Source organism: Scomber japonicus, chromosome 20 (genome assembly GCF_027409825.1).
Source record: "Scomber japonicus isolate fScoJap1 chromosome 20, fScoJap1.pri, whole genome shotgun sequence".
In the NCBI taxonomy this organism is placed as follows: domain Eukaryota; kingdom Metazoa; phylum Chordata; class Actinopteri; order Scombriformes; family Scombridae; genus Scomber; species Scomber japonicus.
In genome coordinates, this window is record NC_070597.1 from 18403866 (window position 1) to 18507877 (window position 104012).

General features: G+C 43.1%; 2 protein-coding genes across 2 annotated transcripts in view; both read left to right on the forward strand.

Annotated features, from left to right (window-relative positions):
* Positions 1-1339: 1339 nt before the first annotated feature.
* Positions 1340-58778, forward strand: bahcc1b (BAH domain and coiled-coil containing 1b). Its single transcript, XM_053341198.1, has 28 exons — positions 1340-1480; positions 5178-5509; positions 25180-25338; positions 29618-29728; positions 30027-32081; positions 32428-32539; positions 33104-33297; positions 33715-33855; positions 34921-35111; positions 35759-36146; positions 37106-38038; positions 40891-41057; positions 41954-42090; positions 42376-42480; positions 44813-44891; positions 45054-45240; positions 45418-45585; positions 46944-47114; positions 47589-47833; positions 50040-50226; positions 50422-50539; positions 51037-51112; positions 51208-51316; positions 51417-51533; positions 51632-51769; positions 52297-53744; positions 55387-55623; positions 56072-58778. Exons 2-28 carry the CDS (start codon positions 5338-5340, stop codon positions 56279-56281), a joined length of 8355 nt encoding a protein of 2784 aa, XP_053197173.1. The 5' UTR covers positions 1340-1480; positions 5178-5337; the 3' UTR covers positions 56282-58778.
* Positions 58779-103582: 44804 nt separating this feature from the next.
* Positions 103583-104012, forward strand: part of fscn2b (fascin actin-bundling protein 2b, retinal) — a 9123-nt gene continuing 8693 nt past the window's right edge. Inside the window, exons 1-2 of the mRNA XM_053341206.1 lie at positions 103583-103675; positions 103766-104012. The exon at positions 103766-104012 is cut by the window's right edge and continues 480 nt beyond it. Coding sequence (XP_053197181.1) covers positions 103583-103675; positions 103766-104012 — 340 coding nt within the window. The remainder of the gene's footprint in view (positions 103676-103765) is intronic.

A 104012-nucleotide genomic window follows, 5' to 3' on the forward strand; every position in this document is an offset into this window, starting at 1 on the left:
TACAGGTAAACAGACATGCAGTCATAAAATAGCAAATATTGAATATACAGTAGCATATTGTTTAAATTTATGTCCAACCTTTCTAATCATTCCTCCCAAAATGCACATAAAAATAAACCTTTCTCCATTAAGTGTTGTTTTTAATGTTGTTAAATTACGTTTTCCTTTATACTTAGGATATGGCTTATTGATGGATTAAGTGAACTGATACAGAAGAAATGAACGTTCATTCAACAACCTGTACTGTGAGAGGAAGGATTTGCTTTTATGGACCAAGCCAGAGAATTAAATATGATCAAAACCTACTTCAGATTTACTCCCAGTATCCCAGTGGACACATTTTCTGTATAAACCTCACACTTAACTTATAAAGGTCTTAATTTTATTTAATCTTTGTGGTTGTGCATGCATTTGAGAGTAAATATCTTGCATGGGAAGACTAAGAGTGTACATGTCCAATAAATCAGACACACATTCTGCTAATAAGGACTAATTTAGCTAAACACATGCAGTGGGGCGAGTGAAAAGGCGGAATTCCCCAGGAGCATCAATAAAACTATCACATCATCGCTGTCACATAGCAAAAATAACGATACGCTCAGAGCACAAGCAGCATTTGAACTGAACTGCAGCGGGATCACACAGAATAGGCTAGATGCTGTTTGCTCTCAATCAGTGATCAGAAAGTGCAGGCAGCGCTGCACGGCTCCGGCTCCTCTCCTCCGTGAGCACTGAACAGCGCCGAGCTGTGCCGACTGTCTCCTCGCATTTGCTTGTGCACGCAGTGCGCCGAGGGTTGCAAATCAAACGCCCGCCGTTTGTCTCCTCGGCTCCGGCGGCTTCCTCATTGGTTCGTAGCGGCAGCCAATAGGAGCGTGTGTTTACCGTCGGAAGGGGGGGTGGTGGGAGGGGGGGGGGGGGGTTTGTGTGTGTGTGTGTGTGTGTGTGTGTGTGTGGAGGTGGGGTTGGGGTGTAGGAAAGGGTGGAGTGGGGTGGGGAAGGGGGGCGCCTCACGGGCACGCTTTCACATTGTCGTCCTCAAACCAATAGGCGCGCGCGTTCACCCCTCCCCGCGCACACACACACACTCACACACACACACACACACTCACACTCGTTCGCTCTCTCTCTCTCTCTCTCTCTCTCTCTCTCTCTCTCTCTCTCTCTCTCTCTCTCTCTCTCTCTCTCTCTCTCTCTCACACACACACACCCCTCCATCCTCCATCTCCTCCTCCTCCTCCTCCTCCCGGCGTGTCTGAGTCTCCGGCTGCATGAACGAGCCTCGATTCACTACAAGCCTGAACTTCTACGATGCGTCTCTCCCATACTTCAACTGACTGCACAGCACAGTCTGCAGCAGCATAGGATGTAATCAATCCCACATGTTTCATCTCTGCGACTCGGGGATTTTCACTTTGAATATTTTTATACTTTTTCTTTCGTTATACCCTACTCGCCACGCAAGGGATATAACTTACCAGTAAGTAGCAAATTATTTTACAGCTGGCTTTTATAATCTTTAGCCATTGTGTTGCACTGAATGCCGATTTTCTTTTTCTTTTTTTTTTTTTTTTGGTTGAAGTGCTTCAGCTTGCAGGAGAGGATGATCTAAATTTGGCGTGTTATTCAAATCATGATGCATTTAATTTTCAAAAATCCTGCTGTTGCCGGCTACACTGTCATACCTTTGGAGAAGTAAATAATAAAATGCAAGCTGATAAACCCCGAGTGCTGCGCGTTCAGAATAATGATGTAAAGACAAGCCTTTCAATAATTATAATATTTGCATTAAAAGCGACAAATCTCCTGATTTTACTGCATTTTGAGGGATTTGTTTCCTTATCACACTGTCTCCCCTCCTGTCCAGTGCGAAGGACTAAGCTGTGGGTGATGTGTGTGTCACTTTTTTGATTTGACCTCTCTTCACAGCCAAATTACTTGTGTGTTTCTAATTCATTCAGATGACTATTCAAAACCACTCGCTTTTCAGCGCGTCTCTGCACGCCTGTAGTTTTATAGATTATAAATTGTAGATTATTTCTTTGTTAGCTTTCTATTGTGTGTATGTATGTATGTGTGTGTGCGTGCGTGTGTGTGTGTGTGTGTTTGAGAGGGAGTGAGACAGAGAGGTTTATTGCAAACTGCAGTGCTCCCTGCTTCTCCCCTCGGTATGAAGGCTCTGCAGACGCCGGGCTGTCTTCGGCTCGGCCGGGCTTGTCTCTCCTGTTCAGCCTGAGTCTGAATATCCGGATTTAGTGTCCCGGTTATGCTTTGTTGCTTTACTTTATTGCAAAATTACTCAAGGCAATGAGTTGGTCTCTGAACTCTGTCCACTTTAAATGTGAACGTGAATCTTAATTCTTTTTTTTATCTTTTATCCAAAGATCCACACATTTTAAATTTAGTCCCATTTTTTTCTGGAATGGCACAAAACGCGTAATTTTAGTTTAAAGCCTCGGTTCAAGGAAGAAGAAAAAAACACAATTCTTTGTGGATTTGCTGACTTCTGTGTTATGTTCATGTGATATCGTTTTGACCAGTATTTGTAACTTTTGTTGAGGGCTTCTCAGAAGACAGTTTGACCCTTCACAGGGCAGTAATGGTGAAGGTGTGTGAGTGTTTGGGGGGACTGTGTGTGTGTGTGTGTGTGTGTGTGTGTTTGTGTGTGTGTGTATGTATGTGTGTGTGTGTGTGTGTGTGTGCGTGTGTGTTTTGGGGTGTGTGCGTATAGGGTTTGGTGGAGTCTGGGTGAAGTGGAAGGAAGTCTGAACGCCTTCCACGTCGATGCACAGACAACACACACACACACACACACACACACACACACACACACACACAAGCATACAGTACATCAGATCCAAATGATCATCTCCACCAAACTGTTACGCGCGATCTAGTCACGTCGTTTTGTTTGCGTGGCTTGGCGATAACACGGGATTTAGATTCAGGTTGTTAAATGTAGCCTGAGTGGCTCTGTGTTGACGTGGAATGTAAACACCAAGGACGTATGTTTAGGCCCTGAAAATTTAAAAATGTATAGACAAACGTCAGACGAGAGTGGTTTATGATTGATGTCCCGTAGAGAAAGGCCATTGTTTCCCACAGCCTAGGGGACAGGAGAGAGTCCATTTTGCTTTCCCAGTGCACTGGTAGCAGTCTGCGTTTCTCTGTTTTACCCTTATTTCTCCTCTCACTGTCATCTGTGGCTAAAAGTGATTCTCACATACACATAGGGGAAATTAAACTATTTTAATGTAGTTGTAGACCAAGCCAAATATTATTATGGGAAGCATTTGCATGCATTGAATATTTTATGCTGGGAGTGTTTTGACGCACACACACACACACACACACACGCTCACAACATACATTTGCAGGTCCTGTCAAAGCTGCTGAACTTTCGAGATCGCCCCCCCCCCTGCCCCCCACTACCCCCAAAACACAATTCCTGAAAGTTGGAGTCCTTGAGCAGGTGTGTGTGTGTGAGAGAGAGAGAGAGAAAGAGAGAGATACAGAGTGTGTGTGAGAGAGAGAATGTATGTGTGTGTACGTGTGTGTGTGCGTAAAGGAAACTTGAATATCCGAGCTCATGCAGCCTATATTCTTCTGCACTTCATAAGCCCCTGGTCCACCAGAGCATTTGATATTTTCTTTGTTCCTTTATCGTTGATTCCTGGGAGGTGCTATCAGCAGCTACAGAGTGCTAGATGGACGTGCCATGCATTGAAAGGCCTAATAGATGGACTGCTGAGGTGTGTTTGGCGAACGCAGGCACCAAGCTCACCCTATCTGAGCGTCACAGGGAGCCCTATTTAAGTAAATGACCTAGGCTATAAGGCATACATATAAAGTCGATGATTTCCTAGTCTATTTCACTGTTTATTGCTCCGGTCTTTGGCGCTGAAGCATAAAGGTGATTTGATTTGTGTTTGTGATTACAGTGTAGCCTATGTATATATGCTATATGTGTAGCAGAGGCGCATGGTGTTTGCCATTGTCAAAAGGCGAGGGCCACTGCTGCTGACTCCGTTGGAGTTGATTGAAATGGCTGTTTCATTGCCATTTACATTAATAAGCAACAGAGTCTCGGTCACCATAATGCAAAATATAAAAACATTAAAGCCCAAAACATTAAAGGTGAAACAAGTTTTATTAATAAATAAAAAAAAGCAACCAGCAGTAAAGTCAGATTTAATTTATAAAAGCTTTACAGACATCGATCAAAGGTAGGTGTGTGTGTGTATGTGTGTGTGTGTGTGTGTGTGTGTGTCACAGGACCTTATCAATCCCATGTTTCGTGTTCCTTTTTAATAGAAGAAATTAAGAATATCTCAAAGTGACGCAGCCACGTGTTAAATGTATAGTGCATCTGCTTTTATGACAACTAAACGAGGAAAGAAATCAAACTTAATTCAAATGTTAAAACAACAATACATGAATCAAAGCAGAAATGTGCGTGTGCCTTCCTGTTTTGAAACAGTGTTGTGACTGCAAGTTGGGGAAGAGATTTCAGTCGTCATAATTAAGGATAAAAAGGCGCTGTTTCATGTTTTCTTGCTCAGGAACATTGTGCAAATTGTTTTCTTCATATTTTAGCGCAGAAGCCCCCGAGGTCCAGCTTGTTTATGACCAGTCTTTGTTGAGTCTAAAGACTTACCAACTCGTCCTTCATCGAGGAAGGCTTATACCACCGTGAACTCTTGTACTGTATATGCATCATTTGTTTGTACCTGAGCCAAATCAGTCCCTCTCCTTTCCACTCTGCTCGCTGATAAAGAAAGCTCCCGTGTGCGTTATTTGCATCGTGTTTGGTCACAGGATGAAGACGAAGTGGGGTGGGGGGCAAACAGACTACTGTTGGGGCCAAGGATGTGGATCAGGATGAATCCACATAAACTCAGTTCAACCACCTTTTATCTGCGGAATAGACTTTACTCAGATTTTCTGGGCTGGCATAAATCGTTGTTATATAAAATGTAAAGTATAGTACAAGTAGTGTGCGTAATATGGAAATGTGTTCCTTTAAAACGTTGTGCAGAAATCTGAATTGCTTTTTGTTGCTTCGTCTAAACATGAACAGCGACTGTCTCTCAGTTCAGCCTTTTCTTCAGCACTACATCCCTGGTTGGCTCATTATTGTCAGCGCTTTGACGTGTCTCCTGCTCTCTCTTTTGTAGGACATGACGGGGACTCAGTTTCTACCCTGCAAAGCCAAAACTCCGCTCAATGCGAAGGGATCCCGAAGTTCATAAAAGGGATTATTTGCATCTGGGTGCCTGAGACCTTCGGTGCCTCCGGATTTTACTTTGGATTTGGGATTTATCGGTTCTCGCCGGGATGGAAAGCCGAGATTTCGCTCCCCCGCACCACCTCCTGACGGAGCGGAGCGCGCTGGTTCACAGCGCCGCGTCTCGGATGGCGCAAGGCGGCCACGGCTCCGTGCAGCACCCCGCTCACTTCCAGCCAGGGAAATACTACTCATCCCACCTCTCCATGGGTCCGCACTCAGGTCGGTTTTGAACGCAACTCTTTTTCTTGTGTGTGAATGACAAGTATAGGTTTAAAAAATTCAGCGACTCTCTTTTGTGTGAAGCATATGTTTTCCATATTGCAAACTTGGGAAACCTTGAAGCTCTTTGGGACGAACTAAAATTTACTGCTAAAGGAAATTGCTCAGAGTTTGTGGCCATTTGGAAATTAGCAAAAAGGCGCAGACAACTCAAAGAGTTTCATGTTTTGCTTTATTTAATGAACTGTTTATGACACAGCTGCTCGCTGTCTCTAATATATGAAAAATAAACATAATTTATCAGTTTAGTATTTCAGCCTTGCGTAAAATGGTGGAAAATGTTTCTCTTCGACCAGGAATGTTTCTCTTCTGGCGTATTTTGCAAATTAGATTAACTTTAAATTTACTGCACACCTCCCTTTTTTGTTTTAGACTTAAAACCTCTCAAGAATTTATTCTAGGATTATTTGCCTTTATCACACAGGGATTATTAGGCGTTTCCAGTGGCATAATCTTGTCATAGATTTATATGGTTTCATCAATTAGTAAAGTACTAATCATTGCCATTTGATGTAATTAATTAGGATTGGGTAATTCCACTGCTTATATTTCCCATTAAACAATAAATTAAAGCTATTAACTGAGCTCGTATTCTACAGTTTCTGTGCAATGTTGAGTCCCTCATGTGGGGCTCCGGGAGGTTTGGCGCTGGTGGGTTTCGGGGCACATGCTGGTTTGTACTGGTCACAAACCGGGGGTCGCGGTGGAGGGGGTGGGGTCTCTGGCTAATAGAGGTGCGGGTAATACCAGAAAATCCGGTTTCTATATTGAGCGGGGGGGACGTGACGGGGTGCGAATGGGTTGACAGTGCATGCATTAGATTTAACAAGTAGCTTTGGTATCCTGTCTCAATAGGGGAGGGGAGGAGGGGGGGGGGGGGATTGGGAAGGTGTGTGTGTGAAGGGAGAGAGAGAGAGCGAGAGAGAGAGAGAGAGAGAGAGAGAGAGAGAGAGAGAGCGAGGGAGAGAGAGAAATGCTCTGCTCTAAATCATACAGTGGCTAAATAGCTGCTGGACTAACTGGATGAATGCAAACGTGCCCGATGAGAAACATCATTAATTATCATTTGCAAATGCAGCGGGTTCTTTAAATAGACGCTGAGACTCGGCCCTGAAGGATATCGTCTGTTGTGTGTAGGATCCACATATCCTCTGTCTATACTTATTTGCATATTCATTAGTTATACACAACGCCAACGCAGACGTCCCTTCCGAAATCTGAACTCTTTAAGATTTTAATCGCAATAATTTAACTCCACATTTCCGGCCAACACCTTAAACTCGGCGCAGAGTTGAGCAGTTTGCAGAAAAATAGGGTTTAAACTTCAGAGGTCTGACATTTGGTGTGCTGGAGGTTCTAGTTCTGGTCTTTTCTCTGCTTCATATGGAGGGAATGTGATTTAAAGCAGCAATAGAAATATTTTCATCAGCTTCTTTTGTCTTCCGAAATAATCTGTCACTTATTCCACTTTACATGTTTCATAATCTTACAGCATTTACACAGTTAAAACTGTGAATCTGCAGTTTTTTTAAACCATAGGCTAACTATGCATAAAGAATATATTACAATATATTCATCATCATTAATTTGAAATATATGGAGGATCAAAAGTGCAATATTCATATTTATTATTTTTTACAATTTTGGAATTTTTAAAATGTAAAATAAAATTGTACAAATTTAAAAGTCTACATGTCTAATGAATGCGTTGTTGTAAATGTAAAGTATATCAAATGTACTTTGTATTGTTCTTCAATATTTGTATATAAAATAGTTTAAAAAAATTGTACAATTTCCTTAATTATAATTATCCTTTACATTATATTCAAATAAGTTACACAGGAACACGTAGGTTGTAATTTTTTTTAAATTGATAAAATATTTTACATATTTCATGAGGCATTACGTTTGCACGTCTCCTTATTTTACTGAAGTGATTTTACCTAAAAATATTCCTTTGTCATTTTTAAACCTGCAACTGTAAGTAAAATCTGCTTGTTTTAACAAGTAGACACCTCACACGCATAACCATTTAAACAGATTATTCCCTACTTTGAATGATATTGCTACTCACTGACATGTATTATGGTCCCATTTAAAAATGATTCTGTAATGTTGAAGGGGGGAAAAAGCGTAGTAATGCAGGGTGATAATGCTATTGAAATATATTCAAGAGGGCCTCTCACTGGGTCTCAAGGTGCATGACACTGTATTGAGATTCCAGATATCCAGACTCTCCATGCATGTCCCTGATGGGGTTTTGACTGACATGATGGGCATAGAGGATTGTTGTTTTGGGATGGGGGTTGGGGTACGGTGTGTGTGTGTGTATTTGCTGGGAGGTTAGGATGGGGGTTACCTTTGTGCTTGCCCCCCTTAGAGATTCAGAAAGCTGTATGCCTGGCCCTAGGCCTCGGCACAGGGGGTAGATATGATGTGGGGTTGGCCATACCGGGGCAGGAGGGGGGTTTGTTTCAGATCTTTGGAAACACACACACACACACACACACACACACACACACACAGATACACACACACATTTTTTTACCTTCTCACAAGACCGACCCGGGTGTATCACTTACAGAGATTCAAAAAAAAAAAAAAAAAAAAAAAACCTCCTCTCATTCCCCCCTGTTTCTTCATATCCCAGAAAACCTGCAATCCATCAATTTGCTGAAGCCTCTTATTTAGATCAGCATGGTGTCTGCTTGAATATGGTCGCGCTTGACAAGGTGATGGAATGACAGCCGCATACCAACGCCATAAGACTCAGCCCCCATTTGATAAAACCCCACAATGATATTACACAGGCGTTTAGATTACTGATAGGAGCAGTGGGAAAGCCTTTGTCTCTCTCTGTCTGTCTTGCTCTCTTTCCCCTCCCTGTTTCACTGCTTTGCTTTTATTCCAGTTTCCCTCTTTTTCTTCCCCTTTCTGTGGTGTTAGCCCCTGGGCAGTGGTTGTGTAAGTGTGTGTGCACGTGTGTGTATATGTGTGTGATTAAGGTTAGGTTTAGCCTGCAGTAGCACAGGTGTGCAGTATTATGGAGGGCGTGGCAGAGCTTGTCATTGAACAGGTGTGTTACTTCCCAGACAGCAGACGGTTTTGTTTACATGGCTGTGTATGTGTGAGAGAGTGTGCGTGTGTGCGACCTAGTAATACAGACTGAAAAAAAATCATGTTGCACACATGTGCAGCTGCGCACACACACACACACACACACACACACACACACACACAAACACATACACACACACACACACATCTTAAGCTGCTTGTGTTTTGAGCTTTGAAAAAGTAATAAACCATAATCACAATGTTTTAGTTAGACGAGATAACCTCTCCGCCACCTCTCTCTGTCTTTTCTCTCTCTTTTTCCTTTTCCCTGACCTCCTTTCTTCTTCTTTTCTCCCATGTTCTCTTCTCCCCATGTTCAGTCTTGTTTGTAGAGCACACAATCCTCACTGTGTGTGTGTGTGTGTGTGTGTGTTACATGCAACCACCACGTCCATTCATCATGACGCTGTCAGTGATATCTCTCCTCTCTTGGAAGTTTCTCAGCATAAGCTTTGATCATCACAGCAACACAGATGAGACACGCCCCTTTACCCTCCTATGCACACACACACACCTTCACACACAAATATCTCGCATGACGTGAAAGAGATTGTGTGTGTGTGTGTGTATGAGTTTGGAAGTTTCTCTCTGTGTGTGTGTGTGTGTGTGTGTGTGTGTGTGTGTGTGTTGTAGGGTTAGACACACAGAGGTCTGTAGTTAGTACAGATATGCATTTGTGTGGGTATGTGTGGTGATTATGTTAAAAGGCAAGAGGGAATGATGGCTCTGTAGAAAGAAAGACTGAAGGAGGTGAAAAAGGAAGAGAATATGAGAAGGCAAATGATAGATGGATGGAGTAGAGGAATAGAAAGAGAAGGAGGAGCAGAGGGAGTAGAGAGGCTGAATGTTTCCACCTGGTTGGTAATCCAGTCAGATTACCACCGCCTGACGGCACCCACTGGCCGTCATCCCCAGCTCCTCAGCCTGGCGTCTCCGCTGCCTCTCAAGAGCGCAAGAGTGAAAACGAGAGAGAGAGGAGACGCTTGTCTGTGTGTGTGTGTGTGTGTGTGTGTGTGAGATGAGTCAGCAGTGGATGAGCCTCAGACAGCCTCAGCTCCTCTTTACCAGCGCCCTACCCCGGGGTACAAGGGGCATATCCCGGGTGCAGCGTGCAAGACGACCCCCTGTGTGGAGGAGACAGCTGGCGGAGGCTGCAGCCAGCCGATCTGCAATTGGACACAGTGAGGAAGAGGAGAGTGCAAACTGTCAATTCAATTCAATTAGATTCAAGCAAAAACACATATTAGTTTAATGTTCAATCAAAGGTCACACACACTATGGACAAATTCTATAAAAATCCCATTTTACATATGCACATTTTGTTTTTGCCAACCTTAAATCTTGGCAATCTCATTTTAAACCAGATAAAATATGTAAAATATGTAAAATATGCAGCAAAGCCAGAGAAATCAGTTAAAAGTGTCTGACTGTTTGAAGTCTGTTGACACATTAAAGGCATTAAGTCATTAAGTAAAACCAGCCCAGTAAAGTCATTAGAGGCATTTCCATTACAAATCAGACTCTTGTGTGTGTGCTTTGATATTTCAAGCAAACTATGGGAGCATCATTTAAATATCCGCATGGAATTAAAATGACCGTGGAGTTACTGCGACCATAATCTCAGCCCTGTAAAAAGTTGCATCAGTGGAAGACAAAAAGAAGAATGTGCATGAGTAAAAAAAGAGAGTACATGAAGTAATCATCTTTTTGATGTTGGAGTTTTGAGGGAAGCATGTGTTTGTTCTGAAGCACATTTGCTGCAGCGACAGAAAGACTTTTGTCTCATCTCCAGCTCTCATCCAACATGTGAACAGCTGCTTATTGTCGGTAGCAGTGATTTGAAGGGAGTGGGGTGCATTTGGTTGCGACATCTCCGGGGTGTGAACACACACCACCATCTGATGACTTGGCATGTGAATGGAAAGCGCCAGACTTCCTGTGTCCATGTGCTCTTTTCTCTCTCCTCTTCCCCCTTTTCGTCTTCTTCGTCTTCTTCTTTTTCTTCTTCTTCTACTTCTGTCCCTTGCCGGCCAGACCTCCCCTCCACCCGGCTCCTCGCTCCTCTTTAACCACATGCTCGCCCTCCCTTTTCCTCCTCTCCTTCTGCTTTCCTCTTTCACTTCCCCCTTCACTCTGCGTTTGCTCCTCTCTGCTCTTCGAGTGGTCCTCCAGCCCTCCTTCTTCTTCCTCCCCTCCTCCTCCTCCTCCTCCTCCTTCTTCCCCACCCCCGTCTGCTTTCACTCTCCGCTCTTTTCAATCGATCCCCCCCCCCACCCCACCACCACCTCTTATATCCAGCTCCCCATCTCTGTCTAACTCCCCACACACCCATCGCCTCCTGGTGTTGTTAGCAGACCAGCTCCTCTCAGCACTCCTATTTCTGTCTCAATTTCAGCCTGCTTCCTCTCCTTTTCCACATTTCCTCATTTGCCCCCCTCTCCCATACACTCTTCTCCTCCTCTCTCTGCCTCCTCCCCTCCTCGCCACTCGGCCGATTGTTAACGGGCCCGTCCCGGTGCTACTCGGCCCATGGCCAGACTCACTAAATCAGAAACGATTGGAGGATTTGGCAAGAGGGAGTGAGAGCTCAGCGCGGCGCCTGTGAAGTCAGAGAAATGAGAGAAAAATGACATTTTAAACAGCCTGCAAAACACAAGGCTAAAACAGCTTCTTACTATGTACAGGAGGAGGGAGAGCTGGGTGGGCAAGTGTGTGTGTGTGTGTGTGTGTGTTCATTTAAAAAAATACAGTAGGCCTATAAGGTGTTTTATGTGAATATGTGGCTGCTGTGGCTGGTATTCGTGATATGTGAAAAGAAAGAGTGTGTGTGCGTGTGTGTGTGTGCGTGTGTGTGTGTGTGTTTGCAGACACTATAGTTCCCTGCTATTTTATGGCTTTCCACTTCTTCAGAGGGGTCAAGGCAATCCCCTGTTTACATGACAGAGAAGTGACATCATTTAGTGCAGGGGGGGCAGACATGATGTCACAGTCTCGCCAGTTCCACAGGTCTGCCCCCCCCCCTCACCCTCAGAAAATGCACACCGGCGACTCAACCCTTATCGCGGCAAAACGACACCTGAGATGGGGCCCGGCTTTTATGCGTCTCAGGGTCACATTTATGCCTGACTCATCGTCACTCGAGCTGACTTGTTTGACTCAGCCGGAGCCCTTTTTTTTTCTTTCTCTCAGCCGTTGTGTTTTGCTACTCCATCCGATTCATTTTCAGCTCTGTTTGGCTCATTCATATTGTAATGGATTCCATTCAGGCGGGTCTATGTCCAGTTTGTTTTGCTGTCAGGGGGCTCAGATGGATGGAGGGGGCTGTAGGTTCATCTGGAGGTGAGGTTAAAGAAGGCAGAGTGGTCAGACTTCCTCCTGAAGGCCCAGACCCTTCAGGTTTTTCTGAGTCACACTGCTGCTATCTTTCAGATTGAGCAGATTGAGTGTTTTTTGTGTGGAAGACAGCAAATGTGGTCTTAAATAGGAAAATAGGTTTAATATCTGTGTGTGTGTGTGTGTGTGTGTGTGAGTGTGTGTGTGCGTGTGAGGGAGGAAGAGAGTAAGAAAAAGAGATAAGCAGCTGTGTGGAACAGCATGGATCGTTACACAGTGACACACATGAAAGCATTAAGTATATTCAGGAGTCTTCGTTGAATATACATGGAGCCGTGTGCAGCCGTGTGTGTGTGTGTGTGTATGTGCGCGTGTGTGTGTATGTGAATCCCCTCCCGTGCTCTTGCCCGAGCTGAGAGTAGTGAGAAAGAAAACAAGAAAAAGAGTGTGAGAGAGAGCTAGCAAAAAAAAAAAAAAACCCCAAAAAACAACAAAGATCCGTCATCAGTCATTCATGGCTAATCAGTCTCGTGGGACGTGCACACCACACACACACACACACACATACACTCACACAGTGCTGAGGTCCTAATCCTACTGGGACTGCTTGTGCCTCTATGTGTGCCTGTCTAAATTTTAGATCCAGGCTGATTAGAAGCAAACTCTCCCTTTTTGCATGTCTCTCTCCCTCTCTACCTCTACTTCACTCTCTTCTTCTTCTCCCTCTCTCCGTCTCTTCTCCTCTTCGTCTTTGATTGCTGGTAAAGTGTCTCTTCTCCTTCTCTCTATTTTTTTCTCTTGTCTCTTTAATAACCGCCTACTGTCTTTTCCGGTTGTTTTGATGTGTGTTTTTGTAATGTTTGGAAGCATGTGTGCATGCATAATATCAGGACTTCTTTTGTGTGTGAGTGTGCACTTATCTCTGCTTTTGCATGTGTGTGCTCACTCCCGCTTGTGTGTGTGTGTGTGTGTGTGTGTGTGTGTGTGTGTGTGTGTGTGTGTGTGTGTGTGTGTGTTCCTCGTTTCCTCGTGTACACTGTGTTTTCGCATGTTTTGCTTCATCAGAACCTCTCAGTGCCTGTCTGCGTTTTATCGGCTCTTCCATTTGTTTCAGCTTTGTCTTAATTTCAAATCAAATCAGATTTTTTGCATTTATGTTACATTATTGCAAAAGCTAAGTGACATATTACTGAACAAAAAGCATTTAGATGAATAAATAATCACAAGAATCACAAACATGTTAAACAATCCTATAAATATGAGTCAGAATATGGTCAGAAGAATGTAAGCTAAAAGCATGGTCTTGTTTGTGGCATGTAGAGAAGTTACCCTCATTTATCAGGGGGGGGGGGGATTTGTCTATATATGATGCTGGCTTTGTATAAGAATGATTCATTTAAGTCAGTATAATTGGTGCTTTTGGTGAGGATGTGAAGCTCTGTTTATGGCTGTAGAATACAGTGAAAACAGTGTGTCTTCTCTTGGTATCCAGAATAGTTCCACATAGTTCCAGATTTTAATATATATATCACAATATGTCAAATTTAAGCAAAATGTATAAAACATGCAAAAAGAAATGAACTGTATTCTGCTGTTGCACATTACACGACTCCAAATTGTTCAAATGTACAAAATAGAAACTTCAATAAGTAATTTTTCCACTTTTTTTAATTCCAGTTTGCTCAGAATCATTAACTTGGACAACAAAAATGTGCAAAAAGGTCATTTAATGAATTCCACATAATAACGATAAACAATAATATTGAATCTGGGCTCCACCAAACGATTCTTTTCATTATCACATTCATTTGCCAACCAGTTTTCTCAATTCATTGTTAATTGTTTGTCCTACAAAATGTCAGAAAATAGTGAAATATGAGCTAACAGTCCAAAACCTGAAAGAGAGCCGCTCAAACAAAGTAAAGCAGCAATTCCTCACAATGAAGAAGCTAGAACGAGGACATGTTGGGCATCTTTGCTTTGAAAAATGACTTAAATGAACAATAAGTCATTAAAACAATTTAAGGTTAATTTTCTATTGATGGACTTCTGGATTAATGGACTAATTGTTTCATCTTTAAGTGTTTCTACCTGTTTGAACAGACTGTTGTCACGGTGTTACTTGACTTTCTGTATTCTATGTGTGTTTAGTGGTGAGAGTGCAGGGCTAAACATGCCTTATCATTTCTCATCAATGGTTGACGGCTTTTTCTTTATGTTTGATTTGGGTTGGATTTTTTTGTGTGCTGGCATTCTCCTTCTTGATTTGGAGGTGGAACTGAAACGATTGCTCAGCAGCTCGGAAGTTGTTGATGAACTGATTAATTGATTTAAAAGATTTTGACATTCGATTCATTCTTTTAGTCATTTTTTTAAAGCAAAAATGGAAAATATTCAATAGTTTTAGCTTCTCAAATATAAGGATTATTTCATTTTCTTTGTTTTATATAATTGTCAATTGTGAAATCAAGACATTTGAAGATGTTTTTTTTTAAGTTTTCAGTATTGGTGGGCTAAATGGTAAATCAATTAATACAGACAAATAATTGCTATCTTATTGAGAATTAAAATAAATTGAGATTTTCCCTCCAATCCTTAACGCTATTGCTCTCCATCCCTTCTGTTGTTTATTTTCTTTTTTTTCTAATCTCCTTCCTTCCTCTTTATTTCATCTCTGCGAATCTCTCCAATAATCTTTTATTCCTGTGTAAATATTACTGCAATGAAGGAATATAAAGGAAGGGAAAGCCATACTGAAATAAGGTCAGACTAGGTTATTCTCACCTGCTTTCTTTCTCTCTCTCGATAGATATCTCACTGTCTTTCTTTGTCACTGGCTCCCATCCTCTCTCGCCCGCTCACTCACTCTCCCAACCCCCCCCTCCCCTCCCTCCTTCCCCTCCCTCCCTTCCCCTCCCTCCCTCCCTCCCTTGCTCTTTCGCTCCTTTCCCTGTCTCTTCCTCCGCTCACTCCCTTGTTGCCTCTCTCTCGTGTTTCGCTGTCTGCTCATCCCGCTCTTCTCTCTTGTTTCGTCTCTTCCCCCTCACACACACACACACACACACACACACACACACACACACACACACACACTGACTGTCTGACGCCCACGCACACACACAGACTACAAATTCAGACACACACACACACATATATATTTATATATATATATACACACACACTGACACCTGCATGTCGAACCGTTGAGGGTCTAATTTAAGTAAAGTGCTTCTCTAGGAACCACAACCCCTCAACTCACGATGATGGAGGGTGATACGGAGCGGCGTGGTTGAACACATACATATTCGTATGTAGACGCACACACACACACACACACACACACACACACACATCCTGCTCCAGCGATACTGAGATATGACTCTCCATGGTGTGGGATTGAAGGGAGCACTGTAGATGGCTTATAAGTAGCATACTGCTGTAATAATAATGTGATATTTGATCCCCTCAGGGAAATTCACCTTTCCTGGGCTGCCTGGCAGGTCAGACTTTAGGGTCAGTCACAGCAGTACAGGAGCTGGTAGGGGATTCAGTGTCCTGCTCATGGACACTTCAGCAGGGTGGATGGCTGGCTGATATGGATATGCTTGAATCTGGGTCTGCTGTTTTAAAGGATGTGTCGTCTTCTCCGCTGCACCACCGCGCTGCTTTTGCTCCTGCTGCGTAGGTGTATTTGTTTCCACTGGAGTTTGAGCTAACTTTAGCTGAGGCAGGCTCGTGCTGCACCGCTGCTGCAAATCTGGGGCCACAATCTCAAAGCATCACAGTGAAAAAAAAAAAAAAAGTCTGAAGTGGTTTTTGCTACATATGTCCAAAATGAAAGGAAAGTTGAGATTATAATACTTTAATTATTGCATGGTTTTCCAAAAAAAAACAGATTATATTTCTTGCTAGAAAACATCTAAATAGATTGTGACTCATAAAAGCAAAGCATTATCAAAATCTGCAAAAAACAACACGGCAGACAGAGTAAAGATTCTTCATTTTAAACCTATATTTTTACTCACACACTTTGTTTTGTGTGCTTTTGAACAATGCTGATCCATTTTGAAGAAATAATGAACTATTGACCATCAAAATAATTTAATTTGCTCTAATTATGGTACTTTGTGGATTGTAAGGTCATATCCAGGTTGTTCCTAACCCTAACCCTTAGCAAAAATGTAATCTGAGTACTCCCAACATAGTATTGCATAGCCAGCCCTATCCACCAGTGCAGGAGAAAGGTCTGGCTGAACCAACTATCATTCTGCTATAGGGGGAAAACACTGTGACTTGTTATTACCTCTTTAAAACAATCACAATCATCTAAGTTAAGCCCGGGATGCAATGATGGTGCTCTTACAAAATAGTGTCTGGGGGTAGCTTGTTTTAGAGGAACATTTGCACATGGCATCACCGCAAAAGAGACTGCCACATAAGACAGTAAAAGACGTATGTCGACTGTGCAATCCATCTTTTACTGATTTAAAAAAAAACAAACATGACTTGATCATTGGTGCTCTAATAGGTGTAGCCTGTCTATACGTAAGCTCTGGAGGATTTCACTGGACCTGTTAAAATAACAGACAGTTTAATAGCTGTATGTTGCTCTTGCAGAACGTTATTCAACCAGTATCACAGAAGCTCATGTGAAGTGGAACGGATCGGTACATCCAAGCCAAATCTTTTCGTCAAAACTTGCCATTTTTTTCAGCGTGTAGGTTGCTAACTCGGAGGGTTGATGTTGTTGTTGTTGTTTCACATAGCGACGGAGGAGGAGAAGAGAATTCTGACTGAAATAGTCAGCAGGCTTATACCCACAGTCTACATCCCGTGAGTCACACTACCCCTCCCCACCCCTACCCTACCACCCCCCCACCCCCCCACCCAACTGGTTTTGACATATTGTTAACATCTACTTTCATGCTTTTTAAATTGTAATTGTGATCAGGAATATATGTCAAAAAGTAACAGAGTAGCACATAAGTTAATGAGTCACATAATGCAGCTTTAAAGAATATGTGTTTAGTTGGGGGTTGTGTGTTAATGTTGATGAGTGGTAAACTTGTCTTGCGTTTGAACTCCAGTGAATCATGAAGAAACATGTGTGTACCTGTGCCGTTCAGCTCTGTCTCCACTTTGCTCTCAGGTCATGGTGACGTGTTTTCTGTTAGACTCACTCTGTGCTCTTCCTGGTGTCTTGACCCCCAGGTGTATTTTATCCAGTGGCAGGCACATGCAGCTTCAAATCATTATTGTCAGTGTGTGTGTGTGTGTGTGTGTGTGTGTGTGTGTGTGCGAGAGTAAGTGTGTGTGTGTGTGTGTGTGTGTGTGTATGTGTTGTTTGCTGTGGCTGCAGAGTGAAGGGACCACAAGGGTGTGGCACCGGCATGTCGGACTGGAGGATGACCAAAACTCCTTGAACAAGCTTCCTTGCTGTTTAGCTGCAAAACTACTGGGGGGAAGTGGGGGTGGAAGGTTGTCTGGGGGATTTGTGGTGTGTGTGTGTGTGTGTGTGTGTGTGTGTGTGTGTGTGTGTGTGTGTGTGTGTGTGTGTGTGGAAGGGGGGGACACGCACACACATATGCAAGTAGACGGAATTGCATTATTGACTCTCACCGCAGGCTTTCCTGAAATATCAGCAACCTTATGCTTTTAATTAGTGTGTGTGTGTGTGTGTGTGTGTGTATGTGTGTGCGTATGTGAGCGCATGTGTGTGTGCACGTACCATTTGTGTTTCATTCTGACCCAAGCATCGGAGCCAGTCTCGTATGACCCCTATTCCCCAAAATCCCCTGTTTTCTTTGGTAAAACATGGAAAAATCTACTCTGACAGCCCCCCCCCCCTCCTTCCCTCCTTCCTGAATCTCTCATGTGTTATGAGTTCCTGCTCTCTGTGACCATATATGGCTCTTCCTCTTGCCGTAGGTGGGTGGGTGGGTCTGTGGCGTCCAAAAAGTCTGTGGTCAAAACCAGGAACATTTTCCTTCTCACTCACATTTTGCTGGTGCAGTTTGTGGGGCCACGTTCACCATCGGAAAACTCTGAACACTGGAGTTTTTTTTTTCTTTTGGCTATTCAGGCTGGTTTGACACAAGGTGCAATGTTGCACGTTTTCTTGTCTATTTATTTAATTCCTCCTGCTTTCCCTTCTGCTTCTTATTTCCTGTCATTTTCCTGGAATCACAGCCAGCAGATGATGTGTCTTTTAGCATCCTCACTGTCTTTTTATGGTGTAAATGTGCACATGTAGGTGCAGCGAGATCGGGATGTTACTACAGTAGCCTGGTGCATGCAGAGAGATTGTAGTAGAGAGGGCATGTGTGTGTGCGTGTGTGTGTGTGTGTGAGGACAGCCAGGCTCTGGTCCGCAGCCTGGGAGTCAGGCTTTGAGCTGTGCTGTTCATAGTCTGCTGATTTATGCGCCTCACAGGGACATCTCTCATTTGTAGCTCTTTCATCTCATTTTTCCCCTCCACTCTTTTTCTCTCTCTCTTTCTCTGTCCTCTCTCTTCTTCCCGCCGTAATGTGATTCAGTACAGCCGCTTGTCCCAGGCGACATGCCATGCTTTGCTTGCACACCCTGCTCTCTCTAACATGAATGAGTCAAGAGGAATCGTTGATGAATAATAAGATAGAGCAGAAGGAAAATGCTATCTGGATCTAGTCGAGCAAAAGAACTCCTTTTCTCCCCTGAACGTATTCTTTGTAAGCACCGCTCGGGCGCTTACTCACACATTGAATGTGTTTGTGTCCCCAGTGCCATAATGCTTTTATGGACCTTTGTGAGTGTGTGTGTGTGTGTGTGTGTGTGCGTGCGCGTGTGTGCTTATGTGTGTATCTGAACGTCTTCCACGACCGCCTTGTTTGAGTAGCCCTGTCACTTGTGCAATTCCGCGGTGTCAAAACAGATCAGAAAGGTCTGGCTTGACTCCTGCCCCTAAATACACACACACACACGCTTGCACGCACACACTTGTACACACACATGCATTCAGACACACACACAGATTGAAGGCTCAGTGCCAGGGTCCTTGGTGGTTGGAGGCTTATGAAAGGGTCAGACTGACGAGAGGTTGCCAAGTGTACGGCAATAAGCGTAACAGCCAAGCTAACGAGAGTCAGAACCTCTGACACACACACACTCACACACACTCACACACACACACACACACTCACACATACACACACGCTGAGACTGTACTGTCAGGCTCTTTCAGTAGTCGCCACTGTTGGCAGAGTCGGTAAAAGAGAGAATGCGTGTATGTGTGTGCGTGTGTGCGTGTGTCTCTCTCTGTGTGTGTGTGTGTGTGTGTGTGTGTGTGTGTGTGTGTGTATGCGAGAGAGGGAGAGAGGGAGAGAGACAGAGTTCAGTATATCAGTGTGTGGACAGAGGCTTTTGTTAATTGGCAAATGTGACAATAGAACATGAGAGCATATTGATCTTCAATCGGATGGAGATCGATTTAACTCGTCATCCTTCCAGGTATGTGTGTGTGTGTGTGTGTGTGTGTGTGCGCGCGTGTGTGCATGTGTATTGATCAGCAGTGGTCCATTCACAGAGCTGCAAAGAATATCACTCCATTACTTTATCTGTTTGCTTATTTCTCCTTCTGACATCTCTTATATCACCAACACCCCTCTCTTTGTCATCTCCCTTTTCTCCTCTCCTGTTTGCTTCTTCCTTCTTCTCCTCATCTTCATCTCCTTCGTCCTCCTCTTCCTCCTCCTCCTCTTCTTCCCTTTCTCTCTCTAGAATAGTGAGAAACCTTGGGACGGCCTGGCCTGTTATCTTTTGTCTTGCTGTTTTGTTTCAGTGTAGATCTCATCAAGCACTCTTCAGCAGCTGCTGAGACAAACACACAAAAGAGGGTGCAGGGTTATTTTTTTTTTCCAGACTGATTTTTTTTTTTTTTCTTTCTTTGCCTTGGCACAAGCAACATACCTCACATACTGTATATGAGTGGCTCTAACAAATGCAAGACTAGATCTGTTATAATCCAAAAAATGAGAAAATAACCTTGACGTTATTGGGCGCTTTTCATCGTTCGACACTTTCTTTGGATTTTGCATGAAAGCATTTACCCTGTTAGTGTTTCTAAACATGACTGCCAAGCTTTTTGAGCAGACCAGATTGATCCGTCTTTAATTAAAACTGTCATAGTGTGCCTTAAAGGTGTGAAAACGTGAGAGCACTCAAAAAACGTGGCATATCTTGCACAATTTGAGCCAACTTTTTTAGCAACTTTTATCTATCAGGGCTAAATAAAAAATTCCACTCTAAAATATTCCCGCACCACCATAGGTGTTATTTCAGTCAACCTCTTGTAGGAGTAATAGTGTGACAGCGTTTTAAAAAAATATCTTCTGTAAAGCATTTAAGATTCTAATAGATAAATTTCCCCCCGAATTACTTAAATATCAGTGTGAAACGCCATCTATGAGCCTCTGTTAAATTCTGAAGTACTGACATCAAATCTTGACCTTTTATAATGCTGAATCTTCAGATTTTCTACTATCATACTGTATTGTGGCTGCGCTGGAATTACAGCGACATCCCAAAATGTATGTTTGGCCCTGTTATCCGTGAGAATACCAAAAATATGCCAAGCAGTAGAAACCTGCCCAGAAAAGTGAGGCATACTTCCAATACTTTTTTTTTTTTTTTAACCGTGTTAAGTGTTTTTGAGTGGATTTTCCCCTCAGCAAATCACATTACAGTCAATCATAAATAAACTAAAGCAGATTTTGCTCACTGTAAGTACAGCTGACTGTATTAGCGTGAATAGAAAACTCATAATTCCGATTTTTATTACCTTGGATTGTCAACAACGGAGGATTCTCTGCCTGTGTATTGACACACTTTTCCAACTTGTGATGCCAACTGGGGGAAAAAGGGAAGCATACAAACACATTTTCTACTTTAATTACCACTATGGAGACTGAATGTAGCTTTTTTTTTCACAGACAGCAGCTTTTATTTATGGTAAATAACATATGCACATAATGGTAATATGTGCACATAAACATGATGTCACTTGGGTCAGAGTTGAATTTTTGATGTGGATGCATATCTGCGGTTGATCTGAAAGTCAAAGCTGTTGATAAGTGGAGTTTTTGTAGTGTTTGTTATGCTTGTCTTCTTTTCTCACTATTCCTCTGACACGTCTCCTCAGTTGTGGCTTATTCAGTACGCCTGCATTCATCATTTGGCGTTTCTGCTCAGAGCTACGGGAAACTACGAGAGGATGCAGCGGTGACAGATGGAAAGGGAATGTGCGGATCAGGATAAAACAAAGGCGGAAACAGAGGGCAGGAAGAGAAGAAGGGGAGGAGTGAGAGAGAGAGAGAGAGAGAGAGAAGAAAAAAAACACAGAGGGACAGAAATAAGGTTTACGTTAGTGGCTGGCCTCTGAGATGATTTTCCATATCAGCAGGCCAGAGGGAGCGGGCAAATATGATTTTCTCCTCAACTCGCCAACAGAAAACAGACAGAGAGAGAGAGAGAGAGAGAGAGAGAAGGGGGGGGTGGAGGGGTGTGACAGGAAAGAGGGAATGGGGGAAAAGAGGGGAAAAAGGAAAGAGATGAGTAAATGGAAAAAGATGGGGGAAATAGGGGGGATGGGTGGAGATCTGAGAGGGTGAGAGATTAAAGAACGGCTGTGGGAAGAAAGTCAACAAGGAATGCGGAGTATTTATGTCACCGACCTTACTAATCAATATCACTGGTGTTTGAAATCAGTGTAACAATTATTTCTTTTTTACTGTCTTCTTTAATGCAAGTTGACTTTTATGGGCCTCTGAGACACTTCAAGATGCCTCGTCTAATTTCAGAAATGCATGGCTGCTCAGCTGAAAACCAGCTCTTTTTTTTTCTTCTTCTTCTGTCATCTGTTGTAGACGATGAGGTACAGGGAGCCAAGTGTGTGTGTGTCATTCTCTGTTTGACGTTTGGGTGTGTGTGTGTGTGTGTGTGTGTGTGTGTATGTGTGTGCACTGCCAGGGGGGTCTTGTGAAATCAGCCCGATTCTTATATGAGCTGTGTTTTATTATGACTGGCTGAAAGGCCACTGATCTACAGTTGTACAAGAGAGGATTTAGAGCAAAAAAAAAAAAAGAAAGAAAAAAACACTGAAAAAATATCCTGTCTGAGAGCAGCTGAGAGACAGAAAGAGAGAAAATAAATGTCTAGAAGGGAAAGTTTTGGCTGAATCTTTTTTTTTTTTTCCCCTTTTCTCCTTACTCCTTATTGTGACTACACCGAGAAAGAAAGATTGAGGGATTTCTACATTTAAATTGTCTCAGTGCAGTGTGTGTTTGTGTGTGTGTGCGTGTGTGTGTGTGTGTTTGTGTTTATGTAAATAGAGAGGCTGATTTGTCTCTTAATACACAACACTGCTCCATCTCTCGCTTGATTTATCACATGTACTCTTTCTAGTTTGTGTGTGTTTGTGTGTGTATGTGTGTGTGAGAGACAGATTGGCAGACAGTTGAAGGCAGTTGTGGTTGTGGCTGTTAGGGCGGCGGGTCGTGGTTGAGGTGAGGGTACTGTACATGTTTGTGTGTGTGTGTGTGTGTGTGTGTGTGACTCAGATGCGGACTGTTGTGGTAATTGTCTCTGATGCGAGACAGCATTTATGGGGAACGACGCAACCCACCACCTCTCTTTCTTTCTCTTTCTTTCTCTCTCTCTCTCTCTCTCTCTCTCTCTCTCTCTCTCTCTCTCTCTCTCTCTCTCTCTCTCTCTCTCTCTCTCTGTCTCTCTCTCTCTCTCTCTCTCTCTCTCTTTCCCTCCATCCAGTGACTAATTACCTGATTCCCTGTGGATTTGTTTCCTCCTTCCCCTACAACTGTTGGGGTTGTTCCACTAAATGAGAGCATGCTGATAAATGGAGATACATCCAAACGGAGCCAAACTAAACGGAGCCTGTTCGCTTTGACTGTTATACAGGATGAGACTGAATGTTTGCTCTTAGTCACGTCTGAGAAGTGGAACAACATTTTTACTCCTAGTTCAAACTGTGATGTTTTTTGAATATGATTGGGCAAATCTACCACCTGGGTGAAATATTAAAAAGCCATGTCGAAAAGAAAAGTTTCCAACATGTCAGTTTCAAGTTTAAGCTGCATGTTCTCTCTGTATGCCTAAATGCCATTCATGTTGATCACAGCCTGTAGAAACAACCCTGCCTCCACATACAACTAAATTGCAACAGTACATTTAGCTAGGAATGCAAGGCTGGATGAATTGCATTGTCTCTCAACATCATGAGAAAATGTTGTTAATTAACATATTTGGCAAGCTGGAAAAAAGTTGATACTGAAAGTGAAACATACAGTTCTTTTTCTAATCCTCCGCTTAAAATATCCTGATCTTCAGGTAGAAGTGACTCAAACCTTTTTATGGTCATGTTTACGCACTCACAGCACTCGGTTAAGGTTACAGAAAGATGGTCTCGGTTTAATAATAAAAAAAGACTGCAATGACTTGCACAAGATGTTAATTAACATTTAAATGAAACCACGCTCTTTCTCTAAACTTAACCAAAGTGGCTTGGTTGCAGCAGTGATTACGTTGGGAAAACAATTCAAGTAGTAATGAGACAGGTTTGGTAGAAAACCAGGATGTGGAATCCGTGTGAAAGTTTGCTGCCATCTTTGTCAGGGTTGCGATGTCACAACTAAGGGTGAGCAGGTGGATACAGTCCTGTGCGGGGCGGGGCGGGGCGGTGTTGGTATTGACGTGTTATTTCAGGTACCGCTACTATACACTGACTCATGAAATATGATCCAGGATTTCCAGTTTGAGTAACAGGCCTGTAGATTTGAGAGCTTATCAAACACCAAAAACACTGCACCCCATTTTATGATTTTACAACAGGACGATGGGAAATAGTGCGTCCACATCACAACGTTTGATTGGTCACTGCAGCACCAGACGATGACATCACAGTGCAGTCAGACAGAAATAAAGGCCGTTTCAACCATGTGGTTTTTTTAACCAGAGCCCTCTGTGTTGACGGACTGGCTTCATTCAATAAAAATAGGGGTCTGTGTTTTTCATGCAGGGCTAAAGTAGATCTGAGCCTGAGGGACTTTATGAGTGTAAACATACTTACTACTTATTAAGTCTTGATATATTTTTAATGCTGAATACATGAGTGAGACCTACCTTCTGTTTTTAAGAGCCTCCATATTGGTTTTGACCTTCAACCACCAATGTTTATCTTTTTGATGCAAATGCTGACTAAGACCTGCCGTCAAAATAATAACAATGTTTTTTGTCACAGGCGACAATGATCAACCACATACTCCATGTTAGTCATAGGGTTTAGGCCACAGTTTGTAACTATACCACATACCCCATTCAGACCAGTGAAAAAAATATCATAAGTTTAAGAGGAAAAGAAAATCTGATATGTGTGTCACATGTGAGGAGAAACATGATCAGAATTGGGACACTTCCAGCTGCCGTGTGAATGTAGCTTGAAGGGATTAATTTCTCTAGGGCAGGTCACATAATTTCATTTTTTTTACAGCACTACTCAGTAATATTAATACCTCCCAGGTCTGCTGTGACCGACTGTGTTTTTTTTTTTTAACCAGAAGAAAATTCCAGCCTCAAACTTGTGCACAATGTTGAGCTAATGATTTTGATATTTCACGATATTAGATGTTGTCAGAACTATTATTGGAAAATATGTATTAGAGGATCCGATGTTCAATGCCAGCTTCTCTTTCTCAGTGGCCATGGTAGCAAGCAACAAGTAACACATTGTGTGAGACATACAGTATGAGAGCAAATGTAGACCACAGACATTGTCGAATGGTTATAAAGAGAGATGTGCAGAAATCATTCTCAGAGAAGTGGTAAGTGTGAAAAACTGAGATGTGTCAGTTAAATCTAGAAAGCATATAAAACATTGGTTATTTATTCATGTCCTTTTTTATCTTCTGGGGTTTTTTTTTTTAACTTCATTTGAGGAAGTTCTCTAAATTAAACAGTCATACTTGGGAGGCTCTCAGTACTTCTCCTGTGACTCTGCTCGCTCTTTGGTTTATCAGTAGATTTATCTTCACACCGCTTCCTCACCCAGAGATGACTTTAATCAGTGAGCACCTCTCTAACCTCCAACATTTGTCTCTCTCTCTTTCTCTCAGGTGCTTCCTTCATGGGTTCCTTCCTGGCCAGCAGCGTGGGGTCCCCGACCTCCCACCCCCCTCATCCCTCGGGACCCGCTGCCTCCCCGTCCTCCCCCTCGTACAGGACTGGACCCCATTCAAGCGCCTCCCCTATCTGGTTCCCCCATTCACATGAAGGTAAGACAGACACACACACACACACACACACACAGGCGCAGGAGGCAACAGAGTGCTTGGTCTCTGGTTAATCCAGGGTCTCGGTTTGGGATTAGATTGAGATGGAGTCATTAAGTGGTTTAACCAACACTGAGCTGAGGCCAAACACACAGAGCAGTGGTGCCTCAGATGATGCTACTTATAGAAACACACAAACACACACACACACACACACACACACACGTGCAACTCTCTTCTGTATGTGGTTTTGTGTTTGTGGCTGTTTTCTAGTTCAGAGCTCGAACACTGTGACGCTCTCAGAACTGGTGCACGACCAAAGTCTTCCTCTTCCTCTTACCCCAACCTATAAACACACAAACACACAAACACACACACACACACACACACACACACACACACTCACCCTCTTGCAGTATAAAAATAGCATCATAATCAACAGTAATTTAAGCACTCCTCCTCACCCACTGCCAGCACAATCCAACATTTTCTCCCCTCCTATCACTCAATCATCTCTCATCCCTCAACTCTCTTCTGGGGGTGAGTTTTAAGTTTCATGAGCCCCCCCCCCTCACACACACACACACACACACGTACACACATATACACACACACACACACACACTGAAACTTACCCCTATTTCCACCATCCTCTCCCTCCACGAAACCCCCTCCCCCTTTGACCGCAGCCCCACCCTCAGGGCCCCTTCTGAGCTAACCGACCTCCAACGGCCCCCTTCCTGATCAGATACACACATGCACACTCTCTCACAAACAAAAAAGTGTGCATCATCATGCATCATGTCCTCTTTTGACTGTTAACCGTTTGCGGTCAAAGAATGAGGTTGACTTAGTTATCTGTCCTTTTCAGGTATGTGTGTGCATGTGTTTCTGTCTGTGTGTGTATCTGTGTATCTGTGTGTGTGTGTGTGTGTGTGTGTGTGTGTGTGTGTGTAAGAGGATTTCTCTTTTGACAGCGAGATGGGTCTAAAGAGATAACCTCTAAAAGAGCTACAACAGAGAGACAGTTTCCGCCACAGGCTGTATTTCTCAACTAACTGAAAACGGTCAGAATCAGAATTTCACGTTCCACCGGTTCTTCACAAAATGTGAGCGAGTGAACGATAACACCCACAGATGTTGCCATGGAAAAGTTCTGATGTCTTCAAACGCTGTTGCTGCGGATTAGAAGCAAAATCTTATATGCAGACATTCACTTCTTTTGCCTTCTTCAATGACTCACATTGTAATGCAATAAAAAAAAACCCATTTAAGCGGCTATGAGACCACTGCAGTTTCACAGCAGACATTTTGTCATAAAGCAGGAAAAGCACAGGTGTAATCAATAACCTGAATACGGACTGCATTCCATTTAGGTGAGCCAGTTACAGGGTCCTATGCACGCTGGATTGCTGGAACAACTTACAGGGACACGTAAATGGAATTGAACCCTTGTAACTCTTATTGGTTACACCTGTGGTGTCCCTGCTATGACAAGTCAAAGCGTCTGCATGGGGGAAAAAATCTCTTCAGACTTATTTTACAGCGTGAATGAAATGGTCTACCTGACCATTTCCCCACAAACCACTGGACCAAACAATATCCCGCATGTCTGTCACATGTGGTTTGTTAAGACGCAGACACAAGACATCTAGATTTCCACTAGTGGCCACAATGTGGAGGTGAAGAATTTGAGGTTCAAATATAGTTGAAATTAAGAACATTTCCCTAATTAAGAGGTTATTTTTATTTGTAATAAACAATTGATTGTTTTGTACCAGAAGAAGAAAAAGCCAAAGGATGGAGGGAGCTGGTGTTTATGAAACAGTATTTATTTCCCCACATAAGTTTTAACTTAAGCAGGCAAGTGTACACACCAGTTTAATTTGGGGAAGTTGAACACACTTTCACAGGACACTTCACTGCAAATTTCTGATGTTGAGCTCATAAGACAAACTCATCAAGCTGTATTTTTCCATAGAAATCTCTCCTGGTGCAGCTTTAAAGCTTGAAAGGGGACAAGTTTTGTTTGTACAACTGCCTCATTTGTAGCTCATCGAGCGATAAATAGCAACAGTTAAGCCCTGAAAATGAGCACTAATGTTGCCCGGAGTGACTGTCTTATAAATCAGATTCATAGAAAGAGTCAGAGGCAGGACTTCAACGTTAACGCAGGAGAGAGCAGCGGCAGTGAAAAGAGAGCAAGAATGTGTGTGTGTGTGTGTGTGTGTGTGCGCGTGTGTGTGTGCGCGCGGAGGGAGAATGTGTGTGCCTATCAGACAGATTTTGTGTCTGTGTGGCTCGGCTTTGATGTCTGAACACATACACGTGTGCGCACGCTCACACGCACGAGCACGTGCACACACACTACAAATGATTGTTTTTAAGAATTCAAGCCAGGGAGCTCCGGTAGGCGGTCTGCCAGCTGGCCACGGTCCAGAGAGTGGAGCGTAGCCAGCGCAGAGAGAAGAGACCTGGCCGATACACACACACACACACACACACATGCACACACGCACACACACACACTACAGACACACGTATTCACAGATGAGACATATTCGTAAAGAAATGCACAGCACATATTCCTTCCACAAACACAAAATCTCTCTCTCTCTCTCTCTCTCTCTCTCTCTATCTCTCTCTATCTCTCTCTCTCTATCTCTCTCTCTCTCTCTCTCTTTCACACACACACACCTATTCTACTCGCTCTCCCTCTTCCACACCTGTCCCTGTTTTTTGTCTTCTCTCTCATGTGCTCGCACTCCTCTCCTTACTTCCCTTTCCTCTGTCCTCTCATCTCCGCCATCTCAAAGCTCTCCACTTCCCTTTCACTTCCTCCTTCATCTTCCATCACCCTCACCCCCACCCCCCTTACACACACACACACACTCACACATAAACTCCCCTCTCCAAATGCCTCCCAACAGCACCAGATTGGGGGCTTTTCTTTTTGACAGGCGTGTTCTTTTTTTCCTGTCTCTTTTACTTTTCTGCCTCTCTATCATTCATTCATTCGCCAACCTATCAATTCTTTCCTACTTCCCTTCCTTCTTTCCTTTCTTTCTCTCCCCCTTTTTTCTCACTGTGTCCCTCTGCCGTCTTTGTTCCCCTCTTCTTCTTTTTCATCTCCCCTCCCTCCCTCCCTCCTGAGTTTTATCACTCATCATTACCCGGGGGATTGGCTTTAGATGGCTGATAGAGCCTTTTGGTTAATTGTCGCCATTTAGATTCACTGGTTGTTAACCAGTCAGAGTAATCACACACACACGCACACACACACAGCGCACATTCATGCATTTACACTGCAGCATGAACACGCAGACACACTGAGTCCCACACAAACATGCTGGGAGCAGTGAGGGGGCGTTGGTGGTTTTGCAGTGCGACTGTGGAATGCGTAGGATGAGTTTTTATGGAGTGCTGTTTACTTTGGCCACCACCGTTAAACTTTTAACGGCTGCCAATTAACGGGCCGGCAAGGACACTCTGTGGGGCATGAAACCAGCTGCTGGAGAACACACACACTCACACACGTACACACACACACACATAGACACAATCCAAGCCTTTTGGCCCCATAAAGTGGAGATGTCTGCCTCCCGCGTTTGTGTACTTGTGTATGATCCTGTGTGTGTGCGTGTGTGTGTGTGTGTGAGCCTGTGGCGATTTTGCTGTTTTTTCTCCAAATAACCCCCCCCCCCCCCCCCCGCCCTCAACCACTACATACATTACATACACACCCGCAGCGACCCTCACCCAATCCTACACCCATCCACCCCCATCAACACAACCACCGAGACCTCCTCTATCCCACAATTCAGTTCAACGTCCTTGAAGACAAGGAACAGAGTGGAACGACCATTTACCTCCCAGTGACCTCCTGGGAGGACTCTTGCTGTGTGTGTGTGTGTGTGTTTTAAGGAGGGGGGATTGCGATGGTTTATACTATTTGTCTTGGGTTTGAGAAAAATGTGTTTTGTAGAAGAGCAAATTCCATCCAGTTAAATGCTGCAAACACTTGGCCAGTAGCTGTCGGCTGTGGTTTTTGTCACCACTTTGTCCACTGTAAATAATGTCAACTCATGCGGTGTGTTTGTGCAAAAGTGCATTTATGGTGAAAGTAGCACTAACTGGCCATATTTTTTTTCTTCTTCTGTGTTTTCCAAAATGGCCCCATTTCATGATAGATTGTAGAGATAAATTGTTTGTTTAGAGGGCTGCTGAATGTCAACGCTGCAGAGAAACATCAATTCTTTCCCTCTCTCCCTCCCTGTGACAGGGTACCCCAGCTATTCAGGAAGTCTTGCTTCTCCTTTTCTCCCCATGAGTCCCCTCGATCACCATAGCAACGGTCTCTATGGACAGCACCGCTTCTATGAAACTCAAAAAGGTAGGTGTTAGTATTGGTGTGTGTGTGAGAGTAACGGTGTGAAAAAAAATCACTTTTTATATATATATTTATATATTTTTAAACTGCTTAATCAGCACCCACCAGAGGAGTAAAAACAGCTGGTAACTCACAGTTTTCCAAGTTGGCAACTTCTCATTAGTGATTTTCCTTATACCATTTTTTATACAGTAATTCTAATAAAACTATGAAATGTAATTTCTCTAACAGCCACTTTACTGCTATCATTTAACTCGCAATTTTAGTGACCCATTTTAAACCTTCGCCTTTTTTTTCTTAGATCACTTCTACCTGAGGGGCCTTCCTCCCCAGCCTCCTCTGCTCTCCACCAATCACAGCCTTCCCCCACTGGCCAGGACTGCCCCCGGCCACCCGCTTGGCTCTTGCAGCCGAGAGACGGACAACGGGGGAGGTGGTGGGGGAGGCGGGAAGAGCACCAAGGACATGAGCGAGAAAGGGGTTTCATCAGTGTCAAAGGAGAAGGAGCGATCGAGCAGCAAGGAGCGACACCAGGAGAGCAAAGAAAAGCTTCATCATCACCATTCACATCATACGAACTCTGCCACCACTCCATCTAGCTACCATCACCAAGCTTACTCCCACCCTCACCATGCTCTCCTTCCTCACCTCACACACACGGGCAGGGAGGAGGACCACAGACACCCTCTGGAGCGACACAAGGAGTACAGAGACAGTGACTCAGGCAGTCAGGGGACAAAACAGATGAGTGCCTGTAAACTTTCCAGTGGTTCAGGGGCAGAGAGCAGTTCTGGAGGAAAGGGGGGAGTACTGAGCAGCTGCAGTGGTGGTGGGGTGGTTAGACCTCCATCTGGTGGCGGTAGGCGCTGCTCTAAGGACGGACCCATAAACGGGGAGATGAAGATCAGCGAATCCTCAACCTCCTCCTCTGAATGTATGAGAAGAGGTGCGGCTGCAGCCACAGCCATCTTGGCACCTCCAACTCCACACTCTGTGGCCTCCTATTCCATGCCTCCTCCTCCTCCACCTCCGCCACCTCCTCCTCATGCCTTACACATGGGCTCCACAGTGACGGGAGGGTGGCTGCACCACCCACATCACCATCCCCATCCTGAGTTTTACTGCCCCCCAGCCCCTCTTACCCTGACACACTCAAAAGATCCAGCATCAACATCTGGAGGATCTGGCAGAGAGGCAAAAGTCATCGGCCCAACTTATGTCCCCTCAGTCGGGCCACTGGGAGATTTGGCAGCTCCTGACTGTCGTGCTGCAGGAGGAGGCGGGAGAAAAGGAGATGACAAGAGTGGAGATGGATCTTTTGAAAGTCCCTCTCATCACCTTAGTCGGCTTAGTAGTTGCCAGAAGAAGGACAAATCTCAGCCCCACCAGCAGCAGCTGGGCTGCGGCAAAGCTGACAAACCTTCTGACTGGAACCACCAGACACAGCACTTCCACAAATCCAGTTCCAACCCGAGCTCTCAGCCTGAGCTGCGGTCCTGCAGCCTGGAAACATCTTCATCCTTCCGCGATGTGGAGATTGTGGACGATGTTTACCGGCCGTCACTCCCACCAGATGCCCAGGGGACACACCTTGGGTCTGGACAGGGATTATCCAAGAATGGCCCTGGTGCCAGCACACCTCCCTTCAGGGACTGTTCTCAATCAGGTCCTCATCCTGAGAGGGTGGGCTCGGGGTCAGCAGTTCAGAGGGAGGGACAAAAGGTTGCTAGGATACGACACCAGCAGCACAGCAGCCATGGAGCGAGTACAGAAGAGAGGGGAAGAGAGGGAAGTCAGGCAGCAACACCTTGGGGGGCTCGAGGGGGCCACCAAGAGGACCAGAGAAAAGGCTCCCACCATGCATCAGTCGGCAACGGTGAAGTAAGAGGGCTCAGCAACAGAGCTCCAAACACTGACCACAACCAACCCCATTCTCAACAGCCTCCACCCCTATCCCGTTCCTCATCGCACACCACTGAGGGTGAAGGCAGCGCCATGAAGAACTTAATGAACTACAGCTCTCAGCAGCCTCTGCTGCTCCCCCATCGGAGCCCCTTTGGTGGTCTGGGCTGCCTCAAGCAGGGTGGAGAGAGATCAGAGAAGGGGGACAGAGGTGGAGGCAAAAGCAACACCTCCCTGCAAGACCCTCCCAAACAGTCGCTCCCTCCTCGCCGAGGCTCCACTAATGAGGGAGAGAGGGGGGACAGAGGTGGGAAGGAGGCCGGGGAGGCAGGAGAGGGGGAGGTGCGGCAGCCTCCGGTGGGTATTGCAGTTGCAGTAGCCAGGCCCCCCCATCGTTCCCCAGACAACACCCCTGGACACAGCAGACAGGGCAGGGTGCTGCCCAGCATGAAAGGTCAGAAATCATTTATGTTCCTTGCACTGAGAGTCAATTAATGCTATTTCTGTGCTGTAGGCTGCGTTAAAGGAAAAATCCATGATAGCACACTTTTGAAAGCAACTATTGGTGTCGTATAATATCTGACATTTCTTGATCCATTTTGATGTGTATTAGGAACTCTAACTTCTGAGATTAACTGGCTAAAACAGCTCACCAGATTTCTGCCGTGCAATAAACATTTAAATGTGACAGTATGTGTACGAGTCATATAAGTATCAGAAGGTAAACTCTCACAAACATTCAGAAATGTCATCTAATGATTTTTTTCTTGCTTGTTTCTTCTGTTGTATTTGGGATTCAGGGGTGTCGCGCCCCATGTATCCTCTTGGTCGGGAGGCAGAGGACAGGAAGAGGATGACAGAGGAACAGATCAGCCTTCATCACCTGGACAGAGACAGAGAAATGATGATCAGGTACAACTGCAATTCTGCGACACTGACAAATATGAACGTACCCTCATAGACATCCACGTGCATCTTAGCAGCATCTATTCATTTTTTTTCTATCATCTGATAAGCTGAAGTTCTTTTATTCTCCCCGCGTCTCTCTCCCAGTCTGAGTTCTCCTTTCTCTCTTCTCTCACTCCATTTACTCTTCTCACCCTTTGATGTGGTATTTCTGTACCCCCCCCTTCTCTCTCTCTCTCTTCCCCAGTCTCTCTTTCTCTCTGAGATGAGATGTGGTGCATTAATGTTACAGGGACTAATACAAATGTCTCTGAAGTATCAGGCTCTTATTATGTAGTCATATTAAGGGAAGAAAACATATAATGAGAACTCATAGACCAGGCAGAAGATGATGGCTGTTCCTGTCGCCGTCACATTTCCTTTTCTTGATGATTATAATGATAGTAGTGGTAATGAAGATGACAAGGATGAAGATAATGATCATAATGGTGGTGATGGTGATGATGATGATGACAATAAGAGGGATAATAAAGATAATGACAAAGTTCACCCCGCCTATCGCCACAACAGGGAAAACAAGGATCGCGTGGAGTTTGCCAGGATTCACCCTTCTAGTAGTTGCCACGGTGACCTGACCTCTCACATCTTGGTCTCCGGAGGAGCAAGTCAGTTAGGGGCAGACCCTGCTGCACATGCTCACCCAGCTCACCACCACTGGATGCAGAGGACAGGAAGTCCCTCCCTCTGGATGGGGCATTCATACAGTGAGTGGAGTGACATTTCTTACATGTTTTCTCTGTTTTTACCCCCGGTGAACATGTTCTGTACCTTTAATGACCTCCATCTTCATGTGTTTTATTCAAGATGAATGTATTTTTTGTTTTGGTGAGATAACGTATCAGTGAGAGTGGTATGTGGGGGTTTCTTGTTTTTTTATTTCTTCTTTCTCTGTTTTCTGTCGTTCTTTTGTTCAACCATGTTAATAATGCTTTTTTATCAAAACTCCACATTAGTCCTGCTCGTCTGTGCACGTGTGTCTGATGTCTGCTTGTTCAGCATTTGTTTGCTGAGTGCATCACAACATTTGTCCATTGAGCGCGCCACTATCTTTTTGGAGTAGTAAAATAAGTATTCAAATGTTGCTTTCATTTGACTGTGTTTTGTGTGTAACTTTGCTCCAGGTCTGAGTCATGTGGGGATGAGCGCCGGCTTCCCACCTGGTCTTCCCAGCCCCTTGCAGCCTGTGCTTGGTTCACTCACTCAAGACCCCAACTCCCCGCTGGTGGTTCTTCCTACAGAACCCGGGCCACATCATCACCTTGGTACGCTGAAGCATCCTTTTATAACAACAGCACACACACCCTTACATACTTACTGCCCTCTCTGCCCTCCCTCCTTCTCTCCATTTGTACCATCCGAGCTGCTGCCATTTCTCTCCCAGAGTTTTAGTATCATTGGCTAATCATAATATAATGCTCAACTAAGTCCCTCTGTCAGTGGCACTGTGTTTTATAGCTTCGTTAATGGGAGCAGCTATTCCATTGCCCTCCTCTGCATGTGCCCAGCATTATGCAAACCATTTTAACTGGCGTTCATCTCTCTTGTGGCGGAGCACTTCTGTGTTTAGACTGAACTTTGTGCGCTTGTGCGTAGGTGTGTGTGTGTGTGTATGTGGACATCTAAAGTTAGATTTGTTCATGTCTGGAACAACATGAGACATTGCTCAGTGTTAAGGGTTGTTGTACATCTTAGCCATTGCTAGAGAGAGAAAAGAGTGTGTACTTCTTTTTGTGTGTGTGTGTGTGTGTGTCTGTGTGTGTCAATGCCTCTTTGCAAACAGGCTGTGAAATTTAATTATCTCCCGCCTCCCTTGCCTCGCTCCGTGGGAGTTCCTGCAGAGAGGGGAAGTGCATCCACTGAACCCTTCCCCTGGGAAACATTAGCCCACTCAGGCTAATCTCACAGAACAAAGGTTCCCAGCGACAAGGCAGCCAAGGAGGGATGTCTGTGTGTGTGTGTGTGTGTGTGTGTGTGTGTGTGTGCGTCTGTGCACGGAAACGTGTGTGTCTATCTGAATTCATACGCGCCCAGGGCGGGGCTTTGAAAAAAAGTGTGGGTCCCTCCACAGAAAACACCAGCATTAGAAATAAAAAGATAGAAAAAGAAGGTGAATAGAGGACGTAGAGCATGTGTTCAGTGAAGGTGACTGAGCTCTTCTGCCAATCCCATAGCAACACAGTCTTTTGTTAACGACTCTACTGCTGGTATGCGTTTGCCAACAAGAATGACATTCTTTCTTGTTTGTACCCCTTTTCTATTATAATAATATTCAAATAAACCGATATGGCTCTCAACCATCTGTCAACAACATCTGTCTCCCCCTCTAGATGTTCTGGAGCAGTCAGGTCTTTGGCCTCCTGTGTACGGAAGCCGTGGCCCTCCTCCTCACCTGCAGCATCACCCGGTCTACTCTCGATCCTCATTCCTACAGCAACAGGAGCTCTACGCACTGCAGCATCGGCACCAGCAGCAGCAGCAACGAGCAATGGAGCACATGCAGCGCCACTCCTTAGGACAGGTACAACTGATACTAATATAACTGAGACACATGCAAGAGAGAAAACACTTTAGCCTAAACGTTATGAAATGCTAATAACTTATTATTGTGAAGCAGTGGGCACATGAGATTTAGAAAGTGTGGAAATGCTGAGAATTTATAGTTACAACTTAAAAAGTTCCTCCTCCTCCTACTTCCCAGCACTAGAATGAGATCACCACTAATTATTTGTTTAAAGATGCTCTCAGCACAGATACCCTGATTTCTCAATACTAAAAATAAAACATATGCAAAATGATACTCAGCACTATTTATTCAAATCATTGACTTCCTCTTTTCTTGTCATTGATAAAGAGGCTTTGAAGTTGCCGGATCATTTGGCAACCAAACAGTGTGGCCAATACTGTGACATGTTTTGTCTTTTTATTTTCAAAGATTTTTTCTTTATCTCTGTTTATATTCACGCTCTAATGTATTTAAACCACATGTTGCATCTCTACTTGTAATGCATCTCAAGAAATTCAGTAGATTTAATTAAGATTTAGATTTCATAAAGGTGTTAAATCAGTTGTCAGAATCAGTTGATGACAAAATGAAAATGAAAATTCATGTGACTTTTTGGATGATTTTTTCTTAACCTACTATTTTCTTTCTCTTTATTTCCACAGAGAAAACATGAGGAGCACGCTATCACAGTAGAAGACTCTCCTCATGAATCTTTGGCATCTCGAACTCCTTCCTCATCTTCCTCCTCTTCTTCGTCCACCACCTCCTCTCATGCGGCCAAACCCTTTTCTCACACCCCTCCTCCACTCAAGACATCGACCCCGTCTCCGGGGTTGTGTCCCAGCAGTCGTCAGTCACCCTGCTACCACTCCCCGTCCCGGCGACCGCATCCGCCCAACCCTCTGACCCCAGCGCCGAGCCCTGCTGCGGCGGCGCCACGCTCCCCGGCGCTCAGCCCTGCTCCGTCACACCTCTCCAAAGGACTGGACAGGGGTAGCGACAGGGGAGAGGGACAGCCACCACAGGACTACCCACAATCTCTAGAGCCAGGTGAGTGTGGAGAAACCTGTAGCCTGATTAATGAATGCAACGTCTGAACAATAAAATAAAAAAATATATAAATAAAGCAAACAGGACAGCTAGAAAGAGACAAGTCAAAGAGATAGAGATACATACTGTATAGTGAGAGAGATATATGGAGAGTGAGATGGAGGGGCTGCTGCAGATATGTAGTACTGGCCTTTGAAGCGTGGTATTCTTTTGATTTCGCAGAAATTGTTTGAAGCATGGCTGATCTCTTGTTCTGTGTGTCCTTGAGAGAGAGGGAGAGAGAGAGAGAGTGTGTGTATGCGTGTGTGTGTGCAATCTTTTTCTGTGCAAGCTAAAGAGGGACAGAGGACAGGTCAGCCATTAAGGTCAGAAATGGCATATGCACACTCAGTGCGTGTATGTGTGTGACCTGCCAGCGTGCACACGTGCACCTGAGCTGGTGTGTGTCAGTGGAGGAAGAGGAAGGTCAGTGAAATCTTCAGACAGACCCTCCTTATCCTTCAGGGGTCCTTGGGAAACGCAGGCGGAAGGATACACATTCATCTGGCTGTATTGTCAGGGGGCGGAGGAGTACCATCAATAATAAGAGCGCAGGGGTGACAGGGCCGGCGCTGCAATCACAGGAAAACGGCAGGGTGTCATCAATATCCCACATAGATCTATACACACACACAACATATATAGAATATACACTACTGTACACACACTTTGTGTTCTCTGCACCCTGCTGTCAGTGTGTTATGCCAACTGTAATCATGTGTTTCATCCTGTCTGCCTGAACAGAATGGCAATGAATTTAAAACACTAAAGGCCCTGACTGAAAGACAAAGGAGATTTTTCTGTTTCCTGTAGATGCTGGTGAATACGTTTTATGTACAGTTTGTGAAGAGTGTAAAGAAGAAAAAAAGGTTTAATGTCAGAAAACCTATTTGACTTTTGCTTTACCCTCTGTCCTCCAGACTTGCCACCTGTTTACACCTACCCTCCAATCACCATGGGTTACAAGGCCGGGCCCTCTCCTCCTGAAGCCCGATCGGCTGAACAAGCCATGGTGGAGGCGGAGCCGGCAGAGCCTGGTGTCAAGTCCCTCCCACATCCGTGCCATATCCAGCCTCTCACGAAAGAAGAGGTGAGGAGGGAAGAAGAAGAAGAAGAAGACTGTGAAGTGGTGGAATCCCAGAGTGGAGTTGCAGAGGAAAAGAAGGAGGAAAGGAGGGCGGAAGCAAAAGGATGCTCTGTCTCCGTGCTCGAGAGCAAAATTTCTGGATTGCCGCCATGCCCTTCCCCAGCTTCAGTCCCCAGTCCAGCCTGCCCGGCCACAGGCACAGGCAAAGCCCTAAAAGTAGAGCTCTCTCTGGGTTGCCCGGGCCAGAAGGCTAGCCTGGAGGAGCCTGAGCCCTCCAAAGAACAGGAGGATGATAGAGAATGTAGAAAAGAGGACATGGAGGAGGATGAAGCAGAGAAAGTGGAGTGTTCACAAACAGAATGTACTATCTCTGTGTCTGGAGAGTCTCCAGAGGAGGAGAAGGAGGAGGAGGATGGGGAGGATGTAGAGGTGGTTGAGGATGAGGAGGAACAGGAGGATAGCGGGAGGAGTCCAGATGAGGACTTGGTGGAAGTAACATGTGCTTCTCCTGCTCCCCTTCCATCCTCTGACCCCGTCCTCCCTGTCCCGGCAAGCACAGCAGCCCAGCTCCAAGGGGCCTACATGTGGAGTCTGGAGCTCCTAATCGCTGCAGCTCTGTGTGCCACCAGAGATGCCTTGTACCCGCCTGTACCTGCTATCCGGGCCCCAAGTCCTCCACCTCACCACGGCATGGAGATACTGGGAGAACTGGCTGAGCTGGAGATCCAGCAGAGGAGCAGGGAGAGCAAAGAGAAGGATCCTGAAGGTGAGAGATGTTCTTCTTCATGTAGACAAATTAGAAAATTCATAAAATGTCTTTGAAATGGAAAACAAAGATCTAGAAATGCCCCATTTCATAGGCGTACCCATTTTTCATTACAGCCTGTCCATATTTTGTATTGTCTTCTTACAACAAACAGGACCAAAATGCCTTAAAAAATGAGATGAAGGAAAAAGAAAAAAAAGTTATCGTACTTCTCTCTTACCCTTGCATACACAAACACACACACACACTCACAGTGAACCAAAAAAAGAAAAGGGTCTGGGAGACGTGTGCAGCCCAGATGTGGAGACTATCAAACTCACACTCTAACCACACACACACATACACACACACACACACACACACACACACACACACAGGCACACACACATTTCCCACCAACTGTCCTGCTTCCTTCCTCAACTCAGACTCTCTGTTCTTGCCCATAGACCATATTTTTCCCTCAGGGAAGGGTGTATATATGTGTGTTTTGGGGGTGGGGTGTGTGTGTGTGGGGGGGGGGGGGGGCAGAGAGATGGACAAACAAGCTGGGCTTCAGACACAAGCCAGGACACACACACATACACACACACACACATACGCACACACTCTGCCAGCGTGTCCCCCAGGCTCTGGCGTCTTGCTTTGCTAATTAGACCCTTTCCTTTAAAACACTTCTCCTGTAAGCGCTCCTATTTTCCTCTTGTCCCTCTGAGAGAAAGTGTTTTTATTTATGCCAGCATCTGTGTGTGTACGTTAGCGTGCGTGCATGTGTGCGTGCGTGCATGCCGGTGTGTGTGTGTGTGTGTGTGTAAACTGTTAAGTAATCCCAGATGAATCCCTGCTCTCTTCCATCAGACTCTATGTGTCTCTCCACCAGGCTGCCTGCTCCCTGCCTGCGCCTCCTCCCGCCTCTCCCCCTCCTCCCTCTTTGTTATTTTTCCCCCCCTTCACCCACTCCTTCTTCTTCCTTTTTTTTTTTTTTTTTTTTTATTAAACCAATGTAATCTTGTGTGTAAATCCTGCCTCTGCAAGCCTTGTTGACGGAATTAATAAGTGTAAAAATCATAAGTCGCTCCGCAGCTGTCTGCGCATGTATGTGTGTGAGATACAGAGCGTGTGACTGTGCATTTGTTTACATGTGTGCGCACGTGGTTAGCATGTGTAATAGGTGTGAAATCAATAAGTCCTGTTGTGGCGTGGAAAACGTTCCCCTCAAATTGCAACACATTTATTTAAAACCCGCTCTGGCCTCGCTGCGTGGAATGTTATTAATACCGCTGATGGCGTTTTTGTCATCGTGAATGTGTTTGGGAGATGAAACCGATCCCAGACAGATGCATTTATGCCGCTTCTTGACGCGGAAGGATATTCCAGCCGTTCACTGGAGATTGCAATTACAGATTAAGGAATCAAGAGATATCCCACCCACCCCCACCCCTCTGTATAAATTAGCACCATTTCTTCTATTTACACATAGACAGTGGAGCTTTTGTGTCATAGTTTCCTTTATTCCTTCACATTTCTTTTTATATTGAAATTTCAGTTTAATAAACTCTCTTAATAGCCTCTAATGATGACTAGGCCCATATCAACTGTAATGGTTTTTAATTTTCCTCCACTGTTTTTGTTTTTCCCCTTGAAATCCCCGGTGCCGCCTCTTATTACACCCTTCACCCGCTTTAGAGACACAGTATAGTGTTATTACTGTGCTAAGATGTGTGCCTCTGTGTGTGTAGTATACTATGGGCGGAAGGTATCTATCGATTGTGGCCATCCTCCAGGATACTAAACTAGGCGTGGTGATGTCAGTGGTGATGTCACCCTGTCAGGGTAATCGGAGCGTGCCATTGGCTCAGAGGTCTGACAGATGAGATGGCATTGACCTCTGTGAGCCGGGACAGGACAAAGCCGCATCTCTCAGCTCCTTCCCGCCCGCTCGTCGCTCTCTCTAAGGAGTTACCTGTCACTCTTGCATCCGTTTGTTCTTTTATTCGCACTTCTCACAGATGAAGACTCCATCCTTCCTGTCCGCTTCTTTCTCCTCTCCACAGCATTTCTGTCTGCGTTTCCCACTCACATATACAGGTTTTAATAATGTCAGATGTCAGAGAATAGGCCTCACAGCTTCAGTGCACAGACTCCTCTCCTTTCCTCCTCTCCTCTTCTCTCCTCTCCTCACCTCTCCTCGCTCTCCTCGAAGGGGAAATTGGATTCTGTCCATGTCCATAATGAGGAGATGTAGGAGAATAAATAGATAGCTCAATAAACACTTTGCCTCTTATTGCTTCTCCTCCCCTTTACTCCCCATCCCCTCCCTCTCTTCCTTCACTGCGTTGCACTCCTCCTCCTCCTCCTCCTCCCTCCTGCCAGTCGTTCTCCTTCTCTCCAATTCTCCCTCACACACTCATGCAGTTTGTCCATGTCTGCGCAGCTCAGCGAAAATGTTGTAGGTGTGCATGTGTGTATTTACAGCATGCATGTGTTTTATTTCCATAGGTGTGTGTGTGTGTGTGTGTGTGTGTGTGTGTGTGTGTCGAACGTCTCATGAATATTCTGTTTCATCCGCTGGTGCTGTGACAATGACAGAGTTAATGACAGTGACAGATGTAGAGATCGTTCTCTACCGCTCCCCCAGTGTGTGTGTGTGTGTGTTGTTTGTGTGTATGATTAGGCAGGAACACCAGTATACATCAAATAAACTACACAGCTAATATCATAAATATCACCACTTTTCAAGGCACAGTTTCATCGTTGCAGAGATAAATCCGCTCAGCGCACAACATGTTTTATAACACCGTGTCAGCCGCTATGTGATGTACCAATCTAAACCAAAACAATCCATCTCCACACAGGTGAGGACATGCTGACCTTTGACCTCCACAGTCTGGCGACGCTGGCGGCCGCCCGTGCCCTGGAGATGGGGGGAGGGGCTGTGGACGCAAGGGCGGGCCAGCAATGTCCAATCAGGAAGAGGTTGAACCTGCGCAGGAAGTGCAGTTGGACGCCTCGCCACGAGCCGGTGAAGCTTTACTCCACACACATATTTTGTGTTTATGCATGCAAACATAAATCATTCATGCTGACAATCTGGGGGAAGTGTTGAATAATGGACACACAGTTTATTTATGTTGGATTGAAGTGTAAAAACACAAACATAATGTGGTCAGCTACAAACATTTACATTTTAATATCTTTAAGATCTTATCTTTTGCTCTTTATCAAATCAACAAGCACAACATTAGCAGGATAACACCCATTAGTCATCTCCAGTAATGCTAGTACAGTCATCAAAATGTCCAAGCTAAGACTGTAGCGTTCACTACTCTGTGTGTTTATTAGGCAAATAGCATTACCTCAAAGATAATATAATAAACATTGTAGCTTTTAAGTTAAATGAGAAGTAATCTCATTTTTCATGTGGTCAAATCTGTGCATGTGCAAAAGTCGAAAGGTAAAAATAATCTACAGAATGACATTTTTATTTTAAAGGAATATTTTTACTAATTCCATCACAACAACATAGCAGGCTGCAGCAAATTCTTCAAAATTTGGGTTATCCCATTTTTTAAAAATCCCCAGCCCATATAAAAATACTCTGATAACTCCTTTTACTTGATTTGATAATAGTTACCTATATCATCATATAAGTATGCAATTATTTTAGCATGGAGCAGCTTAATCCTTGTCTTTAAAAGTAGCTGCCATTGGTCAACAAAAATGAACTGATATGGGGATCAAACCTGTGAGCTTCTGGTTACAGGAAAAGTCCATCTAATCATCAAGCTGCCCAAACACAAGCTGGCTGCTTCACTTACCCAATGACTGTTGAACTCAGTTTGTGTTCAGCATTTAAATTCCCCTGCTTTGTCTGTGTGTGTGTGTGTGTGTGTGTGTGTATCCGTTTGTGTGTGTCAGGTGTGCCCAGTGAAGGGCTCCATGGAGACGATGGGAGGGGAGGAGCTGGCCATGCGTGTCCAGCTGGCTGAGCTACAACGCCGCTACAAAGAGAAACAGAGAGAACTGGCCAAGCTACAGAGGAAACACGACCACCAGTGAGCAGAGACAGCACACACACACACACACAAACACACACACACACACACACTTCTTTTTCTCTAGACTGAATCGTGCATTCCAACATTCACATTTCTGCTGTCATGCTGCATCCTCCTGATCTATCAGGACTTGCTGCCTGCTCATACCTAATGCAGTCTGACCTGTAGCCGATACAAGTTTCCTTTTAATTTATCCTGCTGTCCTGGCTGCATCTTTGATCTCTCTCTCTCTCTCTCTCTCTCTCTCTCCATCTTCCCCCCTCCTTCTCTTCCTCTCTGCAGGAAAGAGGAGACGTCTCGCAGCCCTGCCCGCCGGGGGCCCGGCCGCCCCCGCAAGCGCAAGTCCACCCCCGGCCCAGCTGCTGCAGAGAGCTCCAAAAGACTCAGGTCAGTGCTCTGATATGGCGTCAGTATAATCAGTGTGATTGGCAAGCCCAGCTCATTCATCCTGATTTCTGTTTGTGTTTTTAGTGAAAGGCACGGTTGATTTTCAAGAAGTTCTTCTTCAGCTGAATTGATTTGAATGCTCTATAGCTGATGATTTGCTTGATTGGGCACTGGAAGGAGCTGCTCATGCCCACACACACACACACACACATGCGCACGCACACACACACAATGGGTTATGTGATGGGAGCTGTAAGATGGGTGTGATTTTAAATGAGAGAAGGTAATGGAGATGAGGCCTTCATTAATCATCATTAATCACTTTTAATCATATTTATCACTTGCATTGATTATGTCCTGATTCCCTGTGAAGCTCCAGCATATATTAATACAACTGGACAAAGTCCTGATGTACAGTTATTACAGTGATAAACGACTCAACACCACCCCACCCGCCGCAGCACACCACCCAACACACACAACTGCGCATTATTTAACACTTTTAACACATGCACACTTCCACGACGACACACATTCCTGCACACACAAGCTGGAACCACACACCCACACACAGCCAGTGTTCAATAGCTCATAATAATAAATGTGTTTTCTCATGCTGCCCCACCTCTGTTAGCATGTGCACCCCTTTCCTTGATAAAATGATTAGAGAAACTCAAGGTTTGTCACGGTTACCATGATTAGAAAGCACTAATGAAAATGACAATGAAAGGCTTTAGTCATACATGCCAGTACGCCACACACACACACACACACACACACACACACACAAAAAGCAGAATTTGTTTAATTAGTAGAGCAGGTCGCTACGTGCCTGAGCAGCATTTCTGTTGATATTAATGAGCGACCTATCATTCGTTTATACTTTCATCTTCTCATTAGAGATGGGGGGTGAAATGAAAGAGAGAGACAGAGAAAGAGAGAGAGGCCAAGGCATTTATGGTGTTGCGCCAGTGTGAGCACCTGAAAAGTTGCAGAAGTCATTGTTTGAAAGATGAAAAAGGGTGCTTGAGAGAGAAGTTCAAACTCTGCTTACTTACTTTCTACAGCCACTGCGTGAAGTGTGTACTTGCTGGATTGTCAGTTTCGGACAAGTTGTTGGACGAAGCCCTCCAAGTTCTGATGTGGGGGGGAGGGGGGTTTGAGACGCTGTTCAACAATCTGACAAGCACTGTACTTGACCTCTTTAAGGTCTGGGTTGCAGTTAACATTCCAGTTCATCCAAAAATATGTTGGATGGGGTTGTGGTCAGGGCTGTGTGCCGAGCAAATTTGGTAAACCTCGCTTTGTGCATGAGGGAATTGTCATGGTTAAAACAGGAAAAGGCCTTTCCAAAACAGATTGAAGCACACTTTTGCCAAAAATATCATAATCTATATAAATTACATGCTTACTGACACGCCATGCTGTAAGTGAGGACGTGTCATGGGGTAAACTGCGGGGCTCAGAAATTCAGTAGGGTCAGAGCTGAATGATCTGGCATGGGGATTTTAACAGATAAATGTGGTTTGAATGGATGGAGAAGGGAAAAAAAGACATTTTAGAGTTTTTAGACTTTCCTTATCCTCTCCTCTCCTCTTCTCTCCTCTCCTGGGAGAGGAGATGCTGAGAGCCAAACCTTCCCTCTGTGGGAATATAGGATTCACCTGCCTCAGACACCAGCTGCTAACAGAGAGAGAGAGAGTGTGTGTGTGTGTGTGTGTTGGCAGCCTGTGGTGTGAGAGAGCATGCATACAATGAAGGAAGGACAGAGAGAGAGAGAGAGAGAGAAAGAGAGAGAGAGAGGAAAGGAGGAGTAGTGTTCAATAGAGGTTAGTGTTTATCGATCGAGCCCTGAAGCTCCGGTCAACGGACAGACTCCCTCGAGACTGCTTCATCTCTCTCTCTGTCTCTTCCCCTTCCCCCCAAACCATTCTCCTCCTCCTCCTCCTCCTCCTCCTCCTCCACCTCCACCCTCTGTCTTTCCTCCACTCTCCTTCACACCAGATAAGTCTTACCCTTTCATGTGGTGATTGAGCAGAGTTTCATATTCGCACGGCCGCTGAATATTTCTGTTTGCCGTCAAACTGCGCCGAGCCCGTCTCTTACCTCATCAAAGTTATGAGACAGAGAACAGTGGGAAGAGGCAGAGAGCGAAACAATGAGTGAACCCAGCAGAGAGGGAGGTGAAACGAGAGAGAAGAAAGCAGAAGGGCAGAGTGATAGAGAAAATCATCCTTGAGTGAAAAGAAATGTGTGATCGGATTGATTCTGTGATCAGTCCTTTTTATGACGATTTCTCACTGAATTGGGGCCGTTTTTTTATGTTTTCCAGGGCTGGGCTGAATTTACTGGAGGAAAAAGCCAGGAAGAAAATGTCCAATCACGGATTCAACAGCCTCAGTGCCGCACAGGTCGGTCCTTCTGCGAAGCTCCTGGTTTATCCACACACACACAAACACACGCTGACAACCATTTCCTGCTGCTAATGTGTTTTTTTGGTGTTTTTTTCCTGGATGTTTCAATTAGCGGAAAGAAATAAGTGAATAATTAGCTGTTCCGCTCCTGCTCTACAGATGAAAGCTCGCTGTAAGCACAGAGGTCGGCCCAGCACCCTGAGCTCCAGGCTGGCCAGAAGGGTGACCCAGCTGAAGCAGAAGGCTGCAGCCCAGCGTGGTGCACCGTCAGCGGGAATGCTGCACTGCAGAGGGGCCCCTGGAGCACAAGAGGTCACGAAGAGTCACTGCAGACAAGGAGTAAAAGGTGGGGACGGAAGGAGTATAAGCACACACACACACACACACACACACACACACACACACACACACACGCAAGCACACACACACGCACATACACAAACACACACACTTGTTGTCTATTCAGCAGCACCCAAAAACTCATCTCACCCCTCATCTCACCCCACTGTTTTTGATCCATCAGACCCACAGCAAGACTGGGCAGCCGGTCAGACTGTGAAGAGGAAGAGGGGTCGCAAACCAAAGGTGCTGATGGGTGTCGACCCAAACAGAGCTCACCACAAAGACAGCCGGACCTCGGAGAAACGGGAAGTCAGGGATGAGAAGAGTTACAGCGAGAGTTCAGAGCACGGTCAGTTCTAAGGATCTTAACCAAGATGTTTTTGGGTGTGTCCTCCGTGATATGTCTGGTGTTTGATGTGATGTTTTACAGTGCTAATTGTAAAAAAAAATGGCACAATGGAAGACAGATAAAGAAGTTAACCAGAAGTTTATCAACCAAGGATCCTATGAATCATGACTCAGCCATAAAGATTGACTGAGAATTTAAAATACGATAAAAGTAATTTCTATGTAATTTTTTCTGATAGAGCTTAAGTGCTGAAAAGAGACTTGTCATACAACTACAAAGGGCCTTTATCACAAGTTAGGGAGAGTTCATGCAGTTACGGTGATGAGTCAAGTAGTGTTGATTTGGCTGATGGCTCACAAGACATCGACCAGACATTGTGAGATTTCACTATGAGAATACGTCTGTATGTGTGTGTGTGTGTGTGTGCGTGTGTGCGTGAAGCATCTGAGAGTGAGATGTCTGCCGTCATCAGGGGCCTCCTCTCACTTCCCAGCTCGTCTGTCACACCGTTAAAACCGTTAACGACTTGCCACAGGCATGCAGCGCATCCACCCCTGCCCTCAACGCCGTACTGTAACGTAAGCCCACTCTGGCCCCGTTCAGAATGTCACACCCCTGTCCTCCCTGATCCTCTTCACTTCTCCAACCTCGTGAAAATGCCCTCCTTAGAGGCCTTGAGCTGAAGGGACACAATGACACCTAAACGCTTTATGAGAAAGGAAGCTTTAATATGAAACTACCAAAACTTCAAGAAAGCGCTAGAAAACTGACTGACCTCATGGCCTTGATGGCATGGAGGAGTAGCAGTTGAATGAGTGTGTGTGTGTCAGTGTCCGTGTGTATGTGTGTGTGTGTGTGTGAGTGAGGCAAAGTGTTAACGAGAATGCCATGTAAGTGACAAGTGTGTCAGAGATGTGTCGACACCCGACACGACCCCCGCAGTCAGCGACACACAGCTGCCAATAACAATCTGTGTGTGTGTGTGTATGTGTGTGTGTGTGTGTGTGTCTGTGTGTCTGTGTGCAGGGCTGCATATGCGCATGTGTGTCAACATTTGCTTCCTGTCACTGCAGTTAAAGAATAAGCGGTGCGTTATTGTGTAGCCATTAAGGCAGTATTTTCCTCCTCAGGAGTTAATATGTGACAAAATGTCCCACTTTAAAACCCTCGGAGGATTTTCATCTAACTTTCTTATATATGGAAGTTTACCACATGCTTGCAACTGAGGCTGTAGAGGAATATAGAATGTTAGCCGTCAATATATTCTGTCAAGTGAGTCCATGACTTTAGGTAACTGCGTTTTCATATATATCACTTAAAGCTTTGTGTCTGATCATACTGATATTCTGATTCCACAGAGGAGGAGGAGGACGGCAGTTTTGAGAGTGAAGATGGAGGCAGTGACGTCAAGATTAGCTCATCTTCTAAAGAAGCTCCTCCAAACCATGCTGGGATCATGTCTTTTTCATCACAGTCCTCCAAGCTCCAAGTCAACCAAAAAGCCAGGAGTAAGAGACCAAGCCCGCCTGGTAAGATTTTAATTTTCTGGGGTCATATTAGAAAACTGTAATTCCACCTTTGGTTATTCTTTTTTTCTTTACTCAAATAACGGATCCTGTACCTAGACTTGTCTGACTTTTCAAAGGTTTTTAATGCATGGTAGAAACAGTACTAATTTAATGTTAAAGATCCTAGATTTCACCCAACAATGATGATATAACCTTGTTTTTTGGTTATTTTGAATGTGACTGCTTGATATGGTCTCTGAGAAAAGAAAAGATTGTTAGTAATGTTTATATAACGGCCAAGCAGTTGGAGGTGTTCATTTTATTCATCTAAAATTGTTTAATATGTTTGAATTATTGTATCACCTGACAGTTATGTAGCATTTAAGACCCCATATTAAACAAAATCTCAGACTACATTTAGTTTCATATCACAATATTGATATTTATAAATGTATCTGCCAGCTCTAATTTCCATGATGTCCTCTTCACCCTCAGGCATGGGGAGCATGCCCAGTACAGATCAGAGGAAAATGCCCAGGAGGCCAAGCCTTGCCAACACAGAGAGGGGACGTCAAGACCACCAGGGCACTAAAAGAGCGTCTCTGCCCAGCTGGGGTGCGTCGTCTGTGGGCTGCAGCTTTGGGAATGGCCGAGGGAACCATGGAGCTCTGACAGAAGTGAACAGGACCAGCAAGGAAGCCATGAGGAAGAACTCAGCAGGACAGGGAATTCTTGGAAAGGTGAGATTTATATATATTGTGCATATTTCCAGTGAAAGCTCAAAACTACTGAGGTATTTTATTTTTAATAGATGATGAGGACGAGTGTTGGATGGTGATGTGTGATCTTGACACAGTGACACAGCAATATTGTATTCTTACCAGTTTCAACTATCTACCAAATAAACATCAGTAATTTTTTGGCAGTACCGTACTGACATGGAGTTGGGGGGTCGAGTCGCTCCACTAATAACCTGGATACTTAGGTAGTCACAGAGCCGAATCAACTGTGGTTGTAAAAGGGACAGGCAGCACAGCGAGGCAGTTGTTACACGTCACAGCCCTTAATCCGGAGCACCTGCATGCTATGTAAAAGCATACATGGTGGCTTTATGGTGGCTTTGTGTGGTCCCATACTACAAAAAAAGGCGGATCCTCTTTACAGCTATAATGCTGGTTCTCTCTTATAAAGAGGCATTTGTCTTTTGCCTCACCTGTTTTCAAACACGATAGGGTTTCAGTAGAGTTTTTCTCGTCCAACCCCTTAAAACATCACTCAACTTTGGTTGCACTGCTTCCTCACCATGATTTCAATCTGAAACCTGTTGATCATCATTAACCATTGCTCCTGTGCTCTATGAGAAAATTGCAAATAGCACTGAAAGTACATTAGTAATTGACACTATTTTTGAGTTATCGCTGCCAGGAAGCTGTGCCGTTTAAATGCTCTACCAAAGTTTAACAACCTCTTCAGTTGGATGGAATGGGTATGCATTACGGGTATATTGTTCACCTGATCATTCACACAGAAGTGCATGTGAATGGAAACTGAGAGGTGTGAGAGGTGTGACAGAAAGGTTATATGATGAGTAATGCAATAAATGACTGCTTCCACATAGTCGTAAAGAAGATAACATTTCTTTTGAAATGAGTTAATGAGCAAGGATGAACATCCTGGTTTTGTGTAAGGAGCCCGACAGTGGTCAGGACAGGGGTTGGGTTCACACAGCACAGCTGCTGGGAATACAAATAAAAGGGGAGAGTTGACTCAGAGAAGGTCACTCCCTTTGGCCCTCTGCTGCATGCAAGTAAAGGATGAAAATGAGAAAAGCAATGAGCAATTTGGAAAAGCCATCACCAAGCTGACCACTGGTGAGCTGCACCCTGTCAGGAAATTTGGAAATCCAGTAGATTAACACCGACATTACCAACAACTTCAACTCCCCTATTAAATAGAGATGCTTACTATCAACTGTAAATCAGTAACTTACCGTTTGCTCTTGTAGATGTGTGTTTGCATGCGTGCTTGCTGTGCTAACACATCGCTGCCCCGTTGTATTTGTGCAGGCAGCCGTTGACGAAGACACCCACATTCATTTTAATGAGAAATGCCCTGAGGTTCCCTTCTCTCTTTGACTCATTGTGAGGGAATGTCCAAAAACACATAACTCCAAACCAAACAGAGGAGTATAAAGATAATCATTGGCCATAACACTACATACACCCGTGCATGCCTATACACACACACACACACCACTGGCATTAAAGAGAAATAATCATCCATGCCCTCTAGTGATGAAACTTCTGTCACTAAAATATATGGTCTTCTGATGTGGGAAACTAAAAGACAACACACACACACACACACACACATGCTCCATCTCCTTTGAATATTGTGGTATTTTCTTTGGAAAGCTTAAATGCAAGCCGAAACCTGTTGGGCAAGCTGACTTTCCATCATTACTCATCAGTCATCTTTGGATAGACTAGCCTAAACCGGTCTTGAGATAGTGTGTGTGTGTGTGTGTGTGTGTGTGTGTGTGTGTGCGTGTGCGTGTGTGGATATATGTCTGAAGGTGAGATTATAGATATGGGGTCAGACTATTAATATTAGCAGGTGTCGTCCTTGCTGGAGTGTCCTTGATCAATGTGCTGAAGGCCTACTAGTTCAAGAACTGCACTTATTGCTGACTGTGACTTCAGACCATAATGTAAACACAAGTGAAAAAAATCCTGCAGCCTTAATTGAAGTATCACTTTACAAGAGGTGTTGGTGCCTGCGGTTGTGTTTCACTGATGGATTCACCACATCAGTGAAAGCAGGCAGGAAAAGACTTGATTCAGTCACCTGCAGATCCTGTTTACTGTTGATTAATTTGGGCATAAAATCAAATGATGCCAGTTCCTGCTTTCTGGTCGCTGATGTCACATCCTGTTTCCTGTCCAGGCCAAAGGCCACGCAGTGAGCCGACTCCTGCAGAGCTTCGCGGCCGACGAGGGCTTTCGCTTGGATGAGGAGAGCAGCTTCTCTGAGGGAGAGGAGGAGGAGGAGGAGGAGGAAGAGGAGGAGGAGGAGGAGGAGACAGAGAAGAAGATGATCCACCTTCCTCCCAACATGCCTTGCAGAATACCCGGTAGGCATAAACAGTGACACATCATTTATAATTACACACACATGTCGGTTTTAAAAGCATGTTGGATCATTTTCACACATACCTCGGTCCCTCCTTTTCACATCACATAGCAATTATTCAGCACACTCACAAATTATGTATATCTCACCTTTCATTCTCTTCATCCATCTTTCTACCCCGCCCTCCCCTTACCAGCTCTGCCAAACTGTGTGCTCAGTAAAGAGATGTTAGTGGACGGGCTGAAGATCCTGATCTCTAAGGAGGATGAGCTGTTGTACGCTGCCTGTGTTCAAACTCTGGATCTGCCTGACATGTAAGATTCCCTGCTGATACAAAACCTACACCTCACCTGAAACTAAGGCCACCAATAAATGAACAGAAATAAAATATTAACCTTCAGGGGGAAAAAGGGAAGAGGTGCTATTTCACACAGCAAAGAACCCACTATATATTTAATTAATCAGCATGCGTTTGCTAACTAAACTGTTTACAAGATGAGATGCATCAGAATCTGGATGGCCTACTGCCTCAGCTAAGTCATTTCCTGAGGGAAATTTACAAAAGAGTTGAAAACTTAGCTTTGTGCTACGTAAATGCCTCGCAGCTGTGAGAATCTTGACAAACAAGAAGTCTAGATGACTACAAAGCCTCACAGCAGTGGCAGCCAACACAGCCGCCAGAAAACATTTGAACACTCACAACCTTCAAATATAACAATGGAAATTTTACTTTAGTTACCATTTATGAATTAAAGTGATAATTAGTTTTTGGGCAACCATATTTCATGCATTGTTTTTTTTTCTCTTTTAGATTCAGTGTTGTCATTGAAGGGGAACGAGGGAATCGCCCAAGGATCTACTCACTGGAGCAACTTTTGCAGGAAGCTGTAAGTTTCAGTCTTGAGCCTCCATAACATCTATTAAATGTAGTAGTTTTGAGGGTAGTTGTTGAGTATTTTGTGTGTGTGCTTTTTTTTTTCAGGTGCTAGACGTGCGGCCTCAGACTGAAGCCATCCTGACCGCAGGGACGCGAGTTTGTGCCTACTGGAGCGAGCGGTCTCGTTGTCTTTACCCTGGATACGTTCACCGAGGTGAGCGAACAAGACACACTGACAGTCTCACTCTGCACGCACACACACACTTTTACATTCCCATCAACTCATGTCCTCCTTCCTGTGTGTCGTACTGTAGGAGGTCCGGGTGAGGAGGAGAAGGAGGGCAGTGTTATGGTGGAGTTTGATGATGGGGACAGAGGAAGAATCTCCCTTGCAAATATCAGACTTCTGCCTCCAGGATACCAAATCCGCTGTGAGTTTAGCTTTAAACAGGACAGAAATACAGACTGACCTAATGAATAAATTAAAGAGAGAAACAAATTCCACCATTAAACATTTCTTATTTGTCAGGTGCGGAACCCTCTCCGGCTCTTCTCATCTCACCTGGTCGCCGTGGTCGACGAAGTTCCATCCAGGAGAAGAAAGACATACCCACAGAGAAACCACCTAATGAGGAAACAGCAGGGAGACCCCAGGAGAAAAGACCAGGTGAGGGACATGCAACACTCTGCTCTGAAAACCCAAAAGTCTATTTTATCTTCATATATGTTGTTTGAGAAGTGCTAACTAGTCGAACTAGTAAATATATTCATACACACACACACACACACACATATGCAGCTCTTTATATTTCCAGCCAATTATCTGAAGCCTCTGAGTCAGGTATATAAAGCAAAGGACTCCTTGTTTGCCGCATTTAATTTACTTTCTATATGACCACATTAATCATAACTTCATGAAGTGTCATCTGTGCATTTTGTGCAGTTAAGCAACACACATGTAACTCATCACAAACTCAGAGTGACAGTAATGATGGAGGAAGAGACAGGTTTTTCAGGTTTGTTGTGGTTTGAGTAATGGATGTGTCGAAACCTACCTGGCCAGGTGAAGATCAAGGAGATAAAGATATTAAGTTTCTTCAAAGCTCTTAGTTCAGTAATTCATCTTAGTCTTCTCTTAAAACCTGTCAGTTCATATTGATTATAACTCCTGTGTGTTGCTGGCTCCCTTTTCAGTTGGCAGGCCGAAGAAAATCCACTCAGTGCCTAAGACTTCCAGCACACCAACATCAGTATCAGACACTGTAACCAAAGGCAACACTTCGTTGATGAGCTGGTCCGCACCTAGGAAGAGACCCCCTGTTGATTTCTTCCTTTTTAATGGAACATCCCGCAAAACCCAAAGGAGGATTCGAGAGCGAGACTTGGGGGTGTTTCATCGCCCTGTCTCCCATCCCCTCACACCCCCAACCCCCATCAAAGGCATCTTTGGCTCCCCTTTTGTAGTTGACTCTTTCAGCAGCATCGCCAACGGCTACTCAACTTTTGGAAGTGGAGGAGGCTCAGGAGCGGGGCGACCAGTCACCACCATAGCTTCCATGGGGCTTAGGCACTCCTCCTCTGCTTGCTCCTCGGCTGTCACCATGGCGATGGCAGCCGGGAGCAAGAAGCCAGTAAGCGAACGCGACAGAAAACAGTTCCTGGTGAAGCTCGACCATGAAGGAGTGACCTCTCCTAAAACAAAGAATGGCAAGGCCCTGCTTCGACTTGGGGGGAGCAGTGGGAGAGGAGGCAGGACTCTCACCTCTGCGGGAGCAACACTACGATACATTCACCCTGCCATGCTGGTGAAGCATGGCAAGAAGGGAGGAGGGGAAAGAGACAGCACTAGAGCCCGGTCCGAGGCTCTTCTAAAGGATACTCACCCTCTGAGAAAAGACCTTCTGTCAGGAGGCATCGGAGTCCAAAGTGGAGATTACAATTTGGACTACCCAAGCGACTGCCCCAGCTCCTACTCTGAGCTGGATGAGGACGATGAAGATGGTGTTCAAGATGCTGGAGCACGAAGAAGAAGTGCTGCATCGACATCCCACCGAAATGGACGTTTTCTCTCTCGTCTCTCCGTCTGTTTCTCCTCGTCCTCATCGTCCTCTTCATCCTCCGGCTCCATCTCCTCCTCGTCCCTCTGCTCCTCAGACAACGATTCGTCCTACTCCTCCGATGAAGAGTCCTCATCAGTACTGCTGCGCCGTGCACTGCTTCAGCAGGACAAACACAAGCGTCGGCAGAACATGAACTCCGACCTCATGAGCCCTGACTCCACCACCTCCAACCCCTCTGCCTCCTCCACGGCCCCAGCTCACAGCTATGTGGCCAAGGCTAGCATGGCTGTTCCAGGGTCAAAGGTGAGGGCAGAGAGAACAGAAGACAGGAAGGAGTACATGTCAAAGGGAAGCTTGGCGACTAACAGTAGCACAGCCAAGACCCAGATGAAGAGGAAAGAAGGAGTACATAACAGCCACCACCAGGGCCAGAGCAGTCCTGTAAGCCAGCAGTCCAAACCTGCCTCCAAGGACCCGACAGCAGCCAAGAGGCAGAGGATGGCGTCACCTGAGCCTCTGCACAACATGGCTCCCCTGCTGCCTGGACGCCAGCTGTGGAAATGGTCCGGTAACCCCACACAGGTAAAACGAAAAAAGAAAAGATGACTGTTGAGTTACTTTTTTCATGCACGAGTAATAACCTCAAAGCAATATTTCAGTGATGTTTAAAGGGGTTTAAAGAATTATTTTGGTAATGGGTCTGCTGTTTAACATTGTACAGCAGAGCCTGAGAACAACTTTGATCATAAGTTAATTCCAATCCATTAAAATCACAACTTAATCAGACTTTGTTTCCCATTGTACACAGTTTATCTTGGTTATATGGTTGGTTAAATGACTGGCTTGGGTATCAGTAACCTTCCAACTTAAGTAGGTTACTGATTGCTGTTGCAGTTTCGACTGTGTCATGCCTTGATTATGTAAAAGTAAATGTGATGATCAAATGGGATCCCTGTCAGCATTGCTTATTCTGCCTCAGACTTTGTACACACCGCCAGCGTTATCAGGCATACTTGGTGTGGCTAATCTTTAAATTTGTCACCCTGATTATTAAGTCACGATCCAGAGATAACGGAACAAAAACAGTTTGAGCAACCGCTGCCACTCTCCACTTCCATTCTGCCGCGTTGTTTGCTTTGTAAACATGACTGCATCTGTCGACTGAGATGCGCAGCCTGAAAAAGCTGACCTTTTCCTGTGTAAATGCCCCAAATAATCAAAAGACTGAGTGGACTGATGTAGGTGTGTCACTTGTGTTGTGGTTACAATCAAATCACTACGAAGGAACAGGGTTTCTTAAAGGTACACTATGCAGGATTTGTCAGTGGCTGTTTGTAAACATACCATTCAAGGTTAGTCCCTCCTCCCCAGGTCAACAACACCAGTGTGAGTGGAGAGCAGAAGCAAGAGAGAGGACAGGGTTGGTCAAATGAGCTAGATAGTGAATGAAGAGAGGGAACAGTGTGAACAGTGAATCAGATAAATAATGACTGATTTGCATAATCTTCTGATTGTTTCAAGGCGGTAATGTCCTGAAGCAAGAATAAACATGCCCACACTTCCGCACAACCCTGCAGGAAGTGGTTGCATTGCCAGATTTGGTGTGAATGCAGCTGGAGCACATGCTTTATCCTGTCCGCTGTGGCCTCTCTGCTCTGTGTGTGTGTGTGTGTGTGTGTGTGTGTGTAGCTCAGCCCCGCCCTCAATCGAAGAGACAGAGACCTGCTGCTCTTTATGTATCCATGACACAGACAGAGAGCAGGGGAGAGAAATGGAGACAGAGATGTAACCTGGTTGCTTTGCTATAAGTTTCGACCTCACATCCTATGTGCTGTTACTGGCTGAGGGGCTACACACCCACTGCTCAAAGGTTGATGTCCAGAGGTGTCTAGAACAGAGCAAAATAATAAGAAAATGCAGATAGTGAGCAGTGAGCTCTGCAGATAAATACACAACTGCACAGTGGGTCAGAAGTGATGATTGATATATCAGTCTTTACATTGTTTTTTAGTAAACTCCTGCACAGCATGATTTTAACTTGCTACAGACAGAATGATTTTTTAAGAGAACATACCCTATTTTTTGGTATAAAAAACATTTTATATTAGAGGTTGACTGGATTAAGCAAAACAAACAAATCTTAACTTTTCTTAATGAGAAAAATAAACTTTCCACACTAAATAAATGAACCAATTCTATTTTTATCCCCCCCTCTCCCCCCCAGAGAAGAGGTCTGAAGGGTAAAGCCCGCAAGCTTTTCTACAAGGCCATCGTGCGGGGCAAGGAGACGGTGCGTGTCGGGGACTGTGCTGTGTTCTTGTCACCTGGTCGGCCCCAGCTGCCCTACGTGGGCAGAGTGGAGAGCCTCTGGGAGTCATGGAGCTCCAGCATGGTGGTCAGGGTCAAGTGGTTCTACCACCCGGAGGAGACTTGCCTGGGGAAGCGACATCGTGATGGCAAGGTAAAGACCGGGGAGTAGAATATCTAAAGTGGGAATGGTCAAAGTAACAGTCCGTGACATTTTCATCACATATATTACTACTTTGCACCTTTTTATTCCCTATTCCCATTTGATATGAGTGGTTGGACCTCTATTTAGTTCTTGAAACTGTGAACATTTGCTGCTTTATGTACTCAGTGTAAGGGCAGGACTTTCTCTGCTGCACGGGAAATTGTGTATTTTACATTTCTGGCAGCAGCAAATCAGTGATTTGTTTGGAATAAAGAGCTGTGTTGTTACCATGCACAGTGATATCCACCATAGCTGCAAACCAAAAAGATCAGCACTTGCAGAAACTAAAAGTAAAAGATCTAGAGGGTTACTGCTTTTCTTGTGAAATCGACTCTAAATGCAATGTTTTGGCTGTTGGATATAATCAATAACTCCTTTTGTGTCCATCTACCTCTAGAATGCCTTGTACCAGTCGAGCCATGAAGATGAGAACGACGTGCAGACGATCTCCCATCGCTGCCAGGTGGTCAGCAGGACTGAGTATGATCACATGATTCGAGAACACAAGCCGGGTAGCACATCTAATGACCTTTTCTACCTGGCTGGAACCTACGAGCCCACAACAGGCCAGCTGGTCAGCGCTGACGGCATGGCTATTGTGTCGTAGCACCAGATAGAGAGAAATCCAAATATTGACCCAAACTCTGGAGTTGACTGCTTCCAGGATAGTCCTTCAGAACAGACCGAGGGACAGAGGGAAACCAAGACAAGGAGTTTCAGCTCTGCGTATTGATCTGTCCCTTGTAAGAGAAGGGGCTAGCCCACTGGATAAAGCCCAGCAGTACTGGCACTTAGCGGAGTCCGGTTTGTTCTGGGGAAGAGTCTGACCCATGTCAGATTTTTACCTCTTTATCAGATGTGGATTGAGGCTCCCTGTCACAGCAAGAGTCTACAGCCGTCCCTGTAGCTGATATAAGAGAATATCTTGTCATTTAAACAAGATTACTGCAACAAAAGAACAGGAACCAAGGACATTGGAGCACTTTGGAGTATGGTAGCATGAAAATGCTACAGCAGACTTGGCTTTCTGAAACAAAGACTGACTCAGAGAGCGGAACAGACTGTTATGGTAAGGAGAGACTTACTGTAAACCACACTGGTTTGGATGGTTTTAATGGTCTTTTACTGGTAGTGTGATGATGACAAGGCGATTTGGAGATCCCCAACAGGACCAAAAAACACTGTAGTTTGGACTTTGTGTGTGAATGTGTGTGTGCGGAGTGGCTGAGATGACCATGTCTGGCATTTAATGAGCTCTGAGTAAATAGTGCTTTAGCGTGCGTGTGTGTGTATGTGTGTGTGTTTGTACTGTGTGTGTGGTCATGCACATATATGCCTGTGCTCGTCGGTTGCAAGCCAAGATGACGTCATGACACACCGTCAGTATGTCTTTAACACTCTGAATATGAATCTGTCCAGTACTTAGCGTTCAGTTTTTTAGTCCTTGAGACGGAAACACAAAATGATTTTTCTCCTGTCAAGCCATACACGTCAATACCTCTCTCGTATCCTCATATTCAGGTGCGAAGACACATGTACAGGTAGTTGGATTGTTTATTTGAACTGTGCGTGCATGTTTGCGTGCGTGCGTATGTGTGCATGGGCGAGCGTGTGTGCTTTGTACAGCATTATGTATAATATAACATGTTGTAAATACTATACATATATATTTGTTCTTGTTTTTTTTTCTTTTGCAGAGAAGATTATTTTATTTAGATTTTTTTAAGGGTGTGTGTGTGGGGGAATTGGGGAGGGGTCTGGCAAAGGGAGGAGGTTAGGTTCAATTTCCTTCTCTCTCAATGCACTGAACAGGATCGGAGATGTGGATTTGGGGTCAAGCTGTACAACTGATGTGAAGACTTTGCGGTTGTAAGCCCTGCTTTAGGGATGAATATGTAGAAAGGGTGTCTGGGAAATGTTGTTTTTATAAAGAAATCAGAAAAAGGCTCTTTTTAAACATGTCCAAAATCTCTTTGTTCTTTTTATTTTGCTCTGTTAGGTTTAGAGTGTGCTTTTCCTGTTGGGAGCTTCTTTTTTTTTTTAACAAATACTGGAAAGGAAACTAAGTTTCTGCTGTTCTCTGATCCTGAAAGAATCTTCTTTATCTATTTTAGCCTGTATTTCTATAAAAATGTAGATATTTATCTGGCATCAAAAAGAAACATACCAAAGCACCTGTGAGTTTACGCTTCACCGCATTAGAAGAAAACAATTTTATGATGAAAAAAAATAAAAGACAGAAAGATGTTCAATCAAATCTGAATCCGGGACCCCTGCAATCATCGAGGTATTTGAAGTAGAGTTCCTCTCGTTGTCTGCTCGTGTTCATCCAGCGTTGCTATGACAGCCTCTAAGAAACATTGCAGCAACATTGTCTGCACACTGCCCAGCTGATGCACTTGAGGTCTCTATGGCAACCAGAATGGCATCACGTGACTGTGAAGGACAATCAGAGCCAATCAATGGGACAATTTTGAGAGACAAAAAAAAGAAAAGAAAAAAGATAAGGATCAAATCACAATTTATGCTTCTTGTCACTTTTATTCCTGCTTTGCCAAAAAATGTCTGTGCGTGTGTGTTTTATGTTCGCTTGTTTTCCTAGTTTATCATTGTCTTACTGTTTATGCAAGCCTGTGATGACTGTGTGTTGTCAGTGTATAGGATGTACAGGGGGGAAGGACATGAATGCCTTTTTTCTTTTTAGGACGTTGACTTTTTTTGACTTTTAACAACAATGTTGCTGTTACACTGCAAAGCAAAAGCTTTATAAGAAATCTAATGTGAAACTCACTTTTGAAATATTACATTTATGGGTCTTTAATTGATTTTTTTTTTTTTTTTAAAGCTGTATTTTCTTTAAGAAACACTGGATTCAGTTCTAACCACATTTTGACAGAAGCAGCATCATTGTGCGACCTGTTTTGTTTTGTAGACCCACTGGAACCTGCTTTGTATGGTTGAGATGGCCTACTAAAATATATTATGTAATTTCAGTCATTCTTTTGGAAATATGACTTAAATATTTCCTCATGTACAAAAAGAAAAAAATTATTTATCTTAATTTTATTGCCTTTTTTGTGTTTCATTAAAAAAAGATTCTTACAAAAAAAAAACATCTTGATATTCTTTTTTTCCTTTACTGCTGGGTGTTAGGCCTCTGAATACCACCTTGTGTTCATCAATACCCATCATTTGTCTGCTGAAGTAAAAAGGACCACAGAAGAAAGCGTGGAAGGTTCAAAAGGGGGAGGAAAAAGAAGAAAGAAAAACACGAGAAGAGGAAGCAATCTGAAACTATAGCTTTAGCCGATAGAGGGGAAAGAATGGGAGAGAAAGGGAAACTGTATCTAGCAGCGTTTCATGAGAGACGGACAGGCGGGATAAAGTCTCCTCGGGCTGTACAGGTGGGTCAGGTATTCAGAATAATAAAAACGGAACAGAACCATTAAGAGAACAAAGCACAGAGATCAGCTTACAGCCTGCAAAGATTTCAAATACTCTTTCTGAGTGTGTGTGTGTGAGAATACAGAAATGCAGTTCACATATGCTCATCAGACGGAGCCTGTTTATACACCAGTGTAAATCCACACAGTCTGCATGCATTCCTCTACTTTTGTGAGTTTTTCTACTCGCCCTTTATGTGTGTGTGTGTGTAAACTGAGAGCTGAGAAGAATAGTCGAGATTATCCTTTACAGGGCGTGGAGTTTCTGGGACAAAGTGCGCAAATTTACTGCATTTTATTTGAGACTTCCTGTGATATATTCACACCTTTTTTATCGCACTGTAACCAGAGCTTTTGTGATGCGGCTTATTGCAACATTAAAGTCTGGATGGAGGATTTACCTTTGACCTCAAATTACAATCTGGCTGCCTCGTGGCACTGCGCGAAGAAGGCTTGAGTGCAACGTTGCCTTGAACACCAGCCGTAAACTTTATTTATTTTATTCCAAGTGGTGTATTTAACATTGGCTCCTCTTTTGCCAGGTTTTCCTTTTTTTCCCTCTCTGCCTGCTTTTCTTGTCAATACAGGAAAAGGTGACTCACCTTTTCTTCTGAATAACTTTGCTAATGGTCCTCGGCCGTAGTTTGAAATCACACTCATAGACCTACATGCATTCAAAGATAGGCTCTTTGTCCAGCGGTATGTGTGTTTGCTTTCCTTTTGTCTCCTGCGTTTTGCTGTTTCGGCAGTTTAACTTGTTATTACAAAGATATGAAAAAGTATGCCTGCCAGTCTGACCACACACACACACACTCATGCGCCCATTCTAGTCAATGCTGGTCTTTTACATCCATCTCATTGGCTCCTCAATCAACCAACGCCTTCAGAACACACAGACATTAAGTGCAGTCTTTGACTCCTTATCAGGAGGTTTGCATTGGGCTTATCTGGTTGACATTGTTAGACTACTTTACCCAGAATGCTGCAGGAGATAGGGGCACAATGGGAGGCTGGGGGTGCCCTCTGGGTTAATGACCGAGGGCTTTCACGTCGTAAGAGCAAACATGCCACAAGCTGATTTGTGTGTGAGAATGTGTGTGTGTGTGTGTCACAGAAGGTCAAGGTGTCACAGAAAGGTGTGTCAGTTTGTGTTACTGTGTTTTTTAGTTTTTGGATAGCAGCTGGTGGACGGGAGCAAAGACACCCCATCTGAAGCATGTGCACCCGTCAAGAGGAGTCTAGAGGTTATCCATCGGGAGCAGCTTAATCAGTGTGTGTGTGTGTGTGTGTGTGTGTGTGTGTGTGTGTGTCTGTGTGTGTCTGTGTGTGTATGTTACTGTGTGCTCTCATTTGTGTAGGAATGTGTATCTGTATTGTAGTTTATTACATGGATATGAAACAGAAAGACATAGAGAAAGGGAGAGGTAGTGAGCAGTGAAACAATAAAAACAGTTAAATTGAAAAAGGACAGAGAGCATGTGTCCATTTGTGTGTATGTGTGTACTTGTGTGTGTGTCATTCGGGGAGAGTGTGGGGGGGAGGGGGGGGGGGGTTGTTCCAATCCAGAGAAAGCTCTCCATTTAGATATAGCCTGAGCATGTCACCGAAGTGAATGAATGGCTGCCAGCTGCAGCAGGATGCTGCGGGTGTGTGTATGTGCACTTTTGTATGTATGTGTGTGTGTTAGGGTTTATTCAGGTCACTCAGAGTGGGAGTAAGGAGATCAGTGGTCTTCTCTGCATCACCTCATCTATCGTTCATATGAGCCTCCATGAGATCGCCACTGGTATCCATCTTACTGTCTGTATTTGTGTGTGCGTGTGTGTGTATGTGTGTGTATGTGTGTGTGTGTGTGCGTGCACAGGCACTCTGATGACATTGTAGATGTCCGTATAGCCAATCTGACTCATTGGTAGTTGTGCAATGTATTCTGTGGCAACAGATGGTAGGCTTACATAAATCATGGATCTTTGGCAGTGTGGAAGTCATGTCCATGTTTTCCTACATTACAACACCAACAAACCTCAACTGTTCTGTCTCTTTCCCCTCGTTTTATGACTTGTTTTACTCTCTGGCCCATTACACAGAATATTTAAAGGGACGTTTATGGTGAAATGTAGATGATGTGGCAACGTTTTCAGCTCAGGACAATGAAGCTGAAAATGAGACCAAATCTGAGACATCTACACTAAACATCAGGATTTTTGTCCCACAAGAGCTGAGGCTTCTTTTTACACTTGCTATTTCACATCAGAGAGAATGTGGCAAGGTTTAGACAGTTAGTACTATATCCAACATGGGTAAACCTATTATTTCACCTTGCCACCACCAGTTCATTTTGAAATTTACATTTTCTTTAACCACTTTTCAGTCACCACATATCAATCACACCAACATTTTAGCGGAAAAAACACTTGAACTGAGTTTATTTCTAGTTTACCTATTAACTTTCTCAACCACATTTCATGTTTTCTTTGGACTACATTTGAATTACTTACTTGAATTAAGGCATGTTTTTCCATTCACTCTGTTGTGAAGAAAGAAAACAGAGAAGAAGCAGACGAAAGAAGAGAAAGAGAAACCGAGGGAAGGAATGAGCTGGGTGATGAAGAGGAGCAGGGGGGCTGATGAAGAGCAGGAGACGAGGGGAATTTTGTAGCGGCTACGCTGGTTCGTGGTCATCTGGGGTCAAACACCCTCCATTACCTCTTAATCCACAAGATTTTAAGACAAATCTGCAAGAAAAACCTCCATGATGATTAACCCTCCTTACTACACTCATACACTCGTGGTTATCGCTGATGATGGTATTTGATATTTGGAATAGTAGAGGAGTCTTGGCTGGCTGGAGACCGCCTGCCCCGACAGTCAGAATAGGTCAAACATCCTGTAAAGTCTTAGTGGACACAGCAACCCGAGCCACAGACACCTGATAGCTGCTGTGTGGGAATGTGTGTGATATTTATGATACGATCTGGATGCTGGCTGGAATTTATATGTAAATGCGTGTGTGTGTGTGTGTGTAAAAGAGAGAGTGAGCGAGAAAGACTGACTGCCAAGCTTGCCAACTCTACCGCAGCGACAGTTGGAGAAAAGATATGTACAGTATATTTATATAAAACAACACACACACACACTCCTGCTCTGTATCATCTTTCGTCCTGATGTGCTGTCAGCTACACTGCAGGGGTCATCAAAATACCTGTAACCGTACACCTGTCTGGACGTAATGCGTACAGTAAATTAACGTGAAACCTGAACAGTGTGACAGTGTTCGAAGATTTATCCCCACACATGCCTCTGTCACCGCTTTAAATGTGAATTGATGCATCATTGGCGATGTTAACGGACAGGTTGTGTTTCATTACATTAACCGATTTTTTTCAGACATCTACACTCCCCACAAAATGAATATTGCGCAACTTCAGTGCAACTTGATAGCAATAAAACCACAGCGCAAATCTCCAAATATCTCAAAAGCTTCCTTATTATAAAGGCTTTGATACTTGGAGGAATACTTCAATGACATTTTGCTTTGTTGCTATCACTCTCATGTACGTAAGCTAAATGTGTAACTAGAGCCAGAAGACAGTTAGCTTAGTTTAAAGACTGGAAACAGGTGAAAACAACTAGCCCAGTTTAGCTTGAAGGTGTGTGTGTGTGTGTGTGTGCCCACCATCACCATGTTTCACAAACAATGTGTAGTTTTCATTTTGAATAGAGCCATGCTAGCTGTGCTCTCGTTTCCAATCTTTTTGCTAAGCTAAGCTAAATGTTTCCTGCCTTTAGCTTCATATTTAGCATACATAGAGTGGTGTCTCATCTAACTTTCAGCTTTAAAGAAATAACAGTTTCTCCTAAGATATCAAATTATTCCTCTAAATACTTCTCACTTTTTTTACAAACTGTTTTTTATTTGTATTATTAGTTTTTATCTTCCCATAGATAACTAGAAGCAACTTTAGCCCTATGCTCACTTAAGAATCTTATGTAATTCAGGACTTTACCCCCACTGTGTGTGTCTCCTGCACAAAATAGTAGCATAGCGGTTAAATTCTTAGCAATTTAGACCATGTCTGCACTAAGCTTGCTAAATTCATCAAAGCATCTTTTTCTTCCCCGAAAACTGAGTTGTTGTTGAGTGTGTAAATCTGAAACCACGTTAGTGCTGCATAGGGAAGCTTTGTTGAAACACCATCCTATCGATGACAAAACTGATTGTGGCATTTTATTGTTTCTCATTGGCGTTTCATTGGAAAAGGGAGAAGTTGAAACAATGGTGGATGAATTCATGCAAATGTTGTTCTCTTGATTGTCTACTTTGATAGCTTGTTTAGAGTTAAATGTAGCTGTGTACCACTTTTCTCTCGCTCTTGCTGTAATCCTCTTGCAATAAACAAAATGTCGGTTTTCTGTGTCTGACTTGCTCATCTGTGCTCTGTGCATGCCCAGTAGGAGAATGACCCTTTTTGCCATTTTAATGTGGACGGAGGTATTTGTGGCTGACTCCTGCTGTGAACACATTTGTTTTCGCTCAAAAATGCCATTTTAGAATTTAGCTGGCTTAATGTAGGCGTAGTCTTAAGATAGCTTCTTTCCAGATGGCTCTCCATGTCGAGTAGCTGAGTGTTCCTCTTGCATTTTCACCAAAAACGTTGCAGTCTCCAATCTCCAACATTCAGCCCAGTCGAGAAAGAAAAAAACATATATAGAACCACTCCCCCCTCCTCCTTCTGCTCCACTCCTCCAAAAATCCTAATTACTGAGACACTGAACTAATATTACCTAATGACCTGTGTGTTTGGTGAAAGATGGAGGTAATTTGCGGTGGAATTTTTTACTTTACAGTTTACGCACATGCCTGAATCAAAGCAATTAAGAACACTGATGACCTCTGCAATTATTACAAAATCACAAGAGAAGCTCAGGTATAGTCCCCTGCACAGGGCTAATGTCAAGACATAGTTACCATGATGATAAATGGCAGAACATTAATTAACAATTTAGAGAATCATTGGTAAACATCATAGAATTTTTTTAATAGAGGAGGACAGAGAGCAATTTCTCCAGTGAAAATAGTCTCAGCGGACCGGTTTCTCATCTTGAAGAAAAACACACATTGATGTTATGAGACCATGTAAGACGCACAAAGAGCGAATGGTGATATAGTACAAAGACAACAGCTTTCCTGCAATGCCTGCTTTACGTTCTCTGTCTAAGCATCCCTGCCTGTAGTCCCTGAAGCTGGAAGCTGCGCTGCTTGGTCTGTATGACTGACGATTCATCAACTGACAGCGATCCTGAGAGATTAAGACGCCACGCTGAGTGAGCAGAGCTGAAGCAACACACCAGGAATGTACAGTGCAAAATCAATGGAACAGTTAAGCTTCCTATATATCAGACGCAGACAACAGAAATCAAGACAGGCGGGGGAAATCCTGGTTATATTTTGGTCTTTTGTTATCCGCATTGACTCAGCAAAGTGTGTGTGTGTGTGTATGTGTGCGTGCGCGTGCGTGTGTTTGCATGAGAAAGTCTGACAGAGGAAGAGGCGAGGGATTATGTGTGGATTACGTGCAGTGTGTGTGAGGAAGTTGTTTGGAGAATTTGTGGGTATGTTCTTGAGGTAGTGAAAGCGCAGGATGGGTGTGTGAGTGAGGCTGCAGGTTTAGGATCTAGGATTGTGTGTTTGTGTATGTGGGCGTGTGTGTGCGTATGTGGGCATGTGTGTGTGTGTGTGTGTGTGTGTGTGTGTGTGTGTCTGTGTGTGTGTGTGTGTGTGTGTGTGTGTGTGTGTGTGTGTGTGTGTGCCCCTGGCAGCTGTTTACCCTGCCCGGAGTGGTCTTGGCAGTCTTTCTTTACTATAACTGCTCCCACATGTTGGCACATCCTGGCACAGCTAGGGCACACTCCTCAGGTGCCAGGGGTATGTGTGTGTGTGTGTGTGTGTGTGTGTGTGTGTGTGTGTGTGTGCGTGTGACAGGGTGAGAGTGACAAAGAGAAAGAGAGAATGAGAGAGAGAAAGAGACTGTTTTCACATCTGTTTGTAAGTTAATGAGTGAGAGTTTGTGCATTTGTGAGGGTATCTGGGTAGGTAAAGTGTGTGTGTGTGTGTGTGTTTGTGTGTGTGTGTGTGTGTGTGTGTGTGCGTGTGCTTGTGTGCGTAGTCCGAGGGGTTGAGCAGGTTTCCTGTAAATGAACTGATTTACTGATAATTTAATCAACATTTCTCTTCATTTCAGAAACCGTGGTTCATATAAAACAAAGAAACACAGACAAAGTGTGTGTGTGTGTGTGTGTGTGTGTGTGTGGCCTGACCACAAACAAATTAGTCTCCGGTCCTGAGGGAGTTGCAGAAAAAAAAATTACAAGTAGGAACCAAAGGAAGAAAGAAGTTTACCACTAACTTTGTCATCTGCCTACGTTATTTCTGTCTGTACATCTATCTATCTGTGTGTGTGTGTGTGTGTGTGTGTGTGTGTGTGTTCGTCCAAGTGTATGTTTTCGAACATGTATATGTGTTTAGCAGCACAGCCTCGTCTGTGCTATTCATCTCACGTTTCTCTTGGCTCAAAGAATACGTTTCATCTATAATTGTCCCTTCATCTTCCACGGAGGTGTGTGTTTTTGCATGATGTGTCTTTTGGTTCTATAAGTTTGTGTATCCATTCAAGTGCGCATGCACGAACGTTGCCTACACATCAGAGGCCCCAGTCATGGGCTTCGTCTCTCAGCGTGTGTGTGTGTGTCGGCGTTTGCGTGCTGATGGCTCTTCACTCTTTCATCTCATCAAGCGTTCATCACTCTGTCCTTCATCAATCACACCATCCGGCAGATCACTCATCAACTGAGGGTCCTGCTTTTAAACGATAAGATCTCTCCATCCACAGACTCTCTCTGTCTGTGACACACAAACACGCGCACACACACACACGCACTGTGACGTGGAATGTGATCATAGTGACTTTCTAAGGTATTCTTGCTAACACAGTGGGGGGCCTTCTGCGTAGCACCTACACATTATTCCCCCTCCTCATAACACACACACACACACCCTCCAGCTCACTGCTGGTCGCCAGTGCACGTACACACACACACAAATGTACACACACATACACACACACACACACAGTTTCCATGGTGACGGATAGGCAGCCATGCAGAATGAGTGCATAGTCCCTTGGGACATCTCCTTTGTCCATCTTTCCATCGTTCTCCTTTAGTGATGACAAGATGTCTCCTCTCAGTCTCTCTCCCCCTTCGGCCTCTCTTCATTATGCATAATGCATGTGTTTCAGTTCATAAGCTAAATTTCATCTGGCCCATCCAGTGGGTTGCAGCACATGCAGTCTTTGTTCCCGAACTCTTTCCTCCAGATTTGCCCACTGTATTGCCATAAACTCTGTTTCAACAAATGCAACTGAGACTTTAATCCCAGTTGAGCTGGCTCGTCCCATAACCTCATTGGTGTTGCAATAAGTGCAGCTTGAATATGTTTGAGTGGCAGCTCCTCATTATGACAGAGTAAGTGCGGTATGGATGGAAGGAGTGGGGGAGCGAACAGATTGGTTGTTCTGTCAGATTGTGAAAGGAGGCCTCGTCACACTCTGGTTGTGATTTATTCTAAAGACGATCTCCTCATTTCCTGTGAATCACAAGCACTCGGCATGTTGGGGCTTTGCTGGGCAGAATTGTCATCACAACGACGCCAACCTGGACAACAATCACAAGCATCAGTGATCCTTTCTGGAGGAGTTTGGTAGAAAATTATACCATAAGTCTTTACAGTGTCTGTCCAACTCACAGATGTGGATGTTTGATCTTGAAGGATCTGGGGCAGCATGGTATGTAACCTCCACCAGACCTCCAGACCTCATAACATGACCTCCAAACCAGGAATGGAAGTCATGTCACCAAACCATGTAGCAATGTATTAACCAAATTTCTTATGAAAGAGAAAACAGTGTTTCTAAGTTTTAAATTATTAAACAGCCTGTGGTTGAGTGTCCTAAAAGAGGTTAACGCTTCTAATTTTTGATGATTTCTGGCCCAGTAGTTGTAGTTGAATCGCCCTGGTTCAGGTTCCTCCATAAATATGTCATGCAATCTGAATACAAGACTCGAAGAGGGTGCCAAATCAATCCAGTCAAGGCCACACTGCAAATGTTAAAAGCTTAACGTTCATTAGTGCTTGCTGGCTGTGAGATGAATGTTGAGTTTGGATGGATTATTTTAGATCTGTGTTCTGGCATTTACATTGATTAGCCAAACGCAGGTGTTAATTTCAAAGAATGTGATGACGTTTGGAGGACTGACACATCTAGTTATTGCCTGGCCTAAGGGGAGCCTGCTTCATTTGTTGCGGACACCATGTTGTTGTAACTTGTTTTATCATGGTGCCCAATGGAGATTAATTTAGCTGACAGGGTTCAAAATCCTGTGAAGGCTTATGATGAATCACCAACGTGGTACTGCAGGTGGTAGTACATGATCTCTAGGCCAATGATTTCAACATCATATTCTTGGTTTCATAACTGACTGACATCTCTTAATCAGTTCTGAGTATAAAATTCTTATTTCCTGACAGTCATTGTTTAAATTAAATCAAATTATGGAAGAAAATAGTGATCAGTTGGTTTTCCATTTTTGAAGCTACAATATTCTTTCTTATATTTTTAAATTGTCTTAATGTAAAGAGGTGTTGTCAAAGACTTGTGTGACTAAGGCTCACTGTAAAGCATAGCAGAAGTGCAGATATTCCCTTCTCAAGTTTTTAAGTGAGCTTTACCATTCTAACCAATCAGAGATGGCCAAAGTCAGGGGCGGGAGCTCACGGCTGTTAGTCAATATTTGAAGGCACTTCTTACCTACTAGCCTACTCCTTTAGTTTCGAGGCTCCAAGCTAGCATTAGTTGCTGGCAGACATTTGCTGTGGCTTATGTACAGACTAGCAAGCTCCTGATAACTGCATTAGTCAAATCACAAGGATGCAGGTTGCATCATGCTAGGGCAAGCTTAATTCCCAGAACTTGCATATTGTAGCTTTAAGGTCTAAGTACTTTTTTTCTGGGCCTGTTCATGGCTGAAACTGCCTAGATGTAGTGTAGCAATGAATTTAGACAGATCTACATTTCTATTAACAGATTAATAACCTCACAAAAAAGGAACATTAAATTGATACAGTGTAAATAACTCATCAGTGCAGTTATTTAAGTGATTGTGCAAAAGGAGGAATGTTATAAGTGCAAATAAATCAGTGTTGCTTTGAGGATAAATTATTCTCTGCTTCTTTTATTCTGAGACAGTTGAAGGTGGTGAAGCACCACATGCTTCTTACACATTTGAGTTAGCTGACTTGAATCACATCAGGGTGATTATATAACCTCGGGATGTTTCATGTCCGTGGGATATATCTCGCATATATATTTAACACCTGAGCAAACCTGAGCAAGTTTGAAAAAAATGGCACCATTGTGTATTGTATCAGCTGGATAAACATATCCAGCTGTTCCCTGATTAGAAACTTACTGCAATGATAATTCATGAAATCTTTTCATTTCATTTTGTAAACATCTGATAACCACAAAAACTTTTGTTGATACTGATACTTATTTCTTATCATTTGTTCAATCATTCGTCACACTTATTAGTCAAATAAATCAAAGTCTGTCGTTCATATCTAAACAACTTGTTCATACCTAATTTACCTAAATAATGATTCAGCTAATTGAGCAAAATTTAAATTAAATTAATTAATTAATTGTTTGTTCTTAAACCATCTGACCTGTACTGTCACTTCTCCTCAGTGAAAGCCTGGTATTGTCTCCATCTTTCATCTTAATAGAGTTTGAGTCTAGAATAGATTTATTGAAGGTCAGCAGTGTTCATTCAATTGCTTCTTTGTTAAAGCCGTATGGTATTTGATTGTATGACTATATGAGGGAGAAGCCTAAAATCACAAAGATATAAGGCAAATATCATACCTGAAATGAAGTAGAGAAATTATGCTTTCAAATCAGTTCCTGTCAACATCTACTGCTTGAAGCTGACAAGCAGTATTTACAACATGTTGCATTACACTTAGCTTTTTCTGCTCATTTAGCTTAATGTCCTTTATCTTTAAAATCTACCACCAGTAAGATCCCCATTCTGTATTTGTTGCTCAACCACTGCCCTCCCCCCACAAAAAACAAAATGCATCAGCACAAAATGTTGTAACACTCGTTCAAGATCGTCATGTTGAGATTGGAATAAGAATGAGGACAGTGAGAGGTAGAGTGCAGTGAAACGGAAAGTTTGTGCAATGTTGGCCTTAACACGGTAGGATGAAGTCAGCCCTCCAACGTGGTTCACTGGACTGAACTAGATTTGTAGAGAAGAACCAGGAGATGATGTGAATGTGACGTGGAAGGTGAAAGAAAAAGAGGAGCAGAGGTGGACACATGTAAATATATACATGTTGACCTATCCAAAGAGGATTCACGGAGATTTGATAGTTGGACATGAAGAAGCAGTGCATGAAACTCATCCGGGAATTTCATCATCTTAGGTGCTGTCTGCTTTTGTGCAACATTAGTGGTGGATGAGTTACAATACTTCCTGAACAAATGGTCTTGATCTCATCGTTGCACAAAAAGATTCAGCCGGAGCCAGTTGGGGCCATGTGGTCACTAGCCTGAGCTTTGCCCTCCCTACAGGGAAATGTTGAAAATCGGATTACAGATGGGAGATGTTTGGATGTAATCAGGGGAAATGTTAAGAAAATATCATCTGGTTTTAGCCTGCGTTGCCCTACCACCCAGTGACTGTTCACCCACACCACAGGATCCCTAATAAATAAGAGTAAAACTCGACACTTCACTTTTATTGTGCGCAAATGTGTGTCTATTTGTGTGTGTGTACGCGTGTGTGTGACCTACCCCCGTCCTTTGGCACGTGGAACATTTTGCGCTGCTGTTTTTACAAGGCGGGCGTTAAGCTGTCCATCAAATGCCAGGAAAATACCCTGGATCCTTTTCCCCCTATCACACACACATGCACAGATACACACACATTGATTCCCCAGAAACCGCAGTCGCAGTAGCGGTAGCCGCTCCTCTGCCAAGCTCTTAAACACGCTGAAACCAACCTCTCCACTCTTTACGGCCTCTCTTATACATGAGCCTTCTCTTTTTACATCTCTCCCCCTCTCATCCGTTCTTCCTTTCACCCATCATTCATCGCTCTCTATATCGCTCCCTAAATATCCTTTCTGCTTAGATACAGGCCACATTATAAGACCAGCACTCTGCTGACTACATGGACCGTGATACAGCCAGCCTCGTCTGGCCTCACCACCTTAGATTGGCTTGTTGGGAGATATGCTTGTAAATGTAAAATACAGCTTGACATGGTGCACGGCTCTCTATTACTGCTGCTTTTTACAGCCCAAAGAGCGGGTGCAAAGGTTGTGTGTGCATTCGAGTGTGTGTGTGTTTCTGCTTATTACAGGTAAACCAATATATCAAAGTGAAATTATCTTTATGTAATATTGAATATTACATATCATGAAGCCTGTTTTGCCCTAAATTAATACTAGTAAGGGTTGTATTGCACCCAAGATTAACAGCTGCAAAATCATTTTGGTCATGTTGTGAAGACGTTTCATCAGCCTGTGTGTTTAGTTTCTGTGTCTGATGATGACTGAAAGTAGATTGTTTCAGAGATTATTTTCCCACCCTGAACTAATCTGGGGAAACACTGCATACTCCATTTCACTTTTAAGATTGTGCATTTTTGCTTTTTAATTGATAATGTATAGTCAAGAGGAAGACAAGAAAGAGGGGGATGACGTTGCTGGTGTTACTTGAACCAGTTTACATGTCCACCATCATGGCACCCAGAATACCTGACAAATACCGTACAAAAAATGTACACAGATTGTCATAGATACATGCTACAGGGTGTACTTGCTACCACACCTCATGCACAACATGTAGGTTTCTGCTCATTTGAACTATACAAAACCTTAGGAAGCTATACATGCCACTGCTAACTTCTAGGGCTATCACTGTCTCAAAAAATCAAGTTGAAATGAATTAGAACACACAGTTTAAGGTAATTCATTCAAATGCAACCCAAGTTGTAGAATGTACATTGTACAGTTTAATAGCGGTGCTTCACTTGAATGAGAAGCTAACAGCCTCTAGTCAGCTAACAGCCTTACCGTTATGATTTTCTGAGGTTCTGGGTTTATGATGGTACGTCCAAACTGCTTACTTCTCAGTGTCATTATTATCTGTTTAGCACAGCGTCCTAGTTTTGTTCATTTTGTGTTAGCTTTTGCCACTTTGGGTTAGCAAAGAAACCATAGCTTAGTTCATAGGGGAACAGACTATATTGGGAATTTCTGTCCTGAGCAAATATTTAGTTTCTTTCTCACACTTTTTGGAACTCACTCAAAAAATCACATTTGTTTACTAGAGAGTCTCAACCAGGAAACATAATGTAGTGTGCTTTTCACTTTGCAACTTTGCACCTTTGAAAGACGATTTCATATTTAATTTCTTCAGCAGAGAAATGGTCAGTTTTACAGATGCTCTATGTACTGACATAGAGGCCATGAGCAGTTTCACAATAAAAATCAGTATTGGTCATAGTTGTCCAAAATTCTTTGAAAACCCTGGTTTATCTATACATCTGTGTGCATGGGAGAGAGCATACCTGGGGAGAAAGCACTACAGAGAACCATTTGACAAATAAAAGGTTGGAGACAAAGTGGAAAGCTAAAAAGAGGAAAAGCATCACAGGGGCTACGATGGAGAGAAAAACATCAATACTGTGTGCATTTAGAGGAAGCGAGTGAAGAAGAGAGAGAAAGACAGAGCCATGGGAGAGAGGCGGGGAGCTCCACTGAGAGAGGGAAGGAGGCTTGAAAATCAAGAGGGGAAGTCTAAATGAGATTATCTGAAAGAAGTCGAAGACAATGAAAGTAGGATTCAGGGAAATAGACAAAGGGAAGAGTGGAAGGCTTTCTATGAAATGAGGAGGAGGAAAAATCCAGCCTCATCAGTGAGGTGTTTTCTGCTCAAGGAGGTTTTTCAGGCTGGACGCAAAGACTCCATTAATGTGTGAACATAACTGACATCATAATCTCACCTGCATGTGCACAGAAAGTATCCAAGGTGAGAGGCTGAAAGACAGACGAGATAGAAAAGAAAGGCGGATAACCTGCTACTTTTTTCTCATTGTCAGCAAATCAACAATGCGTCAGTCCAGTTCCCAATACTCTTTTGGATTTGGACAACTATGGAGTTTCATAACACAGATGAACACACTGTATCCAGCTTTGAACCCACCTGCAATAATTGTTATCAGTTCTTTGTTGATTTTGGTCTTTTGTAGGATTTCTTGACAATAAGAACAATAAACTATCACCAGCCATTGCCTCTAAAAGCCAACATCTGTAAGCTCATGAGGAGTATGGGTGAAGTTGACTGTATATACTGTGACAACACAAGGATTTACTATACAAGGACTTTAATCCCTGGATGACTGAAGAAACACTGTAAGTCACAGGCTGTAGGTCAGAGTTTACAAGTCTACCTTAATACTGGTCCAGGTCCAGTTTTATTGCAAAAGGTCTTAAGCCATGTTGATTCATCGTATCAGGGCCATGTTGTAACCAGCTTGAGGCAGAAGTACTTTAAAGTGCAATGCCACCAATTGCTGTTAGAAGGTGGCTCCAAAAAATCCCTGGCTCCAACTGACTCTCGTTTAAAAAGAATCAACTACTGGAGTCAATATGTTTTTCAACAAGTCATTAAGGTCTCAATAACGTGATTCTTCTAACAAGAGTATTGATGGACATTTGGGAACATCCCACCCCACTCTCCTTATTTGGAAAGTCCAGACTACAAGACCTGCAACTCTGGGCTTCAGCAGCAAAACTACCATTTATGCAGGCAATGCAGCTGCTTTGGTGCCTACACACACAGGCCCATCTTTATCTTGTGACTATTGTATCAAAAAATCTCAAGCACTGAGTCTACAGACACACACAGACACTAAACTTAGTGGTAAGCAAAAAGTATTTACAGTACTGAGTGAGTCAAGTCATCTGCTCCATGGGGTCACATATGTAATTTATTCACCAAAAAATAATGATACAAGAATATAAAACAGTATATGTTACATTTCTAACTTATGTTTAAATAAGGATAAATGGGTGATTAGATGTTCAAAAATGTGCAAAGTGTGCCCGTGTTGAATTCTGGATGATGGTCATTTTCAACATACTGCATAGCAAAATTGACACAGGAGAGTTAAGACAGCAAGTTAGTGAGAAAGAAGCAATGGTGTACAAACACACAAGCAGATTTCAGAAGTAAAATTGAAGGAACCAGCCAGGAAAGAAAAACAGACTAATCCATCACTATCTTGGCCTTGCTATAGCACATAGTCTGTTTCCATAGTAATCATTTTGTTTAGGCGCCATGTTTGCTGTGCATGTTGCTGTTTCTGGTCGTTTTGAAGCTGCAAGCTTTCACCAGCTTTCATTCACTACTGACATTACGTCAAGTTACGTCTGATTATGATGGGCAGCCAGACCCGCTTTGAACAACTTGCACTGGAGCCAGGTGCCGACTCATCATGCCATTGCTGAGCTTTAAAGTGGCTCCAATGCTAACCAGTGGGTGACATCACACCTCACTGCATCCATCTTTATATACAGTCCAACTCTGATTTGTGTTCTGGTTTGGGTTTTGGCTCCTTTGGTGAAAACCTCTAGAATGACTTGTGCCAAAATTATACCTCTGCGCACTACATTTACACACAGGAAGTTGCTCTGGGTAACCAAAAATCATAGAGGAGTCATAGTGTGCATATCCCAACTCCAACGTTGTACAGACTTGCACATCAAACAAGCCATTCGGTTGATCCTACTTCCTGTTGTGCAGTGGAACTCTGGAGCTGAGCTCTTTAAGGCTATACCCAAAATCTGTACAACTGCAAAGGACAACATGAGAACTAGGGGTGTAACAAATAACAGATATGAATAGGAAATCACTTTTAATTCAATCGATACACAGTCCGCTGGATCAATCTAAATATCCTAAGAACCACCCAATGGCTGAATTACAAAGTTATGAATCAGTTGAATGTATCCGCTATGCTGCTGAAAGGTCCGTCTGCTCAGTGTCTACAGTCTCTCTCTCTCTCTCTCTCTCTCTCTCTCTCTCTCTCTCTCTCTCTCTCTCTCTCTTTCTCTCGCGTGACTCGTCACAGTAACATTAAGATAGTGTTCTGCTTGCAAGGGAAAGACTAACGTCTGACAACACCAACATGATTAATAATGCATCATCAAGTCTGAAATCCAAAGTTTGGAAGAGATTTGGTATTTACAAGAACAGAAAACTAGATAAAACCACTACAATATGTAAGTAGTGTAAAACAGCACTAAAGTACAGCAGTAGCACGACTTACCACTCAGTGAGAGACATGGGGAAACAGGTGATGAGGAGGCTAGATGTCCAGCTAGCACAAAGACAGCGTCTTCAACAGTCTGTTTCATTTTGAAAAACCTTAGACCATTAAGTGTTGTGAAAAATGTTTGTTGTCATTGTTAAAGTTCTCAAAAGGCAATATATTAAAGAAATAGAGACAACATGGTTCTTAACTGATACATGTCAAAACTAACAAAAATAGTTGTTACCCTCTCTTTTATAAAATTGAAGGTGAGCAATGCCACATTTATAGTATTGACTTATATTCATTTATAATGTAAAATGAATATCTACGTTAAACAAGGAATTGTATCAGATTGTATCATATCGGATCGAACTGTACTGAACCGAATTGAATCAAATCCAACCGAATCGAATTGTGCCTAATCTTTTCATGTTAAAATGTATTGTGCCTGAATCTTATTGTACTCCATGTATGCTGATACGTATCAGAACATCATATATTGGAGAGATGCACACCCCTAATCAGAACATCACCGATCAACACCTGTCTACATTGACTTCCATAAGGAGAGACGCATGTTCCACCCTTCAAAGGAGTTTGACAATCTGCAACCTACCAAACTGAAACATGCATAAAGAGCTGAAATATGCTTCATTTAGAAATGAACCTCTTGGGAAAAGATGACTATAGGTAAAGCATTAAGCATCAATAACCAGTTCAGCTAACATTCACATTTTCAACCACCTTAAATTCAGTTTCTGAAGAGAACACCAAAAATGTGTGTGTGTGTGTGTGTGCATTCGTGTGTGTGTGGAGGGTTTTGGTGGGGTCACGTCAACAGACAGTCAGCGATATAATTGCACCTCATTAGGCATACAGATTGGCACCTTCCACTCCCTCTACATTTTCCTCGCTCTGGACGACCCCATAGGACGGCTGCCACTCACAAGAAAGTCATTAACCAATCACAGCATGGTGTTTGTCACTAAGGGATAAATAATGATAATCGTAATCCTTAGGATCTCCCAGATAACTCATTTATTTCATTTAAAAGCCAAATTACAGTGCTCAAATGCAGTGGAGGCCACAGTGGCACTCAAAGCAGAACGTCAGAGAGGGGGCCAGAGCGACGTGTCGTGTCTTCATTAACTGTGCGAGAGGGAACCAAAGACTCTGCATGCAATTAATGCAACATCACAGCGCTAACGTTTATCACTCGCCCCCATACACACACACACGCACACACACATTTGTACCGAGTGACACAGACACAACAGCGCACTGCTCATTACTCCTGTGCAGGTCTGGTCTCCATGGTCTAGGTGGTGTGATGGGGGCTGTGGGAGTAGCCTCCCAGTTGTCTAACACGCACACACACGTACACACACACATACATACACACACACACACACACACACACACACACACACACACACACACACACACACACACACATACACACACACACACAGAGGCATGGACATGTAGCTTCACCTGCTATAGGGGATCAGGATGAGGGAAACCTCTGATTCACAGCCTTTTATCTCGGGCACAGACACACAGAAACACACACTCTCTCCGTCTGTCTGTCTCGCTCTCTCTCTCTCTCTTTCTCTGTAACACACACACACACACATGCATGCAGTGGAGTCATATCTTGATTAGGCGGCTTAGGTGGTCCCGGGGAAATACACTCATCTCTGTCTGTCTCTCTGCCTCCTCTGGCATGCTGTTATCTCCAGGGTCCAAATGTTTGGAGATATCTTCACACACACCTGATGGCAAACAACCTCAGTTGTCTCCCCGGCCTGTCCTTCTTCTAACAGGCTCCTGCAGCCTTGACCGGACCCACAGTCTGTTTACAAAGGGTCGGCCCCAACATGCTGTTTAGCCCTGTTTGTCAAACGGGAGAAACAGAAAGGTAAATGCAAAGGCGGTGAGCTTTACTCATCCACAATCCTTTTCTGGAAAATTTGATTCCTCACCATTTGAGGAGCTTAATTTGCATAAAAAAATCAGTTCAGTTTCCACAGAATCTCTTTTTCCCTCTTTTCTCGTGGATGCTATATTTATTCTTTGAGGGTTATGGTGAATAATAAAACTGGTTTAACTCAGTCATGGATGTCAATCAGAACAAGTGCAAGACTGTCCTCCCAAGGAAAACCACAGCATCAACCAATGATGGCATATGTTTATGTTCAAGTGACAAAAACCTCTAATGGCTGGAGGAATTATGACTCTTGTCTGCTGGGAACAGAGGAGGAAGTGGGGTAATGTTGTTGTAGAGCCAGAAGGTCGCAGAAGAAGGAGGTGTAGGTGGTTGAATGGGTCAACAGGATTATTGACTATGACACAGGAGCCGTTCATTTCCCGATTCTTACATTGAACTTTTTTTTTAAAGCCATGACTGTGCAATAACCTCAACCGAGTAGTTCTTTTAAACCTAACCATGATCTCTCTCTAACCCTAAATCATTTTTGTGCCCAAACCCCAAAACTGCAACTTTGATGTTGTAATAACAGAATGATCTTGTCCTGCCAATGGAAGCATCACACCAAAAAATGGATGCATGTGTCCTCCTGGAAGGCATTTACAAAAAACAGTTTGTCATTTAACTTAAAGGACATGTCTCTTTGCACTGAGGGTTTGTATACTTAAAAACAGCTATTTAACATTTTCATAAAAACCTACAGCAATTTAACAATTATAGATTGGAATTCTAGTTTTGTTTTAGAAATATAAAGAATAAGCATATGCCGTGATTGTATGGCTGAACTCAAGAAGATGTGGTTGTTTATGTATACGAACATGAAGTTAATCTGTTGGATCCATTTAAGAAGTCTTTTTTATCTTGTAGATATCTAAGATCTTATATGGGCAGGAAAAAAATAAATTATGCAATATCACAAACCCAACCTATCCATTTACAGTGACAATGTGCAGCTGTTTCCCTTGAAGCAGGGAAGTGTATTATACGTCCTGCCTTCCTTCCTCCTCCTCACATGGAGGAGGAGACGTGGCCTTGACAAAAGAGACAGATGTGCTGCTTGTGAATGCAGCTTTCTCTTAAATTTACACTTTTTTGTGGGAAAAGTGAGCAGGCAAAATAGTAAAGAGACAAAAGAGTAGAAAGTTGACTCAAGATTAAATTAACACATGCTCAAATTTTGTGGAGTCAAGTATCCCAATGGTCAGGGGTTTTTTTTCTCTTTGTCTATTTGTTTTTTGGGTGGTGTTTTTATGTAAATTAGTTTCATTTCAGTTGTGATAAAATAACGTGCACTTCATAAATGATTGAAAAGATTTCCCGAGCAATTGACCCAACCAGCTTCTCCACTAGGACACCAGGTCTGCTTTCCCCTCTATGCTTATCAAATTAAATTTAATAGCTATAACTGTACCACGATCCCAAATAGATAAACACAACTGGACACAAGAAAGAGAACTTCCTCGTCTGCCATGTAGATAGTAAAATAAGTAAATCGGGTAATCAGGACAGTATGCAAAACAGGCAGAGCAGGTTTACTGGACAACTGACGTGGTTTACAGATAACAGAGTGTTTGTAAAAGGAGAAGTATTTGCATGATGTCAACTCTCTAAACATCTTGACTTTTAAAGATCATCAGTCAGTGCACATGGCGGCATGACTTTTGATGTCATCCTCCCCTCCGGCAACAGATCATCTACAGGTAAACATATCAACATAATAAGATGTTCAGAGTTTGCTGAGGTTTCCATATATGGTGCTCTTATCTGAGCTGTAACTATACAGTCCATCCAAAGCTTCAGTGTCAAGCAGTCCTCAACAACTTGTAAAGTGAGGAAATGTTGCAACCATGTTTTTCTTAAAGGGGACATAGCATAGCATAGCAACATAGCATTTTGTGATTTTCTGTTGTTTACATTATATACTGTTAAAATGGCGGGTGTGTATGCTAAACATAGTCAAAGTTCCAAACGTTTAGGTAAATGTATGTAAAAAAAAAGCCACCGTGGAGTCAAAAGCCAGACTGCTCTGAATGCTCCGTTTGCAAAGTCTCCTCTGCTTCCCCATCAAACTGATGCCAGATCATACCCACTGTTTTTGTTCCATTGTCTTTGTTGCTAAGGGCCCATTTATGTTCCCTTTACATACAAAAATAACTACATCCATTTCAAGCCATGTAAACATCACTGCCCACAGGAGGTGTGCCATGCTGTATGGATTGGCCTCAGGGATGAATTTGTGGCTTTTCCAGAAGGAGAACAATGGGAGGTAATCAGGAGGGGGCTGTGAAATTATTCAGTGTACCTCAGATTTTGGTGGACAAATTAAAAAAAAAACACCACAGTACAAAGAATACACAATATTGTTTTAAAAATGAAGACAATATATTTATATTTACAATTGTATCAGGTTTTAAAGTCTGCTGTTAGTGGCATAGTGAATTGTGGCTTGCTTTATTATACTCTTTTACTAGCATAATGTGTCAGCAGCAGAGGCTATAGTTTAAATAAGACCTTTAGTTATGATTCAGGTTTTAGTTTTTAAAATCATTAATTAATCTTATTTGTTAGGTTTTACACCTAACAGCAGCATCAGCAGATTGACAATTACCAGCATTTGAGACCAAGGTGAGTTGTGGAGAATGTTTTTGGAATAGTTGCAGCAAGGTGGAGAGATTTTTGAAGGGGTCTTGGAGTATTCAGTTGAAACAGCAGAGGACAGCACAAAGGTATGTGTTGCACCGCATATCATTGTGATGCAGATCAGTTCCAGCCAGAAACTGGAAAGTACATCAGTCCTGTACTACTGACAGACATCGAAGGTGTTCTTGAAGAATGGAGACCGGTGGTTCAGGGAGACACAAACCTGCTTGACACCCAGTGTTTCACTGCTGCTACAGCAACACGTAACTGTTCAAGAACACTTCAAAGATTAGATTATTTTCTGACTGATGAGGGGAGGGTTTCTTGGCAGGATGCTGTCATCCAATGAGGTACATTATGTCAAAAAGACCACAACAGCCTGAAGATAACAGGACAGAATTAATTCCAAATTCAGCAGTTTTGTCATTTAAGTAAAATGACAATATGGTGGTGTTTTGTGATCTATGCAAAGGCAAGTATCCTACAAGTACTAATACCACACTGTAAAATGATTTTGTACCTAAAACTCCTGTATTGAGAATATTACTATGTGAGTATAATCAGGAAAATATTAAGTATTAAAGCATTTTGTGAAGGTGAACATCAACCTTGAACTATTTTAAATAGGACTGCAACAAATTATTCTTTTAATTATATTCTTTAAATTTTTTGGTTTGTAAAAATACAATGACCAGATATGACATCTTCAAAAAGAAGCAATACAGTTTTATCCAATGGAATAACTTACAAATGGCAATTAATAAAACAATGTGAGCTTGTGTAATCATTTACACAGAACAAGGCTTCAGTTGCTGTATTTCTCTTACTAGCACCTTGGAATCAGCTTCAGGAAGCGGTAGCAAATATATATTTTGGTAAGTAGTGAAAGTTGTGTACATGTTGTTGCTTGCCTGTTTCTCCTTTAGATGCATTATCAACTGGATTTAGTTTCCTGGCTTCTTCTTTTTCTCATGTGATGATGTCACAGGTGGACTAGGAGGAGGGCTTGCCACATCAGGGAATGATAGTGAACCTGAGCTTGATGCAGGTGAAGAATGATGATTGACAGCATGCTAACTTGGAGTTCAAGACTCCGTATCATGTTCTGGTGGATAGAACAACAAAGAAGCCAAATGCAAAGGGTTGGCAATGTGAATCAATAGGTGCCAAGTTGGTTTTTGTGCAATTCATATTTATTTACAAAGTGGTCAATAAAAACATGAATCATTTATTATCAACCGGGTGTCAAATGACCTCATCAGTCATCATATTACCAATGTTAGTAACTGGAGTTGGTCAGTTGGTTTGGATGTTGCTGTTCTTACACACTCTCTCTTTCACGCTCTGTCTATATTTTCCAAAAAATGTCTTTCTGGTAAATATATCTTTTGAGTTTAAATTGAAGAAAGTGGATAAAAGACAACATTAAACACTATGTCTTAGAAATGCCTAAAAAAAGACAAATAGTATATTGTCTTTAATTGTTACCACCATTTCCCTTGGTATCGCTCTGTCTGGTCTGTATCTGTAAGCTTTCAGAAAATGCACACTAATAAGCAGAGTATGGACAGAAGGCTTCATCCGTATCCATATACGTAACTTAAGGTTGTTCACAAGGAAGGAAAAGACACAAAATCCAACTACTGTTTGTGTATGTAGCCTCAGGAGAAGTCTACTGAGGGGCCTCTAGAAGCTAACCAATTAGAACAGAGTGGGCTCATCAGGAGGACGGCTTTAAAGGGACATGAGCTAAAACGGCCTGTTTCAGACAGAGGCCAGCATGAGATAAATATTTCATTTTTTAACCTGTAAATCATGCACAGATAGTCCAATTGAGCTATAGAATATAAATATAAATATAGACCTTGAAATGTGCATATTATGTACTCTTTAAGTTCAAGTCACTGGTAAAAAAAAAACAAAACATTGACTATATTGACTACATCTTTGCTTTTAGTATTACACCTTTTCAGCCCCTATTTAAGCTATTACAGAGCACCCAGGTGTACACACGCAACATCACAATGACACCTGCTGACCTGAAGGTATTCAATGAACACAGGTACTATTCAAGGCTATATAGAGTTCATATACACAGCTTGCAATTTTGCAGGATGAAGGAATTAACCGTGAATGTGTGGCAATAATCCTCACTGTAGACCTTAGACTCCATCTGTTTAGAGTAAGAATATTTCAAATAAGGAGTGCTGAATGTTTACTCTCTCGAGACATACCACTATTTCAGACCAAATCTACTGAGAACACTGAGTGGTGCAGGTATCATTATTACATAACATTAAACTTTCAGAAATATTACGACAATAGTTTGATGAAGTCCTAGAGCCAGGGTGTCAACTGTCAACAATGCTACTATTTATCTTTATATTCTTATCAATGGAGCAATCATTTCTGAAATGACCAATAACACACTTATTAGAGAGCCTAGTTACAGAGATTGAGATCATAATGACATAATGAAAAAAATCATTGACTTTCATTGGCATTTCTTAAAAAGAAGTGGACACTTTTTGAATGGGAATCTATTGGATTCCCAGTCAGTGGTATTGCATTTTAAGGTGCTTCTGTATTGGCTTCAGTTTCGAGCTATGGTTGTTGCGGCTTGCTGTACACACAAACTAACTTTGTGTGACAGAATGTAAGCCATGGTGAGGAAATTCCTGCAGTGGACCGGCAGCAGTGTGACTGAAGGATGACTGACATGAGTACATACAAGAAACACAATTTGCACATCTTCTCTCCTTCTCTGGCTCCTAACAGACACATACACATACCTCTGATTTGGTTGAGTTGGCTCTGTTCAGCACGTAATGACTGTGCTATGTGGTTTTTATTTTTCTTACTCCCGTAAAGTTGACTCATGCTCAACTGACTTGTGCTTGTGTGTGTGTGTGTGTGTGTGTGTGTGTGTCGAAACGCTAACAGAGTTCACTCTCCTTGTATTCACAATAACTGATGAAGTGGTGTGATCAGTGACTGTAGCCAAAACTATTGCAGACATGTTTAAAAATGAGTTTGAGGAGGAGCTGTTCAATTTTTCAACTGACTGGCCGTTGAAAGCCTGAGCTGCTTATATAAATACACACAGACACTCACATGTAGGTGGAGGCTCAAACATACAGATGCAACACACACACACACACACACACAAAAACACACAACCTCGTAGCAAAATAAGTAACCGATAAAAAGGCAGCATAAATATAATTCACGCTACTTCATCCTCAATCTTTGTATAGCTGAACAAAGTCATTTTACCGTTTCGTTCGCACGCACAAACATCGGCGTGAAAACACACACAGACACACACACAGAGACAGGTATATCATGCATTCTGGGCCTACAGTGCCGAGGCGTTCAGTAATTGAAAACAGGGCTGAATAATCTGAGAGAATGACAGCCCTGAAAGATTATGTGAACTCAAACATTAACACAATTAAGTGTGTGAGCACTGGAGTATGTCGCAGCATTAGACACTGTCTTAATAGTCCCCAAGCACAAAGACAGAGGAGTGTGTTTGTGTGTGTGTGTGTGTGTGTGTGTGTGTGTGTGTGTCAGACAGAGAGAGAGAGAGAGAGTGCATGCATGACAACCCATATCACCATTGTGTGATGAAGAAAGACCAGAAGCAAAACGACTGTGCTTAAATCACCAAATGTTGCAAAACAAAGAAATATGTTGCCGTTTTAATATCAGTTTGATTACAAAACCAGAAATCCAACCAGACTTCTCTGGAACCCTGTGAAGGGAAAAACACAGTGATAACAAATAGTGTTATTTTTTATAGCAGTGATCCGGTTGTTAAAGACAGACGCTTTATCAGACAGTGAGCAAATGATTCAATTGTCTCCTGGTGATTCCATGCCTTAGCTACAGCCGTCGGGTCGGCGTGGCGACGGCCCAGTTCTGATTTATCTAGCGGGCTGCACTCAGGTGCTGTTTTGTTAACAGGATTGCAGCCATTTATAACTGTGTTTCATTACTGTACTAAGAGCCGATAAGATGATCACTCACACACACACACACACCAACACACATACATTCGCACACACAGAGGCGCTAATTCAATCCGCTGACAGGGAAACACGGCAAACAACATCCATTATGGCCTCGGAGCTAATTGGTAATGGGGGGGGTGAGGAAAAGGGAGGGAGACAGAGGCGGAGGTGGAGGGCTGGGTGAAGGGAGCTGGAGGAAGCTTGGGTTTGGTGGGGGATTTCTGCAATGAGGTGTACAATACTTAGAATATTTCTTTTGTTTTTCACCTCCTGTTGTTTCACATCTCTCAGTCTTATACCAATAACTATGAGACGCATCTCTTCTACTCCCCCCACTTTTTTTTTTAAATGGAGGCGTTGCCAGGAGGACAAATAAAAATGAAAATACCTGTCAATAAAGCACACATATCCATCAGGCCAGCAGCAAACTGTAAGTCTAAGCCCCAAACAAAAGATGGCATCTCAGCCCCCGGTGTCATCAAACTGGTGGTGACATTTAATAATTCCCTCTCTCCTACTAACCCCCCCCCCCCCCCCCCCCCCCTCTCTCGATCACCTGACTCACTATTACAATTAGAGATAAATCTTCCCCTGTACACGGAAGAAATAGGGAGGTAGAGACAAGGTAGTGATGAATTACCGTCATTCATGCAAAGACAAGATCTTTTAGGATTCCTGGCTTTGACTCTGTTTATTTACTTCCTCCATCACACCACATCAGCTACAGAGTGATGGTGGATGAATGGCTGGAAGGGCAGGCAGACCGTGAGACGGATGGAGTTGCTGGGAGAAATAAATAATATCAGTGGAGGTGTTTGAATCCAGAGAAGGAAAAAGAGAGGGACAATTATAATAAAGAGAGAGAAGAGGAAAGAAAAACACAGTGGGGTAGGATTTGAATGCCCGGGGAAGAGAGACAGATAAACAGATAGAGGAGAGTAGAGACAGAAGAGGCAGGGAGCGACGGATGAGCAGATTTAGAGGCCAGGAGATAAGAGGGGAGATAAAAGCATGGAGGAAGAGAGGGAGAGGAGGGGGGGGGGTGCAGTGCTGTAGCGTACAATGTTTACATGCACCAATACGTTGTTGAACATGTCTGCTTACTTATGTCATTAGCTGAAGCTACTGAGCACGCACACACAGCGGATGGCGCATGCAGGTACTGAGGAAACACACACACACACACACACACAGAAAGAGAAAGAGGGTGATGACATGTTGCTAAAACAAAAGTATGTGTTTTAGCAGTTAGACACACCCTTTTCATGTTGGCAGATCCTAATCTTGTTCAAAGGTTTGTGCGTGTGTGTGTGTGTGTGTGTGTGTGTGTGTGTACATCTTGAGAACAGGCTTCCACTCTCTTAAATTTATTTAAAATAACATATACATAGTGATGAAGTGCTGACAAAGTACAGGACACTTTTCAGGCATTTTCTTTTCTCTGGTCTTGCAACACAGTCTCATAAAATGTCATGAAATGAGCAATGAACATGTACAGTGGTAAATGAACTGGACCAAAGTTGGCTTATAGCTAATTTTCCTCTGCAGTCGCTTCAGTGAGTCAGTATTAACACAAAGTACAAAATATATATAACATAGAAAATATAAAAGCTACACACAATAGCACATAAAATACAGAATTGAGAATCTTTTACATTAAAAAAAAAACTTGGCTAAAGGTGTTTGGAAAAGTAAAATAACTTTGATGATGTAACCAAAATCACAAAAATAACAATACATGTTGATTAAGTATGGACATTGGTTCTAACATTTACTATATTTAGTCTCTTAGTTTCAACTGCTGCCTTTGTCACATTCCTTTTAGGGTTTGCATATGTGATTATATCAATCTAAAACCTTTTGATACACTGTGAAAAATGACTCGTATGAAAAGTTTAAACAGTTTTTTACTCAATGGGGAGGTATTCTTTCAAACAGCTCTCTCTTTCTCTCTCTCTCTCTCATCTCAGGGTCGGTGGTTGGTAAGTTCTCATAAATAGTGTCGCCTTCATCAGAAACAGTGCAGCGGTTCAATATGTCCAGTGTGTCATATTCAGCTGTCATGGATGTGATATCCAGAGCCATATAGCAGTCACTGTTGTGGACAGGAGGTTTTGGGACTGAACTGACACACATTCTCCTCTTCTTTCTCTTTATTCTGAAGCATAGTATAACCACCATTATTGCAATAGCAAACCCAACGCAAACACTGACTACAAGCATTATAGACAATTTAAACACGGTTTTGTCTTTGGGCATCTGGCAGTTGTTGAGGTCTTGGGCTGTGGTGTGGTTAGCATCACAATCCTTTTTTGATCCACTGTCAGTGTTTTCAGGCGACACATTGTTTCTGGGACTTCTCATGACTGTGAGATTGACAGCAGACGAGGTAAGGTCTTTGTAGCCAATCATGGCACAGACAGAACTCCCCGTATCCTCATTACTGATTGGATCCAACGACAGGAAGGACGAGTTTGCTCTACTGCCATTTAATTGCAGTCCGTTCTTGAACCAGATGTAGCCTGGGTTGGAGTTCAGCCTTGCAGCACAGGTGGGGACACAGGTCAGCATCATCTTCTGACCTCCTATCACTGTCTGATCTACCAGTGGCACTTTCTGTCCTCTAACAATCTCCTCCAGCTGGATGCTCACAGCAGATGCAAAAACAAGGAGTCTTACACCAGGGAAACCTTCACACGTCATGTTGACCCCTGCAACATTTCTATAAGAGTATTTAAAAAAGTAAAAGGATGCGTCGCTCGGTTTTACGTCTGTGAGTTTCAGGGTGCAGTCATTGTGTCTAGGGGTGGGAGGGGGATTTGAGACAGGATGCAATTTTGTGGACCATCCTGATATATGGGTAACCTTAACATTTTTGGGATAGGAGCAGGGAAACGTTACGGATGAACCCTTTATGGCACATATTTGTTTATGGTTGTAGGTCACACATTTGAATGATGATGAGTGCACTGAAAAATAAAATAAAATATTAGGTTGGTTACTATGTTGCTGAGTTCATTTCTAGAAATGACATGAAAGAGAAATGATGTGGTGTGATCTGTACCTGCCACAGGAAACCACAACAGTAATATAGCCAACAATACACAATGCCTCCACTGGTGCTTCATATGGGCTTCAACAGAATCAATCATCTTGGGTTAAATCATTATAAATTGGAATCTAGAAATTAAAAATAAATAAATAAATAATAATAAAACTTATTTACAAAGACAATACATTGCTTAAGATTAAACATAGGCTGTTCAAGACTGGCTGTGTATGAATTGGATTTTCAAACTTTTCAAGATACAAAATATATACAGAGCTCAATTTAGATTTGTTGTTTATGTTAACTTATTTTAAAGATTAACCCTTTATAGGACACTCATTGAAAGGAAGGAAGGAAGGAAGGGAGGAAGGAAGGAAGGAAGGAAGGAAGGATGGAAGGAAGGAAGGATGGAAGGAAGGAAGGAAGGAAGGAAGGGAAGGAAGGAGGGAGGAAGGAAAGGAAGGAAGGACGGAGGAAAGAAGGAAGGAAGGAAGGTAGGGGGGAGGAAAGAAAGAGAGAAGGAGGGAGGGAGGAAGGGAAGAAAGAAGGAAGGAAGAAGAAAGGGGGAGGGAGGAAGGAAAGAAGGAAGGGAGGAGAGAAGGAGGGAGGGAGGAAGAACAGATGGAAGTAAGGAAAGGAAGGAAGGAAGGATGGAGGAAGGAAAGAAGGAAGGGAGGAGAGAAGGAGGGAGGGAGGAAGGACAGATGGAAGGAAGGAAAGGAAGGAAGGACAGATGGAAGGAAGGAAAGGAAGGAAGGATGGAGGAAACAAGGAACGAGGGAGGAAGAAAGGAAAAGAGGAAGGGAAGAAAGAAGGCAGGGAGGAAGGAAAGGAAGGAAGGAAGGAAGGAAGGAAGGAAAGAAGGAAGGAAGGAAGGATATTTTGGGATATTTACAGAAATGACCAAATATAATTATTTGCCCAATAAAGGGTTAAATCAGGACTGTAAAATCATGTTACAAACATCACAATTAATAATAAATCACACTTAAAATATCACACTTACATCTTATCTTAGATGGTAGTGCACTCTATTCCGTGATCATGGAGACGTTAATGTTGTTTGATGATGCAGATGTGGCATTTATATCCCCCGCCCATCCCCCCACCTCAGTTACCATTACTCACTAAACTTTGCACACTGGTAGACTGAAATCATAAGTGACATATTTTACCACACATATTGATTAGGAGCAATGTGTTTCATTTACAGGATAGCCACGATAGCTTTCAAAATAAAAAAATAAAAAAACTCATATGAGAGAATCAGACTTGTACGTAGCAAACATGCTCAAGGGTTTTGCTGTGGACGTGCAAAACAAAAATACATGATGCTGTCACTAACGTAGCAACATTTCCTGTGTTTCTATTTTAGAAAAAAAAACACCATTCCATCTTCCTGTTAAAGAAACATCATGTACTCTTTTTTGTTTTTTTTTACACAGGATACACTTTAATATCTTTTAGCAGATGTGCAGTGTTTTTAACCCTTAGGACTTCTTCTGAAATTGATTAATTTGATATTATTTTCCTACATTTTGATTTAATTGGTAAGAAGTTATCTAAAGAAATGTAATGATAAAAAAAAACCTGGAGTAAAAGACCTGGAACTCAATTTAGATAGATAATAAGATAAACTAAAAAAAATAATTACACTTTTAGCACCAAAGCAGAGAGCAATGCTTCTGATTGAAAGATGTAATTAGAGACGAGAACATGTTTTCTTTTATTTTTTGGTCCCAATACCACAAAATGGTATTCAGGATTTGTACTGCCCAAAAATGGGACTGTACTGAATACATGATATTCATTTATTCCACTCTTTGTATCATTTTCCTTGACCACACCATCACTCATCCTTCAAACTTTGCTACACAAGGCTATGCAGTATGCAGTTTTTTATTTGGAAATTTTTTTTGTAAGTTCAAAAAAAGCCTCCAGTTCTTTAAAAGATGATGAGGGTTAGTTTCTTCACTACCTTCTACAAAGGGTCAATGTTGTTTAGATGGTGGGTGACTTTATTCTGGAGTTGATGAAACCACTCTTCCATTCATCTAGTGGTGTGCATCGTCATCTTGGAATATGGTGAAATCACTAAAGCACTAAAATGGCCTGATATTGTTCAGCTCATCCTCATTTCACCTAGAAGAGAAGCATGAAGACAGCTCATTAGATCATGTTACTTCTGTCCTTTGCTTGGGGTTCCAGGTTTTGTGCTACTTACACCAACTGCATCTTTGTGTGCTGGCCTTGGTTATAGGCAATTTTTGAATGGCTACATTGAATACCAGCTTTATGATGCTCACGCTGCACAGTGTTGGTTGATAGAGTCACAGAGGAGTTGAGAGGTTGATTAAATTCTTGGGTCATTTCTGACACTATTTCTATGATGTTTATCTGCTTTCATGGTACAGTAAAGCTTTGTGTATCTTTTAGCAGAGTGTCGACTTCCAACCACTTCCAACTATTGGCCCTCTTATCCATTAAACTAATGCATGAAAGAATTTTGGGGCTTTTGTGACTTATACACCATTAGTTTGGGCTCATTCTACCATTAAAAACCTCAAAAGGATGCTTGTCAACTTCTCAGAAAATGTCTTATACTTAAATTTATGTTGACTTTTATTTTCTCAACCCTTTACAGATCATGTGACCCTTCAATGAAAGCAGAAAACATGAAAACCTTTGTAGAAACGCACCAGCAGCAATACAACAGCTGTGATTTGCAGTTTTTATTGTACTCAAGAACACTTACTGTCTCATATCCACACAAACATATCACTTGACACTCTTTAATTAACTTTGAACAAAACAGTCTTGATGATCCATACATTTTATTGTAAGTGTACATTAAATCAGCAGTTACATACAGTAGTAACCTATAGTATATAGCAGAAACAGTGAAAAGTCGTTTTCCTCAGATGGAGAATTCTGTATCCCAATGTGAGAAAGAAAGATTGTGTGTCTAGATTTGATAGATTGCAGTTTCCATCTGGCATCACAATGTGTTTCACATATCGTATATAAATATTGTATATACTTTATATATTTACACTCCTCCAAAATGTACCACAGTTTTCTATTAGCAGAACAAATTAGTCCAACATCTGATCATAATTTTGGAAACAGCATTTAAACTAAATAATCTCAACTCATGCTCCACTAACTAGCTTCTTCTGGAGCTTTTATTGACATCTCATGGTATTTATCTGCTGATTGAAATAGCTATTGTCATGTGACCCTGTCCTATGGATGGGGGCATTGTTATCTTAGAAGAGACCACTCCCATCAGGAAAGGTATTTGTATTGATTTGTAGTGATTCTTCTAAGGTGATAACTGAACCCAAACCATGCCAGGAAAATGCCCCCTGTAGCCTAACAGAGGATTGGATCCTTAAAATAAGATGTTCGTCAGGTGGCATGAGACAACTTTATGAAGTGTCTCATTAATGAAAGGGTAGACTTGGTGAGTAGAAGCAGTGTTTTTATTTGTTCATTTTCTTTCTTTCTTTCTTTCTTTTTCGTGCAAACCTAACCACGGCGGAATGAGACTTTAGCTGTCGACTTGTAATCACACATTTTATTGACACATACAAAAAGGTTTATAAGCTTTACAGAGACATTGCGTGGCATGGCATGATGTTTTAGAGGTGAAAGTGAGCTTTCTGTTAATGCCGCCATGGATCTCTCTCTATCAAACAGTCTATATTGTGTCGGTGTCACACATTAAACCACTGGCTGGAAAAGAAAAGTAAGTTCCTAAGCAAATAAACAACACCAAGAATAAACCGATGAATTAATTTATTCTTGAGGCGATGGTAGAGTCAAACCCATGAAACCAAACACCGACCATTATTCAGAGCAGGAGCAACACCGTCTGGTTTGAGTTTATATCTCTATGTGCATGTAATTTGTGCTGTAGTTGATCCGAGTCCTGTGTAAACACATTTTAATACACTGAGGGAGGGGTGGAGGAGTGGGGGGGTGGGGGGGGGGGGGGAGAAGAACATCAGGACAGAGACAAGTGATGTTGTAGTGTTCACTTGTTTCTCTTTTTCTGCTCCTGCATACTTTTGATATGATGATGGATACTGCAGAATCAGCAATATTTCAAGGTGTGATAGAGGTACCAAAAAAAACAAAAAACCCTTTCACTGCAAAAAAAAAAAGAAAAAAGAAAAAAAAACAGGCTTGGAGCTGCTTAGGCTTGTGTTGACAAATGGGCAGGGAGCATTAAGTACAGTCAAAAAAATGGCGACGTGAATCCCCTGAAGAATTGGGGAGGAGGGAAAAAACCTGACTACTTGGTTGGACCATAACCATAACCATAAGGCTGAGTAAGTCTCTCAATGACACAAACACACACACTCACACTTTCCTTTGAGGAGCCTGGGGCCTAGAGGGAATAATGGTTAGAAACCTGAAAAATGCCCTCATCACAAAAGGCCTCCAACAATAATAAATGAAATAGTTGAGCCAAACACATTAATCCATGCTGGTGCTTCTGTATGTGTGTATGTGTGTGTGTGTGTGTGTGTGTTACCCTGTTTATGTTTTTGTCGGCATATTTGCTGTTATCTGTCAGTGTTCTTGTGAGTCCATATATGCATACCCATACCCATGTACAGTACACGTGTGCATGTATGGGTGCCATGCCATTGGTCCTACAGTTGGAAAAACTCCCCATTGGAATGAAAGCCCATTAGTCTGACGCCCTATTATCCCAAATACGAAAGCCCACTGTCTTTTGCTCTGAGAACACACACTCTCCCTGGAGTTTCTGCCCTTAATATCTTCCTGTATTTTGACATGCAAATGTGAGGATACCATTTACAAATGCTTGCTTTTTAGAGCATTTAGCGCACACTAACCCTAACCCTAATCCAAAAGACAACAGAGGTAGCCTAATCAGAGCGCCTAACCATAAATAATAGCAGTGCTTCCGTCACCCCTTCGGAGCCTTCGGAGCAATGGGCGGTTATTTTTGGGATAACAGGCCGTCAGACTAATGGGCTTTCAGTCTAATGGGACATTTTTCAAACTATTGGGGTTTCAGAATAATGGGCCTTCGGACTAATGTGCAGTCCCCCATGTGTGTGACCCAGAGAGACGAAAAAGATGTGCGAAGTGCTGTAGCGAAAGCACGCCGTAGCAACACACTGTCAGTATTTTAGTGGTATTTTCACCGGCGCTCTCTTCAGACAACGTTCACACTGAGCAGCTCGTTCTGAAAATGCTGTTTACAAGTGAAAACGACATCTGCCCGCATGAGCGTTTTCAGGTTTCACATCTCACAGCGACACGCTTGAAGAATAGAAAGATGGTTAAATCTCTTCCTCTTTAAAGGGGACACACCACTGATTTTACACATGAAAGAGTTTTACTGGTTATGTCCTTAAGTGGCTGTGGAGCTGTCTAATGTTTTGACAAAAGTAACCCCAGTGATGTCATCGGGGTTATCTCACATTGACAAATATTTCAAAGACACGCTGACATTACAAACTGAGGGTATGGAGTTTGAAAGATGTTTACCAAAATGGCACGTTCAAGTTGCATTATAGGAATTGTAGGATGAATCATTTTTTGAGTATATGAGTGACTTGCAGTAGTCAGTAATTTACTGTAATCTGTCTCTCGCAAGGGCACCAAATTTATGGAGGTGTAATACTAATTAAACTTTTTCTATACCAATTTTAGTTGCACCAAGCTTTAGGCATATGCTACCTAGCCCCAAATTCGATATTGACACCCTACTCCCATGCTATTGATGACTTCTAGGAATTTTTGGTCCCCTCTTGTAGCTCCACACAGGCTCCAACAAGGCTTACACCATCATTTTCCAAAAGCCAAGTTTTCCTTATCCACACGGCTGGTGTTTTCACTCTGGACTCTGGAGCTCTTTTTTTTTTTTTTTTTAAAGCTTAGTTTTCATTTGTCAAAAACCAGTTTCAGAGAAAAAGGATGTGTTTTTAAATTTAGCCTGCTTAATGTGGACCTACTCTTATTTCTCATCAGTACTCCCCTCATCCAATTTAGCATGTTTGGCCTCCCACTTCTTCTTCTTCTGTTTTCTTTATCTCAATCACTTTCTAAACTGTATACATTTTCTCTCACTCTTTGTTTCTAAATTGTGTATTTTTAGTCACCATTTGGCCTCACCTTGTTCCTCCATTCGTTCTCTTTAACTGTGGCTCTTTCCCTCTCTCTCTCCAAACTGTGTATATTTGGGTCTGTCTATGGGGAGTCAGGGGTCATTATTAATCTTGCTAGCTCTCCTTGCTTCAGGCGTAACAGCAGGGCAGCATCTGTGTGCGTGTGCGTGTGTGTGTGTGTGTGTGTGTGTGTGTAAGTGAGAGAGAAAGGAGTGGTTGCGAATGAGTCAGTTACACTGTTCGGGTAAAGGTGTGGGAGAACATGTTTTTGTGAGTGCACCGTCTGTATGCCGTTTAGGTGTGTGAGCATGTGTGTGTGTGTGTGTGTGTGTGTGTGTAAAGGAGAGGGAAAGTGCATTTTGCCATGATGGATCATGAGAGACCCACATTCTTAATGCACACTCGCACAAGACAGACACCCATGAGAAATGAAGGAGAGAGAGTGAGAGAGTGGGAGAGAGGGGGAGGGAGTGAGCGAGAGTAACAGAGAAAGGAGAGCGGGGAGCAGGGAGAGTCCCTGTTCCTCCTGAACTCATTAACCGTTGTCCTCTCCGCCCTCCCTCCTGCACTCCCACAATGCCAAGCAGCGGCGTGCATCAATAACGCTGGTGACAGCACAAGGGGGACGGGTCAGACAAGCAACCACCATCTCCCTGGTAACCACCACTACGGCCACCATCGCCACAACAACAATTGCCGAGCGCATACGGGGGGTATCCCCCTTCCCCGCTGGCCCAGCTCCCCTCCTGCAGCCGTCACACAGCGAGGGCCGCCGCGCCTGCTGCTGCTGGATCAGAAGCGAGCTAAATCCGCAGCACGGCTCCGGCATAGGATGAGGCGAGAAAAAGCTGACTGATCTCAATTCTGAGGTGGACTGAATGGACAGGAGATTCAGTCTGAGCTGAATTTAGCAGCATTATTCAACGATTCAAGACTAGGAACGGGCTGGGGATGTTCTATAGACAGAAATCCCAAAAAGAGTCACTGCAGCTGGTCTGTGAGGTTCATGCAGTATTGTCAGCTGCATGGAAGACACAATCTCATGAGAAGCTGCTCCCCCTTTAATGAAAAGCAAATATGCACATACCGGTTCAGGATGTAGTGAGACAGGTTTAACATGACTAAAATGATTCTGATTGTTGCTGCACAAACCAGCCATGTTTGGTGATGTAACTACCTTTCTTGAGCTGTGTTTCAACCACAGGAACTTCCCCCCAGGGGACTAAGAACCTTGTGATGAACTCAGTACCTCTACCTGTGTTTCAACTGGAGGAACCAGGGTCTAAATTAAGATCCATGGAGATTGTCTTACCCCTAAGAAGTCCTTGATCTGGGGGTAGTCCAAAAGTACAGAAACTGTGGGTGCAGGGCTTGCAGGGTCAAACACAGCCCCGCAGTGGTCTGATGTTGATTTAGGATGAGGAGAGGACATTTCTCTTAATTACTTCACTTTTAGTGTAAAAAAGTAAAAAAGGGGAGTTTTTTTTAGACACTTTTTTGTGGTTTTGCTGGCTACTGTCACTGTCAGAGATCTACTCTCACAGGCCGCTTTTTAGCAAACCTTCTGGTAAACTTCACGCTACTTGCCAATTTGGGAAAAAACCCATTTAGAAAACTATAGTCAGATATTTTTCCCATTTGCCCGTGCCTTTCGAAAATGTTACAACTCACTGTGGGAAAAAAACGTTTTATAATGGGACAATCCTATGGTTAAGGTTTGGTTAGGTTTGGGGAACGATCAAAGTTTGAGCTAAAAAAAAAAAGTACTTTATTAAGGTTAAAGAAACATCATGGTTTGGGTTAAAATGTCAACTTTGTGAAGGTTTGGGGACCTTTTTGTTTGTTTTGTTGACATGTTCCATCCACCACATCCTCCTCCCTGTGCAGTTTGACGCTCTATAATAATGTCTCTTGATTTCTTCCATTGCTCCCGTCATGATTACAAAGCGTCCAGAGGGTACTCACTTGAAAGTAAACATATTTCTTTTCAAGGCACTTTTTGAAACAACTGATTCTGACGCTTTTCTTGGTGGTGGAGTCTGTGGAGACCATGGCAAACACCAGTATAGACCTGAAAGGAGACTGGTTAAATTAATGCTGCTTGCTGAATGTGGAAGTACACGTTACCGATTGTACGCATATGTTAGCAAACAATTGTGATGAGGTAAAGCCAATTCATGTTTTCAGTGTCTGCGTGGCCATGAGGGTCCACGTGACATAAATGTCATCATCCGCCCATGGCTGCAAGGCTCAGCATGAATGTATTACAAGCTAGATAGAGCACCATCCCTCAACTGTGCAGCCAATTTGTCCAAGTGGCCACTTGCAGTATTACAGAAGAAAAAAACAACATACAGCCCAAAAGGCATTTTCCCTGTAGACCATTATTGTAAAAGAGACATCTGTAAAACTGTTGACAGGACACATCAAACTGCAAACAAGATCAATTATGACTCTTATAAAATTTAGATCCATGGAGGTTTTACATTTCTAAAACTTTCCTCAAGCTGAAAAAAGCAATTTAAAAATCTGTGACATCGTCATCACAATGTTAAGTATATGGGCCAAGTGGGAACTGTTGGGGCCAGTGAGGTAAACATTACTGTGTATATTCAGTAGGCAGAAGCAAACCCACGAGCTACAAACTTTTTTGGCTTTTGTGCCACTCAAGCAATTTTTACAGGACTGAATGGGCACCAGTTTTGTTCGATAATACGTTCATGACCCCTCTGTGGACGTCTCCATGCAGAATGTACACACTGCACGCTTGCCAACTGTACTTGTACTAGACAAGCAAACAGGAATGCCTGTCTATTGTATGTATGCATTGTATTGATCTTCTCATTAAGCTGTTGCTTTTCTGTTTACCACTTTTTCTTCTTGTTCAGTAACATACAAGAACTCCTCAGCTGCGTTCAGACTGAAAACAGTCCTGCGTAAAACAATACACGGGTCTGTGCGTGTTGTTTAAGCACCAGTGAGACAATGAAATACGATCCAGCATGTCCAGTTGGTGTACAGATTATTGTGTTTAAAGGCTGATCAGAAAAACACTGCACAGCGGTTTGTGATATTCACAGATGGGATTTTACAACTCGGAAAAGTTATCACGCTGCAACCCTGTTTACTGGTGTGCATATGTGAAACATGCCTGTGTCTGCGGACCTCCAAAATGTATGTATGGAACCACATGCACGCCCACGGTCCTCGTGCAAGTCCACAGCTGTCTGTGGACACCGAACACAGAGAGCATGAATTGGCCTGTGTTAGTGAAGCATGGTAGATCTTTCTGAAACATGAAACATCAAAGTTGAGTTACTGTACTTCACAAACTAAAATCTGAACGTCTCATCATCTAAAACAAGGTATAAGAACAATTATTTTGTTAGCATTCATGTTGTTGCAATTTCCAGCACAGCTCTGAGAGCACCGATGTCAACGCTTTTAAACTCTTAGGAGCGAGCATGTTTTTTCGACTGAGAAATCACCATTCTGTAATTCAGTGTTTTCTGAGTTTCATATGTGACCTGGGCAACCTCACATTAGATTTTTTGCAAAGAAATTTGCCTTAATTGCACCTAATTGAATATTCAACTGTGAGGCGGACCTGTATTTAGTCTGTATGTGTGTGTGTGTGTGTGTGTTAGTGTGTGTGTGCGTGTGGGGTTCTAAAAATTAAAAGAATGAGGCTTGTTGTGCTGCAGTTTGAAATGGATGTTAAATGTTCTTCTTTAGCCAGTCAACCCCATTAAATATCACTAGTTGAGTCATTACTGTAGTCACCAGCTATGCAAACTGGCTGGTAATGGACAAAATTATTTTGCTGAAAATAAAATAAAGTTTGTAGCCTACATAAAAATTCCTCCATTAAATCATGGTCTCTTCATGAGAATGGCCGTTAACCTATAATAAAATCTAATGAAGGCTTGTGCAAAATATTTTCCTACAGACAGGTTTGAAAGATAATGCCATATATAGGCTATATGTGTAATAATAAAAAAAATATGTTGCGTAAAGAACCACTAAAGTGAGTATTAGAATCCCATTTCTGCATCCATGTTTTCACAGCTCCTTTCTTGCAGTTTAAAGACTGAAGCGAGCTGAGATTAGCTTTTACAACCTGGTTCATCTCAGTCACATATAATACTGCATAACTAAAACAAATTGTATCCCTGTGTTAGAAAAAGCTGAGATTGTGCACTTATGTTCCCTTATAACTGCAACTGCATATTTACTAGATAGATAGATAGATAGATAGATAGATGGATAGATAGATGGGGCAAGAGGCTACACTCTCAGACCAGATTTGATTAAACTCCCTTGTCTGTTAATCTTTACTAATATAATTAATTCATTAAAGGTTAACGGTGTGTCACTACAAAACTGCACATATGAACATGAACGTGTGTGTGTGTGTGTGTGTGTGTGTGTGTGTGTGTGTGTGCTTTGTGTGGTGAGAGAACGAGAAGAGCCTGGCTGTTTCATGGAGAGAAAATGAAGCAGCACAGAGGCGCAAACGTCTCGGAAATTGGCGATAAAACGAAATAACGGGAAACTCCTCGCACAGAGACGTTGACATTGAGTTAAATATATCTAGTAATCATGTTTTTTTCGTATTTTCGTACCGTTAAGAGGATCGGTGCGGAATGTCACCCCCTGAAAGATGTGAAGCGACGACGGCGGCGGCACGGCTGGCCGTTTCCTCCTGGACGGAAAAACAAGGCGAAGGGAGGGGGGGGGCGCATATTGTGGGAGCTCGGCCAATCATACAGCGAGACCCTCCGCGGGCGGTTCTTAAGTGTGGGGTCTCACCCAATGAGAGCTCGAGTGAGTGTCCGCGCCCCACGTGGGTTCTGAGCTCCAAACGACAACACCGGGCTGTCTTCCAATCACGGCCGCGCAAGGTGTTAATCTTGACGCGGATTGGCTCGCTGTTTTTTCACAGAGTCCCCCTCACTCATCACGTTTAGCCTGTTGTTATTAACTCTTTCCTACCACACAGGAAAGAGCTGCTCTGCCCATAAAACACAAACCCGCACTGTAATAACCAAATGTGAATTAATGAATGATTCAGAGGCGGTTTGTTTTTAGAAAGGCGATACATCAGTTAATCCGGACTATTTCAAAGCTTCGTTTCAGACACATTTAAAGAAAAGCGAGGGTAATGTACTGTACTATACTGGAGCCCGTGGGGCGAATAGAGCAGCCTGCAGCTTTTTAAGCGTGCATGTTGCCCTGGTCATAATCAAATCAGCATGCAAGAAAACCAATGGGATTAAAAGCACATGAGAAATGCATGCTTAGCAGTGAGGTATAACCCACATTTACACATTCAGGCTCTAAAAATTGTGGGTCAAACCTGCTCCTGTTATGCTATGCAGCCTGCATTACATGAAAGAGAAACACACTCAGGTACGGGGACTGGAAATGATTGAAACAGGGGAAATACTCCTCCCCCGCTTCTCTCGTTTTAATTGCACTGATGTTTTACAGTTGATAAGGCTTTCACGTGTTGTTGACGCCTCTCAGTTGCTGCAAAGTCGCCCCCCCCCCCCCAAAAGGAAGAGACATTAAAAGTAGCCATTTTAAATAGCACTATAAAGTCCTTCCCTCCTACGCTATGCAGTCACACAGGCACCAGCATCGACAAACCAAGCATCAATCTTCTCGCTCGCCTTTTTTAACCTCCAAAAAATATATAGGCAAGCTTCTCATAAAGGAGACAAAGTAGAAGGCTGACACCGCCTCTTAGTGGTGGCTTTGGGAATTACATTTGAGAGTCAGGTCAAGGTGTGTGTGTGTGTGTGTGTGTGTGTGTTTAAGTGAGGCTGCCACTGTCTCAGCATGCAAGAAAACTGCAATTAAAACGTAATTTTCTTAATACAGCTCCCAAATTCTTCATTTTTAAATGTACTAAACTATGAACTTAGACACAAAATTGATATTCTTATATACAATTATATATTCTTCAATAGCGTTTATTTTAAAAGTGTGTTTGAGTAGGAGAGAAGTTAAGGTAAGATCTAGGTAAAAGCAGGGGAATTTACATGTGTAGATGAGAAATGGGAGGAAGACATGGACAAGGATGAAAATGCAAGGTTGAAATTGATGATACTGGGTTGGGTGGGGAGAGCGGGTAGGTTTCACACAGAAGAAAACTCCTGCAACTTTCATATTGGAAAGAGGCTGAAAGGTGTGTGAGTGTTTTTAGTTCATTTGCATCGAAAGACGTTCTCCTTTTTTTCTCTTGAGCTGACATTTCAGTCAGATAGCAATTACAGTTTGTCACTGAAGCTCTTGCGGGTGACAGCTTCCTCAGACTTATTTTCACCCGTTATCACCCCCATTCATGTAAGAAAAAAGAAAGAAAAAGATGTAACTGCTACAAAAGAGAGAGAATAATATAGATGTGACTTGTCATATATATTGAGATCGTCTCTTCATTTGTGTCATGTCCTGTCCAGAGAGGTCAGATACAGAACAGCCAGAGGTGGATAATATCAGGATGGTTCTAACAATAATTAAGCCCAAGCTTTTACACAATGTCAGCAAGTATTATGCATGTGTTTTCGGATTACATATATATCTGTAAAAATAGGGCAACTAAAAAGGTGTCTTTGTGAGCGGTGTTAAACATCTTTTTAGAAAACAACTTCCTGTAGACTGCTTTTTACTTTAACTTCCATACAAGTACATTTTCAATATGTAATATATAACAAAGTTAGAGTGTTTCCTTAGTTAGACATGTTTAATTGGATGACAGCTTGTTATGCAATGTATACGTGGAAAATCTGGGTCCTGATACAACTTGATTCTTGCTGAAACTACGTCAAAAGGTTTTAGATAAAGGGAGAAAGAGGAGGAGTAAATAGAAAAAGACATGAACTAAATGAAATAACTGCAGAATCCCTTTACTGCTTGTTTTGGCGCGCTTTGCAATGACGACAAGCATTGGACTCAAAGATCTGATCCAGCTGATCTCTCTTTCATCCAGTTCACAACCTCTGGAATTGAAGTGGAGACGAGAGAGAGGAGGGAGGGGGGCTAGGGGTGGGAATAGGACGACTAGAGGAGGAAAATGACGAAGATTGTGAATGTGTGCTTGCGTGTGTGTGTGTGTGTGTGTGTGTGTGTGTGTGTGTGTGGGAGGGGTGTCTGGAAGAGTAGGGGGACACCGTGGGGTATGAGGCAGCACCCCGCAGTCCCAAGTAATGGCAGAATAGAACTTAATAGGGTAGAAAAAGGCTGGAGGCTGTTAACTCAAAAATGGTCATTTTGAATTCCCCATTCTCTCTCTCAATCACTCTCTTCCCTCTCATCCCTTCTTCCATGCACCTTCTATATCTTTAACTTCCCATCCTTGTCTGCCTGTGTAATTTGCCATATCTCCCACCGTTCACCTTTCAGCTGTTTCCCCTTCCTCCCTGTTTTCTTTCTTTGCCCTCTTATCCATTTCCTTCAGTTCTATCTGCTCCTCCATGCCCTTTCTCCATCCCTCTTTCTTCCCTGCCTCATTCTTTCTTTTCCTTCCCTTCCTTTCTCACCTCCCTCCCACCTCCTCCTCCTCTCTCTGTGTCTCCTTGGAGGAGGTGTAATGATAGCTATTTGAGTGTCATCAGAGGACCGCTGTAATGGCTTCTAAAGCACCATCCCACGGTTGCCACGGTGAACCTGGCACAGCCTCACGTCCCAGAATAAGAGTTGGAAAAAAAACATCTGGTTGGCTATCGACAGGCGTCACCGTGCCGACGGCAGCAGGAGCGCCGGCACATCAGTAGACGATGACGCAGCCCCTGGGGGCCACAGAGAGCGAGCTAATGATGCGTGGGATAGGATACATATGAGGAGGAAGTACAGTAATAGTGATAATAGTGATAGTAATGAAAATAATAGCACTGATAACAATAACAGTATATGACTTTTTTGATTTGTGAGCAGTGTGTCTGCTCCCCCTCCTACTTCCCTTTTTTTTCTTCCACCATCCACTGCTATGTTTTCATGTGTGCTTGAGCATGTGTATGTGTATGTGTGTGTGTGTGTGTGTGTGTGTGTGTGTGTGTGTGTGTGTGTGTGTGTGTGTGTGTGTGTGTGTGCATTTAAGAGACAGAATTGGAAGGTTTTTAGTATGCAAATATGGGGTCTAATTTCCAATTCATTTTTTATTTTTTGTTAAGATAAAGAAAATTGAGTTCTCAGAAATAATTGTCCATACATACAAACACACATGCACACTGCATCTCCTCTTACCAAGGGGAGATCAGATTGCTTCTTCAAGAAGATGAGCAGGTGAATGTTTATAGTGAAGGAAATTCATCCATATCAGTATAAGTGTGTTTCATAACAGACACAATTTTAAAATGCTTTTTTTCCAGATAGATTTCACAAAGTAGATGAAAAAATGTACAGTGAAGTTATTGCAATCTGCTATTGCCCTTCAATTATCCCCTAATTTGACTGGCAAGTGCTAGCAAAGAAAACATGAAAATGTCAAATCTTGGAATAAGGTAAATTTGCAGGGTTCACATCGGACTCTATAGTCCTGTACTGGATGTTTTGTCTGCAGAACAGGGACGCCCTCTGTAGGTTCGGTAGAGCCTGGTGTTGTGTTGTACATTGTGAGGTAAGTTGTATTGTTTTGCTTTTTGAACATCTAGATATAGCGATACCTCTCATCTTTTAATGACATGTATGTAGTAGAAGGGTTATTACAAATATGGCACGCTGGTCTTCATTGTGAGTTTTGAGTGATTCATTTTCTCATTTAGACATCTATTGATATCTGATTTAAATGTCTAAAACACTCCCTAGTGATAATTTTAATTAGAACTTTTGATCATCAATATGTCCCGCACACACAGGAAAAAAATATGACAGCATCATATAACCGCCATCATGTAAAAAAACACTATTTATGAGCTGTTACAGATAAAAGACAAGTGTAACCACACTGCTCAGAACCAATATTTTGTTTTTGTCAGTCTATTTTCTATTTAATTTTGCAATGATAAATTCTGTAGGGTTTGAATAAAAATACTGGATGTCCTTTTAACAAGCATCATCACAGCAAAGTTTCAGATAAGAAGGGAAGCTGAGCCTAAGTCAGCATCTGAGAAAAAAGGGATGTCTGTCTCTTTTAGTGTTCCTGAGTCAGTGAACAATCACACCACTCATGTCCTTCAGTGTATGTGTTTTTGTATGTGAGTTTGCATGTGACACACAATGTTTATCACATTTTGCGTAAAGTGCAGCAGTTCAAGTCTGGGTCAGGACGAGTAAATCTTTGGGTGGGTGGTGTTTACTATGAGCCCTGAGACCCTTCTCTGACCTTTGTGAATGTTTGAGTGTGTATGTATGTGTGTGTGGTGATGACATGCATGTTGCTGTGGGTCAGTGAGTCTTTGTGCGTGTTTATAGCCATTGACAAGCAGAGGGGTGTGTGTGTGTGTGTGTGTGTGTGTGTGTTTGGAGGGGGGGGCGGGGGTTGTGTGTGTGTGTGTGTTAGAGGAAATGGGGAGGGGTAGTACCGGTAGATTAGCCAGGTTGGGATGATTGGTTTGAGGATTAGATGGATTCAGGAACAGACACGTCTGTTTACTCTGCAAAGAAGACTTATAATAGGCTGATTGGCAAGGTTGATTACTCACACAAACACACACAAACATGCACGCACATACACCCATATGTTGATTAGCTTGTTATTGTTGCATCTCCTTTCCCTTTACTTGTCTCCCAAATTCAGATGTAAAGTCTGACTCACTCAGCCTCTCAGACACATTTCCCATTAGGACTGACCCAGAGAGCTTGCAATCAGAGAAGGTGTGTAACTAAACTCCTCAGCATAGGCAGGTAAGTAGAGCTGCACTCAGGCAACTACCCCAAAGGCGTGGGGGGTGCTCTGGTTACCCGACGCTGTGTGTGTATATATGTATGTGTGTGTGTGTGTGTGCATTGTTTCTACTTACCTGTCTTTATGTGTCAGAGAGAGAGGCAAGGAGCAGAGCTCAGAATAAAGCGCAGTGGCAGAGAAAGGCAGGATTATACACATGGCAGGTTAGAGAAAGGCAGCGAGAGAGAAGGAGAGGATGGGAGGAAAAAGCGGCAGAGAGAGGCTTAAGATTGCAGAGGCAAGCACCCTTTGTTGCTGAGTTCAGTTGTGATGGACGGCTTATGTTTAGGGACAGAGTGAAGGAGTCTTTCAATGCACTACCATAAAATTTGCAGAACCGGTGAGGATGTTCTTCTTCACTGATCAAACTTCTGTCTAACAAATGAGGAACTTCGACTTGAAGGAGGAAGACAAAGAAGGAGGTCAGAGTTTTTAATATGATAGAAACTTTCTGGAAATAGGAAGCTAATGAAGAAGCAGAAGGAGGGGAAAAAACAAAACCACAGGAGAGTCAAGTCTGGGGGGACCTAGTGATTGAGCCTTCAGAGTGAAGAACAAGTCAAGCAAGAGCAGGAGTGACGCTGTACGAGAGAGCACTGTTCAACAAGAGAGAGGCTGTAGAAGAGGAGATAAGCAGTTGAGAGAAAAAATGGAAAGAGGAAGCAAGGAAAAAGAGGTTTGACGCTGGACTTAGGAGTGAAGAGAGATCAGGGTTGACTCAAGTCTTTGCTGCTTCCAACCTGATTAGAGAGAAGAGAGGTCGTGGTGGAGGGGTGCCGGGAGACCTGATCAAGAGAACGTGAGAACCCTCAGGACAAGGAAATAAGAGGGGCAGAAAAGAACGGAGAGAGGGAATTACAAGAGGACGCTTGGTGAAAGAAGCCTCTTAAATCTGGTAACTGGAATTAGAGCCGCAGAAACTGCAGAGAGGAAGCCACAAAACCACAGTAAGTAAATTAGGAGGCTGTTGCTGGAAAAATGCATAATGAAGCCATGGGCGGGGGAAGGAATTTGTGGTCTTGGGAGTGCTTTATATACTGTACCTTAATGAATTGATTTCCTGTCTTTAAGACTTTCTCATTTCATCATTCTCCATGACATCACCTCCATCCTCTTTAAAAAACCTGTATTCCCCTTTTTTATGCATGCCCCTCTCTGCTTCACTCCAAGTCAGGTATATTTACCTCTCTCCTCCTAATTTGCTACTTTTTCTCTTCCCACCATCCCTAACTTGTCTCACCTTTCTCCTGCTCTGCCACCCTCTTGATTTCTACAGGTGAAGATGCCGTCAAATGGGAACCGTCCCTTGAAGTTGCAGTTTGGTTTAATCAATTATGAGGGTCGCTACCTCACTGCTGAGACCTTTGGTTTCAAGGTACAAACATGACATCAACGTATGAAATAAGCACTTTGGCGTTGTTGTATAGAACATAAGACTTTGAGTGATATCTTCCTTGTCTCTCAGGTAAATGCATCTGCACCCAGCCTGAAGAAGAAGCAGATATGGACTCTTGAGCAGGACTCTCAGGAAACCCAGGTGGTGTACTTGCGCAGCCACCTCGGACGCTACCTGACCTCTGACAAGGACGGCAAGGTCACCTGTGAGGCCGATGGACACAATTCAGACTGCCGTTTCCTCATCGTGGCTCAGTCAGACGGCCGCTGGGCCTTGCAGTCTGAGCAACACCTCCGCTTCTTCGGCGGCTCTCGGG

Excerpts from the sequence above, each read along its gene's own strand:
- bahcc1b (XM_053341198.1), top strand. The coding sequence starts at position 5,338 with ATGGAAAGCCGAGATTTCGCTCCCCCGCACCACCTCCTGACGGAGCGG. Across the intron at positions 29,729-30,026 it reads CTTCTATGAAACTCAAAAAG|ATCACTTCTACCTGAGGGGC; the intron begins GTAGGTGTTAGT and ends TTTTTTTCTTAG. Across the intron at positions 51,113-51,207 it reads AGCAACTTTTGCAGGAAGCT|GTGCTAGACGTGCGGCCTCA; the intron begins GTAAGTTTCAGT and ends TTTTTTTTTCAG.